General features: G+C 34.0%; 4 protein-coding genes across 6 annotated transcripts; 3 read left to right on the top strand and 1 right to left on the bottom strand.

Annotated features, from left to right (window-relative positions):
• The first annotated feature begins 27485 nt into the window (after positions 1 to 27485).
• On the top strand, positions 27486 to 76032 carry LOC111044135 (ribosomal protein S6 kinase beta-1). Its single transcript, XM_022329206.2, has 11 exons — positions 27486 to 27804; positions 34293 to 34333; positions 38424 to 38682; positions 51065 to 51198; positions 52221 to 52283; positions 52712 to 52840; positions 63678 to 63768; positions 63987 to 64103; positions 64689 to 64820; positions 66759 to 66866; positions 69950 to 76032. Exons 1-11 carry the CDS (start codon positions 27715 to 27717, stop codon positions 70178 to 70180), a joined length of 1395 nt encoding a protein of 464 aa, XP_022184898.1. The 5' UTR covers positions 27486 to 27714; the 3' UTR covers positions 70181 to 76032.
• A 492-nt stretch (positions 76033 to 76524) lies between these two features.
• Positions 76525 to 83839, bottom strand: LOC111044134 (THO complex subunit 4). Its single transcript, XM_022329205.2, has 4 exons — positions 83428 to 83839; positions 82604 to 82774; positions 78931 to 79216; positions 76525 to 76887 (listed from the first exon to the last, which is right to left on the bottom strand). The coding sequence occupies exons 1-4, from the start codon at positions 83635 to 83637 to the stop codon at positions 76739 to 76741; spliced, it is 816 nt and encodes a 271-aa protein (XP_022184897.1). The 5' UTR covers positions 83638 to 83839; the 3' UTR covers positions 76525 to 76738.
• Positions 83840 to 84078: 239 nt separating this feature from the next.
• On the top strand, positions 84079 to 104415 carry LOC111055750 (RPA-interacting protein). 2 transcript variants are annotated; one of them, XM_039437015.1, is made up of 4 exons: positions 84079 to 84702; positions 86388 to 86515; positions 87716 to 87837; positions 101126 to 104415. In XM_039437015.1, the coding sequence occupies exons 2-4, from the start codon at positions 86472 to 86474 to the stop codon at positions 101452 to 101454; spliced, it is 495 nt and encodes a 164-aa protein (XP_039292949.1). In that variant the 5' UTR covers positions 84079 to 84702; positions 86388 to 86471; the 3' UTR covers positions 101455 to 104415. The 2 variants fall into 2 exon arrangements, with proteins under 2 accessions (XP_039292949.1, XP_022198717.2); XM_022343025.2 differs by having other exon boundaries at positions 84079 to 85054.
• Positions 104416 to 104757: 342 nt separating this feature from the next.
• On the top strand, positions 104758 to 112617 carry LOC111055747 (annexin B10). Of its 2 annotated transcripts, none has more exons than XM_022343020.2 (8): positions 104758 to 105030; positions 106066 to 106233; positions 106810 to 107014; positions 108198 to 108277; positions 108843 to 108918; positions 109571 to 109750; positions 110653 to 110834; positions 112466 to 112617. In XM_022343020.2, exons 1-8 carry the CDS (start codon positions 104941 to 104943, stop codon positions 112520 to 112522), a joined length of 1038 nt encoding a protein of 345 aa, XP_022198712.2. In that variant the 5' UTR covers positions 104758 to 104940; the 3' UTR covers positions 112523 to 112617. The 2 variants fall into 2 exon arrangements, with proteins under 2 accessions (XP_022198712.2, XP_039292947.1); XM_039437013.1 differs by having other exon boundaries at positions 104825 to 105030; positions 106069 to 106233.
• Positions 112618 to 132145: the final 19528 nt, after the last annotated feature.

The following is a 132145-nucleotide window of genomic DNA, read 5'->3' as shown; positions in this document are numbered from 1 at the left end:
TTTTCTCCATCTGTCACAAAAATTCACTTTGTGACAATGTTCAAATTTCATTTATGGGACATACAATTTCATACAGCGAATTCACCAAATCATATGATAGAAATAAAAAAAAACTGTTCTATTATTGCTTTTAACCTGATACCACTTATCCTCAATAATATTGTTTGATAATATTGATAAATATTTTTAATAATAATATTAGTATTAATAAAATAATTGTATTGTTTTGATAATCAATAAATATTTTCACTTTTCTTGCCCTATTACTATAGGTGAGGAAAGTATTGCTTTCCCAAAAAAATAAATGTATCCCAATTTCTACATGTTTCAAGGTCCCCTGAGTCCAGAGAAGTGGTTTTTGGGTATTGGTCTGTATGTGTGGGTGTGTATGAGTGTATTTGTGTCTGTGTACACGATATCTCATCTCCCAATTAACAGAATGACTTGAAATTTGACATTAAGGTCCTTACACTATAAGGATCCAACACGAACAATTTTGATCAAATGCAATTCAAGATGGCAGCTGAAATTGCGAAATTGTTGTCAAAAATGGGGTTTTTCGCGATTTTCTCGAAAACGGCTCCAACGATTTTGATCAAATTTATACCTGAAATAGTCATTGATAAGGTCTATCAACTGACACAAGTCCCATATTTGTAAAAATTTCAGGAGCTCCGTCTCATCTATGCAAAATTTGATTTTAGATTCCCAATTATCAGGCTTCAGATACTGTTTGAACAAAAAATTTCAAGAAAAGATTGAGCATGAACATCTCTACAATTAATGTTCAGTAACATTTTCACCCAAAATTTTAAATAAGCTCGAAATTCGAGAAAATGTTATTATTCCAATCACAAACTGTTTGGCAACAGTTGATTCTATTAAATCATTCACTATGAAGAGATAGCAGACTTCGTGTGTCTCCAGCGTTATTTTCCTGTCACCAGCTGGTTTGGATCTTTGAATAGTAGACTTGATGTGCGTGAGCGTCAGGTGATAAATTTCCATAATGGCAAGGAAAGTTGTGTGAGTGTGCCACACAAGATTTTTGATTTTACAAACTCTGTTTAATAATATGGTGAATGTGAAAGAGCTGCATCAAAGAAATAATCTCAAAAACATCTGTTTAAGCTGGGTAAATGATGTCCTCGACCAGGACAGGGAGAAAATCTCAGATTGGGTAGATTTCAATTTGTCTACATAACCTAAAAGATTATGTTCAATTATGTTTTAATGGGGCAGGTTGAGCTTAAACTTTTTCATACTTTACTATGTTGATATTATCATAAATGTTTGATTCTTAAATAATAAAGACAAAAAAAAATTAAAAGTTATTTGATCAGCTGTTTTAGCACACTTGAAATTTGGACAATATGAATGTCAACAATGCTTGCTGTCGTCGACTACGGAAATTTACGCACAAACGAAAATGCACCTTTGGAAAAAAACATAGTTTTGAAACTTAGTTTTTCTGATGCAATGTATTGCATGCCACACGTGGCATGGATTATTAATTTTTTAACCAGAACAGTTTTTTGAGACAAAGTGCTAAATAAACGTCTACAGTTTTATCAATGCTGTATCAGCAATATGAATATGCATGCAGTTAATATGTCTTTGGATGAAAGTGTTGATATTTCAACATATATAATGTATTCTCTTCCATTCTTATTTAATTACAATTCCAAAATCATTCGAGCCCTCATAGAATGATTTACTCAGTGTACAGTCAGTCGAAAACTTTAATATTGAAATGAGGGGTATTTTGGCAAGCTGAACAAAAAAATAAGGTCCTATGCACCTTTTCGATATTCCTTCAAATGAAAAATTAGTTTTGTGGGTTGTCAAAACTCCCCCTAAAAGGGAAACTATTCAACTTATCCTATCATTTAGTAAAATAACAATGATTTCTGTGTTGAATAACATGTTTCTTGCCAACAACAATCGAACTCTCTGTGAATTTAGATATGACCTACACTGTAGATTTTTCATACAATTCTATTAATTAAATACATGAGAATTGAAGTATTTATTTCAGTCGATTCATGGTTAGTTGATGGAATTGATTAACAATAAAAAAATGATTATAATTTCAACAGTACAGAATTAGTTGAGTGAATTGTTGTTGTACTAAATTCTTGGTCAACAATATTTCAATATTGGTATTTATCCATTCATTATTTTTCCAGAAGTTACTTTATTCGAATTGGAAAATATTTATTAGGTCCTATTAATTTATCATTTGTAACAATGAATTGTCCAAAACATGAATGTAATCAAAATAAAAAAGGCCCATAAATATACTTCTGTATTCATGTTTGCGAACGTGTTCACATGTTTACACTTGTGATGGATAGCCAAAATTGTAGAGCAAACTGCAAATTGTAATGGAGGACTCTGATTGGCTGAAAAGTTCAGCGTTCGGAGTGCGGTAAGGCGAACAGTTAAAACTGAGGCGAGCGGCACGACGGAGTACGGTACGGCGAATGTGTAACAGCTGATTTTTAACTTTATGAAACATGCTCATGTTCGCTGAAAAGCACGATGTTCGGCGGAATGCACGGTTTGCTGCGCGGTTCGAGGTTCGGTTCAGCATGTGTGGTCGCACCTTTAGATGTTACAGGACATTTATACAGATCACAGGCCAAAGCAACATAATAATCTATACTATAATAAAGGGAAGAACTGGCTTATACACGTACGGAATAGGAAAATGATGTTTGACACATAATCACGTCTCAACTACTGGACTTATTAACTTTAAATTTTGCATATAGATTCTTAACTAACTGAGGATGATTATAGGCCTATTTTCGATTCTTCAAGATTTGATTACATCAATTGTTCAGTTTGTCAAGTTTTCAATTTGTCATGATCCAGTTGTTGTATGGAAGCAGCTGAACATTTCTTTTGAAAGGGAAATTGGAAGATAAGTATGATTGGGAATCCTTTTCAAATAATAAAAACAGGTTTCCCGTCGACCCAAACTTCGTCCACCATTTTTGAGTCACCATTTTGGATCCAACTCCATTATTTTAAATTGGAAGGTGGTCATATGATAATAATATGATCTCGATACAGGATTTCGAGAGAAAATATGGTGAAAACCGCACATCGATATCTCAAACCTTTCAGAAGTTATTCTAATTCAAAGATACTGATATATAATCCATCTATCTATCATTCTCTATGTTAAAATGAAGGAAAGAACTGGCTTATACACGAATACACCTGTAAAGGATAGGAAAATAATTATGTTTGACGCATCATCACGTCAAATGAAAGATGATTCTTTTGCATCAGCTGACGAATTCAACAATTACTTTGTTAAATCAGTGGAAAAACTTGTTAATGAAATACCATTGAATTAAGATGATACTCCTATAAACCTCTGTTGCCTCGTGTTGTCTCTTCATTTAGTTGGAGTCCAGTAAGCGAACAAGATGTAATAGATGCAACCAAAAATTTGAAAAAAGGTAACAGTAGAGATACATATGGAATGACACCTAATTTTATGAAACAAATAATACCGATTCTTGCTCCCTTGCTGGCATTCTTGTTTAATACATGCATATCAGAAGGCATTTTCCTGACCAGCTGGATGTCTCTAGAACAGTACCAATTTTCAAAAAGGGTGTACGAAATAATACTTCTAGCTATAGGCCCATTTCTATCATTCCTATGACTGCCAAAATATTCGAGTACATTTTATTTCACCAATTGTACAACTACCTTGAAAAGCATCATCATTTGGTATCAGCTCAGTTTGATTTCAGGAAAAATAAGTCAACGGTGTTGGCTGTTGAATCCCTTGTCCAGCATATTTCAAATTGTTTTGAAACCAGGGAATCTACCTGCGCCTTACTATGTGACTTATCGCGTGCATTTGAGTGCATTCCACATGATATTCCTCTTGAAGTTAAAGTATTATGGTCTTAAAGATGATGCGCTCAGGTTGACTGAATCCTATTTGGCAGATAGACAACAGATAGTGAGCTGGAATGCTGTTGACTCTCTTCCACTGCCTGTTAGAAGGGGAGTTCCATAGGGTTCAGTTTTGGGGCCTTTACTTTTCATTGTTTCAATAAACGATCTGTTCTATTGTTTATCTGGTAGGGCTTTGATGTTTGCCGACGATACCACTATTTATGCATCCAGTTCCACAGTAGACCTGGCAAGAAACTCAGTTCTTGATCATTACAATAAAGCTAAAAAATGGTTTTCTATTAACAAACTTGTTCTAAATGAAACTAAAACACAGGAAATCACATTTTCATTAAACAATGCTAGCGGGACAGACAACCCAGTTAAACTACTGGGTTTCATGCTGGATTCTAAACTATTATGGGAACATCATGTTGAAATGATTTGCTCTAAGCTAAGCAGAAATATATTTCTATTGAGGAGACTTAAATGTGAGTTGCCTGATAATTATGTTAAACAAGCTTATTATGTTTTTTTCCATTCAATCCTGTCTTATGGTATCAGGTTATGGGGCCATTCCTCAGATATAAAAAAAATATTAGTTTTACAGAAGAAAGCAGTCAGAATAATAAGCAATGCAGATTACCTAGATCAATGTAAACCTCTATTCAAGGAAAATTCAATATTAACAGTCTTCAATGAATTTTTGTATCAGTGCTTGAAAGAGATAAAATTGAGGGAAAATGTATTGACGGTTGCCAGTGATATTCACAATTATCCAACTAGGGCCAGTGGAGATCTGCATGAACCTAGGTGCAGACTCAGCAAATCTCTTTCGAGTTTTCCAATAGTGGGGATAAAATTTTTCAACCTTTTACCAGCCTCCTTCCGTACCCTTCCCCTGCCTGTATTCCTCAGACATTTGAGAAAATGACTCATAGAAAATCCATTCTACTCTTTAGAGGAATTCAGGACAGTGGTAGGTAGAATAAATTATTAATGACAACTACTAAAATATGAAATAGTTAATTATAACGTAGCCCTATTATGGGTGAACTATTGGATGCTATTAATTGATATTGTTGTCTTTACTCATTTTGAGGATTTTTTATTATGTATTTTGACCTAATTATGATTTTATTAAGTATCGTAATTTTATAAAATATTTTGTGATGTAGCCTTATGTACTACTGTATCGCCAGGCTGAATAAATTGATTGATTGATTGATTGATTGATTGATTGATTGATTGATTGATTGATTGATTGACGTCTGAACTGCTGGACTGATTTACTTGAGATGTTGCATATAAATTCTTAATTAACCGAGGATTCTTATAGGCCTATTTTCAATTCTTCTAGATGTCATCACGTCAAGTTTTCAGTTTGTTAAGTATTAAAATATACCCTTGAGAAGCACGGGTATCTCAATAGACCAATATTGAGAAAGGAATTTGAAGGGAATGTTTTAAACACAATTTTTGACTTTGCAGCTTTTTGACACTAGTTGGTAGGAGATCATATCGAAAGTCCTTATTCCTAACTCTTGTGCTTAGGGGATGAGGGTGGTTTTAAAGTTGCATTATTCAGCGTTTTACTTCCACGCTCATATTTTGAGAACAATGCGTTCAAATGACATAAGTAACTGTTCAAAAATGTAGCTTAATAAATAAATAATCTACACTTTTTGTTCAGTGGAATTTTGTTATATTCCCAACGGTTAACGAGATATTCGCTCTTGAAGGTGTGTAATTGTAAAAATAACAGGTTTCTATCCAATGTTTTACTCTTTCAGGGCTTATATCTCTCCAACAATGCATTGTAAAAAATGATGCTTATCGTAGGTTTGTAGTGCATTGAATTCTCTTTGAAATTATGTATTATTTCATTATTAAAAGTTTTCCTCCCATTGTTATAGCAGCTTCAATGTAGGGGGTTACATTCCATTGCTGCAACAAGTGTCAACTAAGCTGTTCCACACCTTCAACAGATGGGATTAAGATGCGCACGTAAGCTATGTTTACCTACTAACTAGCCCAAATTGAGCTGCAGAGTTGAAAATTGTGTCACAGACACCCCCTTCAAATGTCATTGTCGAACGATCAGTTGATGCAGCAAAGAAAATTTCACCCCCTACATTGAAGCTGCTATAACAAAGAAAGGAAAACTTTTAATAATGAAGAGATAATATAAGAAAAAAAATGGAGGCAAATGTGTTTTTTCAAAAATTTTACATCTCCGAGAGTGGATATCTCGAAAACTAGAGAAAATATAGAAAAAGTTGTAAAATGAATATTGTAGGAAATTATGTAAGCTTCAATTTTGTATATAACAGTTATGTCCTGTAATATAACATTTTTTTCTTAATTAAAATCGAATCTTCAATTCGATATCAATAAAACTTGATAGCAAATATTGGTGTAATCGATATGCAGACTTAACATTTTACCGGGAATTTATCAGATACACTTGTGTTGAACATCCTACTGTAACAAAGTTATATTTCTGAATTAACAGATAATTCTAAACAGCATAAAGACAAGTTTTCACAGAGACAAGTAGTGTTTTTGAACAATATTAGTGTCACAGAGACAAGTTTCACAGGAGCAAGTAGTTCTATAAATGGCAATCCCACAGGAACAAGTTCCCACAGAGACAAGCAGTTTTATAGAGACAAGGTCTCCGTCCAAACTAGCAGCGCTATAAATGGCAGTCTCACAGAAGCAAGTTCTCACTGGAACAAGGTGTCTCACAGAAGCAAGTACAGTGTCGTAGAGACAAGGTAGTGAATTTAGGAAGAAGTTAGGCGTTTTGCCTACATCTGAACTTGAAGGCACTCCATTATTTGGTCTGATAAATTGAATGTCTGCTGTTTTTTAATCAAAAACATGATTCAGTATATGATTATGATTAAAGGTTTATCATATAAGATAGGGATGGGTTGGTAACCTATTTAGAATTAGATAGAAGATAGATAGAATTATGAAAATAACTTAAATAAATAAATTGAGTATATTGCAAATGTAATATATTTCTAACAAACTCCAAGATAACTATTCCAATATAGGCTATCTAATAAGTATGTATTAGACCATCAACCCGGAAGAATAATCAATATGAATATGAAATGGAATATATAAAAGCCAAATAGCCTACCACTGACCTATTCATCAACGCTTCTTAAAAACCACATGGCCAAAATTGTTTTCATTATAGTTCCTTCTTTCGTGATAAATTGTTTATGCTTTTGTACTCGTGAGCGAAGCTCGGTCCCCGATATTATGAGCTAATCATCGTCTTTTTTTCCGAGCTGTGGTCTCGAATTGTAAATTCAAATTGATATAATATTAACTTCAGGCAGTCACAGAATAAAGCTGCGTTAACACCAATGAATTCTATAGATTCCTTATAGATTCTATTAGATTGAATATAACTTATCATACACATGATGAAGATAAGTGTTTTTCAAGTGCCGTTCAATCTATAATAATCTGTGATGATCAAGTTATTAACATTTTGTTAATAACTTTGGTGTAAACGCAGCTTTAGATGCCAAGATTTATCATGGCGTTCCGAGTTAGGGATAATTATGTCAATGAAAAACTTCATTTTCCTCATGAAATCTTTCCCATAAAAATCTGAACAGATTGTTGTTCTACAAGCGTTTCCACATGTTAAAAAATGAAAATCCCAGTGAAAAACAAAAAGTGCCACTTGATAATTCCCAAATCATCTTTTTAATCGTAGCTCTGATTCAACTGAGCAATAACTTTCTGAACTGACTGAGTTAATAAAGTAATATTTAAAATTATCATAAGCGCAATGGGACTTGGGATTCCATCAATTCAGAATAAGTATTATACCGGTATTCATTTTTAAAGGATTGAAGTAGTGCAACATTTAGATTAGCACACCAAAAAATTTTATTTGTAACGAAGTGAGTTCATTACTTTCATATCAAAGTTCTACTTTTTCTATTATGATATAGTATATTGACGACTACTGCAAAACGATGTCTGGTAGCCCTGGTAACGTAATGTAATGTAATGTGATCGTATGGTTGATTGGAAGTCTCCAACCAGCCTGATCATATTTCTTAGTGGGGCCATTGGCAAACATTTTAAAATAGCCCTGATATTATAACAATGACTTTATTCCTAGTAGATAGCATTTCTAGTAGATGGCTGAATATTCTCGTTACCACATTGCAAAGGATGTTCAGTGAGGTCTACTGTTATGTGGACTACTAGAGTATTGTAACTCCTAATATAATGTCAGATTGAGTAAGAGCTTGAAATTTATTCCTATTTAGTGTACTCCATGTTCAATAATCTGCCACTATCTTATATTAGAAGAAACTTGCCTCTAAATAAATTAGAAAACGCAGTAAATCTACTTCTGAATGAAAATGCTTATTATTCCGTAAATTCATTTTCAAATTGTTGAAAATGTGATATTCAGTGCTGTGAGTTTATAAATAATTTATGTTTTTTTTCAATGTATGGCTTGATTTATTCAATTGTAATGGGCAATGATAATTATGACTTGATAAGACTGATTTGATGAATGATTACACAATTCATAAGATGACTACCAAGATGTTATGAATTGGATTGCTCATTTATTGTATAACAGACTATATTAAGCTGAATTCTTTAGACAATGCCTAATCTCTCAATCTACATCCAAATTGTTTGTATTTATCGGTCAATATATTTCTCATTTCTAGACGCTAGCTAAGAAAGGGTTTCAATTTTCGTAGAATACGCACGTAATTAAAAATGTACGTTTTTCAAAAAATGTGATTTCAAATTTCGTTTATCACACACATATACAAGAATTTTAGAATTAATGAGAAAGTGGCCTGGAATAAGGTTTATGATTTTTGTTCTTCTGTATTTATACTAAGTGACGTATTTATTAGTGATTGCTCTTAACACTTTGACTGCCACCTATACTTGAGAAAAAACTTCCATTCTGGCCAACCAACTTTTTTTCTTATATTATTTCAAAATTATGTATGTAATGAACAAATATTTAGTCCAAAATAGTTTTGGACTAAAATTGAAGCTGTTATTTCAATTTCAAATTGTGGTGACGCATTGGTCTCACGCGGCCATAAGTGGTCCTGGAGACCACATGAGCCGCGTGAGATCAACGTGTCACCACACTTTCCTAATTATTTTTCAGGTCTTGTGAAGAAATAAACAATATTCAAATGTTTGAATCTTTTCTAATAATATTAAAATATTAATTCACACATAATAAAGAGTATTTATCTTGAAAAAACAATCACTATCAGAAATCAGGAATTCACTTATAACTCTTTCAATTGTATTAGTTATTGAAGAATCTATTAGTGGATGTGCGCCTACATTGGAATTCATGACATTTTTTTTTTTTTTTGAGGTTGTTCTTCACTGGAGTCATCACTATTTTCACTAGGTTTGTATTCATCAGGCAAATAAGTATCATCTAACTCTTGAATATAATCCGACTCTTCATCAGATAATAAGTCCTGTAAAAGTTTATTCATACAAACTTGCTCGGATTGATAGTCACTTGCCATTTCAGAAACTTTTCACCATCACAATCACCACTAACAAACTTCATAGAAACACGTTTCAATAATTATTGAAAATAGGTTATCAATACAGAAACAAAAATATGTTATTGAAGGTAAAAAGAAACAGCTGATTTCATGTGGAATTAGAAATGTTTGAATTAGAAATGAAATAAATGGAAAAATATTATTTCAAAGGTTTAAAAAGAATTGTAATGGATTTTTACTTTTATGCAAAATAAAAATAGAACAAACACTCATATGACCAGGCCATGGCAGTTTTAGTACCTACTGGCCATGCACTTTCAAATAGTATTGAAATGCATAGGAAATGTGAAGCCACTGCGACATCACACGGCCTTTTCTGAAAGAAGTGCCTGTGAGTCCACCTTGGATTCACGCGGCCGGTAGGCTCAATACAATGTGAGTCCACTGTGGACTCACGCGGCAGTCAAAGTGTTAAACGGTAGGCTTATTATCAAATAACGAGTTTAGACCACCGGGAAAATGGGATTTATATTTTATTATTATAATAAATATTCAATTACGTTTCCAACCTACAATTATTATTGTACAGATGGCAATTATTTGAATGTTGCAATTATTGACCGAGCGAAGTGAGGTCTAAGATTCAAGTCAACGGTTTGGCATTTCTCTTTATGATTAAATGTTTATATGTTGCGCATTGACGGCGAAACGCGGAAATAGATTTTCATGAAATTTGACAGGTAGGCCTATGTTCCTTTTTAAATTGTGCGTCGACGTATATGCAAGGTTTTTGGAAATTTTGCATTTCAAGGATAATTTATAAAAGGAAAAAGGAGCCTCCTTCATACGCCAATATTAGAGTAAAAATCAGACTATAGAATTATTCATCTTAAATCAGCTGTCGAGTGGATTATAAATCGCATGTCATGACGCATGCAATTCAATATCTCAATGTAACTTGGTAAAAAATCAGCAGCTGTGTAGACTATTAATTATTGCATGCCTCATTGAATGCAATTTGTATGCACTATTAAATAAACTATTGATTGCGTGCAATAACGCATGCAATTAATAACTAAAATAACATAGTACTGTCTCTCGAACTTTCTCTGCTTTGAACTTGGGCTGTCCTGTTCCCAGTATGTCTTGAAGAAGATTAGCTTTTGATGTTAGCATTTTTGATACACCAATCCCAACAGCCGTTAGCCGTTTCCACACCGATATCTCGCCGACACGACATACAGACAGGGTTTACTCTGATGGACAGTATAAGAGGAGGCTGCGGTTTATAACTGCGCGAGGTCTACTGTTCACAGAACTACTATTTAACATGCTAATGAATTAATCATTATTATTAAACGAAAATCGAAATTGAATGCTGTATAACTCACTCCGAAGACTTCTGCTACTGCAAATATTGACAACAGGGTAAACAGTTTGATGAAAATTCGATGAGCGCTACTATTCAAAAATTATTTGTCAGCCCGGGAATCGAACTCAGTACCTCCTAATATTGCCGGTCAGGAATGCTTACCTTTACACCAAACTGACAATCTCTGAATAGCAGCGCTCATTTTATACAAAGCCATAGCGGCCAGCCAGTCTACAGATGGAAATTACTGAGATATTGCAATTATTCAAATGCTAATGAATAGATTATTATTATTATAATCTTCCCTGTTTGAGGTTTTGCTTGACCACCCTTGCCCTGGGCTCCGACCCCCAAGGAAGAGTGACAAGCGATTTTTCCAGAGTGACTGCTCCACATGTCCATGTGGTAAACAATCATACTGGGTCCGTTACCATTAAATCGTTTGCTCTGAGTAGATGTAATGAACCAAGAATGACAGCCTTCTGCATCTGACCTGCAAGCACAGCAGCAGGTCTCTCACAGGCTGGAATCGTTCTAAGGTTGGCCAAAAATGAAGTTCTCATGCCTCCCAGTACACCTACAATCAACACCACCATTCTCACAGAGTAGCCTGGGTTTAGCCTGCACAGCTGCATTAGTAGGTCATGATATTTCGTCTGTTTTTCCTCCTCTGTTTTTCGACATTATGTCGATGGATGTAGCCTGCAGTTGCATGAACAGAGCACAATGATAAGATGTGCATGATCGTCTCTGGTGCTCTATGACACACCCTGCAACTGATATCAGGAGCATCCATGTGCATTACTCTGCTGTGGTATAACAATGTGTTGATGACACCATCTTGACATGCCAGTATGAAACCCTCAGTCTCAGATTTCAGGGCTGCTGACTTCAGAAAAGCAAAAGTCAGTGGCTTGGACAAGCCTTGCTCCTCAACATGACTGTAGAAAACACCATGCAAGGACTTGTCCTTATGTTGCTGCAACAGGAGTCTGGACTCAGCAGTCTTTATTCTAGCCCTGAGCTGATTAGGCTCATGCTCCTCCTCCCGATCAGAACGAAAATCGAGACCAAGGGTATCTGCCGCATGCTGTGCTGCCTTATATAGGAAGGCCCCAACCCCTGCAACTTCATGGTCATGAACCAGCTGCATAAGGGGATCAGAGCATCTTAGTATGCTGCAGGCAAACTGTAAGGCCACCCTTTTGTGCAGATTCTCCAAACCAAGTAGACCTCTGCCCCCTTCATGCCTTGGCAGGTATATTCGGGCAACAGAAAAGCGGGGATGTAAACTTCTCTCCATGTGCATCCTTTTTCGGGTTTCCCTGTCCAGGTCCTGGAGCACTGGCAGTGTTTGAATCTTGGTGCACTTCCGCTGCCAACTTTATTTTGATCAGCTGACTTGTTGTTTGTTCTTGTTTTTCGTCATTCTTTCTTAATTATATCTTTAGAATACATTGCATATTTTTTAAAGGTTTTCGTCGATTGTCCTAATTAGGTTGTTTTCAGGTCTAAACTTTCATAGCTTGTCTTTTTGGTTCTGTGTTGTACAATACTGCTTTACCCCCTGCTTCATCTCTCATAAACTTGGTTTTTCGTTCATTCGTCTTTGCTCCAAACTTGCTTTGTCCAGGGATTATGTAGCTCTGCATTCTTCAAGATTTGAAACCGTCTTTTGGACTCAATTTCAATCTTCAGATCACTTTTCAAATGTTTGAAGTGTCTACAATCAAGTCAACAATCAATCTTGAGTTTTAAACTTCAAAGTCTTAAATTTTCATAACTTTCAATTCAGTGCATCGCAACTACGTGTTTCATGTCTACTCAAGTGTTTTTTTCCAAGTTTCTTTGGACTCAGGTTTCAATGAATTTCAATCAAATTGCACCTCTCAAACATTCGTTCTGTGATTCTAACTCACTTTTTACAAATTTGAGTTGTGCTCCAAGTTATTCACATAAGATTGTCTCGCTGTTGCATCACATTGCACTGTGACTTTATTGCATCATAGCTGTTAACCACTAATAGCCACATTGTTGCCGTTTTCTTCCCTTGGAACGACTTCATCATTTTGGATCCACGCTCAACTCCATGTTTCTCTTGATTCGTGAGAACATTTGCTCCTCCAGTAGTCCTGCCTCTGCTGCAGTTTCCCATCGACATGTCCTGGCCTGGGTATGTCCTATCTCTTGGCACTTTGAAGCTGCTAACCTTACATTGAGCTAAGTATTTTGTATTAAATTTACCTTTTCTTTTACATATATGTATTATCTACTGTTTTTGATTTTCAAAATAGTTAACCTAAATATCAGATTTTATCGACCATTTATTCATAGGCCAATTACATTGTGTCATTTTGAAATTTAGCTGCTTTTTTTTCACTGGTTCAAACCTGAATTATCATGTATTTTGTACACCAAATTTTTGTGAATCTTTTCAATTATCTTTCATTCTAGTCAAAGCTATTAAAATTAGACTTTTGTTTACAATTATCAGCTTCAATTATTTTGGTTCTTAGTTCCATTCCCTTGTTTGGATTTGTAAGAATTTTTATCATGAATGTTAACGTTTGGCAATTCCAAGCCTTTTTTACAAACTCTAGTTAATCAATTCAATTAAAACAGCCTCAATCAATTTGCTCTCAAGTCTATTCTCCAATCTGGACTCACAAGAATCTTTGTAACATTACATATTATCTTTAGTATCTCAGTATTCAAATATTACATCTTATTCAATTTTGAAGATTATTTCAAGTTTTACAATTAGATTTGATTCGATTATATTTGCATCAACTGCACTATAAGTCATAACTGCATTATAAGTCACTTTCAAGATTGTATCATCAGTATTGTATTTCTCGTTAAAATTGCATTCCAGTAACATCACTTATATCAATTTTTATTAGAAGGTTTTCACATTCAATCTTTTCAATATTTTCTAATACTATAGTTCTCATCTATTTTATTTGAAATTTTGCTTCCTTGTAACTACAACTCAGAAGTATTTAGAAATTTTAGCATCACATTGATTGGTGATTGCTCAAATTTGAAAAACATCACATTTTAAAGTGTAGGTATTAATTTTTTTCGAATTTCATCAATTTTGAATCATTATTAATGTCAATCATTCTTGATTCAGTATATGTTTACTTGCACTTCTAGAACTTTTGTATGTTCAAGTTTTTTCTTGTACCAATCTTTGAATTATCAAAATATATTTGTGTATGATTATAAACCTATTGTTCTCATTTGGCATTGACCTTTCCTAGTACTCATATATTAATTAATTTTCCCTAAGCTTTCTAGCTAATAGAAAAGCTAACAGTAACTTTAATGATCGTTTTGCATTCAATTTCTGATCAATTTTGAATGTACAACAATCATTTAAAACTTTATGTATGACTGGGTTAGATTCAGAAATAACACTCTTAGTTGTTTCATTAATTTATTACCAAAGTCCACTGCTCTTTTCATCCAGATCATACAGCTGTATAGTGGAGTTATCAAATTTGGCGACCTTATTTCAAAACATTGCAGTATTCTTGGAACATTTGGTATAATAGGTTCAAAAAGTGACCGGATTATAGCAAAAGAAATTTATAATCGATCTTTCCAAACATATTGTAGTTGAATGTAATGTTCATTGTAAGGTGATAAAAATGCGACTAATATCTTCAGCTTCTGTTGTATTGGTTCCTCAGTTGCTCTATGTTTGTACGCAGCCATGGCCTTGAAAGAGCCAGTTGCACTGTTAATTCCTATTCTGGACTAAATACCACGAGAACAAATAAGAGAAGCCTTCTATTAAAAAAACCCTGCTCTGATCAATTCTCATAAAATTCAATCCTGATTGAAATTGAAAAGGCTTTTGTTCTACTGGGCCAGATATTTTCATGTTTCAAATTCAGCTGAAAACTAAATAAAAAAAAAACATAATATTCCATCAGCTGCTCCTATTTCCTTTCATGATGTCATTACATGACACAAGACAAACCTATTGATATTGATAGATCACAATAAGTAAATACTAAATTTGTCAATTTGGATGAAAATAAAATTATGCTAGATGTTAGTTTACATCCAAATTTTCATCCCTAAGCTTCTGGTTTCAAGCTAAGATCAAAAAAAGAAATCATATAATAATGGTAGTCAATAATCAAAGTGAATGAGCTCTATTCAGATTTATGCAAATTCACATTAAAATGATCCCACTTGTATATTTATGATGGTAAAGTTTAGGACATAAGAAATCAGCCACAATAAACAATTTTATACTAACTATTATGAATGGTCTTCCATGGAAGAAAGAATCAGTGGATTGGCTGCTTTTACATTTTTGGATAAGTGAAACGAAAAGTGAGCGACAGGCTATGCCAAAAATTCCAGAATAAGCAAGAGATCCATGGATACCAGAGTCAACAAATTCCGAGTCAACTTAATTTGGAATTTAATCTTCAATTGCATCAAGCAAAAACAAAAATAACATGATCACTGCTTATTTGATAATAACTGTCACCGGGAAATATTACTTGCCAATGAATAAAGTCTTGGCTCTTGAACCCCACCCAATATTCTACAAAATTCGCTGCAATTGGACTACTATTCTACAGAGCATTCCCAACTCATCAATGATTAATCGAATGATTTGACTCAATAGTTTTCATGCCAAGTTGTGGCCCAATCTCAAAAAAGATTATAACAATTTTGGTAAAATTTAGATTATAAATGGTTCACAAAGATAATCTTATCTTTTAATTCCTGTAGCGAAGCATGGGTGCCCTGCTGGTATATGATATAATTATAATTATTATATAATTGACCGAACAAAGTGAGGTCTAAGATTCAAGTAGATGGTTTGGCATTTCTCTTAATGTTTAAATGTTTATATATTTATATGTTGCGCATTTATGGCAAAACGCGGTAATAGATTTTCATGAAATTTGACAGGTATGTTCCTTTTTTAATTGTGTGTCGACATATATACAAGGTTTTTGGAAATTTTGCATTTCAAGGATAATATAAAAGGAAAAAGGAGCCTCCTTCATATGCCAATATTAGTGTAAAAATCAGTTTATAGAATTACTAGCTGTCAGGCTCGCTTTTTTGGTCCCATCTGACCAAGTCCCAAAAGGTCGAAGAGTATACTTTCCCATATAGTTGAATCCCATCTAGCCGATGAGATTCGATCAATTGCAACAAACTACAACATTTTCCTATCAAATGGGATTCGACTATTTGAGAATCGGTCAGATGGGAAAATGAAATCTTTGACCTTTTGTGACAGTTGAGATTTTCGGCCAAATGAGATTCCTATTAAAACTTTTCGATCATTTGGGATTCGACCATTTGGGAAAGTAAAAGTTTCAATTCTATCATTTGGGATTCTTCAATTTTCAATCTTTTGTGACAAAATAATAATTTCGACCAAATGGGAATCAGTCATTTGACATGCCACTAAACTTGAACTTTCCCAAATGGTCAAATCCCAAATGATCGAAAAGTTTTAATATTAATCCCATTTGGCCGAAAATCTCAACTGTCACAATAGGTCGAAAATTTGATTTTCCCATCTGACCGATTCTCAAACAGTTGAATCCCATTTGGTAGAAAAATATTTTAGTTTGTTGCAAATGATCAAATCTCATCAGCTAGATGGGTTTCAACCATATGGGAAAACAAAACTCTTCTACCTAATAGGATTTGACCATTTGCGATGAACTGCAACATTTTTCTATCAAATGGGATTCAACTTTTTGAGAATCGGTCAGATGGGAAAATCAATTTTTTGACTTTTTGCGACAGCTGAGTTTTTGGCCAAATGAGATTACTATTAAAACTTTTTGATCATTTGGGATTCGACCATTTGGGAAAGTACAAGTTTCAATTCTACCATTTGGGATTCTCCAATTCTCGATCTTTTGCCACAAAATAATAATTTCAACCAAATGGGAATCGGTCATTTGGCATGCTACCGGCCCAGACTAAACGTCTGGCTAAACGGATATGGCGAGCGAAGCGAGCCTGACAGCTAGTAATTTAATATTCCCAGGAATAGCTTTGATTGAAGTAGCAGTGCCCAATCAATTTTTCCGCGATAAATGCATTTCAATCTTCAACTTGGTGAAAACCTAACAAACTCAACTCAAATTAATTAATGACAACCTGACAAAATTATTAATTCAGTTACCAGTTAACAACTGTTTTGAAGAGGTACTCTCTCTAGATTATAGTTCTATAGAAACATATGATATGGGCATTTTTCAATTATAATTAAGAGAATAAGAAGAATATGCATGCTAAAAGACGAACTTTAAACACTTAAAAACCACCCTTGGAGTTGAAATATTACCAAAACATTTTTTAGTGCGCTTCTAAAGGGCCAACTGAACATACCTACCAAATTTGAACGATTTGGTCCAGTAGATTTTTAGTTCTGCGAGTGAGTGAGTCAGTCAGTCAGTCAGTCAGTCAGTGAGTGAGTGAGTGCCATTTTGCTTTTATATATATATATATATATATATATATATATAATATATATATATATAATATATATATATATAGATAGATAGATAGATAGATAGATAGATAGATAGATAGCCTGATAGATAGATAGATAGATAGATAGATAGATAGATAGATTCATCATAAATCAGCTGACAAGTGATTACACAGATGTGTGGAGAAGCCAGTCTATTACTGTATTTGTATAAGGTCTATAGTTTTAATCAAAGACATTAAAGAGTGTAATATTACATTTTTTCTCGATTGGAATCGAATCTTCAATTCGAGATCTATAAAACTTGATAGTAAATATCAGAGTAATCGATATGTGGACAACTTTTTAACTGAAAATTTATCGTAAATAATTGTGTTGCATTCAATGGTATCACCGAAACAGAGAAACAGAATTGATAGATTATTTAAATATAGATGATATATAAATTTAAAATAACAGTTTCGAAATAAAGTTTTATTGAGAACAAATATATAAAATGTAAATTCTAAACTTGTAATTTATAAATTTTTGGAATTTAATATCAATGACGTGTCCATAACGTTGACACTGATTTTGAGGTGTGGTCTTTGCTCTGTACTTTGTGCTTTTTCTTCTCTAAAAAAAATGGTGGCTGGCTATGGAAAGTGTTTTGTGCTCTCTGAATATTTTTCTGTTTAATTGAAATTTATAATTTTTTAAATTGAGTTTTGAACAGTTTTATGGTGTTCTAATTTTGTATAAAATTGTTTTGTGTGTCTACAAGCCTATAGCCATTGTTTTCAACTATATAAACTGGATAAGTATTTTAGCTTGTAATGATGCTAGGATGTTTAAGTGTGTAAGGTATTGTATTGTGGATTTGTGTTGTATATTGCCAAAATTCTTCTGAAGATTATAAGTTGGTTTGCTCTGAAAACTGGATTTCTCATTCATAGGCGATAGATCCATTCATAGTTTATCAAGAATCTACCACATTGGAGCTGATAACTTCCTGTAGGTTAATAGGTGTGAAATGCTATCCAACCTATTTAGGAGAAATTGGTAGCACGGCAAATGTTACCCCTGGTGTGGGACTGAATCTCCAAATTGTCCCAAATGGTACGCCCTGGTGTGGGACTTAAACTACAAAATATATCCCTGGTTATAAAAAATTATTGGTAGGATAGATATCTTGATGAATTATGAATGGTATGCTGCTGAATGGGAGGTCAGTTCTGGAGTGGTCAAGTTTTAATGAATAGATATCAGTGCATATTACAAAATGGCAAACATTGAAAATGATCTGAATCTAATAGCGTTCTTAACACAAAGGTTTGATGAGCAAAATGCTAAGATTGATAATTTGAAACAAGATCAAAATGCTAGGTTTGATGATATGAAGCAAGAATTTGCTAGCATTAGACTAGAGCAGAGCAGGTTAGTATAAACCTTCTATTGAAAGATGCACATGAGACATTGATTGATAGTCATGAAGATGAAGGCAAATTGGAGCAGGATGATAGTAGTGTTGAGATACAAGATCAATTATTTCAAGTTTCAGATAATGTAGGCCTAGTTAATGTTATTGAAAAAGTAAATCCTAGTGAGATAGTAGAATTGAGTAATGTAGTAGGTAGGGTGCTGTCTTTATTGAAAGTCAACAGTAAAGAAAGTAGTATTGCCAAATTGAAAGTTAGGAAAACAGTAAATAAAGTGAATGTTTACATGAGACAGGTTTCTGTAGAGGTTAGGAACAATGTAAACAAAATGAATCTTGCTTTGAATCAAGTTGATGAATTCAACTTTCAACTGAAAATTGAAAAGGTGTATGCAAAGCATTATCTAGTGAACATGACTGACTTTTGTAAGCAAAATGGCTTTGTTGAAACAAATGAACCCATGAATAAAATCATGTTCTTGAAGAAAACAAAGCACAAAGTCACCATTGATGTGTTAGTATTCAAAGGTTGTTTCAAGTTGCTTACTTACAAGATGATGACTGTGAATCACATGATGAAAGGGTATTCCCCAGCACTATGTTATGATTAGGAATCCTGTGTTATGCCGGGATTCAGAATAGCATAATCGCTATGCAGTGTATGGTAAGAGTCCATAATTGTGTCTTTTTTCTCTCCTGTAGCCTATTTTTCTTGGCCCTTAATCTTTTCAAATTTCGATTCTTTCCTGTCTTTTTGTAATGTTCAGTAAAATTCTTCTATGATGCATATCTTAACCAATCTTGTCCATAGTCATTTAAATTTGTATTTTTCTGAGATAATTTTGGAATTTGAAATAGTAGCTTATTTTCCTAATCTTTAAATTGTTGATACAACTTAACTTTTCTAAAATCTATCCATTGTAGTGTAAATAATTGTTTGCTTGCGGTATATTTTTTCATCATGTATTACATATTTTAATTATGTCTATTTTTTGTCAGGTATTATATTAGGTAACTAGGTTTTTCAGAGCAAATTATGTCCCATTTTCTCATCTTTCATTGCATATCGTGCCATAAGCCATATGTGATTAGATTATAGTTTTCTTCTGGGCTTTTAACCCATTTTGCATTTTTTTTTTTTTTTTTTTTTTGCTGTCCAATACTTTGGATTTTTGGTAGACAAGTAGGTGTGATTCTTTTAGAGGTGTGGGCGTGAACCACATATGGCTAGACTTGATTATCTGACCTACTTGTTTGCAATATAAGAACTTTAAGACTGCAACATCAAATGTTTGTAAAAACTTTTGCATACTTTTGTTTTTGTGGTCCGATACTAGAGTCTGCTATCACATTGCCTTACAGACATCTAGGAACTCTCCACCCAGTCACAATAGTCAAAATATTTTTTCCTTCACCAGTTGTTTTTGTGGGAGTGATAGCTCACAGTTATAACAAATTAGAGTCATACTTGGAATCTACAAAATTCCATAGTAGTATTAAATATTAGTAGTATTAAATTAAATATACTTCCTTATGAAAGTTTAGAACTGACATGTAGGATAGGCTCTAATTAATCTTTCTCTTCCTTGTATTATTTAGGAAATTTATTTACTCAATTTTTCTTTTTCTCTTATTTGTATTTTTTAGGGAACTTATTTACCCATTATTCATCTTGATCGTCTTTATATTGTAATCTTGAAATGTTTGTACTTATTATACAGTCTTCAAATTCTGAAATTATTTAAAAAATAAATGGTTCAATTTAGAACATGCTGAAATCTAATCTCATGTATAAATTCTTTTGTTATAATAATAAAACTTCAAAATTTGAAAGAATTAATGAATTGTGTTGCCATATATATATGAGATGTTCAATATAAATTAAAGTTATCTTGAATAATGTTTTCATTAAATAAAAACGTCTTGTCATATTATTAATTGAAAGGAGTTAAAGGTTAAAATTTCTCTAAAGTTTTTGTAATTTATGTCTTTTTCTAAATTTTAAAAACTGTTTGTTCTATAAATTTTGATATGATCGATTATTGTTTGAAATGGATGCTGGAGTGTATGTAGAATTTTTAGTGGGGTTTGTTGATTAGAATTTTGCTGGTATGTGATTGTTTTTTGAGATGGAAACCCATTATTGCCTAAAGAAGGAATAACAGAGGTTATGACTTAGAGAGGCAGTAATGAGATAATATTTTTTGTGTTAATTAATAATGTTGATTGCCATAGATGCAGATGATTACTTATGAATATTGATTGCCTTTGAAGCAAAATATTATTGAAGTTTTGAATGATTTCTTGTTTAATGATTGATAGTAAAGTTTTGTCATGAAATGTAGTTTGTGTTTAGAACATTGAAAAGTCGAAATAAACTATAGTATCCAACAAACGATGATTCATAATATTAAATAATTATCTTTTTATACAGTATTTGAACAAAAAATTAAAATGAAAATTTATAAATGTGTCCACATAAATAATTTTGAATCCCTGAATGATAAATCATAAATGTGGAATGAATTTGTTATAAATGCTATAAATGAAATGTTATACTAAATGATAATGAAATGCAGATATATTGTATTATGAAATGATTGTGAATAGAAGACAAATTGTCTGAAATTATTGAAATATGTATTGAAATTATTTTTGTTGTGATGATCTGATGTTTTTTACAATTTTGATAATGATACAGAGTGTAATTAAATTTATGTAACATGTATTTGTTTATGTTCTAAATTTTGAAGAATGGATTAAATTTTGTTATTTGAACAGTGAATAAATGGAAATGAAATTATTTTTTTTATTGGAGTTTTGTAATTGATGTCTCCAAATTTCACAATATATGTATTGCTGACTGTATAATAAGATGTTAACAAATTTTATTTTTATATTAATTATATACTTAGAAATAATTTTCATGTGTATTAGATTGTATTGGTAGCCTAATAAAAATTTTCTTTTTAGTTTATAAACATTTTAAGATAACAGGTACAGCGTGGACATTAACATTGAAATAATTATCACGTGAATCTCGAAATCAGCAACAAGTGAACGCTATGAAGAGTGTTAAGAACATTTGGGTGATTTTCGAACTAGTGTGACTCATTAATTGACTATCAGCGCCAATGTCAATGCCAATGTCAACGCGAATATCTACACCAATAACTACGCCGATATCTACGCCAATATCTACACCAATATCTACACCAATAACTACGCCAATATCTACACTGATGCTTACGCCAATGCCAACGCCGATATCTACGCCAATGTCTACGCCGATGCCTGTGCCGATGCCAATGCCAATATCTACATTGATGTCTACGCCGATGCCTGCGCCGATGCCAATGCCTGCGCCAATGTTGATGCCAATGCCTACGACAATGCCAACGCCAATGCCGACACCAAAGCATACACCAATGACAATGCCAACGCCTATTGCTGACCATGTAACTCAAACTTCAACACTACCACATTACCTGGAGGTAATTGCCATCCATGTTCACATTCACAACTTTGAATTCAGAATAACAGTCAAAGTATCATGAAAGAATTGATTCAAAAAATCCTCTCCTAAATTATTCCTGTATGCAGAACTCTAAACCTTGAAATCTGAAAATATCAAAAAACCAAACCTTACCTAAATTAATCCTCACCTAAGTTAATCCTGTATGCAGCATCTATCTCTTTTCCAAAAAACGAATTACATTGTCATTTCAAGCCGGAAATGTACATTGTATAATTATATGATACAAAATTTATGTGACTCTGTATCGAGTTTGGTATGCAGCCGTCTACTACAAGCATGAGGCAATGCTAACTGAGATGTCACCTGTATCGAGTTTGGTATGCAGCCGTCTACTACAAGCATGAGGCAATGCTAACTGAGATGTCACCTGTATCGAGTTTGGTATGCATCAGTCGACTTCAAGTATCAGCCCAACACTACATGTATTCGGATCAGCCCAACACTGATGTCATCACACTGGAGTCACACTTAACTGAAATTCATACTGAGTGCCTTAATGGACTGTTTTACAAAATTCGCATCAATAAAATCAACCGCGTCAATAGTGGAAGAAATGAACATTTTTTGATATATTGAAATTTTATGTGAAAATTAAATGTAACAATTCATCAATTCATTTAAAAAAAAAATTTTTTGTTCAACATACTAAATTTTTTTTTAACAATGAAAATTGAATTTTTCTATCTATTAAATTTATGTGCAATTTCAAAAACTATTCTTTATATATATTAAACTTTCTGTTGAGATATTTTCCTTTGAATTATAAAGCTAAATCAAAAGTAATTTTGATATTCTATACTTTGAAATATTGTTTGGAAACGTATAACAAATGCTATTGATGAATTTTTATAATAATTTTCAATATTATAGGATGACATGTAATGTTTTTATAGAAAAATTGTTACTGTTCTCGAATTTAATTTCAACAATTTCCATTTGTTTCAATGTAATTTTTTCTTTAAATTCTCAAACAGTAAAATTTTTTATGTCAAGAGGGGGGTATTTGTAATATTACATTTTTTCTCGATTGGAATCGAATCTTCAATTTGAGATCTATAAAACTTGATAGTAAATATCAGAGTAATCGATATGCGGACAACTTTTTAATTGAGAATTTATCGTAAATAATTGTGTTGCATTCCATGGTATCACTGAGACAGAGAAACAGAATTGATAGATTATTTAAATATAGATGATATATAAATTTGAAATAACAGTTTCGAAATAAAGTTTTATTGAGAACAAATATAAAATGTAAATTCTAAACTTGTAATTTATAATTTTTTGGAATTTAATATCAATGATGTGTCCATAACGTTGACACTGATTTTGAGGTGTGGTCTTTGCTCTGTACTTTGTGCTTTTTCTTCTCTAAAAAAAATGGTGGCTGGCTATGGAAAGTGTTTTGTGCTCTCTGAATATTTTTCTGTTTAATTGAAATTTATAATGTTTTAAATTGAGTTTTGAACAGTTTTATGGTGTTCTAATTTTGTATAAAATTTTTTCGTGTGTCTACAAGCCTATAGCCATTGTTTTCAACTATATAAACTGGATAAGTATTTTAGCTTGTAATGATGCTAGGATGTTTAAGTGTGTAAGGATTGTATTGTGGATTTGTGTTGTATATTGCCAAAATTCTTCTGAAGATTATAAGTTGGTTTGCTCTGAAAACTGGATTTCTCATTCATAGGCAATAGATCCATTCATAGTTTATCAAGAATCTACCACTTTGGAGCCGATAACTTCCTGTAAGTTAATATGTGTGAAATGCTATCCAACCTATTTAGGAAAAATTGGTAGCACGGCAAGAGGTATGCATCTTTGAGCTGGGTTTACACCAAAGTTATCAACAAAATGGTAATAACTTAATCCTTATAGATTCTATTAGATTGAACGGAAGTTGACAAACACATATGTTCATCATGTGTGTGATAAGTTATGTTTAATCTAATATAATCTAAAAGGATTGAGTTATTGACTGAGTAAAGTGAGGTCTAAGATTCAAGTCGACGGTTTGGCATTTCTCTTAATGTTTAAATGTTTATATGTTGCGCATTTACGGCGATACGCCGTAATAGATTTTCATGGAGTTTGACAGGTATATGTTCCTTTTTAAATTGCGCGTTGATGTATATACAAGATTTTTGGAAATTTTGCATCTCAAGGATAATGAAAAAGGAAAAAGAAGCTTCCTTCATACGTCAATATTGGAGTAAAAACAGACTATAGAATTATTCATCATAAATCAGCTGTCGAGTTGATTATAAATTGCATGCTATGACCCATGCAATTCAATATCTCAATGTAACTTGGTAAAGAATCAACAGCTGTGTAGACTATAAATTGCATGCCTCATTGAATACAATTTTTATGCACTATTAAAATAGGATGCAAAGAACAGACTTATAACAAATTGTCTGGGCGCCTAGATGTCTTCTGGTTTTCTCGCGCTAAATTCCGGAAAGCGTTATATGACAATAAAATCTTGTTCAAATAATCTGATCTGATCAAATAAATAGTTTGTGTATCAATGTGGATGTGCTTATGGTTTGAGAAGTCGTTCAGTTATAAATGTTATTGATTCATCAATTTTTATAAATTTTGAATTCCCAATTTGTTTTATTTTTACTTTTTTCATAAGTATTTGAAATCTTTGTATTTTTAATTTTTGAATTAGGTAGTATTTTTGTTGTTTGTATTATTTATTATTGCATAAGTTCGTATTATTTTTATCATTTTTTTTCTTTTTCATTTCTATCTGTACAATTTTTATTGTTAAGGAGACATATTTGGGGAACCCGTTGTCTCCATTGTGAATAAATAAATAAATAAATGAACTATTGATTGCGTGCAATAACGCATGCAATTAATAACTAAAATAACATAGTATTGTCTCTCAAACTCTCTCTGCTTTGAACTTGGGCTGTCCTGTTGTCAGTATGTCTTGAAGGAGATTATAGCTTTAGCTCCAACAGCCGTTTTCCCACCGATATCTCGCCGAAACGACATTCAGACAGGATTTACTCTGTTGGACAGTACCTATAAGAAGAGGCTGCGGTTTATAACTGCGCGAGGTCTACTGTTCACAGAACTACTAGTTAACATTTTTTAAATAAATTTGGTCTAATCGCAGCTTCAAGGTCTTTGGTTTCAATATTTTGTTTTGCAGTCATGGTATTATTATGCGTGCCCATCAGTATCAATATTCTCACATTCGAAAAAACTAATTTAATAGGTGAATAAAAATAAACAAATGAACTAAATAATGCTGGAGAAATTAAAATATTTTTGATTCTAAAAAATTAATTTTCATCAGATAGAAAGAACTGGATGAATTATATATCATATGGAATATAAATTCAAATGTGAACTGAGTTTGTTAACATTTAAAACAGTTGACATCTGGTACTTGTGGATGAGAATACTGCGTGAGGTCTACTGTTCACAGAACTACTAGTATTATAATTGACCGAACGAAGTGAGGTCTATAGGTGAGTACAGATATACGCGCCGCGAACATAAGCAATCCACTTTTAATCAGCTGACTATATCTGTATTTTTACAGAAACGGTAAGATACAGATTAAAAAGCTTGGCATCAGCTGATTAAAAGTGAATTGCTTATGTTCGCGGTTCGTGAATCTGTACGCACCTTAAGATTCAAGTCGACGGTTTGGCATTTTTCTTAATGTTTGAATGTTCATATGTTTTTATGTTGCGCATTTACGGCGAAACGCGGTAATAGATTTTCATGAAATTTGACAGGTATGTTCCTTTTTTAATTGCGCGTCGACGTATATACAAGGTTTTTTTTGGAAATTTTGCATTCCAAGGATAATAGGAAAGAAAAAAGGATCCTTTTTCATACGCCAATATTAGAGTAAAAATCAGACTATAGAATTATCCATCATAAGTCAGCTGACAATCAGTGATTACACAGATGTGTGGAGAAGCCAGTCTATTGCTGTATTTCCATAAGGTCTATAGTTTGAATCAGGTACTTGTAGATAAGAATACTGCGTGAGGTCTACTGTTCACAGAACTACTAGTTATATAATATAATGAATATTATATTAAGCGAGCAGTTTCTGTATATATTTTTATATCTGATGGTTATTCATGTTTAACAGATCTCAAAAATGGCTCTAACGATTTTCACGAAATGTGGAACATAGTAGGTTCATGATATAAAAATTCGATTGCACTATAGGTCTTATCCTTGGGAAAACTCGCTGAACGACACTAAAAGGATAGATAATTTTCATCCTTGGCTGAAACAGCTGATACTTTCGTCGTCTGTGGATGGTAAAAAGTAAGCGAGTGATTATGTGGAAAATCAAAATATCGCATCCCCGAAATTCATAAGCTGACGTATAGCCAGCTGTAAAATATAAACACGAACATTTTAGAGAATTGTGTTCTGTTTATCAATAAATAAAAATAACGAGTGCCCCGATATTAAGTGAGAAACCAAAAACTGGTACATTTGAACCACCCCCACCCCTTAGCACTAGGGGTAGGGGTGGTGAATTTTGATATGTTTATCCTAACCTTAACAGAACTGCGGGGTCAAAAACCTTCGTTGACTGGACTTATCAAGTTTATGAGATTCAGTAATGTCGATATTTCATATTTTTTTAAATCAAACATCTATTATATTGAGAAATTGCAAACTTATCACGAATATTTGAAATCCCTAATGACTTCATTTACCGAAATGTCCATATAAATACAAATACAATATTTTGCAAGAGACTCATAAAATACAGTAAATAGTAGTAGATAAGCCAACTGTAGTAAAGTAGGCAACCGCAAACTTTTGAATTATAGCGGTCTTCAAAAGCTTTAAAATGGCTTCCATAGAGAATATTGTTCCTACTTATTTTTTAACTTATCAGGAATCATAGTTTGATTAACTCGATTTTTCTGATGGAAAATTCAATTTTTGTCCATCATTGATGATACCAGAATATTTTAATTCTTAATAGAAATTGAAATATCTATAAGAACATAATCCCTCTATTACAGTTTTTGGAAGTAGTGGACATTGAATTCATAGAATAAAAAAATATCATGATATATTGCATCTAAATTATTATTTTCTATTGATTTTCTACTAAATTCCATTGGAAAATATCTTTTATATACTAACCAGGCTGTTCAATTCAATCATAGAGTGCAGCAGTTTACTCCATTCCATATCCATAACATAACTTTCACGCTCCTGTTCGTACATAACCCCTTTAGACTTATCCAATGTTTAAACGTGTATGATATTTCTTTTCATGTAAAAAATTATTCATGTGTATGTGTTGTGGCTAATATTTTGTCAAAAAAATTATTCAAAGTGTTGGTGATTCAGTTCAAATTTTGTTATAACCGTGAAAAACGTTTAAATGATTTTGTAAAGGTGTAGTTGATAATGGCAGAACCTTTACCCTTTGACATTGAATTGCCTGATGCTAATGTTGGAGAAGATGATTCAGACGATGATTGCTTGGAAGTTGAAGAGGTATAAATAATACATCAATCATTTACTCTTGTTATCTGAAAAAAATTACCTTTAACTTTCATCTGTTTTGCTGGAAGGTTGTCGTTTTCAGGCTTGTTTACCTGTCCGTGCGTTAACCTTTACAGTTCATATTCATTCAAATTTAGCTTGATTAAACTTTCCATCTTTGCAGTTTCTATCTATAGATAATTTTTCAACAACTTTTCTTATTTTAATTGATCTTAGTGTTTTCACATCTGTATTGAACAAAATATATAGCCTATGTTGTGCATTGTCATTGCTAGACCAGCTTTAGAAGCTATGCAATATTTTGGGAACAGCCATAGAGCAACAGTCTCTTTACTTTAATCATTTGAATGAGTGTTACTAAAAAATGCATTTCTAATTGAAATACTGTCGATTCTAGGGTATAATACCTTATTTAATGTTTCATTTTTTTAACAATTAAAAATTTAATATTACGGTATCATTCCATTTCCAATTAGAACTATTTAAATAATTTGACTTTCATTTTCTTTATTTAGAAACTTTATAATATATTTAAAGTCAAATTGCAATTCATTCTACAGATACGGAACAATTTCTTAGCGTTGATATTTCTTCCAAATTTTAAATATACATTTCACAAATTAGAAATAATTTAAGTTAATGGATTTACAACGTGCGATTTGAAGGATTCCAAATCCTCCGCGCAAGAAATACTGTAATATGCAGAGCAATTGCAATATTCTAGGCTTGGCTTGCTGTAGTAGAGTGATTTAAAGGCTGGTTTTGAAAGTAAGAGACTCTGGGTTTGATTCTCGGTCGAACAAGATATTAATAGCCTATATTCTAACAGTCCAGTGTTTTGGATGAACACATAAAGTTGTCGGTCCCGTCTTTCTGAAAAACAGTTGTTAAATCATGTCAGAAGCCAGATGCGATCTGAACTCTGACAGGTATAGGATTAGATAGGTAGATACCATCAACTAACCTTTCAAAAAAAATATTGACTGCAATATCGAGATTAGCCCACTACGATCTTTGGACAACTTGAGGCTCAAAATCGTATTTTTTCATCAAGCATCGAGTATCAATGTTTGAATTTAAAACCCAAACTATCTAATTTAACATAAGCATATATCTAGCACAAAAGATCATACTTTTAAAAGATAAAGCACTAGCCTCAAGCTTACCTGCATTTAAGACAGTATTTTCATCTTATTGGATCTCATTTTGACCTCATATTGTGGTCTAGATATTATAGTTCTCCTAATTATAGATGTTAAAAGTTTTACCAAAAATGAACCATAATGCTACTAAATCAGTCTAAAGCCATTCAAACAATTAGTTGCTGCAAAAATAAAGGAAAATAGACCCTAAGTAGAGAAATATTGAATTGGTATCAGTAGAGGATGAAATATTAGTTGTGTTCAATTTGTTTTTGAACAACATTTTGTTTGATAAGTGCAATATTGAACAAAGCAAAAACAGATTGAGTGTGAAGTTTGCATATCTTTAAAAAAATATTCTATCAATCTCAATATTTTTGCATTGCCTAACATAATTTGAAATATAAAGTACAATACTTCCAATTGCCTTCTTGAGTTATCAACATATGACTTTCAAAATTTGATGACATTAAATTTTCCAACTAACTTTTAGTTTATTTCTACCCAACCTAATCTTCATGTAGTGGAATCGGCTCATTTTCAGTCCTTCGGCTCTAGAGAATCGACTCTCATTTAGTTGTATTTGATTTATTATTTTTCCTTTTTATATTCAAAGTATTTAACATCTTGCATCGTGAATCTATGAAAGTAGAAATGCAGCATTAACTTCTCTCTTAACTTCAACATCCATTCTCTTTTGTTTCTCATTCTGTTTTAGATCAGATAATGATCACTCAGTTGATCTAAAACAGATCTCACATACTCCACATATTTGTCTTCTTGTATAGGTTCACAAGTCTCCATCTGTGCTTATTGTTTTGAAGGGACGGATTCAAGGATACAAAGTTCCAAAGAACCCCACACGTCAACCGAAGCTTATTGTGCTCCCAAGTAGTATGTTAGCTAGGCAAACCAATACCTGTGTTCTTTACAAGAACACCCGGTTGCTTGTTGCAAGGAACACACCTTTACATTCATCACCCGGTTGCTTGTTGCAATCCAGTGTGATATGCTTGGCAGTCTCTTCAGACTGATTAGTCCTCGTGAACTTCGTAAGTTCCACTCCTGGACTTCTTTGAAGGTCCTACCGCTGAGGAAGGGGTGGCCAAGTTGCCTCTAGGGCGCCCGGTCACTCTTGACTCAGCCCCTTGACCCACATTTGTGCCTGGAGTTCCACCCATCTCTGGTCTCTTGGTCTTTTTCTTTTTGCCCTCCGAAACTTCGCAGTGTCAGAAGCCTCATCAAGAAGTTTTGCCCAAATGGCCGTCCTTTTTGAGCAGTGGTGAGGTTTGGTCACTCCACCCAAAACTCGTGACCTACGTGAGTTCCATTCCTGGTCTTTTTGTAGGTCCTTCCGCTGAGAAAGGGAACGCCAAACTGCCTTAGGGCGCTCGGCCACTCTCGACTCAGCCTCTTGACCCACATTTGTGCCTGGAGTTTCACCCATCTGTGGTCTCTTGGGTTTTTGTTTTTGCCCCTCCAAAACTCTATAGGGTCAAAAGCCTCACCTCTCCCAAGAAGTTTTGCCTGAATGGCCGCCCTACTCTGAGCAGTGGTGAGTTTTGGTTTCTCCATCCACAAACTCGTGACCTACGTGAGTTTTAGTCGCCTCCTACGATAAGCATGGATACTGTGGGTGAATTCTGGTTTTCAACACATTCTTGAGTACGAAGATCGACTTAAAACTTCCCCAACCCACAGGGGGCGTGCATCCGTGCTTGGTGTAAGACAATTTTTTTTCCATCTCCAACCCATCTCCGCCTCTGTAACGTACCATACCTCCAACCCATTAGAATAAAATATAATAATATCCATAACATTATATTGTTTTTTTAAAACAATCCTTTTCTTCTTTCTAGTCAATTGCTCCCACCAAATACTTTTCACCAAAATATTCAGTAGCCTCAATGGCATTTTTAGTTACCTTGTTTTTTTATGTCAGTTTATAAAGCATTTATATGTCTTTCTGGGGATGATATCCAACACATGTGTCTCAGTCTTTGGTATGGATGAGTTATGGGAAGATTGGTGAAGAGAGGAGAACGAACCTGAAGTTTTTGGATGAAATTAAGACCACCGGGAAGTGAGTCTAGAAGCACATAGTGATTGTCAGTAATGCTGGACACCAGACATTCAACCGTCCAAGAGTAGAATCAGGCGCTCGTCCCTTATTTAATCTTTTACTTCATAATGTATGTCAATTGTAATAATTATTGACAGTAAATCTTTCCTCCTACAGTATTTTGATAGAATATACCAATATTTATAGTTATGTCTGGTGTCTGCTTATATTAGAACAATATATGCGTCTGATTGTGTTGACAGAATATGCCATTATTTATAGTCACATCTGGTTATACTGGGATTTATCAACCAATATTCCTCAATAGTCAATTTGGGATTGATTCGAACTATTGCTTGGAGCCAATTCTTGCAATCTTGCTTTGTGAAATGGAGAGGAAGAGTAGGCCTATCAAATTTATAATGGACCTTTGAGAAGCCTTTTATGGACTGCTAAGTCCTACCAAAAATCTAGACCTGCTCTTCTTCCCAGCTTATCAGTTAGAATTAATTACCGGTAGAATAAGAAAAAAACTATTTTGCATTGATGTGCTCATTTAATTGTTTCCGTTTACATAAAGCTTCTTTTCTCAATATTTTATTTAAAAAATAATCAAGCTTAGCCATTCTTATTTATTAGAAATCCAGTTGTAATAAAGGAATGGCAAATACTGAATCACCTTGGTTCTGAAACCATAGTATTCCTTCGGCTCAAACTTTAATACTTTGATACTTGATCAATTTTTCCTGAATTCAGTTATCCACAATCGTACTCACTATGAAGACATGGAGAATTACAATGACTTATAAATGTATTATCATTGAGAAACGAATAGTAAATAGTAATATCTATAATCTCTACTATTATTAAAAGATCTGAATCGCATTTTATGAATCATCAACTTAATACCTTTTGGTGTGATTGCTTTCAATTCGTGATAATAGTTGCACTTGAAAATAATTTGAAATAAGTATTTGTGGGAATGATACTGGATATTAGTCAGTGTGGACTTGAATCAATTAACACAGTGGGCCTATGCTACTCCTGTGGCAAGGTGGCCGCTTTACAGCCATCCTGTCATCATAGAGCTTCCATAATAGATTCTATCGCCCATGTGAAAATAATCATAAATAAGCTAATTTTTAAATAAGCATTGTATACTTGTAGCTGTATCAAATGTAGCGCATGGGGAATGGAGGAGGTATTATAAGATTCCAATAAATTATGAATAAAAGTTTATAATCATAGAATAAATCTCTAACTTCAATTCATAGTTCAGAATTATCTTTATACTCCGATTGAAAAATAGTTCTATGAATGCGTCAAGAATAATAATCAATTTGGTTGAAAAAGTTTATCAATATTGCTCATTTTCTTCTTATAAATGTGTGGTGTGGTCCCAAGATTAATTTTCAGTTTTTCAGTACCAATTTTAGGTATCTTGTCTAACTCTTGCTGGGCTGTATTTTCCAATCTCATATTTATCAATATCTTGTACTAATCAGTGTGGATTGATTAAAAAGTCGCTTCGGTTTAGATTCCGCGTTGATTGAGCTCGAGCTCAGTCATCCCATTATTCTTATCTGGAGAGAAAGTTGTTTTTAATATTCAAACGAGACATCTCGAGCCGATAACTTTACTGAGTTTTACTTTACAAAGCCTGGACATGAAATATAGAGGAACAGAATTGAAGTGAAATTATGAGCAGTGAGCTTTCTTTGATTGAGTGCCGCTTTTGCTTGGTAATGTGTGTAAAAATGATTGTTATCCTTGCGGAACGGTATTAGGTAATGAGGAACAGAGCTTGTATTTTGCCTGACCTGGTTTTCTTTTAACGGCCTTGACCCACTTCCATTTTATGCTACTGCTGCTCCACTGTTGAAAGCTGAAGTGTGCCGTCAAGGATATACAGTAACTGTAAACGCAGTTGCATTTTTCCACTCTCCTTGAGATTGTTATTAATATTATGGAATGCATTATTACTTAATTATCGGTTTCAGTATTATTATTATTATTATTGCCTGAAATTCACATCATCAGGAAGCGTCAGTTTTTCAAAGGCAAAGACAGTTTGTAGCCAGTTCGTGAAAGGCAACTATTTGTCGTATTATTTGCTCGCGTCCATATCCTCTTTTGAAAAACTTTATAGAATAAATCTTCATTGGTATTCAATGTGTGTTTCCAGTCTCATGATGTACCTCTCAACTACTTATTTAATAAAGGATCCTTGAACATTTTTATTTTGGGGAAAAGGCAGTCAGAAATATTTTTATTTCTTTATTTCAGCATATTTATTATTTTTACAAGAGCCATCAAGAGCTAAGAGTTCATATGCTATTTGTTTAAAACAATAATTCTGTTCAAACCTTGGGTGGAAATAGCTTGAGATCAGTAGGATGAGTAAAAATAGCTCATGGCCAGCAATATATAGAATGTTGCAGTGCTCTACTATGAAAATTTATGTTGTGTTTCCTAGGAATAGTATTATTTATTCTATTAAATCTTCACAAAAAAGCACTGATCGGGAGAGAAAAACTAAGGATACTCCTTGTAGCCTACTATCTCTCTCCCAAATTGAGATAACATTTGAAAAGTCCGAAATAGGGTTATGATTTCACTTTTCTAAAATTTAGTCAATTTTCACTCAACGAAAACTAAGAATTTCTAATTTTGACGGTTAAAAACATAACAAAAATATTATACTCTCCATTCACCATTAGCCTAATTAATCCTAGGATCTTAACCCATCTTCTCTATTCGATACCTACACTGCTAATAAGAAGAAAATCTTCTATTATTTGAATCTCCTCAACTATGAAACAGTGAATGAAGAATGTTTTTTCCAAGTTTTTTTAACTAAAATTTCAAATTTTAATGCAATAATTCACTTCACATCATATTATCTGTAATCTGAGGATTACACTTGACCGTTCAAAATATACGACTTACTTATTGCTCTTATATTTACTAATTCTAGATTGAGAAAATCATTCATTCAATAAGAACTGTCTGCTTCAAATTGAACAAAAAATACTCCAATATTATCGCTGGGCTCTCTTAGTGCAATGGAACAATTACAGGGTATTGAGATTGTGTAACCAACGTTCAAGAAATGTTAGAATGACAAACTTTTTTTGGAATTCTTCGTTTTTTCAATTTGAATAAGTCTAGATTTCCACTAGCCTATTCTAATCATATTGTGTTATAAAATTTGATCAACCTTTCTCAATTTTTCCATTATATTATAGTACGTTGAACTTCTATTGTTTTTCCAGGGCGATTATGATCCAGATCCGAATGTGAATGTCATTATTGAGTGAGTATATTTTTAACTCATATAGCTTTATATTTTTACTGTAAGATTATGCAATATTAGCAATGTTTTACAATACATAGTAGGTGATATTGATATACCACCTCATATAATTCATTTTGAAAGTAGAAATATGGTCATTTGTTATAGTTTGAGATAAACAGTGCAAAGGCTTGTTGTTTCAAAGAAATTGTATGTTAAATTAATAAAAACCCTTTACAGTTATTGAAAAATAGCAGTGGTATGCTATGTTTAAATCAGTTTACTAAAATCAAAGATTGTCTGTTAAAACACGTCAATTTTCACGGATGATCTTTTACACTCATCTACTTTTATGAATGTTACTAAGAATCATAAAATTATAATTCTTGGGAGATTTATGAAAATTTAAAGACTGGCAAATTATGGATCGCTGGTGGTGTGCTCATTATTGGTCCCCTCCACAAGTCTTCTATTCCTATGCAATGGGCCCTAGATGTAATGAACCCTTTCATGGTCTCACAATTACAAAGCGAGTTGAATCTTTTCTCACTCACGATTTTATTGAGTGCTGATAGCGACTAATTGATTAACTTTCGCTCAAACTACTGGGCTGTTCAGTAATTGATTTTTTGCTAGCTGATAACAGTTTTAATAAGCCAAAGACCACACATTATCGTTCACAACCATAGTAATAATGTACTGTATTATGAAGCTCTTGTTTTAACTACGGCATTAAATAATACTCATTACTTTGAAGTAATGAAAAGAAGTGCACATTTATCAATATCATAGTCGATTAATCTTCTCATATTAATTTGCCAAAATAAATTTAACACCTCATGGAATATTCTCTGTACTGTATTAGAATCTTTCGTTTTTCAAAACTTTATTAATTTATTTATATGATTAATGTCTCGTTTTGTCAGTACCGACATGGTACGAAAACGACTGTATATAGGCTACATTCAAATTTAATGCAATACTGTGATACATTGAAATGGTTTGTGTTGATAATTCAACATTTATCATACATTCTCTGTGAAGAGAATCCCACTCATATTGCTTGTAATATAATTTCTGAATTATTTAAAGAAGCTGATTATTTATTTTTTAGTGTCTAGTGATAATTATAAAATTTAATGTAGAGTTACTGACTACAGAAGCTCTCTTAAGTAACTAAAACATCATAGTAAGGCCGTCCATTGACGGCTTAAATTATATATTCAGGCGGTGGGACCTTCCCGCAAGGGACTCCCCACCAACAAAAGCCATACGAATTTACTTTTTTATCATAGTATTGTGGGTTTGTGTCACATCTGATTGAGCTACATTTAGTGTGATCCGCCTTGTTTCAGTAGATTTTAAATCTTTTAGAAATAAGATTCTTTCAAATCTTATTCAGATTGAAAACATTTGTTAATCCAATAGCAAAAGTAGTTGTACGGTATTGAAAAACATTGATAAGCTTCATATTTCTTCACGACTCAGGCATTAACATTCGCATAATCTTCTATTTTCATTCTGAACTTGACACTGAGCTTAACACGGATGTTGTTAAATTACAGATGTGATTCAGAATTTTCTTTAATGACTAGAGCAATAATTTTTTGAAATAAATTATTCGTCAATCAAAAACAACAATTGTGTTCAACAGGCATGGAATTGTAATTGAATTTGACTTTAATTGCAATTTTGACAACAACTTGATATGTATGAAAATTAATTTACTATCAGCAGAAATCGATTCAATCTTACCCACTTCTCATTTATAGATATTTCTGGAGAAAATTTTCTTTAGAAAAATACCCACTAGAATTAGAAGTAGGCTATATTTTTGCTTTGCATGAAAATTGATTAATGAGCAGAACAGTGGTGGCACAGTCATGCATTGCCTTTGATTTTTCTTTAGATTTTAGTACATATTAACTAAAATTCCATCGATGTCAGTCATGACTCTTCTGTATGAATTACTTTTAGAAACCGTGTAACTCATAGTTGAAAACTCCTGCTTTACATAATGAATTTAAAGTTAGTGAATAGAAACTTCTGAAACTTGTTTTTTATCAAACGTTTTGGAGAATCGCCAATGGAATGCACTCTATTGCGAGCACATGTACCACACACGTACTTGTATAATATGCTCTATGTAACAGTAATATTAGCAGCCTATTCATTTGTATGAGGCTTCAGTTGCCAGGTGCATAGGAACGTGGAAGTTTTGAAAGACAGGAAAAAGCACAAAGTTAGCGTACAATATATTATTAAAACTCAATAACCGTTCATTCCTTCCCTTTATTTTACAAAATTTAATTATTCTATTTCAAACCTCCTCTAGATTCAATCTTGATTGTTGACATTCAATAATAATCATCAATAGGGTTGTAGTTAAACTACCAAATCAATCCCTTTAGGAAATCAATATTTTACTCTCAACTGGCAAAAAAATAATAATGTATTGCTGGTTTAAATATCCAAGTCATACTACTATTGAATTAATATTAGCATACCAGTACTGTATTACCTCAGTTTTCACAAGTTGGATGCTCTGGAATGCAAACATCGTATAAGTAGAACCAGTCAACTGTCAGCCGGACTTGAAAACAGTGAAAAGCGAGTGGAAAATTCATATTATAGGTGACTGTGCTACTACCCAAAATAAATAGGGTATTTTATCGGTGATTAATTGTGTTATTTTAGGGTAGTTCTGCTACTAACCCCAACAAACAACTAGATCCAAACGAATATAAATATGGTAGTGAATGGGTCGGGGAGCGTTGGGGAGGGTTATTGGTGGGAGATTTCCGGAAGCCTTTTGCGCAGCCTTATGGGGAGGAGAGAAATTTTTTCTCCATAGTGGCTCACTTAGGTGGGAACAAGCAGACTTTACTCCATTAGGACGTATAACATGAAGCAATTTCTTTCTGTGAGGACTCCAGTTTTACTTTTGGGGAACACTAGGCAGTTTAGTGGGTGCATGCAATGCATCCAGTGTTGAGAGTTTGGCAATGCCGGGGACACACGCCTACTGAATGGCTGGGCTGTCAACTGAGAAATAGACAGTCCCACACAAGGTGCGCTTAGCTTGCTAGGTGTATATTTGTGCGTAATACAACATATCATTTGAAAAGTTACTATTTTTTAAATTTGGGAGTAGAGCAGGTTTTGGGCTTAAAACCTGCTGCTCTCACCTACAGAGAGGTCCACGTTACAATGGCAGTATTTGAATAACATTGGTGTTGCTATCCTTGTCTATCATTCAACAAAACAGATAGTGCTATCCTTTTCTACCTCTGCAACGTTGCCAATTTAATTGACAAAATATTTAATCTCTATTTTTCAAATTTATTATTTAATCATTAAAAAATATTTTCTTGAATAATATACTGGGTGTTCTGAAAAAGGTGGCATAAATAGACAAAATCTGTTAAGCTCTATTTTTCACGCGTTTTGTATGTAATTAAGGATTATTTTTTTAAAGGTTGCGTTTGTCTATTATAAACTTATTTTACACCTTTCTCTTAGAAATTGAATTTTCTACAAGTTCTGTGAATGAATAATCTGTTTTATTGTACATTTAACATTGTAAATCTCCTTGCAATAATCTGCAAACCAGAGGAGTTTATTGACAAAAAATATGCATAATTATTATAAATTATACATACAAAAGTTGCTAATACTAAACGTAGTTCTAAATTATGATACCCTACTATAATAATATGTGTCGGGGTGATAGTATAGAAGTATTGTGTAGAATGCAGTATAGAAATCGTGTATAGAATTCTTGTTTATTGGCTTGTATAGGGGGCAGAGAATTGGCAACGTTGTTCTCCTATCTTTCTTCATTGCTATTATAACGTGGACCTCACTGTAGTCATATCTATATTATGATCTGTAATTAAGTTGATGAATAAATATTATAAAAATAAAAAATTATAAATACTTTCATATATGACAGTATGACATGTGTGACAATGATGTCATGTATGACAATACATTCTGCTGTTATTTATGGAAAAAAGAAACGAAAGTAAACCTCAACTGAAACCAGTTATGATAGTGCCATTGATATATTTCAGTGAATGTTTGGGGAATAATCAATTGATTGTTTCAGATCGGACGACTTGGAGACAGTGCACCTGAACGAGCAGAATGTGAACCCGGGCTCGGAGAAGACGGGGCCGCAGGACTTTGAGCTGCGCAAGGTGCTGGGCAAGGGGGGCTACGGCAAGGTGTTCCAGGTGCGCAAGGTCACCGGCCAGGACTCGGGCACCATCTTCGCCATGAAGGTGCTGCGCAAGGCATCCATTGTGCGCAACCAGAAGGACACTGCGCACACCAAGGCCGAGCGCAACATCCTCGAAGCTGTCAAGGTATCCTAAAACTAAACACATTTCCACCTCAATTCGAATTATTGTTTGGGAGACGTTGTGGTATTTCTCTGAAATGTGCCAAAATAAAAATACACTGATATTGTCAGTATATAGTTTGTCCCACGAAAGGTTTAACAGCCGAAGGCCATAGAATCTACATGAAATTTGCAACAAAAATGTCCAGTAAACGTTTCTTATAACGTATAACGAGCTTGGTTTATGAGATATAAAGTTTTTTTCGATATTTTGAAAATTTCTCAATAACTGGAAAACTATTTGTCGAAATCTAATTCTGAGGGTACAATTGGAAAGAGGAAGGAATATCCAATAAAATTCATATAATTTGTTCCTTTGTTTGACGTTTTTGAACTTTTTATGAGCGTTCAAAAACGTCAAACATATGAATTATGTGAGTGAAAACTGCATACAATCTCTGTTAACTTGTTTAGTCAGCATAGTCGTAGTGTAAGACAATATTGTATTCAGAGCTCAGTTCCTCCCTAGCGTACATAGCGAACGGACCTCATAAAATACTTTGTAATGTTTTTTAGTAAATAAAATTGTTTTTTAAAAAGTAACTTATTTTATTAACAAACCATAATTGGTGCAGACGGTAGGACGGCTTCCGAATTAGTCAAATTCGTGAAAATAATTTTACGAAACATTGAAAATAATTCGTCGGTTTTCACCGTTGAGAAGTCGTCGCGAACATCATTTGTGTCAAGTGAATATTGCCACAGAGAACTTCATTTGTGTCAAGTGCATATTGTCATCAGTGAAATAGTGTTAAAAAATCATAGTGCAATGTTGGATATTATCTTGTGAGTAGAAACAATTATTTATCTTTTGAACTATTTTATTATTGTGACATTTTTGACCCACATATTCATCATTACTTATTAAAAATGAATCCAGCACCACCTCCCCCTAAATTGCCAGCAGCAGGATCTTGTGTACCAACAGGTACTACTCCTGTTCTCAAGAAGGAGTATCTTGACATGTTCCCTGAGTTCTTTGGAGAACCAACACTGTTGAACAGATTCATAACCATTGTAGATAAGTTAGTAGCTAAGTTTTATGTAAAAAGTAACCCAGATGATTTTCAAAATGAGTATTCGTATTCAACAATTCTATCTAAAATCAAAGGACAAGCCAATGAAGTAGTGAGTAGTTCAGGTAGCTATGATTGGCCTGACGTAAAAAACGTATTGCTGACTAGTTATCTAGACAAGAGGGACTGTTTCACTTTAAATCTAGAATTGAGTGAATTAAAACAAGAACCTGGCGAAACACCTTTCAACTTCTATCAGAGAATCCAAAAACTTTTGAATCTTCAAATAGCTTATTTTGTTAACAAAGAACCGCATGCCTCCAATGTTCTTTGCCAGTATGTATCAAAATTAGCATTAAGAGTACTTCTGAGAGGGTTACGTGAACCCGTCGGTTCCCTAATGAGAACGAAAACCCAAGCTCTCTTGAACAAGCACTTAACATGTTGTGTAACGATTTTCAATTTAAAATGACACCAGCTCCAACACAAAATCACCAAAAACCAAGCTCAGCAAGTTACTACCAACAAAAAATAATCCCTGTTTTCAATGAACTGTCAGGCAACCCGCCAATCAAAAGAAATTCCCAAGGAAACCCAAATCGATTCCAACCCCGTAAAATCCAAACACAATCACCACCAGTTTCAACCCCGACAATTTCCAAACAGACAATTTCGACAACCACAACAGTATCAACACCCTAAACCACCACCACAACAACAACAACAGTACCAGCCTACCCCAATGAGTATTTCCACTCGAAACACATATGATGTACCAGCCAAGAAAAATCCACGTCTATTTCAAATGACTAGCAACAACATTCAGCAATAAAATCAAGTAGACGAAGCTACAAACAGCTTCGAAGAAATACCCGAATTCCAAAATCTATCGCTTGAAATCAGCAGAACAGTCAAATTTATTTTGACGAACAAAAGTTCAATGAAATTGAACAATCTGAGTAAAATTATGACCCACATATTCATCATTAATTATTAAAATGAATCCAGCACCACCTCCCCCTAAATTGCTAGCAGCAGGATCTTCTGTACCACCAGGTACAGGGATATGAGGTCGCCACACCAGCCTACAAAACGATTCTCCATAATGAATCTCCGGGACACCGATAACGAGCTACCGTATTTCTATGACCCCAAAACAAACTTGAAAATACTAATCGATTTCGCAAGTACAAAATCTTTTATTAAACAATTCTCGGACAAGAACTCTACAAAGAAACGATAGTAAAAGATCCCTTCGAAGTAACCACAGTTCACGGAACCTCAGAAGAAAAATTCAGTTGTGACATCCAAATTTTAGGAAAACAAAAATTGAAATTCGATCTTCGTGACAAATTTGATCTGTTGTTAGGCTTAGATAACATTAAGAAATTGGAATGCTCGTGTGACTTTGTAAATAATGTAATAATATTGCGTGTGAAAAAACTACCTATTTTCTATCACAATCTAGATCAGAGAGAGAAGGCAAATGAAAAGGTAATAGAAAGTCATCTCATTGAAGCCAGAACATCGCGTATTGTTTGCATGAAGGTCAATGCCATTGTGAATGGTGATGGTGTATTACATTACAGAAACATCAAAGGCCTCGAAATTCCTGAGTCGCTAGTTGAAGTAACAGACGGTTTGTTTACAATTACGAATCCCACTACAGAAAATAAAACTCTCAACTTCATTCAACCAATCAAAATTGAACCTATCGAGAACTATGAATGTGTATCACCCGAAAACTTTGAAACCAAACTGAATCATCCAGTGCTATCCAATCTTATCACGTGATAAACTTTCCTTCACTAATCAAATCAAACACGTGATAAGGACAACAGACGAGATCCCCGTCTACACAAGAAACTATCGATATCCAGAAGTCTATCAAACTGAAATCAACAATCAAATCGATGACTTGTTAGAGCAAAACATAATTCAACCCAGTTCTTCCCCATGGAATAGCCCACTCTGGATCGTCCCCAAAAAAGCAAATGCTTCAGGCAAAAAGAAATTCCGAATGGTAATCGACATCCGTAGCCTAAATTCTAAAACAATAGATGACCGATTCCCGTTACCCAACATCACAGATATATTGGACAAATTAGGCCGATCACAGTACTTCTCTGTTCTCGATTTATTCTCAGGATTCCACCAAATTGAGATGGATAAAAATAGCATAGAAAAGACCGCCTTTTCGTTGGACACCGGACACTAGGAGTTTTTAAGAATGCTGTTTGGTTTAAAAAATTGACCCCCAACATTTCAGAAAGCAATGAATAATGTATTAAGAGGTTTCAAAACGAAATTTGTTTAGTTTACCTTGACGATATAATCGTATATTCAACTAGCCTCCAAGAGCACATAAGTAGGCTTCGTGAAGTGTTTGAGAGATTAAGGAAAGCGAACTTCAAAGTGCAGTTAGATAAGACTGAATTTCGCATTTCTTGGACACTTGGTAACCAACCAGTCATGGAGTAAAACCGAACCCCGATAAAATTGAAGCAATTAAGCGCTATCCCATACCAAAAACAGTCAAACAAATCAAAGGATTTTTAGGACTACTAGGATACTACAGAAAATTCATTAAAAATTTCGCATCTCTCACAAAACCTCTAACGAAATGTTTGAAGAAAGAAGCAAAAATCAACCCTGATGACCTAGAATACAAAAGTTGTTTCGAACGTGTAAAAATATTTTGACAAATGATCCAATCCTACAATACCCCGATTTCAACCTGAAATTCAACCTTACGATGGACGCTAGCCAATTTGCAATAGGTGCCGTACTTAGTCAGTTCAAAAATGGTGCTGACCTTTGCTTATGCAAGCCGAACTTTGAATGACACTGAGACCAGATATTTAACAATAGAAAGAGAGCTTTTAGCTATTGTATGGGCTACCAAACACTTTCGACCGTATTTATACGGACGGAAATTCAACATTTTCACCGATCATAAACCCCTTCAATGGCTCTTCTCAATCAAAGAACCGAATTCAAAAATGCTACTTTGGAGACTTAAATTGGAAGAGTATGACATGCAATACAAAAAAGGTAGTAAAAATCAGAACGCCGATGCTCTTTCCAGAATTCAACTAAACAACAATAATACCACTACACAAGAGACACCAGGAATTTTAAGTGATATTGATGCCATTGTAAACGAAGCCATCGAGGGCTTAATGACTATAGGACCCAACAATAAAACAACGCAACCTGTGATAACTGATGTACGAGTTAACCAGAATCCACTCGAAGGATTGGATGGCATAACTCCTGATGGCGAAAGTGCTCTATTTGAAGGATTCGACGAAGACGATCTATTCGCAGGATTTGACATCGAGAATCAATCTGTATTAGTCAATATCGACCAGAATGAGAATCGCTTAATGGACTCAGAAGTACAGCAAGAAGAAGAAGAAGAAGACGACCAGACAGTCCACACAAATTCCGGAGATAATACGACAGCAGGAGTACAGATATTAGATGAACCATTTAATTATGGAAAACACCAAGTGATACACAGCCTTGTCCAGTACGACCCCCAAAACGTAAAAGTGAAAAACTATTCGACAAAACCAGACTTATTGTGCAAATATCAGAGAATAATTTCGAAAAAGATGTAGTAGAATTCATAAAAACGTACATCGCACCAAACATCAAGTATTCACTATTCTTTAAAAACGATTTCTTCGAAAGATTTACAGTTGTTATCAACACGCATTTCAGACGCCCTGACTTGATATTAGTAAAATGTTCGAAAAAACTGTTAGATGTAACAGACGAAGAAGACATGAGAGTTATTATGTTGAACTATCATGAAGGAAAAACGAATCATAGAGGAATTCAGGAAAGCTACGATCGGATAAAACAAAAATATTATTGGCCATCAATGAGAACTAGTAAACAAAATTTGATAAATCAATGTGAAATATGTTTGAAATCGAAATTAAAAGAACGAACGCCCTTGAACCTTGAGTTAAATCTAACACCAACCGCAACGAGACCTTTACAGATATTACATATGGACAGCATCACATTCGATAAACAAAAAATTCTAACTATTATTGATAGCTTTTCCAGATACACTCAAGCATACCAGTTAAGAAGTGGTCAAGGCATAGAAGTTGTTAATAAATTGATAAAATACTTTTCACACCACGGAACACCAGAAACACCAGAAATGTCAGAGGAACAGAGTTCAACAACACTTTAATAAGAGAGTTGCTACAGAAGCACAACATTAGTATTCACTTCATTAGTACTCAACATCCTCGTTCAAACGTTCAGCCTCGTATGGCTGAAAGATTACATTCAACACTAATCGGACCCATTCGAATTCTAAACAATCGCAACGAAATTTCAAAGGAATCAATCAAAAACAAAGTGAGCTACGCTATTATTTCATACAATAATAGTATCCATTCTGTTAAAAAACTTACACCCTTCGAAATTCTATACGGACACGTCAACCAAAACACTCTTCTCGACATCAAGATAGAGACACAAGAAGTAATGATTACATAAGTAGTCATAAAAATAGAATAGAAAAATTGTACGACCACATACAGGAAATAAACCGAAGTAGAAAAGAACATGTCATCAAAGAAAGGAACAAAGATCGAGAGGAACTACCAGAAATTCCAAAAAAAGTTTAAGTGAGAAATGTGCAAAAACAGAGTAAAACTAAAAATAAATTCAACAAAGAAACTCTCCTATCAGTGAATCGAGAACTTAAAACTGCCAAAATAAATCCCCGACATCATAACACTAGAGAAAAAATTCATCTATCTAAAATAAAACTACCTAGAAAGTTGAACAAAATGAAAAAAAAACCAACTAATGAAAGAACTGAACAAGTAACAACCGATCTTAATTCAAATCCTGTTCTTCCAGGTACCTCTTCTGCCTAATGAGTATGACGAATCATTCATTCTTCTCAAGCTGAAGAATTCCGGAATACTTTCTTACTTACTTACTGCGGTGGCCACTCGTACCCCAGTCGGTACTTAGCCTCATCAACTAAGCCTCTCAAGAAGTTTCGGTCACCCGCGTCCTCCTCTTTTAGGCCCATCCTCCTCATATCTTTCCGGACCTGGTCCCACCATCTAGTTTTTGGCCTTCCAGCTGGTCAGTACACTGCTTGTCAGAGCACTTTCTTCTTTCCTCAGAATGTGTCCCGTCCACCGTAACCTTCTATTCCGGAATGTTAGTAACAATCTAGGAATAATTGCAACATACTTAGGCTCTGCAAAGTTAGAGATTTCGAAGCACACTTTCATACATTTTTATGAATTAGAAAGTATTTTTGATGATGTTGACAATTTGAATACGTAATATGATAAGGTATTAGAAAATATTAGAGATAAGATTCCAATAATGGAAAATGTAGAATATATAACTGATAATGGTAGTAAAGCAATAGATATAGTAGAGTATTTGAAATTTATTAATCATACTAAGAATGTAATAGAAGAGAAGTTAGATTTTATAAGTGTAACTAATAATAAGAGATCTAGAAGAGGACTTGTGAATGGAATAGGAGCCGTAATAAAATTTATTACTGGAAATCTAGACTCGTATGATGGTGAAAGATATGATAATTCACTTGAACATTTGAAAGATAATCAAAACAATTTAATAAATCAAATATCAGCCCAATATTCATTGAATTCAGAACTTATGACTGAATTTAATCAGACTTTGAACATTGTTAATTATAATTTTAATGAATTAGAGAGAAAATTGAAATTTGTAAACGATAAACTTAGCGACTATGTAGAACTAGAGAGATTTAGAGATTTGCTGAACCAGTTGAATATTTTATGTATTAAGTTTGATCCAAGATATTGAAAACTCTCTAACATTCTATAAATTGAAAGTTCTTCATCCTAGTATTATTTCAACTAAAGAAATGTACTATCAGATAACCAAGATTGCTGGTTACTATCAGAACAAATTAGAAACCCGAATTGGAAAATATGTGGCAATTAGAAAATTTGATAGATGTAATCTGTAAAATAACGTCTAAAGAAATTATTTACTTTTTGAACTTACCAATCGTAGATGAATTAAATTATAACCTATACAAATTGTTTTCTGTACCTAATATGTTTCAAAATGAATATGTGACTGTCATACCTAAAATCAGATACTTTCTAAAGTCAAACGATATTTATAAAAAGAATGAAATATCAATTGAAGGTCTGACTAGTGAATGTACTAGAAAAACAAATTCAAATTTTATTTGTTCTATAGAAAATCTGTATCATGACAAACTAAATTGCGAAAAAGAAATTATTGAATCAGGAACTACATCAAATTGTAAAATATAGTAAGATGAAAATAGATAATAGTATTGTCAAATGGATTCCAGAATTGAATAGCTATATGTGTATCTTTCTAAATGAGGAAACTATAAAAATTGACAAGCAATCAGAAATGATAAAATCTGTGAAAGGAGTTCATTTAATCAATAGGAACAACAATACATTTTATTATAATGGTAAAATCTTAATCATTTGTCTGAATCGAAGTATAGACCTAAGTTATTGAACCTAGACAACGTTATTAATACTATGAATGAAGACCAGGAACCAGAATTCACAATTAATTCAGAACATCTTAATTTTAATCCGATTGATGTCAACAAGTACACCCCTATAAGGGAAGAAAGTAATTTTATAACAAGCATTAGTCTATGGACTTCTCTACTGTATATCGTACTTCTAGTAATTATTAACATGATTGTTTAGAAAAAATCTTTAAAAATGTGCAACCCGTTCTTGCAGCTCATTCACCCCCTGCTGTTCTCTTTAGAGATGGAGGAGTTATATGAGTGAAAACTGCATACAATCACTGTTAACTTGTTTAGTCAGCATAGTCGTAGTGGAAGACAATATTGTATTCAGAGCTCAGTTCCTCGCCAGCATACATAGCGAACGGACCTCATAAAATACTTTGTAATGTTATGTAGTAAATAAAATGGTTTTTTAAAAAGTAACTTATTTATTAACAAACCATAATTTATATGAATCTTATTGGAAATTCCTCCTCTTTCCAGCCATATCCTTAGAATTCGATTTTGGCTGATAGTTTTCTAGTTATTGACGTTTTAAAAAATGTCTGGAAAACTTGATATAAGAAAAGTTTACTGGACATTTTTGTTGCAAATTTCATGTGGAATTTATGGTCTTCGGCAGTTACACCTCTCATGGGACATTCTGTCTAGTGGCATTAACAATATCAGTGTTTTTTTCTTTCTTTATAATGTTATGGGAAAAATTCACACATCATAATAAATTCAATCATACATTGATGTAATTGTAGATTAGCCTGTAGCCTGTAGGTGGTGCAAATGACCCTTAGTGGGTTTCCCTCTACCTATAGTTAGATTCACTTCAAACTGTCAGGTTCAGTTGAATGGAAAGTAATATCAAAACTATATTTGTAAGAATGAATCAGTTCAGACTGTGAGGTACACTATGGAGGAATGTCCTCCAACACTCGAACAGTCTTTGATGATGCACGAAAAGATGTATTTTTGGCTACACTAGAAACAATAGTCTATTTCAATTTACTGGAAGTGTGTTTATGGTTTCAGTAGACGATCAAAATAAACAGTTCTTCCTAATAAAACCAAATTTATACTTTTATATCAGCCACACTCAGTTGATCTATCATCTCTGTGGGTGTATCCTATATGGTTCCAATGACTAAAACCTTTTTATTCGTTCTGTATGTTTTCATGGCTACAGCGTATCATATATAGGTATTTGATAACTTGTGAGTTTTATTAATGTGTAGTGTAGTGTAGTGTAATAATCAATAATATGAAGAGGAAGGCTGACAGTTAAAAGTGAATCTTAATCAGAACAGTATTCAATCGCTAAGATAAGATCGATATTAACGACATATTGACACTGTTAAGTACTGGCCATCTTTGTGTCGCACATTAGCATTATTCTGGATTGGCTTCTACTTGATATTCTCACAATCATTTTGAGCAAGACCGATGAGAAAGTCAACCACGAAAGATATGTATTGTATAAACATTTAAAAAATTGAAATTCAAATTAGATTGTGTGCAGACACAATAAACACACTTTGAATCATTTACTCGATTTATTTCTGGAAATAAAGATGTTTAGGGCGGGCGCCGTTCCCTTTCTCATAATATTTTTAAGTATAATCAATAAATTAGCAAACAATACTTACTATCGTGTAATTTCAATTGTTTGATCGTCAGTTTAGCGAGTTGTATTTCTGTTCTATATAATAATGAGCGTGATAAAATCAAAGAGTTCTGTTTTTGAAGTGGAAAGTGTCAATCTGAAGTGCTTATCCTACTATGGTCATTGAGCTCGTGGCTTGCGTTAGTCTTTCTACCACTCAGTAAAAGTCACACTATAATATAATAGCCCATTGCATCATTATTGTCACATATAATTAGATACGTGGAGAAATGGGTTTATTCCATAATCAAAGAAAGGGATGAATTTACTGAACGTATAGTTAATTAACATTCATTACTTTACTAATAATAATCGTATAACTTTTATTGGTGGGAAGTCCAGGAAGTTCCAGTGATGCGGTTAGAATAAAATAGATTAGTAATTCGTTATTGAAAACTGATATGATAACAGGAAATCGATGTAAAGTATTCGAAATCCAAGAATGAACTGATAATATGAGCAAAATGAGGCATGATTCGTCGTCGTTAGAAGAGAATCTACGTTGGAATATCAGTGGTCAAACATTGAGCTAAACTGATTCTTAGAACTCAAATTCCAAATTAAATTTGGAAGAGAACATTTTTTCAACAGCTCTTTTATTTTTACATTGGGTAAGGCTAAAAATGTAAGATTCTCTTGTTTGCATGCGGTTTGAAATGGGAGTTCAAAATAATTGTACACCTCAATTTACTTGTGCTCCACAAGTAGACGAAATATCTTACACTTTTCCATTAGAAATGAGCTCGAGTGTGGAAATGAATGTTGTTGTTATGATTGGTTTATGAGTGCGAGCTTAACTTTACATCTTATCAGTTGAGTAGAGTTATTGGACTCTCCACGTTGATCTACCATGCAAGGTCAATGATAATACCATTACGCTACAGACAGAGTCTATTTATCTTTCAACGTTGACTGTTTGGATGAATTTTTTGCAAATTGAAAGATTCGGCGATTATCGAGAGCGTGAACTCCTCGATAATCAACTAATTTGGTTTGTAATGGTGGCTATGATGTCATAGATTGCATTTTTTTCTGTTTCTCATTACAAGAATAAAACATTTTTTTCAAATTCAAATTATTTTATTTAAATAAATAAACAAATGCATTCCAAAAAGCAAATACAATATTGTTTTCTAATTTCTTATTTGTGTTCCCTTAGGCACAGTGTTCACCCTGTGTGAGGACACTTGAATATAATATTTAATAAAATAGTAATATAAAAATTGTATATAATAAACAACATGATAAATGAATATGATATAATATTGAAATAAATTTATGTCATTCTTTAATATTAGTCGACGCTATAATATTTTTATCCATGCTTGGTACTTGATCTAAAAGTTTTAATACATGTTGAAAAATGTAATACAATAAAAATTGTATATAATAAACAACAGGATAAATTAATATGATATAATATTGAAATAAATTAATATGTCATCCTTTAATATTAGTCGACGCTACAATATGTTTATCCATGCTTGGTAATAGATCTAAAAATTTTAATACAAGTTGAACAAATGTAATACAAGTATTTAAAAATTATGTGTTCAATTTTATTTGTAGAATTGACAATATTATTCTATACGGTTTATAATGTTGATCTTATAATATTTTATTTTAATTTAAAAAATCCTACTGGCATTCATTTTCTTAGACATTAAATATTAAGAAACAAATTAGACTAATCGTTTGCGATTCACGTAGATTCACAAATTAGTATTGATAAGAAGGAATTTAATAGCGAACAACTGGGCTTTTTATAGTCATACTATCTGGCCCGGCGAACTTCGTACCGACAAATAGTTAATGCATATCATCACAAACTTTAGCTGTATCATAGCCTACTATAGATAGAGGCTAGATTTATCTAGAGTAAGCCATGGCTATATGCACACCTGAGGAGGCGCGATGCGGCATTTTATCTATAAAGATAATTTTCCACTGCAAAATAAATAGTCTACTAAAAATCAATTAATTCTGAACACCGAAGACAGCACAATCATTCGAAACAAAGCAATGTCTTTTGAGAATTTTAGTCTTTAACCTGAGGCCGCACTGCTGGATATGGTTACACACAGAACAGGCATTATCTTTTTAGAAAAAAATACATGGGCGGTTATATGGAGCAGCACACACTCTTGTCCAATGTACCTAGAATACAAATTTGCCCGAAATCTGCGTTTTTCCAGCGTTTTTAGCGTTTTCTCAGCTTAATCGAGAACAAATGAACAGAAAATGTTCAAATTTAGTACAGAAGCTCAGCTAGGGTGTTAGAAGGAATTTACAATGACTTCAAAAATACGCCCTTTTTTTCAGCGTTTTTTTTTTTTTTTTTTGCTTTTTCTCAGATTTATCGAGAACAAATGAACAGAAATTGTTCAAATTTAGTACAGAAGCTCAGCTAGGGTGTAATAATGTTGTGTTGGAAGGAATTCGAAATAACGCCAAAGATGCGCCCAAAATTAGCAAAGTTTTCTCAGTTCTTTCATCAAGTAATAGACTACAGAAAATGTTCAAATTTGGTACAGAGGTTTAGCTAGGGTCTAAAAATTTTGTGATGAGGTGACTTTAATATTTCATCAAAGATACGCCCAAAATCAGCGTTTTTCTCAGCTTTTCTGCGTTTTCTCAGTACTTTGACTTTCTGATGGAATGAAGTATGCTCAAATGAAAAATGCAGGCGAGCCCGCTGATCTCATTTTTGGACGATCCAGCCGGGGGTCCAGGGGGCGGAGCCCCCTGGCTAAACGGATATGGCGAGCGAGGCGAGCCTGACGGCTAGTTAATTTATAATCTTGAAACGTTCACAATGTTTGAAACATTATCTTTGCTATCTAACAATCTAGAACATAGAATGGATATTATCTTTCTTCAGCATAAACTCTTTTTTCTGTCTCCACCACAGTAATTTTCTGGGGGAATCGTCAAATTCTCCTTTGGCATGAACAGTTACTTTAAATGTTGAATGATGTGACCCCTTAATTCTACTTCATGAGATTTTGTCATGTAGCCTATTCAAATTTGCAGTAGTTATTTGAAAGCTATGAATATATTGCTTAAAATATTGACAAGCATTTCAATTGTGTTGCAGCATCCTTTCATAGTCGACCTGATGTACGCTTTCCAAACTGGAGGCAAACTTTACCTAATACTGGAGTATCTGAGCGGCGGAGAATTGTTCATGCATTTGGAGAGAGAAGGAATCTTCTTAGAGGATACAGCTTGGTGAGTTTAATAGTTTTCTCTTCTAATCTGAATATAAGATATACTATTCTTCATAGGCTACATGTTCGTAATCGTTAATTAGGTAAGCTTGAAAATGAGCAACTACGAATACAAAGTTGGTGAAAATTATGGAAACAGCTTAATATTACTCTCACAAGGATAATTTGGCAATAGGTTCCATTGAGGATCCTATTCGAATCTTCCATGCTTTTCTACTTGTTCCATTTTATTATTTCAAAACTGAATCTTTTTTAAAAACTTGCCTCTACTTTTAAAATTTACCTCGTATTCAAAACTCCATTAAGCAAACATTGTATTGTCAAATATAACTATTGTATAATAATATTCGTTCAAATCTGGCCTTGAACTCTTGAATATTTCAATTAAAAATGTGACATGAGTTTATAGATTACTGATTGATAAAATGTCGTTGTGCTAAGAGTTACTAGTCTTTTGAGTAGAATAATTTCGCCTCAGAGTTAATCTTTTGTTACCAACGTTTTTTTTTACAGATTTTATCTCTTATTATGTAAGAGTTCATCTCTTTTAGTAATGTCAGTGCCAAATATTTTTAATTCGTTGTTTTAAGCTAATATTTTCTCTGAAAATCTTAATAAATAAATAACATCCACTGTTATAATAATAATGATTAAACAAACTAAATAAAGTTCAAGTTAATGATTGGCTTTTTAGTTAAAATTAAATTTTTAACTACCTATGTTTGTTTCAGGTGTTTTTTGATTAGCTACTCGTGAATTAGAAGAAGTACTATTTACTAATCTTAGATAATAGTGATAATAGACCAATGTTACCAGATTACAAGTAGCAAGACTACAGCCTACAAATGCATCAATAACAATTATTGTATTATAAAATGTGTCGCTCTTCCATACCAACAGAATGAGTGGTTCAAGTCAAATTAGTTGCTAAAGTAATTGCTATCCATTAATCTGTTGAAAATAATGGAAATATTTTATTGAAATAAAAATAAGATTTTACTGGATTTTTTTGATCTGTTTCAGTTTTTACCTGTCGGAAATCATTTTGGCTCTAGAGCATTTACATTTGCAAGGAATCATCTACAGGTAATATTATTAGATATTCCATAAAAAGTGTTTCTACCGATGTGTTAAGATCCAATAATTGTGCTCGTTTCTTAGCTGAAAAAATGTCGTATTTTCATCTAAAAAATAGTTTCCCTGTAGTACAACATTTAATATGAATAGGTCTAGTATATCAAACTTCTTCAACCTTTTACAGTATACAGTATTGAATTTCAATAAGTAAATGTAATATTCAAACAATGAATGTGCTAATTATGTTTTTATTGTAAGTTGATGTTTATGAGACTTCTACTTTTCATCGTTGCCTTATAATCAACCTACTATTCTGCTACTAAATATTGTGTATCCAAATATACTCAGTTCTTGAATATTATTTAGTTTTGAAGAGCAAATAAAAATATAATAATTATCCATACTTTTTCCTTTTCATGACATTCTGCCTGTTTCAGAGATTTGAAGCCAGAGAATATTCTTCTAGATGCTCACGGTCATGTCAAACTCACAGATTTTGGTTTATGTAAGGAACATATTCAAGAAGGAATTGTCACTCATACATTTTGTGGAACCATCGAATATATGTGAGTTAATCATCAATTACCTTTCATCAATTATTATCGATCGATTCTCAATTGGAATTTCAGTAATTAAGATAATACCCAATTGATTTATGAAGTCCATATTATAGCTGTAAGATGTGTTCACCGATTCATAACCGATTCCGGGTCGGCATGGCACGACGCGACAGGACAGAAAGTTCTCTGATTGGCTGATTAGGTTGACGTATTGAGAATCAGCCAATCAGAGAGCTTCCTGTCCTGTCGTGTCGTTCCATATCGTCCCGGTATCGGTTAATATAAAAATCGTCATTAGGCTATCTATATTCTGTACTAGCAGGTAAACCCGTGCTCCGCAAGGGTCCAATTACAAACTTGATAAACTGAAAACTTGACCTACTGAAATCTTGAAAAATGTAGAATAGGCCTTCAACCATCCTCGGTAAATTAAGAATCTATATGCAATTTTTTAAGTTAATCACTCCAGTAGTTCAGACGTGATGATGCGTCATTAGTGAATTACCTATCCTCCCGTTCGTGTGTATAAGCCAATTCTTTTTTTTTATTATAGTTTACTTTGAAAGTAAGGTTAAGGTAGTCTGGTTAGGAGGAAGAAAGATTGAAATAGTCAGACAGTACAAGTATTTGGGGGTAATTTTTAGCGCTGATGGAAATTTTCGACAACATGGTAGGTCACTTAAGACGAAGGTCAAGTCGATGGGGGAGTCGGTGATTAATATTCTTAGAAAGGCTAAGTCAAATGTCTGGGAGAGTAAAATGAAACTGTACGATTCTGTTGTTCTGCCTGCATTGATGTATGGCTCTGAAGTATGGGGATTCCAAAACGTTGAATTATTAGAAAAAGCTCAATTACATTTCTTAAAAAAGCTTTTCTTCGTGAGCCAATGTTCACCAAGTTGGGGGGTACGTTTGGAAATGAATAGATTCAAATTAGGACATTTCGTGTTTTGTAGAAACTTGCATTTTGTAAAAAGAGTACTCTCGATGTCTAACCATAGATACCCCAATATTTGTATTAATACCTTGGCTAGGTTGGCGGAAAGTGAAGAAGGTAGAGCTAATTTATCGGGGAACTGGTTGGTTCAAGTGGGAAGTCACATAGAAAAGTCTGGATACCAAGTTGAAATATAAAATATATTATCTCTTCAAAATTTACTCGAAATCTCATTATCAGTTATTTCTGAGAAATATTCAGAATTTTTAAGACTGTCAGACGTACAATCAGCTTTAGTGTCGGCAACCTGTCGTCTTTATAAGAAATTAAATCCCTCTTCCACTTTAGGAGAGCAACTTAACATGAAATCATTTTTTGCTAGAACAAGAATCTTAACTCAGCTGCGCCTGGCATCGGATAGGGGTATATATTTGTTCAGAGATAGAGGAACATGGATAGACTTCCAAGAATTGTCCTATATGTAATTACAGAGAGTTGGAAACTCTGGAGCATTTTATGTTGCGCTGTCCTATGTACAGATGCTGTAGAATTCATTTTTTAGGTAAATTTTACCAAAATATAGTTAATAATAGTTTAGTTTAGTTTAGTTTTATTCTAGGTCATTGACCAGCACTGCTGGATAGACTGTGAAAAACAGGTTTAAAAAACATGTCACAAAAAAAATTTCAAAATGTCATCTCACTATCGAGAAATTCACTCAGGCTATAGAATGGATGCTCCACCAAGAGTGATTTCAAAACTGCTCGGAACTGTCTATCACTTCCACTATCCTTGACCCACTCTGGCAGCTTATTAAACATCTTGAAGGCAATGAAAGGATAACTCCTCTGAGTCCTTGCTAAACGGCATCTTGGCATGTTGATGAGGTGAGTCTGACGGGTTCCATAGCCATGTATCCCACCACGAGTATCAGCACTCCTAGCTCTGTCTCTGATGCGAACCAGACATTCAAGAATGTACTGATTTACAACAGTAAGCATTTTTAGCCTCTTGAAGAGTGGTCTGCAGTGAGCCATGTAGTCACTGCCCGTCAGCACTCGCACAGCCTTTTTCTGCAGAAGCAGCACATCACCAAGTCGTCCAGAGTGACCCCACAGGTGAAGTCCATAACATACATGGCTGTGAAACATGGCATAGTAGACAGTAAGCAGGTATCCGGCACCAATTTCCGATTTCAACTTTCGCAGAAGATAGAGCGCACTGGACAGCTTTGAGCAAACATTGACAACATGACTTGTCCAGCTTATTCTGGTATTCAAGGAAAAACCCAGCAACTTCACATCAGTTTCAACCACTCGACCAGCCTGTCCCAAGGAGCAGAGAAGCTTATGTGTCTTGTCCTTGTTCAGCAGCAACTTGTTTTGGTTGAACCATCTCTCAGCAGACCTCAAAGAACTATCAGCAGCTTGCCCCAGCAACTGCACATCACGTCCTCTATTGATCAGTGTAGTGTCGTCAGCATATACCAAAGCGTTCATTTTCAGACCAATGTCATTAATTGAAATGATAAAGAGGAGAGGGCCCAGAACCGATCCCTGAGGTACTCCATACTCTACCAATTCACTGCTTGAGGTGGCTCCATCAATACTTACCACCTGACGTCTGTTGTCAAGGTAAGAGGACAGAGTGCTGAAAACTGCCCCACCAATTCCATATGACTTCAGCTTCTTCAGCAGGACACCATGAGAAATGCTATCGAAAGCCTTACTGAGGTCACACATTGTAAGGCACACTGATTCTCCTTCCTCAAAAGCATTGGTGATTTCCTCTATCAACTTTTCAACAGCAGTGATGGTTGATCTACCCTTTAGAAAACCATGCTGACAGGATGAAAAGAGATCCTCACTCTCAAAATAGGCCATCAACTGCTCCCTCATAACAACCTCCATGATTTTGGCAAAAACTGGCTCAATAGAGATCGGTCGAAAACTACCCATCATAGTTCTAGGGCCCTTCTTGTACACTGGAACAGTCCTGGAAATCTTCAGCTCGTCTGGGAAAACTCCCACGTTCAAACATTGATTTATACACTTTGTGAGTGGAGCAGCAATCAGATGAATGATTCGTTTTAGAACAGGAATGGTGAGGCCATATACATCCTGACTATGAGAGTTTTTGAAACCAGAAACTATTCTTATCACAGTGGCCTCATCAATTGGCCTCCAATTTGTAAAGACTGAACCAGTGAGCATAACATCCTCCCCCTGATCCACCGGAGTCAATACAGGTATGTCTGCAACAAGATCTCGCACAACTGACAAAAAGTAAGAGTTAAATTCATCAGGACTGGCCAAACAATGAATTGGGGAGTATTTCCTTTGACTGTTTTTGACAATACTCCATACTGCCTTTGCCGGATTACAGGCCGAGATAATAGCAGACTCATTAAAACTCCTCTTGGCTTCATCAATCTTGTGGCGGTATTCCCTCTTATATCCGAGATATCGCTGATAATAAAAGTCACGCAGATGAGAGTCATGTGCATCCTTCATCATATCATTGTACAAAAGTGTCATGTCTCTGCACTCTCTCAATTCTTGAGTGTACCACAATCCAGATCTGCGAGCAGAACTAGGTCTAGCTTGTGAACCGACTTGAGGAAACTTTTTATGCAGAGCAGGAAACACGGTGTTGAAAATTTGCAGAAAAACACAGAGGAAAACCTTGAAGCAATCTCCATCATTGTCCAACAGATGCCAGCAAACTCCAGCCAGTAGAAATTCAAAATAATTCAGAGCATGATCTTTTATAGGACGACGTTTAAAAACATATTGAGAGTGCCATGCAATTTTGGGGTCACTATCAGCCTTACCAATTTCAGCATCCACTATAAGTGCATCATGATCAGCAACCAGTGGGTTGATTGATTGATTGATTGAGTACTTTATTATGTAGATTACAATATATACTGGCTTATACACTTATATACAATAGCTTACAATACAGCAAAATTATAGATGAATTTACATAATATAGACTAAGAAAATAATTATTGAACTGTATATGATATGAAAAAGCAGTTTGTAATATAATAACTATAGATAATAATCATATTGTTATGCATCTACATAATTGGCGGAGCTTTGGACATATCAATGTCCATTCTTCGGAAAGAATATTAAAAATATCCTCCCACTAACTCTCTACCAAACGTTAATTTCGTTATTTAAACTAAGGATTTATTTATTAATGGAAATATTGTAAAAGTTTAATCAATATGAATATTAAAGAGAAAAAAAAACAGAAAATTGATAGAGTAAAATAATTATATAGTAGATAAGATCAAATAATTGATCAATAAAATGAAGTAGGCTGAAAGTAGATCAGGGTTATCAACTTTCAGTAATATACAGCATATGCAGTGGATAATTGAAATAACATGAGTTTATATAATATATATATATATATATATATATATATATATATATATATATATATATATATATATATATATACAATTCGTTCTATAACATGGTTAAAGGTTTGTATTTGTGGGATGGTGGGGGATGGATGTCATGTGATCGTTCTAGGGCCGGACAGTTTCAGTCATTTGTTCCAAAAGATGTTTTTTTAAAGTTAGGATGAAGCTCGCTCGGCTCTCGATGGACCTGATAGAAACAGGAAGTGCATTCCATGCACGACAGCACTGACTAAGAAGGATTTTGTGAAAATAGTAGTTCGATGATTGGGTATCCTTAAAGTACTTTCTCCGGTTCTAGTATGTGAAGCATCTATCCTCCTACCTTCAGAGACAAATTTGAAATCATCTTTAAAATAGTTCGGATTACCGTATATCAAGATATCTCTAACAAGCTTGACTATTCGAAAAAGCCTCTGATCGGGAAGCTTTAATGTTGAACTAGCAATGTGGGCTGGGGTGATATGATCATGGCGTTGGAGAGAGTAGACGAAACGTAGACAATAATTTTGGCAACGCTGTAGTTTATCATTCAGAGTGACTTGCATATCGTTAAGAACAGAATTACAATACATTAAATGTGGGAAGATGAGAGATTGAACCAATAATAATTTAATGTTTCTAGGGAGGATATCGTGCATTTTCTTCAATGCATGCATGGCTGAGAATACCTTTTTACAAGTTTTGTTCACTTGTTCTGACCAGTCAAGAGTATTATTCATAATAATGCCTAAATTTTTACTGAGCTACAGTAAGGAATGTCATTACCGTCTACACTAATTTTGTGAATCGATTCAAGGTCAATATTGTTTATAAGACGAGAATATCCAATTATAATGGGTTGTGTTTTGATGGGATTAAGCTTAAGGCCATTTTTCTTTGTCCATTCCACTATCGAATTGATATCCTGATTCATTATTCCAACTGTTTCATTAATTTTGTTATGGGACAGCTTAAATAGATTTGAAGGTCGTCTGCATAAGTATGGAAACTGGAGAATTTGATAATGGAAGAAAGGTCATTAGCATACAAAGTGAAGAGGAGAGGGCCTAAAATTGAACCTTGTGGTACTCCATGCATAACGTTTTTCCAAGTTGACTTTTTGTCACCGACAGATACACATTGTTTCCTACCTAATAGATAGGATTTAAACCAAACTAACGAGTTGTGACTGAAACCAAGAATAGCCAACTTATTCAGAAGGACTGTATGATCAACAGTATCGAATGCTTTAGAAAAATCAAATAGGGTGAGGATGGTGCATTTTCTTTGGTCCATAGCTAACCTTATATCATCAGTGACACGAAGCAGAGCTGTCTCAGTTGAATGGAATTTTCTAAAGCCTGATTGAAAGTTATGAAGCTTACTATTGTTGTCTAGAAATTTTACAACTTGAGCATGAATGAGTCTTTCTAGCACTTTGGACAATGCAGGTAAAATACTGATTGGTCTAAAATCCTCAACTTTATTGGGTGATGGAACTTTATTTAGAGGGCGAACCAGAGCAAACTTCCAGTTTTCAGGGAAAATGCCTTCTTCAAGTGACTTGTTGAAAATGTATGTAATGGTTGGTAAAACAGCAAATAACATCTTCTTGATAAATTTAATAGGAATTTTGTCTACACCCATAGCATTACTATGAATACGTTGAATTGCTCTGAAAGTGTCTTCTTCTGAGATTGGATGGAAATGAAATTGATCAGTGATTGGTAAATCTAAGTTTGTAACCTGCTCTTCAAGATCATCAATGTGATTAGCAATGACAACTTCGTCGCGTTGGTTAGAGTGTGAAACGAAATGGTCATTTATATTATTCAATGGTAAGTCAATTTGTGGATTCGATTTCTGTTTGCCAAGCCCGAATTCTTTTATTCCCTGCCAAAGTGATTTAGAGTCTTGTCTATTGTTTGTCATAAACGAATTCAAGTACCTAATCTTTGAGTTCCGTAATTCCTGTTTAACCCTATTTCTAAGGCTCCTATACTCTATCAAACTGTCCAAGTCAAATGTCTTTTTAAATTTTCTATGTGCTTTGTCTCTACGTCCCATCATCTTAAGTATGTCTTCAGTCATCCACGGTACTCGTCGTTTTCTATTAATCCTCCTTGTCACATAAGGTGCATGTTTGTCATACAAAGTCAAAGTCCAATTCTCGAAAGTCTTGACCATGTCATCAACTGAGGGTAATGCTTCAATTTGATGCCATGGAGTCTGAGCCACATCAGTCAGGAAGGCGGCTTCATCAAAGTTTTTGAAGTCTCTATAAGTGATAATTTTCTGTTCTGGCTTGGGTATCTTATGGGAAAGTACACAGTAGATCAAATCATGTCTAGAAATAGCTGGGACTGAGATTTGGCCTGCTTGAACAACCTCATTGGGATCACTAACAATGAGAAGGTCAATGAGTGTGTCTGATTCATTAGTATGATGAGTTGGATCGAGAGGTAAATAGTCATGTTTAGGCATTGGAAAATTGTAGTCAGTTGAAAGTAGTTAAAGTTACGATTTGTCATGTTCAAGTCGGTGTTCATATCCCCCATAACTAGTATACGGTTATAACAAGGCATAAGAGAAAGCAAGGCACTTTCGAAATCTGTGAAATGACCTATTTTTGGTGGGCGATAACAGATACCAACGAGTAATTTATCAGTACTAGATAAGGATAATTCAAGTAGCATAAACTCTGGTCTGGAACAATACTCTTGTTTAGATGTGATTAAAACTTTTGTTTTGATACCTTCTTTCACATAAATTGCTACACCCCCACAAGCTTTATTTAATCTATCATTCCGGAAAAGATTATATCCAGGCAATGCAACAAAATTTGATGAAATACTAGGCTTCAAAAATGATTCGGAAATTCCGATTATATTGAAGTCCTGAAAACGGAAGATTGCTCTGAGTTCATCAATGTGGCAACTGAGGGATTGTACGTTAAGGTGAGCAGCCTTGAAAAGTTTTTTGAAAGAGTGGAGCTTATTTGCTAGAAACATACCTGCGTCATTATTACTATTATTGAAATAATCATACCTACTTGAGGGCGAGCGAGCTGACGTGTCAGTGAGAGGCATCATGGAAGCAGCAGACCAATCGTGAACCGACCTCATAACAACCTCCATGATTTTGGCAAAAACTGGCTCAATAGAGATCGGTCGAAAACTACCCATCATAGTTCTAGGGCCCTTCTTGTACACTGGAACAGTCCTGGAAATCTTCAGCTCGTCTGGGAAAACTCCCACGTTCAAACATTGATTTATACACTTTGTGAGTGGAGCAGCAATCAGATGAATGATTCGTTTTAGAACAGGAATGGTGAGGCCATATACATCCTGACTATGAGAGTTTTTGAAACCAGAAACTATTCTTATCACAGTGGCCTCATCAATTGGCCTCCAATTTGTAAAGACTGAACCAGTGAGCATAACATCCTCCCCCTGATCCACCGGAGTCAATACAGGTATGTCTGCAACAAGATCTCGCACAACTGACAAAAAGTAAGAGTTAAATTCATCAGGACTGGCCAAACAATGAATTGGGGAGTATTTCCTTTGACTGTTTTTGACAATACTCCATACTGCCTTTGCCGGATTACAGGCCGAGATAATAGCAGACTCATTAAAACTCCTCTTGGCTTCATCAATCTTGTGACGGTATTCCCTCTTATATCCGAGATATCGCTGATAATAAAAGTCACGCAGATGAGAGTCATGTGCATCCTTCATCATATCATTGTACAAAAGTGTCATGTCTCTGCACTCTCTCAATTCTTGAGTGTACCACAATCCAGATCTGCGAGCAGAACTAGGTCTAGCTTGTGAACCGACTTGAGGAAACTTTTTATGCAGAGCAGGAAACACGGTGTTGAAAATTTGCAGAAAAACACAGAGGAAAACCTTGAAGCAATCTCCATCATTGTCCAACAGATGCCAGCAAACTCCAGCCAGTAGAAATTCAAAATAATTCAGAGCATGATCTTTTATAGGACGACGTTTAAAAACATATTGAGAGTGCCATGCAATTTTGGGGTCACTATCAGCCTTACCAATTTCAGCATCCACTATAAGTGCATCATGATCAGCAACCAGTGGGTCTATCACATTCACATAATAATCAGATCGATCAATATTTGTAGCGATAATATCCAGACAGTTTTTTCCTCTAGTGGGCTTTGGGTCAGAAACAAACAGACTAAAAGATCTCAGCAAGTGTATCACAGCATTTGCCTCTCGATCACCAGTCAAGTTGAAACGCACATTGAAATCACCACCAATTAGGATTTTGTTACCTCCACCTCGCCTGAGAACAAAACCAAGACAAGCCTCAAGCTTATTCACAAAAACTTCAAAACTTCCATTTGGTGAGCGGCACACAGCAAGTACAATCAAATCATAATGCACCAGCTTTGAACAAGTCACCTCAAAATCCAGCTCCACACAAAAACGGCCAACATCAATATTGTCATATTTGATAGAATTTTTTACATATATACAAACTCCTCCACGGTCAATCACTTGTCTATAGAAACAGTTGGTCATTACAAAATCATTTATTACTTTATAGTGGAGGGCCTCCAACTCTTTCATCCAATGTTCACTCACACACACAATATCTGAGTTAACAGAGTCCATAAATTCAACAAGAAGATTGTATTTCGTCCTGATACATTGAACATTTATATATACAATTTTGAGATCATCAAGCAAGGTAGGTTTACCAGTGCTACTTATGATGCATTCTCTAAAAAATTTGGCTTACCAGATTCATTAGAAGTGCTTTCATTTTCGGTAACATTACTGTCATTTCTGATAGGTAGTCCTACATTATGTGGAGTACTTCTGTCTGTCTTTTGCAAATAAAACTGTCTTACTACTACACCAAGTGGCCAGAAATCACAATTCAGTAGATCATTTTGGTACCTACGATCAACACTCACTTTAAAGCTTGCGTACTCACCTTTTGCCTGCAGATTACTTACAACGCAATCATTTTTTTTGCAATTTGTCCTTTCAGTAACATATTTTCGGATTTGTTCAGCTTTTGCATCCCTTTGCAATCTCCCAACATAGATCCATGACCTACGGGGAGCACACTGCAGATGAGAACCAAACTCAGTATTACTACCAATTATTTCTTCTCCTGTTTCCACCAACACCAGCAGACCTCAATGCATCACTGTACCGCATTTCGTTAGACATTTTTGAACTTTGGCTTCTTTGCAAGTCGTCATTATTATTACTTGAACGTCTTCGAGAATTAATCTTCTCAAAACCGTGCCGGGATAATATATCGTTTGTCATATTATAACCTACAATATTTGAACCATTTTCCTGGTTATGGTCGTCAGCTGGAGTAATATTTGGGTCAGTGACAGCTGGAGAAACTATCTGATCACTTGTCGTCTGCGACAAAACTCCAGCTGGTGAGGCAACAGACATTCCAGTTCCAGTTTTTCCAGTTACATCAGTGATGTCGTCCAAAGCACTTTTAAGGTTAGAATTTTCGAGTTGCAAAAACTGCAAACGTCTATTAAAGTCTCGTTGATTTTCAGTTAACAGGAAAATCTGGTCCGTCAGTATTTTAAAATTAGTACTACAATGTTTTTCCTCACTAACAATGTTTGAACTAGAACTATTAACAATGCAATCACCACCCAGCAAGTTCGTCAAAATGGACCTGCACCCATCACACAGCCATACAACTTTATTTTTCAGCTTTCCCAGATAATCGTATTCATCTTCCGATATATTCACACATTCAATATGAAACCACAAACTACAATTTCCACACTGAAGGGCTTTACTATTTTTCGATACGTTTTTAATACAGCTTCCACACTTGCACAACTTCTTAACCGGCGCCATCTTCCTAATTCCCAATTTAATGAGGACAGGTTGATGGTACTGTTGTCAAATCTTTCAGAGGAGAAGATAAATAGAGTTTTTCTTTACATTGTGAAGTCTCTAGAGATAAGAGAAATGATATGTGATATGTAATTCAATCTGTGATATTTTTCTTCTATGTGATATAATGTAAGATAATAAGGTTAATAATTGGTGTCCACTACTAAATAGACTACTACCACTGCTCCTTATTCAATTCGTGATTGTTTTGTTCCAGCTGTATCAACCATACATATATATGGTACTTGTTTTCAATTTGTCTCCTTGTTTATTCTATAAGTATATTCAAAAATGTATTGTATAATGTTGTGAAATTTTAACATGCACAAGAATACCTTATATAAGCTCAACTCTATTTGTATGTTTTTCATGAACAAATAAATTGATTTATTATTATTATTACTTTGAAAGTAAAAATTATCATCGTTAATGCTCTGAGCATTATTTGGAACTTGATTTTTTGTAAATAAACCTGCCTTAGTTGAAAAATATAAACATATCCTGCTTTTTTCTTACAGTAAACAGTATTAAATTAATTTGTCTTATTTCCTTTTTGTTTGTGCATAGGGCTCCTGAAATTCTACTCAGATGTGGCCATGGTAAAGCCGTCGATTGGTGGTCCCTTGGTGCTTTAGCTTATGACATGCTCACTGGTGCTGTAAGTATTCAAACTAATCTATTAACACAAACTTATCATTTTTTCTTTATGATGTTTCCATTTAAACCTCTTACTTTATGACTATTGAATTGATCATGACACTTTCACATAATCTTTTATAAATGGTTTGGAAAAAAATATTTATTTTATTCAAGTAAAGAGAATTTAGAATTTTTATTTCCTCTTTATTTCATATCTAACTGGTTTTTACTTTCCAGCCTCCCTTCACTGCCGAAAATAGGAAGAAAACAATAGAAAAAATTCTTCGAGGAAGACTTCATCTACCTCCATACCTAACTCCAGATGCTAGAGAATTAATTAGGAGATTACTGAAGGTAAGTAATTTATACTTTTAATTTCTTTCATCATCTTTGACTACTTGAAAATTATGTATTATTTTTGAGAATAATCCATTATCATAAAATTGAATGAACTCAACTTTTTCATTTTCTTGGTGAAATCTTGATTCCAAGCAAAATAACCAGCTTATTTATCAAGAAGAAATAACATTGAAAGCTTCTTCTTTGTTCATGTTGTCATCACAATCTTAGACGACGATAATATTTTTCAAATAATGAATTTTCAATCGTTTCTATCAAATAATTTGATTATTATCATTTTTAAATGAGAAATAAGAATTTATTTGATCGATTGTTTTCTATATTATCAAATTATCTAATACAGCACTGTTATAGTCAATAAGTTCTCACTCCTTATTGTAGGCCTAAAGGGGATTCATTAAATTATATTTCACATTGTCAATAACTTCTTACTTATTCTGAAAGGATAAAAGTTAGTTATTTTATATAACTAATTAGTAATCTTAATGTAGCTTCACATCTTGATATTATCTTTGTATCCATATAGATTTTAATCTTGATGTGAGCTTTCTTTATTTGAATATGTTTGTTAATTTGCAGAGACAAGTTGGCCAAAGATTAGGTGCAGGCCCCAACGATGGAGGCTGCATTAGAAATCACCCTTTCTTCAAACACATAAATTGGCTAGATGTACTCAGTAGGAAGTTAGAGCCTCCATTCAAGCCTTCACTGGTAAGTTCGGCTTTATATTTTTCCTCTTTGAGGTGACCAGATTCTATCATAATTATATGATATCGATAAATGAAATTTGCAGTATGTATGTTTCAATCTTTTGTTTGTGTAGATAATACGATTCTTGAAAAGTACAAAAAAATATATCGATTAGGACATTTTTTCCATCTTATTTACCCACGCAGAATCAAAAGTTTATGTGTTTATCATCAAGAAAAACCCTTACTTCTCACAAGCGAGCTCATTGGAAAAATCAAACGGTCATTATTAAAAAATTAAATCATTCTAGATATATATGTTCTGATATGTATCTAGGTTCCCTAGCCTCGGAAACATGGATTTGCAATTTTCACGTGGCCCACTACCAGTTAGTACTCGTAGGGCCTTTTTCTGCAGGATGAGGAACCGCCCTAACATCCGCCGCATGACCCCAAAGTATAAGGTCTCCCCAGGACAGCTTTCCATCAATCCTGAAGCCCAGCAGTCTCACCATGGCTGGATGAGGATTTAGTGACCTGCTTAGGGTGAAGTCTGTCCTGGGGAGACCTTATACTTTGGGGTCATGCGGCGGATGTTAGGGCGGTTCCTCATCCTGCAGAAAAAGGCCCTACGAGTACTAACTGGTAGTGGGCATTTTTCCATCTTATTTACCCACGCAGAATCAAAAGTTTATGTGTTTATCATCAAGAAAAACCCTTACTTTTCACAAGCGAGCTCATTGGAAAAATCAAACGGTCATTATTAAAAAATTAAATCATTCTAGATATGTATGTTCTGATATGTATCTAGGTTCCCTAGCCTCGGAAACATGGATTTGCAATTTTCACGTGGCCCACTACCAGTTAGTACTCGTAGGCCTTTTTCTGCAGGATGAGGAACCGCCCTAACATCCGCCGCATGACCCCAAAGTATAAGGTCTCCCCAGGACAGCTTTCCATCAATCCTGAAGCCCAGCAGTCTCACCATGGCTGGATGAGGATTTAGTGACCTGCTTAGGGTGAAGTCTGTCCTGGGGAGACCTTATACTTTGGGGTCATGCGGCGGATGTTAGGGCGGTTCCTCATCCTGCAGAAAAAGGCCCTACGAGTACTAACTGGTAGTGGGCCACGTGAAAATTGCAAATGCATGTTTCCGAGGCTAGGGAACCTCACGGTGTATTGACAATAAATCCTCCTGTGTCTCCGGTTTGTGAGGGAAGAGGTGAGCAAGTTGTCAACGAGAGGATTGAGCTGCCCAGATGGAACTTGAGAGAAGGAAGTATGATTGAGCTGCCCAGATGTTGACTCACCAAAACAAAGGAGAGACAGCCATACCTATCAATACAACAGGTTGCCACAGAGAATCAGGGATTTAGAAGCAGGCATTTTCGCAAGACGTAGATGGAAGAGAATCCTTTTTATTCCCTCGATGAGTTCCTGAGAAGCTCATTTGAGGATTTGTTATGACACTACCCAGATATGGCACTGCCAATCCAAGATGCTGGTCATAGGCGAAGCGGAAGTTAATAAGGTAGCGAGTTATAAATATATACTTAGCTATCTTCAGCTCAAACATTGCTGGAGATTGTTGAAGCCGATCATGATCAAACTACTTAATTCATCTTTAAAAACTCTTTCATACTTTGTAATTACTCCCAGGGCCATCTATGTCCAAGTCGACATTTGACTGCACAATCATAAAGCCTTCAGGTGTGAGCATCTCCTTCGGTAGCTCAAAGCCACTTCATATCGGACTTGTTGCCACCATCTCTGTCTGTGTCTTCCACGAGGTTGCCTTTCTGTAAAATTATTTTACATTTTATGTCAGGTCGATTACAGAGGTCCTTGATCTCTTTGTTACGTTCTCTCTTTCATTCTCCTTGTTCTTATGTGGGGCCACATGCTTTATGCAAATCGATTATATTAGATGGTGGTAATTATTTCTATATTTTTGTTGTAGACTGGCGAAGACGATGTCTCGCAGTTCGACACCAAGTTCACCAAACAAACCCCAGTCGATTCGCCGGACGAATCTTTACTTAGTGAGAGCGCTAATCTAGTTTTCCAGGTAAGTGATTCATTTATTTTACTCTATAATTCACTCCAATATAATATACTAGCAGGGCACCCATGCTTCACTACGGGAATTAAAAGATAAACTTATTTTTGTGAAACATTTATAATGTGAATTTGCATAAATCTGAATAGAGTTTATTCAATCGCTTTGATTATTGACTACCATCATATGATCTCTTTCTTTGATCTTAGCTTGAAACCAAAAGCTTAGGGATGAAAATTTGGATGTGAACTAACATGTAACTCAATTTAATCTCTATCTAAATTGACAACTTTAGAATTTACTTGTGATCTATCAATATCAATAGGTTTGTCTTGTGTTGTAATAACATAATGAAAGGAGATAGGAGCAGCTGATGGAATATTATGTTTTTTTCGATTTAGTTTTTAGCCGATTTTGAAACATGAAAATATCAGGCCCAGTAGCACACAAGCATCTTCAATTTCAATCAGGATTAAATTTCATGAGAATTAATCAGAGCAGGGTTTTTTTAATAGAAGGCTTCTCTGATTGGTTCTCGTGGTATTTAGTCCGGATTATGAATTAACAGAAGGTGCAACTGTCTCTCTCAAGGCCATGGCTGCGTACAAACATAGAGCAACAGAGGAACCAATACAACAGAAGCTGAATAAATTAGTCGCATTTCTATCACCTCACAATGAACATTACATTCAACTACCGTATGTTTGGAGAGATCGATTTTAAATTTCTTTTGCTATTATCCGGTCACTTTCTGAACATATTCTTCCAGATGTTCCATGAATACTGCAATGTTTTAAAATAAGGTCGCCAAATTTGGTAACTCAACTACAGCTATTATAATGTTTTTTTATTTGCTCACATTTTCTTACGTTTTCAACAGACTACGGAAAACTTTTTTCTGATCAGCTGCTACTTGAGGGATCAATAATCCTTTCTCTTTGTAGTTCAACGAATTATCCCAGAGTTGAGACCTGTTCCAAAATAATGTTTTTTGTTGCAAGCACAATAATATTCCTGATTGAATCAAAATCGTTAGAGCCGTTTTCGAGATCCGTCCGACATAGATACATATATCCACAAACACACATATTCAAACAAACTGCTTTCTTAGTATAATTATTATTGACTTCATTGATTATGATTTCATTCAATGAGAGCTTATTTTACATAATAATAACAGCCGGCATCAAAAGCAGAAATGTCAAACATGATTGAAATTGAAACAGTAGCGATCATCAACATTATTTTTTTTCATCTGATCTAAAGTAACCAGATGGTAAGATTCACATTAATGTGTCAGCATTGTTTGAAAGGGGAGCATTGATGCTATTAATGAGGAATACTGACAGTCAACGAACTGTTATACATATTCTCCAATATTTTTATCGAAAGCTACCTTATATTTTCTTTGGTAAAACAATCAATGTTTGGGAATAATTGATTCATGGGAAAAGCAACAACAGCTATTTTTCCGTTTCAATAAATAACCCCTTTCTTTCGCCCAAGTTATATTTTGGCCGAATTTCCTCATTCTTCGCAGATTCCACAACGAACAATTCTGAAGTTTTTAAAATACCCCTTTAAGCAGTTTTCGCGATCTGTCGGATATACAAACAAAATTAGTCTTGATAGAATAGGATCAATTGATAGAAGCAACTCCCGTCATAAAAGTTTGTTTTATGAAAAATAAAAATCATCTATACTCCCAGGAATAGCTCTGATTGAAGCAGCAGTGCCCAATCAATTATTTTGTTCTAGAAAAATGCATTTTAATTAATTCTTCAACTTGGTGCTAACCTAATGAAATCATCTCAACTTAATGCCAACCTGACAAAATTATTAATTGGTCGCCAGTTAACAACTGTTTCGAAGAGGTACTCTCTCTAGATTATAGTTCTATAGTAACATATGATATGGACATTTCAATTATAATTAAGAGATTGGGAGAAGAAGAATATACATGCTAAAAGACGAACTTTAAACCCTTAAAAACCACCGTTAGAGTTGAAATATCGCGAAAAGATTTCTTAGTGAGCACCTAGGACGTGTAAGGAAGCTATATTCTAAGTTTTGTTGCAATCCATCCAGTAGTTTTCCAGAAATCGTGATCAGTGAGTCATTGAGATAAGAATTTTATAAGTATAGAAGATTCACTTGTACTCTATATAACTATTTTATATTCTAATTCGCATATTTCTGAACAATTTAGACCTGCATGAGCACACAAACGCTGTTTTCAACCGAATGTTCTAATTAGTCGAAACAATTTGCACACTCGAAAAGAATGCACGTGGCGATTCCACAAGACGTTTTGATTAAACTGATATCTTTTTAACGTAAAAAATAGGAAGTGTTTTGAACGAAAGAAATTATATAAACAAAACCTAACTCTGACATCGAAAATTTGCAAAACTTGACCTCACACTACGCCAACCGCGGATCGCACACAAACATTCACATGCACTCCTTGGCAGAAGTAGACAGAATCCATTTTCAAATCTACAGCGGGGTCTACTTGCACACTTACATCGAAAGCTTGCACGAAATTACATCTAAATTAAGAAATTAAGACTGAGGTTTCACCAGGCTCAGTCAAGACATTTGAACATAATCAAATCAGGTACGGTTTTCAACGGGTGCACTGGAACATATTTCTATGGCGATAATAACTCTAGAGCTCAATTGTAAAGCGTACCCAGGCTTGACCATGTTCAAACGTCTTGACCAAGCTTGGTGAAACCGGGCACAAGAGTAAATACTCTTCAATCACTCTTGAAGGCAATCAGTGGATACAATCTACACCAAATGGTGCGTTATTGCTGAATACTTTAAATGTAATTCATTACTTTTTATCAGTTTGAACGACCGGTTTCCCGGTAGTTCGGAACCTATCCAAGACTACGCTGTAGGTCTTTATCTCCCATTATGAAGGCATCAACCACTCCAAAAAATCAATGATTAAGTTATATCATTATTATAATCATTTTCGTTGATATGATTTTAAATTGATAATGAAATCCAATATTCAAATTTCATTTATTTTCAGTGCTCAATTTTTGTTTTTAGTTGAATTGTTATTTATTAAATTTCAGGGCTTCACATACGTAGCGCCATCCGTGCTGGAAGAAATGCACAAACCGCCGCGCATCACACGAGCGCGTTCGCCACGCAAGGGGGGCGGGGGTGGGGGCGGCTGCACCTATGTGCACTTTGGCGGTGGCAGCGTGGGCGTGCCCCCTCTTCGCAACCCCTTTGCCCCCGACTCATCCTCGCACGACGAAATGATGGACGTCTCATCACAGCACTCCTTCCCGCATGTATAGCGCCCCTCTAAATAAATTCACATCAACCTAATATATTCAATACAAAAAATAGCTGAAAAACATAACAAAAATAAACTATAACAAACTTTTTATATGAGACGGTTTTTCTTTTTCGCGAGTTCTTTTTGTTACTGCTGCTAATATTATCATATTAAAATGATTGTTCACATACATTATTATGGTTATCTTAAGGAAAAATATTATAAATATATATTATTATTATTATTATCATTGAGTAGATATGTATAAAAAACAACAACAATAATATTTATATACCATTGTAGTAGTATGATGCTATTTGATAATGCTGAGAATATTGTGTATTGCTAATAGTATATTATTATTATTATCATTATAAGATACGGTAATAATATAGAATACGTATGTCAATGATGAACAAAATAGATTCGTTATAAATGCTAAGTTTAATTAATTCAAATGCTATCTTACTAAGAGATATTTTGTCGCTTGTGATGTGTTTTTAGTGAGGTTTTTGTTGGCTCTTGAAACCCTGTTAAACTTTTGAAGCTCTGATCACGTGAACCCATTTTAATCCAAATGGAATGTCGTCACAGTGCTGATTACCTTGTACAAGTCTAAATCAAATTCTGTGTTAAATATTTGTTCGTCCTTTTTAATGTTGTGGAAATGAAAATCGTGAAAGTGGGTTCGTTTTAAAGACTACCCAAGATACCCCGATATCTATTGATGTAATGGGACAGTCAGTGAGTTTGCAGATTTTATTTACAATTTTCTAATTGAATGGTGGCATGGCAAGTTCGACAAAAATATCAAACTTTATGTGTGTATAAAAGTTTAAGTAAATTTATTAGTCTATAAACGTCTCGTTTCATGTGCTTCAAAGGAGCGTTCATTTATTAACTTGAATTGCATGTAAGGGTCTGACTTATAAAGGCACGTCAGAATCGTTTGCCAACGGTTGATTATCGATACCGTACTGAATTTGTTCCATCGGAAGAACTGTCTACTAGTGATATTAGCTTCAATTTATCAGTGGAATATATATTGTTTGGTTGCGTCTTCTCGAATCGAATCCTCGACGTGATGTAAACTAAGATCATGTAAGAGGTTGTAAATTAAATCGCTATGCTAATAAACTACTTTTAAAATATATTTTTATAGTTCAACTAGTATCTCTAATAAATAAGAATCAAGTGAATTCCATCGTCTTGAATTGTTCAACAAAATATTGTTTTTTGTCATTCATATTTGTAAAATTCTTGGTTTCTTCAAATTTGTTTACTTGCTAAATGAATCTATACATTCGGAGCTCTTAGTTTTTGTAATTTTTATGAAGGAGATCATTTGAATATATTTTTTTCCATAGTAGTATATGTCTTTATATGTGTTATTTACACAAATTGAATAATAACTTGCATGTTTATCATCGAGATTGAATTGTTATTGCTGTTAACATTTGGATTAGTATTAGATCCACCAATTATACCAATGTAAACTGAACTTGAATTTTTTAGTTGAGCTCATGTTTTATAATAAATTTTCGTTTATTGAAGAGTGTTTTGATGTAGAAATGTAGAGAAATTATAAAAAGAACACCATTAGCTAAAGAACTTTGCAAGAGCTTTCGTTTTTCAAAATTTGTATTTAGCTGGTCTTTTTTCAAGTATATTTGCATTTGTAAATGATTCCAATTTGTAGCGTAGTAATATCCGTCTTTCAGTAATAGTTATTTTGTAGCAAATTAATTGATTAGATTATGGTATATTATATATACAATGTTCTGACGGTAACATTTTCCTGTTTCCGTCTTGTATAAAATTTAGATAGACAATCCCATAATTTACAAAGATATTGACATAATGTTGGTTGTAAATCTGGAAAGATCTTGGAGGCTATCCTAATGATAACTCATCGCAACTGGTTCGTCGATTATAATGATGATTGAATATATATTATGGATGTTTTTGATGGAGTAACGTTAAAAATGTTTTCCCTTTAGAAATTAATATTTTGAAACTGTCATCCATAAAACTAAGGCCTACAATCACTGCCCTTTCTTATGAAGTTTGTCATTCAAGAATTAGATATTTGTTGTGTAATAATAATGTGATGGATTTAATATTTTTTCTATTAACTAAAGGTAAACAAATGAATGATAGAGCCATCAATGAAATTTCCTGACCCTTTCTCAAGCGTTCGCATAATGTTTTCTTTGGTATTTTATTACTGGTATATATGTGTTCTTCGTACAACGATTTTGAACTTTATTTTGCGATTTTCTCCAATATTATCCTTTTAAACCTCACAAAGACTGAGTAACATAGCAATATCAGTTCATGTAACTCATACAATGAATTCAATAAATTTTTTACTTCAAGTTATGATAAATTATTGAATGTGAATTAATTGAATTCACATTTATCAATGATTATTAATACTACCATAGTTTATGTACCGTAGCATAGTGTTTGTGTCAAAACTTTTTCACTTATATATGTAACTTGATGCAATCAAATATTCATATTTGTTTGTCAAAATATAAGTATATGTTTTTTCGAGTAATTAAATGTGTTGATTTATAATATATTCATCACCAGCTGCATTTTTTTCTGAGTGAAATATTTGAAGAGTCTTTAGAAGAAGACTTTGTGTTGCAAAAATGAGTTATTGTTCAGTCTCGTTTGAAATTCACTTTTCACGTTTCTTTTGAATCATTGTACTCCTGAAAATATAACTTACGTAGTAGCATGCTACTTTAATGCACGAGTTGAAAGTTCGAAATTTAGTTTCTTATTCACTGGATTCAAATCGGCTTTCTAGTTTGTGTGATGAATATCTGTTAAACAGATGAATGTTTAGTAGAATTAATCGTGTTGTATTCGTGAAAAGTATTGAACAATAACTAATTATTATGTATTTCACTTGAAATAAAATATTTGTCATGGAAATGGCAGAAATCGGTTAAGTGACCCCTTCAGGGTCAAATTTAATAATTGAAAATGTCTTTCAGAAGAAGTTTGAAACACCATGTATGTGTATAATAATTAAGAACTTTATGAATTTAATAAGGAAGATTGTGAATAGATTCTAATTATGGAATTATAATAGGATACAATACATTAACACTTCACCAAATCCCCAAACTACTTCTTCGATTTAAATCTATGTCAACTTGTAAATTATAACTTTCCTCAATCTTATAATTTCTTCGACTTTGCCTGCAAAAAATCAGGATTCCCAATGGATATTTTCGCATACATAATAATATAATATTAAATTCAAATAGAGAGATTTAAACAAGACCAATTTTCTACGAAAACTGCTTTCTTAGGCCCCTAATATATGCGACGGAATTTTTTCACATAATACATGGCCTGTTGTGGGTCGCGTCTATTCCGCTCGTATAGTGCTCTGCTCTCCATAAGAAACGAAAGCACCCTGTTGACTAGCGAAAAAATCCTTTCCAGAGTAAGCTAAAAAGCTTAGTGCCTGTTCAGAGATATTTTCCTACTTAAAATACTTCCCAGTGGAAAAATAAATCTCTTTTATACTACACTGTATTTAATAATCCTTCTGAACAATTCAATTGTTCAAAAGTAATTCTTTTTAATAATTTTTCTATTATGTCTGAATAATTATTCTATTTGAATTGACTTCTATTTATAATATACAGCAATGATGTTTTTATGAAATAGTAGATTCTACTGGTGTGTTGTATTATTTTACTACAGTATGAAGTTTTCATTTTCGAGGTGTTCATAGAATCCCTTGTTCATCATGGTTGATGTTATTTTATATTTTTCCTCTCATTCAAAACGACACTTAAAGCATCGTGAACTACTTCATAAAATTCTTTTCACAAATGTTCTATGAAAAACATTCTAGTGAGTCGTGAATGAAATACTAGAATTCGTTTAATTTAAAAAAATGCTGTGAGTTAACCAGAATTTTTAATTATTCAAATATCTCAATATGGGCTTCCTGCTTCTATTAATACTAGTGAAATATGCTAACAATATGGTTGAAATTGAAATAGAACAATCTGATGGATTTTTGTATGCTGAGCAGTTGACAAATTGAATTCCTCTGAAAATTCAACTTCTACTGTTTTCTTTGAGTAAGATTCTTTTTTCAAGTCATCCCCATTTTTTATAATAATTATTATTGGTTTCAGAATTGAGTGCTTCAAGGCAATTTTACTAATAGCATTTCAATGCATTTCTAATTACATTTCATAAAATTTTCACTCGAGTAAATTTTGTCTTGGAGTTGCAAACTTGAGTAGGCTACCTACTTCAGTTTATTTTTTAATCCTAGAAAAAACTATTATCTATCAATAAAAATTTGTATTTAAATTTAATAACCCGTCTCCCTCCTCAGATAACTATTGAAATGTATGAATCTAATCTTCTATGGTCGTTTATAAAGATCGATTTTACTTATTTCTCATTGTCAACTGCTGATGCATCTGTGTTAATAATCAATTGTAATAAATAGCAAATAAAAATTGTATTGTAAGAATAGAAAACTTGAACTGTTTGTATGAAGAAAAACATTAAATAATATAATCAAAGCTTGATATAAATTCGAATGGATAACATTTTTCAAGTTGGATTTCTTCATTTTGATTATTGCAAGTGCCTTCATTATGTGTGTTTGGATGGCTAAAAATAGACCTTTTTTCAAAGACATTCATTTTATAATAGAGAAGTATGTTGGTTACATATTACAGTTATTGAATGTATATAATAGGCTACAACATTTTTATTCGAGAAATGATACACGGTACTGTAATTTTATTAATTCCATCTCAAATGCTAATAGATATTATGCTTGTGTCTATTGTATCTCTATTATTCTAGAGATTTGAGGAGAGTCGCTGAAGTTGTTCCCTATAGAACAATTAAAACTTTATGTCTGACCGTCATATTCATGAGACATCAATTTTACCTTTTCATATTCAGTGAATAAATGTTTTTTTCATATTATTGTTAAATAGGTTTAACATTTCTCATGCTCCCAGACCATTCTGGACTCCCTCGGCCATTCTGGCCGAAATTGGAGCTAGCTAGTCAACACTCCGAAGAAATAATTAGCCTACTAGATATGGAGTTTCCAAGATTTAATTGAGATTTTCTAGGTTTGTGAAGGAATAGATGGTTTCAGATTAGATGATACTTGAATTTCATTATTTTTGGTCACATTACTGCTCTTGTTCAAATCTTCATTTCTAATTAAATAATATAACTTGTATACTTATTGTGAAATTTGCTCAATATGATTTGTCTCTTTCAATATGATAGTCAGATATTAAAAAAACTTCAGTAGTTGAATATTGCTACAAACATATTAATTAAATTATACATAATTCTGTATTATTTGAATCAGTGGTACCCAGCAAATGTTTGGTGTAGATATGTCAATGGATTTTTATATTTTTAGTTAAACTATTATATTATTTTATCCTAATTTAGCTTAGTTTTTATTTTCCAATCAAGCACAATAAGCTATAACTATTGAGTTAATGTTACTTAAATTGTGTGCAAACTGTACATGATAGTGTCGAAATACAGTGACCAATAATAATTATTCTTATTATTAGAAACATTTGTTGGGAACCACTCATGTAATAACTTTTAATATGTTCCGTTACCAATGGTTTTAGAATAAAATACGATATTATTTGATTATATTTTGTAGGCTACAAGCATAGCATTTTCAGATGATTTAATTCACATTAATTGACGGAATGATAATTTGGAATACTTGAATTGTCAATGTTCATTTATACTCTTGTATCTTATTATGTGTTGGTGTTTTGTTTGTAATACCTAGTATATGAATTGAACAATAAAAAACTTTTCCGGAAACACGCTAAAATTATTTATCCGATATTTCAGCTCAATCATTGACTTTGCTGAATTGAACAATCCATGAACCATTTTGGTTTTGTCTGAATGTATAACATTATTTCAAATTAGAGTCTTCGATCTGGAATAATTTTCTTGAGAGATGAATTTCATCACAAGTGCCAAAAATATGACAGCTATGAATAGGTGGTATTAAACAAGGAAATCCAAATGCCATTTGAGTGAATGTCAAGAACGAATTGTATCTTGAACTCAAGAACCTTCTTCTAATTTGATGATTCTTCAAAAATTAACTTTTTGATTTCTCAACTTAATAAGATTCTCAGGAAATTCTTTTGACATTTTCATCTATAATTTCATCCATAAATTTTTTATCAACGGTTGAACAATATTTGCTTCAAATATTTAGTTTGTTAGGTTGAAAAAGCTATAATACTGCTGTAAAAAAGAATACCAACAATAAGGTAGGAACCAAATGAAACGCCAAAATTACAATGTATCAATTGTATTTCAATTAAAAGTCTTGACAATTGAAATGTTAATAACATTATTTCGAGTATTAATTGGAACTTATAACATTCTTCTTCTGGTATACGTGATAAAACTCTCACACTCAACACACTTATGCATACACAAAACATACTTTCGCACATGAAAAAAGATAATTTTTATGAATAAAACGCGCGCACATACATTTACACAAAAACTACTTGACTTTGTTGACATAGGCATCTAGTTCAGCATCTAGTTGAGCTGCAGTTGGCACTACCGCATTCCCCCTCCTACCACCCCCTGCTCCGCCCCCACCCCTCCTACCCCCTGCTCCGCCTCCTCTATTGCCTCCACGTCGGACTCCTGCAATACACAACACAACACACACCATTAACAAACATTCAATTCAACATTTTGAAAACTACAGTTTGTTGATAAACATCTATTTGTTGAATGTCAAGTGAAATTAAAAAATCATCTAATAATTACTCTCGATTAAATTGATTCAAACAAATAAGACAGCACAACAATGAAAATGTACAGAACATTGTTATTGTTTGTTTTGTGAAGATTATTTTCATGAGGAGTGCATCCATTCATCTGTTAATTAAACTTGGATGAGTTGAGAAGCGGTAAATACTTCATCATTTAAATATTCGTTGAAATCTTGCAATAGTTTCATATCAAAATACCATGTTTTTCCTACATGTTTTATTCAAGTAGTTTGTTCATCTCAATTTAATTTGGAATAACATTCTTCACGAAGGATTGTGCTCTGAAAGAAAAATCAAATCGAATTATTAAAATATTACAAATACAAGTAAAAATACAAATGCAAGACAAAAAACACAATAAAATTATTGAGATAATTTACTATAACTAACTCGGTGAAATAAAGATAAAAAATTCTATAAAGTTAGTTCCTGTCAAAACCATGTTTTTTGATGCTACATTCACACACACCAACAACACCTTTCTCTTTTAAATCTTTATGCTTATAAGGGTAATCAAAGTATTATAATAGATTGGAATTCAGATAATTACAGAAAAATAACTTAATAGTTTCAGACAGACACTCAATAAGCCATTTATATATTTGCTTTTTTTCAAAAGTATTTTGGTTTCTTCTTATATAATCAGGTAAAAAAAATAGTTGAAAAATTTTGGTCCCAAAAAGACGAAGGATTTCTGGAAAAAAGTGTAATACGCCCTGGGGTAACTAACTGAACTTTCAACTACACTTCTAGTTCTGTATGCATTAAATAAATAAATTATCAATCTCAAACATTAAATTTGCCGACTTCGATTGCCTGATAAATAGTAAACTATTATAAGATCTTGAAAAATATTTATAGCACAATGGCAAACAATTGAAATACTTGAAAATAGATGTTCGATCCATCTTACTCTCTTCATAACCGTACTATGGCTTTTTGAAGCACAATTGTGGGTTTTGTATGTGGATCCTCAGCAATTAATGCAATAACTTAATTTGGAATCTATCAGTGCAAAATAGAGTTGCCTACGCACAATTGAAGGAATGAGTTTTCTAAGGTGATAGGACTTTTGAAGAAGGTGGCGGAGGTGATTTTTCAATTTACATGTGATGAAACCAAAAGAGTTTCTCATCCACTACCAGACCTAGATACCTAATAAGATCGGTTTGTGCCACAGTACCACAATCACAATTATTGATTTGTCTACAAGAAATTGTATGCAATTTTAATGGGTGAGGAGCTGCCAAGGAGTAGACAATGTAAATAATATATATTTAGTTTTAGAGAGGTTTAGGGCTAGGACATTTCTATTAAACCAGGAAAGCATTCTATTCAGATCTTGCATAATTTTATTCAGGTTTTGCACGTCTGTATTACAATAAGAGAAAGCAGTATCATCTTCTAATCTAAGGAAATTGGAATTCCATTACAATTACCTGAGAAAAGGTCATTTATAAATATGAGAAATAAAACTGAGTCAAGGACTGAACCCTGCGGGACCCCACAGTCCACTTCCAGGTTCTTACGTGTGGCATCCCCATGGCAAAAATTAGATATATTCTTTAGCTACAACACACGTCCTCTTAAAGGGATAGGCCTACATGAATTGGTCAACGTTTCTTCAACACTGTTAGCAAACTGATATACAAGTCAATTTGAGTAGGCTGCAGTATTCAGCGATCATTTAACTTAATTTTTAACATCAAATAATAGTGTAGTGTGATAAATATGAATTGTACTATAAAAATACTTCATTGATAAGTTGTAATAATATTGATTGACTGCTCATTCCATCTAATTTATTATTCTAATAAAGTGGAATCTTTCAACATTTTTTCATTGTCTTGCGTTTCTTGGTAATAAATTAAAAATTATATGGAATAGCGAGTGAATCTAGGACGAAACTAACCTGCCACAGGTCCTCCGCGACGCAAACCTCCTAACCTATTCTGCCTGAGGACACCTCCAGCAGCACCGCCCCCAAGCGGCGACGACCTCTGCAGCAGGGAGAGGTCGGAGGTGGCGAGCTGTATATTCATGGGTCGGCCGTCGAGCGGCACCCCGTTGTACTGCTTGAGAGCCTTGACGGCATCCGACCGCCGCTCAAATACCACGTCGGCCGTACCCAGAGAGCGGCCCGACTTGTCGTAGTGCACCGTCGCCGACTTCAGCGGCCCGAACTCTGTGAAAAGCTCCTGCAAAATAAACAAAACAATTCTTTTACATCACTGGATTCAGAAATGTAACAAAGCTCCTGCAAAATAAACAGGACAATTCTTTTCACATCACATGATTCAGAAATGTAGTCAAAGCTCCTGCAAAATAGACAGAACAATTCTTTTTACTACTGTATAATAATTATTTAAAAATCCAATAAACTCTATATAAATAGAACTAAGGATTTCTGCTACGGTAAATATTGACCGAAAAGCTAAATAGCAGAAGGAAATTTAAAGAATGAAATTGTCCAGCAACTGTGTTAACTGCAATTTCTAATAAAAATCTTCCATTTTCAATCTTTTTCACATCACTTAATTCAGAAATTTGGTCAAACTTGTCCTTAATACTAGGAATGAATAAATTTATATACAGTAGTAACACTTGAATGTGAAACTTTCCCGAAATACTATAAATGAATAACCTCTTCAAACGTCTGTACACTGGTGACATTTTTTGTGGGATTTCTCTAGAAGAATAAAAATAATTTTTTCTTCATTTCTCTGTAAAATAGGTTAGAGACACTCAAGTGCTGTTGTAGAACATTCAAGGGTTAACCAATATACAATGAATAAATGATTTCAATTTCTGTATAGTGGTGAAACTCAAAAGTAATGGGAAATATCCAAAATGCAATGTGTGATAACTTATTGAACTTTCTGTCGTGGTGAGACTCGAATATTTACAACTCTGAAATAGTATGAATGCGTTACTTGCTCCAGCAACTCCTCAAAAGTACTATGAATGAATGACCGCTTCAGACTTATGTATAGTGATGATAGATATCACTAGTGGCCGCAGACGAATTCAGTAGCCAAAACCCAAGCAAGAGACGTACTTTGAGGGTTACAAAGAACACACTTAGAAAAATCATATATATATATATATATATATATATATATATATATATATATATATATATATATATGGTATATGTATTTCAGTGGGGGCTACAAGTCAATGAGAAAACTATTTTTATGATTGTAAGAGCTCAATAGAAATGTGAATAGTTGTGGATTTTCGATACCTAACTTGGTTATAAGTATGATCGCTTCTATTATCTTATCCCTCAAAAGAATAATTAGTAATTAAAGGTAGAAAATTTTAGATAAAATAATACGTATTGTGTTCAGGTATTCAGATCCATGAATACTTCTCAAGAACTGCCCTCTCAAAGATTTTTCATGCTGCCCACAGAAATACACCAGCATCTTGTTGAAAATATTGTTTGCACGGACAGGGAAGCTACTATGTGATCGAGTCAGTCTGGCATGAGACAAATCAAAGTCATTCATCTTCTTCAGCAAACTAAACAGATACTGACTGTTGACTGTCGTAATCTTAAATGCATAAAACTTTGCATGAACGAGCTCCTAAAAATTGACACACAGTGTTCCAGCAGATGAGACGATATTATGATCATGTGAATGAGGATTCTCCTAAATGCTTAAAACTGGCTGAAGTGATTCCGTTATTGAAAAAGGGTTCACCTCTACAATTGACTACAAAAATTATAGGCCAGTGTATATTATACCTTGGGCCTAATTGCAAAGATTATTCAGATTATACTGTATAGGCTTAATCAAATTGTACGATATTTTGAAACCAACTTACTTTTTACAAATAGTCAATTTTGATACAGAAGCAATGGAGGTACTCATACTGCTATCTCGGAGTTCTTGAGGAATGGAATTAGCTGGCTTGATGGGAAAAATGAAGTCACGAGTAGCTTTTATGACAAGTCAAAAGCTTTTGATACCATTTCACATGTTATACTGGTACAAAAACTCAGGTTTTATGGGTTTGATGATTTATCTATAAAACTGATAATGGCTTACTTAAGTGATAGATTTCAGACAGTTATTCACAACGGATCTTTCTCTAATTTTCTATAAGTTGATTCAGGTGTACCCCAGGGTTCAACATTTGAACCCCATACTCTTTATTCAAATGACTTGCCAGCAGCAATAAGTGGTAGTGAAGTCAGGGCGTTTATGTTTGCTGATGATCTAGCGGTACAAGTTAAGTGTAGGAAACTATTAGACAAAATAAATATCTTGCATTTTATCAACGCAACTATTGAGGACTGGACAGCTGTAAACTCTCTTTGTCTCCACAAAGATAGAACATAGTTGTTAGAATTTGATTTGAGCGGCAGATGTGATATTAGTCATGTTTCTAGGCATCACACTACAAAATAATTTAAAATGGGAAAAACATGTCAGCTTGCTGTGTAATAAGGTATCTACAGGTATTTGTATGCTTAGCAGATTGATGTGTTGATTGCTGTTTATTATGCTTATATACAGTCTCACTTGGCATATAAAACCCCCATTTTTATATGGGGGAAGATTCAAATGTGAAGAAACGTTTTATATTACAGAAGAGAGCTATTAGAGTAATCTGTAATAAAGATAAGATCAGATAAGATAAGATAAACTAATCTTATCTTATAGATAAGATAATATCTTTCTATCTTATATTTTCTTAGATAAGATAAGTAACTGTGAAAGATAAGATGTGAAGATTGAGGTAGAACCCATTGTAGACCATTGTTTAATTACCTCAGAATCATGACAATCACTGCACTGTATGCTTCTGAATGCGTACACAATGGAAAATTGAATGATGTAGGCCTACACAAAGGAAAATTTACCCAGTTTTCAATTGATAGTATCTTTTACAGCCATTATACTAGACAAGCTACAGCTCTCAGAATGACACAGTGTGACTAGGTACCACATAATTTTGAATAGTTTGATAAATTTGGAAAAAGAATGTACAATAAGTTACCAGTTGAAATCGAAAAGCTTGAGATAATACAGTTTAAAATTTGTGTGAAAAATATTTTAATTGACTGCTGTATCCTTACAGTATAAATGACTTATGAAATGTATAAATAATGCGATGTAATTTTATGGCCAGTGATACATTGATGTTGTAAAATTTGTTTTAATGCACTGCTTTCCTTAAACAAACCTTGAATCTTGATCTGTAGAACCCTTTTAAAAGAAGCAGGATCTTTCTGCAGCCACCCGCATTACCACAAAGCACAATTCCATGATTGATATTGCTGTGAAAGAGGTCATGTTATGCTGTAACCAGAAAATCCAAAGCAAAATGTCTTTTCAGCTTGCGAATAAGATATGTAACTCAACAAGGCCATTGTAGATCATTAGAACATGCTGCTCCCATGTCAATGTGGCATCCATAGTAAATCCAAGCAGCTCTAAACTGCATTTCTACAATTAGCCAGATAATCCTTCAGCAACTTGAGAGCCACACCTTGAACACCAACCTCCAACAATATACTGCGAGAAAAACATGAAATGACAATGATATAACTGTGGGGTAATTTAATTTACCTGAATGTCAGAGTTTGAGACACCAAAATCCAAATTTGACACCAACAACTTGGTAGGACCTCCTGTGGTTAGACCTCCGGCAGTACGACCAATCATGGCTGCCTTTTTGGCACCGTATGGTCCATCATACATGTCATGTTGCCAGCGGCTGTTGATATCCCCAGATTGAGGCTGAAAATTAAAAAAAACAATTTAATTATAATATTCTGGTTAAAAAAGTGCTGATAGAAGGATTGGTCTGGGTTAAATAATAACCAGCTTTATTGCAATCTTCAAAAAATGAGTTTTGAATGCAGAGTAAATTTTTACATATTATCATTAATTGAAAAAACATACTATATATTGTTGACAATAGACAAACATCAACACCTGTATTAAATTTACTATGAACGCCTATTTATATATTACTAACCTATTACTGCTGAAGTGATTATAACATGACAAAAACATTTTATGAAAGTGGGTCATCATTGATTCTCAAGTCCTCTGCAGTAGCTGATACCTATGCATGATGCTTTGCATACAGAACAGCATAGCTATTCATCCACAATAGCCATAACCTATAAGACATGCTAAACCATTTTCTAACCTTCAAAGGTTGTGAGCATATTATCCAGAAGTAGATTCAAACACGATTGTAACATCATTGAAATCCAGTCCGAGAAGATAGACTGACGAAAGTAAATAGCTGCATCCTCTCCAATATAAAAATGTTAAACTGTTGTTCAAGTGTGGATCGTTGACCGAGCTGCCAAGCCGGATTATCCAAATTTGAAAACATTAAAGAAATCGACTGGACCGGCAGGTCTTTGTCGCTGAATTACCCTGGAATAAGGCGTTCGATTTCCAAAACTTCCTCTTCTGTTGCGAATTGCACCTCCACCACCACCTCGAGCTGGGCTTCGGTTGTTGGTTCCTCTTCGAAAATTTCCTCCTCTCTGACTGCCACCTCGACCGCGACGACCACCCGCATTTTTAAACGACTTATTCTGTTTTATGATATCCTCTAAACTCATATCCACTTTATCTGCCATTTTAAAAAGAATCTAAGTTAGCTTTGATCCGTAATTTCTTATTTCAACACGTAACTTGTCGTCCTAACCTTTCCCTACATAAACACTTATGGCGGCGACAACTGGAAAGAAGAAACAGAAACCGAAGCTGTAGAAACAAGAGAAACAGCTTTTCAAAATTTTGACATGTATATTCTTGTCTAACTTCTAAAAAAATGATCTCGAATTGAGTAGAGACAGAAAATAAATAAGCAAAAGAGATATATTGAATAATTACAATTTCTTTTGATCATCACGGAAGTCCCAAGAATCCATGAATTCTAGTTGAAAATATTTCTTTGGAATAAAATAATATATTATATGCAAAAAAATTTCATCCAAAAGTTGTTTAACTTTTGCTGCTGTCTTATTTAAATATTCATGACAATCTCAAAATTTGTAAAGTTGGTAAGCCTACATTTACATTTTGACTTTTTGACATAAAGTTGAACATGAACAAAAGCTGATTGTTGAATAAAATAATTAACAATACATTTATCAAAGACTTTCAAGTTCTTTGCAAATTAATTTAAACAAACGTTCATCAGATTGTTATTAAATATATATATATATATATATATCCAGATTCACAACCTTTCTTTGTTTTGTTCTATGTAATCAAGAAGTTCAATTTTACAAGTAAGTTATATTGAAAGTGAAATATTTTTAATTAATAGATTTTCCAATTGATAAATTCAAGAATAGCTATATTTTTTTTCAAAATTAATCTGTGATTTTTGTTCTGCGACTTTCAGAATTTTGTTCTAAAAAATTCTAGAATATTCTAGAAAAAAAGACTTTTTGGTTTCCTCTGAGATGATTGGTACGTAGTCTACTACAATCACACAGTGCAACGCATGTCCAATCGTGTTGTGATTCTGGTTTCTTGTGAAATTTTGATTTGATAATAGGCCTAGGTAGTTTGGAGGTTAGAATTAAAAGTTTATTCTTTCAACATAAAGTCTCGATAGGCCATTAATTTATTATGTCAGTTTTATATTCTATTTTTAAATTTTGAATTTACCTTATTCTAAACAAAGCAAAGAGGTAAAAGTTTGTTTTAATTATACTAGGGTACCGTTAATAACTTTTAATTGAAACTGATTAGCTCTTACTACACGAAAATAAAAATAAATTCAACTTGGAATTAACTATTTGTTTTATTAATTAACTTATTTCTAGAATTAGAATCATAATAATTTTATTTCCTATACTTAGCTATCTTTTATTGACAGAGTACTGTAGGTACCGTATCAGTTTTTGGGAACAAATTATTTACCTTGGGATTAATTTTATTATGGATGCTCTTCTTACTAGTCCTAGAGCCAATAATCAAAAACGACTTGAAATGTTCAAGAAGAAGTTTGGATCACCAGATTTTAAAGACGTTCTTAGAAAGGTGAGTACATTTTTTTTTTTGTATTAGGTATATTAATTCAGGAGTAACTGCTTCAATTTCCCATGTAGGATACAAGTAATGATCAGTTGAACTCAGTGCTGAAGGCACAAATCAGTCTGTCAATAAATACACTGAAGAGCAGAGGGTCATGATGAAACCCTGATGGAAACCTTATTTTACCAAGTAGTTGGCACTAAAAAGAAACGGCTTCAACCCTTAAGCAGCCTGCACATAATAATAGTAGTTGTCGTAGCATAGAAATAGTAAATGTAGTATTTACTAACTCACTAGCTGTCACAAAAAATCGGGATTGGAATTGTCCAAAATTCAATGTACAATCTATTAATTTTAAATCTAGCATTTTTGCCGCAGCTATTAGAAGCTATAAATATCTATATTTTATCTGGGTGCAGTGTAAATTACAAACTAACATCTGTTCTGAAGGAGGACCGTAGGCTACTCACGATACTGTCGATCGGGAGAAACCCAAGTCCTCAACTCTTTATGCCTATAAGCTGGAAAGCTTGGCCACGTTGGTACGGTATTGTCATCACGCAATGTGTTTATTTGTGAATGCACTACTAAGGCTAGTGAAGGTGAGCAGTGGACAAGCAGCCATCCAAAATCTTGCGCTCGTCGTCGTTTGTACCCTTTGGGCGAGAGTGTGGATGCAGCATTCCAATAAGGGCTAAGTCACAGGAGGCGTTTTATCAGTCGACAGAACAGGATGCTTTCCGATTGGTTGGACAGCAGGCTCACTCAATACGCCAACCCAATTAGAGAGTTTCCTGTCCTTTCGTGCTTGCTTGCTGAAACAAACGCCTCCTGTGGCTTGGCCGTAAGACAGGTTGACACAATCTACACATGTGAAATTGCTGTTGAAATCAGTTCCAGCGACTAGTCCTAAATCCTGACTGAAAGTCGCCAATGAGCCTTCATCTTCTGCAAATAAAATCACTTAGAGCCGATGATTTCCAATACTTGAGAGAACTGATACTTTAGCTGATGTGTCTGTAGTCAGAAAGGGGAGATGGGTTTTATTCAAGGGTATGACAATGGACGACTTTGTAGAAGGCAGGAGAGATGTTTTTAGGGTATGAGTAATAGAAGAGAAATATCAGAGGTGAAATAATTTTAAATAAACTTGAAGGAAAAATCAAAGCCAGCAGTATTATCCTTCATCTTCTGTATATATAGCAGCCAAAACATCAGAAACTTAACACAACACAGGCTAACTCAACTAACATGAGTTATTTTGATTCTATGGAACAATGAATTATATTCTAGCTCAAACTTAGTGAAATTTGTTCTAATCGTTCTTTTCTTCTTTCAGAGGTGCAGAGATAAAATAAAAGCTGACAGAGGTGCCTTGTTCAACGCCTCACGACTTATAAGTAATTCAGAAGTTCTGTCCATTATGGAGGAGATGTCTTTGGAGCCTCCGACTCATTCGCAAACTGAGTAAGTCTATTTAATTGAATAATCAATCGAATGATTGTTTCAAATATTCAATATAGGCTAAGCTTATTCCAGTTTTAATAATGATAAATAGTAGTTTTCTACATAATAGGTAGCTTTAAAACCAATAGATGCAATTTTATTGATACCTATGTCAAATCTAGCAATTTCTGACAAAATTGACCAGCAAAAATGCGTCCACACTAGACGAATAAAATTATTGTTACTTACGTACTTCTTAGTGTTCAGTCTTCTCCACAGTCAAAGACCGGGCAACCGTCATTTCTCGCCTCATTTTTGAGATCATGTGGTATCTGCTGATTGCCCAGGTGTTGAAATGGTCCTCAATAAATTACCTCAGCATATAATATGGTTGTTCTATCAAATATCTCTTCAGTGCGGCAGCAAAGATTTTATTGTTCTCTATGGCCTTCAGGTTTGTTGGCAGCTAATTGGAGAAGAAGGCTCCTGCATAGGCTGGGGAGTCTTTGATTTTTTTCAGGCGGTGCAGTGGTAGATCCATGTCCCTATTATTTCCTGTATCATATTGATGCTTGTCTCTTCTGAATGCAGGGCATGCTCTCTTTGCCAGTCTTTGTTAGTGTTTGTCTCCAGGATGTAAAGCAAGGCCACTGTGAGCAGCTTGTATCTCTGGAAGAGTGGCTTGCTATGCCACGATGCCATATCTCAAGTGGGAAGCGAGCAGAGCGTAATGGTATGCAGTGAGAGCTGCCTTTTCTCCCGATATGTCAGTCAGTCTACTAATCACGTACACTGCCGATGATATTTTCTTGCTGAGTTGTTCAATTTGGGGCTGCCATTTCAGGTTTCTGTCGATTATGATGCCCAAGAATATTGTGTGTGCCGCTGCTGTATTTTGACTATTGATAGTTAGTTCTGGACTATTGCATAAAATTCAGCTCGTTGTGCCACACATCTAACCTAATCTATGTTTACTTAGTATATGGTTGTACTTTAGTTACATCCACTATAAAGGGGACTTTATTTTAACCCACAAAAACTGAAGTTTTTTGAATATAACTTTTAACAGGATTCTGGTGAAAGAATGGAAGCAATGGAATCGCATGCGTAATTCCAATTCCTGGAAGTGCTCTCAATTTGTAAACTTCTATTTAAATAATCAGTTCTCAGTGCGGCTAGATGAAATCATTTCACATCAACGATGAATTATCTTATTTTCAGAAGTCACTCTCAAGAAGCTATGGAAATAACTCCAATCCAAATAAATAGTAGGGACACTGTAGATTTCGAAGAAGAAGAAGAAGAGGAAGGACTAGAGAAAGCCTACATCGATGATTTAACAGGTCAGTAAAAATCCAAAAAATTTAAACTTGAATGGAAACTTAATGTGCTACTCTTAATACTAATGTTGTTACCTATCAAGAAACTAGTAGTCCAGTCAAATGGTCTTTTTTCAGGAAACAGCCCCGAAAGAATTTTTCTCGACAGTTCTATATACCTATCTATCGCAACTTTGAATATGCGAGACTGTGAAAATGTTCAACATATCAAAAGTTTTTCGCATATTCAAAGTTGCGTACCTTGTGAAACACTTCAGATAAAAAATCCAAAAAGAAGTCAAGATTGTAGAGAATTTTTCCTCTTTTCGCTCCCATAAATCGTTTTTGTGATTTCAATACCGTTCGAAAGTTACAGCCAATTGAAAAAATATTTTTTTTTTCTAATTTTTTCTGCGATTCAACTGTTTATTCAAGAGTCTCTAAAACGAGTAAGATACATGATAGTAACTTGCGATTGCTCTCAAATGAAAGAGAATTACATGCTCTATAAGCTATGTTGCCTTAAATCCATCTTTCATGACTGTTTATTATCAAAAAACTATCGAGACTGTGAAAATTAGGAAAATATCGCAAATTTCTTGGTTTTTTTAAACAAACGTATTTTACTTCAAGATTATATTTTTACAAAATTCATTTACCTCACATGAAAGAGGAGATCCTGTACCTCAAATCAAGATCAAGTACCATTTTTTATCATTCCGGGTTACCGAGATACACAGTTTGAATATAGAAATTGGCCATTTTTCTGTGAATTTAAATATGGGCTAAAATACACTAAGGGGCGATTGCTGAGATTGGTCTGGCTAACCCTGGCGCAACGTTGGTCTCGGCTAAAAAATCGGTTTGCTGAGATCGAGTTTAGCCATCGGTCATCTCTTGGTCGAGAGCAACTTTGATCCGCGGGTTTAGCCAGACCGACGCTGAAGTTTTTTGTCCAGCTAGGAATTTAATGTAATATTTTTTCATTACTAAAAAATAATAGCTATCGCCGCATCACTATGTACAATGCGACATGATACTGCAGTACTTACATAAATCGCCAGTCTCTCTGTGGACTACCATCAGCAAAAAATCTGAGAGCAATCAGCACTTCTCTTCAATTTTAAATTCGGACACCGTACTGGCCGACTTGAGGTATTAGTTCGTAATAATCCAAATATTCAAGATAATCCATTATTCACTACATCCACTCACAAAATCACTTCCACAGCAACGATTACGCAAACGAAGGGTCGCTCATCACGGTCTAGACTCAACTTAATAGTTCAATCATGCAATGCAGACTATTTCTGCATCCCGTGATGATGCAAGCAAACGCAGCTGCCTCCAATCAGCAACAATCAACCCCACATAGATATCATCATCTCACACTCTCTTACAATTACAACGTATTAATACAGTTCTCCTTTATTACTGATGTAGGTGCAGTTCCATAATTATTATGTTCAAACCATTCATCGATACTATCGTAGCCAAGATTCGTAGAAGGTAATCGACCACTGATAGAAATTGAGTCAAAAGAATTGGCTTCCAATTTAATTTTTTTTTATATTGTTTAAACCAAAAAATATATAATATAAGTGTTGAGAGAATGATAGTAAAATTATGGGCTACACAGTGAATGGGCTAGTGCCTACTGCCAGAGACAAATAAATAGGTAACTTTCAAACAGTATCTTTACTCTAAGGAACTGCGTATATCGAATACTTCAGAAAGATCTTTTTGAAGTAAGTCAGTTTTGTTGTTACCATCTTTTACAATTGAAAGTTCAATATAACATGTATTGATAATTGTTCATTCAGTTTCATGCATGAATATGTGTTCGGACGTTATGAATGCTTCCTTTTCTTGTCTGGCGTTGTGTGGTGGAGGGGGCAATTATACGGTGATGCGCAAAGCATAAGTGTGGCCAGTCGTCGATTGACAACCAATTGAACAGCTCACCTCTCGTAATGTCGATTTTTGCAAAGTGATCTATTGATTATTTATTGTGATTTATTACAAGTGTCGTCTCGTCTCGTATCGTGATCTGGACCCGGGATCCTGGAAGCAAGGAGGATTTGGACATGAAGGTAGGCCTATGTTATTGTGCACTTAGCCATTTTAATTGTTCAAATTGCTACCCGACGCCAGACAACCCAAAAGTTCTCGATGTAATTATTGATACAGTCCACAAACCAGAGTGCTGTTTGAGCCAGCCTCTGTCGATTAAACAATGGTCCAACCGTCCGGAATTGCTTTGTTCATCGAATTTGAATAGGACTTAAGTTTGAAATATTGTCTAATAGGTTTGTCGTTTTTTTTGCCTATTTTATTCTTGGTTTGTTCTGTGTATATGGCTTGTTTTTGTCGTCGTAGATGAATATACGCTTTAATTGTGGTATTCTTAAGAAATTTGGGCTCAATTTAAGTTGGAAATTGAGTAGAACAAGTAATATTTTCGTAAATAATTGTGTCGTAGTATTATTGCGTAAGATTGTTGCATTGGCGCCACAACGCTGGACTGGCAAGTTCGTGTCGATAAGTAGAGAAAGACTTATACGTCGTCTAGCTGTAACAGTAACTGGAACTGTTACTTTTTTCAAAGGATACTTGCAGTTATTGGCATTGATTATTGTCGTTACTTCGTTATTAATAGCAGATATTGTTTGTTCCAATGAGTATCGATACGGTATTATTAGCCTTGTAACCGATCATTTCTACCGAGCATAGTTGAAATGCTGGCTTGGCTTGTATGATTAGATAAGCCAGCCATTGTTCGTTCCATTGTGTCGCCTGCTCTCGTGTTTTCCCTCTTATTCTTGTTTGGTTCTTTGTCTCACTCTCTCGACGAGCGCTCACTGTTATCGCCTTCACTATGGGTGTTATCGAAGATTTGACATTTCAAAGAGATGCATTAATTCGTAAAATAAAACGGATTAATGAAATTGCCGAAGCTGTCGAAAAAGATCCGAAAAATAAAAAAATGAAGAATTTATTGAAAGTTATGGACCGTGAGCATATCGATCACCACCAGGTGGAGTTCAATGACATAATAGATAAGATGCAGAGCTACTATAACAAACAAAATCCTCGATTGGAAACAAGTGACCTTGAAAATTTGATGAGCCAATTTGATGACACTTTTTTCAATGTCAAGGCTATTCTCGAAAGCTTACCATCCACTCAAACAAATTTGAATATTAGTTCTTCCAATGTAGCTTCTTCACCTACAACTGGAAATATCTCGCCAGTTGCCCTACATAAGCTTCCTTTAATGACTTTTGACGGCGATTTGAAAATTTGGAGTCAATTTAAAGATTTATTCGAAGCCACGGTTCATAATAATGGTCAAATTGCTGACATACAAAAACATATGTATCTTCGGTCTGTACTGAGAGGCGATGCACTGTCAGTCATTTCTGTTGTCCCAGTGACAAGTGATCATTATGCTGAGGCATGGAAATTATTATTGAATCGCTACAATGACTCTTACAATCTGACTGACGCATACTTGCAAGCAATTTTTGATATGCCAGCAGTTAATAAGCAACCAGACTCGCTACGAAAATCATCACTCATTTAGCTGAGTATATTGCAGCACTAAAACCAATTGGTCATGCAGTTAATGACTGGTCGATTCCGTTATTATTTGTCTTACGTAAAAAACTGACTGAAGAATTGAGAGAGAAGTGGCAGAGACTGCTAAGAAATGGAACAGTATCCGATTTGAAAAACTTCCAAATATTTTTGAATGATGAAGCTGTTATTTTAGAGGCTACTAAATCCACTGATTTATTGGGATCATCTACATCGTCAGAAGCCTCCTCACGTAAGCAGTTTGGGAAATCGAAACCAACTATGGGAAATTACAAGGCTTCAGCTATGATTGTTAAATCGAAATCGGGCGAGCTGAAATGTATTGAATGTAATAATTCTCATGAACTGGAAAATTGTGAAGTGTTCTTGAATCTCAAACCATCTGATAGATTAAAACGTGTAAAAGAATGGAAACTATGTATCGGTTGTTTATTGGCAGGGCACTTTATTAGAGATTGTAGAAGAAGGAAGCCGTGCAGTCACTGTAATTCGCGTCATCATTCGCTCCTCCATTTAGAGCCGAGACAGCCGCCTGTTGAAAACACCAACACGTTGGCCGGTAATAAACAAATGAGCAGGGTAGACGTGCACGACGTCGCTGATCAAAGCCATCAGACATTTGTTACTGACTCAGCGAAGAAAGTATTTTCGAACGTAAATAGTTCCTTAGTATTGTTACCAACTGTTAAATTGGGAGTTCGAGGTAATCAAGGCAATTATCATAAGGTCAAAGTATTATTAGATAGTGCAAGCACCGAGTCATTCATTACAAGGCGATGCATGAAAAAACTGGGTTTAGTGGTACAGAAAGCACATAGTTTGCCAATCTATGGATTATCTGATACTAAACTGGAAGTGACAGATGAAATTACTAACTGTGAATTTGAAATACCGAACTCCCCTTCATTAAAATTTACCGTGTCGGGAGTCAACAAAATAGCAGCTACAAATCAGATAAAAAATGCGTACTGGGCACATATTGAAGGACTGGAGCTAGCAGATTCTGAATTTTTCCTCTCAGAGGAGGTTGATATTTTATTGGGTGCTGAATACTTCCCCTTCATTCTGACTGGAAGAAAGGTGATTGGTCCAGCGGGTACACCATCTGCCCTAGAAACAGTATGGGGCTACTGCCTGATGGGTAAGGTATCAGAGGAGAGTTCTACTATCTCAAATAATCTGTGCATGTATTCCAATGCTAATTCAGAAGAGTTGGTGAAGCGATTTTGGGTCCTAGAAGAGCCACCTAGGACAAAAAAATTATTGGAAAGTGAAATGGCTTGTGAGGAGATATACAAATCAACTGTTTGTCGTTTGAATACTGGTAGACACATTGTAGAATTACCATCCAAGGAAACAAATACGAGGGAGATATCGCGATATCTTGAAGTTAAAAGTAATGTCGGAGAAAATGTTACCATGATTCGAGAAGAAGAATTGGGAGATAATTTAGAAGAAGTTCCAGGTAAACAAGGTATAGCCTTCAACAGTTATTTACCGATCAACGGTAATTTAGGAAAAGAGTTAAAAGTGATTCATAGTCCACATGAAATCAAACCAATGGGAAGACCCATACTGAAAAAGGAAATTGGAGAAGATGTTTTTGAAAGGGAGAAACGAAGTTTGGAAGAGTTAGATGATGATAGACAGGATAATGTTGAAATAAAATTGACAAAATCCGAAAAGGGAGAAGAAATGAAAGAGTATACTCTAACAACTATGTCGTATGGTGTATCATCATCGCCATTTCTTGCCATTTGTACTACGCATCAGTGTATTGAAGTTCAAAAAGTGCTTTCAAAAATTATAAACATAGATTATATTGCAGCTTGGACTTATTCAACTGTGGCAGTGAGTTGGATTCAGTCTTCACCTCATCGTTGGGCTAGGTTTGTGGCAAATCATGTAAGTCAAGTACAGGAACACCTGTCTACAGAGCAATTCAGATATGTGTCAACCGAATGTAATCCAGCTGATTGTGCTAGTCGAGGACTATTTCTCAATGAATTAATTGGTAATTCTCTGTGGTGGAATGGGTCTGATTGGTTAGACAAACCACTGGAGTGCTGGCCACACCAAACCCACGGTAATGATGATGAAAATTCCATACAGATTGAATTGGAAGCAAGAAAAATTACACTAGCAACACAGAGTAAAGACTCAGAGGAATCAATTAAATCGGTGAAATTGAGAAATCGATGGAGTTTACTCAAAAGAATTGTATCCTCATTCTGGAAACGTTGGCAATTGGAGTATGTATCTAGTTTGCAATCCCGAACAAAATGGTACAGAATACATAGTAATGTTAACATTGGACGTATGGCTCTCTTAAAGGAAAGTAACCTACTCCCTCTTCACTGGAGACTTGGTCGAATAACGAAGATATTCCTTGAACAGGATGGAATTGTGAGAGTGGTGGAGGTACAGACTGCAAAAGGAAGTCTCACCAGTCTGTCAATAGGGTATGTCTCCTCCCTATTGATGAAGATTAGGCCTTATTGAAGGGAACTTCAATAAGTTTTAGTGGTTAGTTTTTTTGTTTCTCGTTTTATGTGTGGGAAAGGTTCCCAAGTTGCTTTGTTTCTTGTTTTTATTCTATATTAGTTGTATATAGTCATTTATTTCTCGTCCCATCCTCTCCTTTCCGTGGGCCTCCTACTCCTTTTTTAAGTCTCCTCAAGGGCCCCTGAGGAGTGAAGATATTTTCCTTTTTTTCCCTAGTCTCCCTAGTAGGGTTCGTTATAGGTGGTTTTTTGTTTTTTGTTATTGGAAGTTCTTCCAAGGTGGGCGGAATGTTCGGACGTTATGAATGCTTCCTTTTCTTGTCTGGCGTTGTGTGGTGGAGGGGGCAATTATACGGTGATGCGCAAAGCATAAGTGTGGCCAGTCGTCGATTGACAACCAATTGAACAGCTCACCTCTCGTAATGTCGATTTTTGCAAAGTGATCTATTGATTATTTATTGTGATTTATTACAAGTGTCGTCTCTTCTCGTATCGTGATCTGGACCCGGGATCCTGGAAGCAAGGAGGATTTGGACATGAAGGTAGGCCTATGTTATTGTGCACTTAGCCATTTTAATTGTTCAAATTGCTACCCGACGCCAGACAACCCAAAAGTTCTCGATGTAATTATTGTTACAGTCCACAAACCAGAGTGCTGTTTGAGCCAGCCTCTGTCGATTAAACAATATGAATAGATCATGTATGTGAATCAGTTCCATGTGATTGAAACGTAGTTCCCTTAACCAATGCTCCAGTACCTTTTTTTTAGTATGGTACCCACAAAATGTCCCAGTTATGTTATGATTAAAGAGTAGTTTCCACCGGGGACAGGAGGATATAAAAATCTCCAGTAATATCTGGGAACATGGATATATCCCTCCCCCCAATATATTTTTTGCACTTGAGTAAGAATCATAAAATTCATCGGTTTGAAGACTATAACTTTGAAACTATTTTTTGAAACAATTGAATGACTAATAAAATTATATTTCCAATCTATTTGTTATATGAACTGAAATATAGGCCTATGATATATTATTTTCTATTAAAAATTAAATAATAATCAGTCCACTGAACATAAAGAAACTTTATTATTAGGATGTAGTTTTTCTAGTAGAAATTGCTTGAAATCACACCGAATTGAGGGTATTTTTCTGAAATTTTCCGTGGGAGCCTCCCCCGGACTCCCTTCTCGTGAGAGGTAGGCTATAGAATTTTCTTGTTGTTTGAAGGTGTTTTCATTTTCACTTTCTTATGTTATAATATTTTAAACATTAGTGGAAAAACATTTCAAATATGACTTTATGGGTAATGAAATTGTTCAGAATTCAAAGACGAACCCCAACTTGACACTGGTTTTTGATAAAATCGAAACAATAACAAGTCAATAGCTTAATCCCGAACTTAAACCTGCCTCCTAGCAGGTCTAAGTTGGAGTCTAAAATCATCATTTTTGCTCCTGAGATTATCACATTTTAGCCTGATCCCGATCTCAGCAATCCACCGAGATTATCTTTTAAACCCGAGTTGATCTACGCTTGAACTCAGCAATCCACCGAGATTAATTTTTAGCCTAGACTGGAACTCAGCAAACCGATTTTTAGACCGCAGGTTTTTCCCTGCGATAATTGCCAGTCAGCCAACTTTTGCGCTCGAGCGTGGTTAATCCCGATCTCAGCAAACCGATTTTTGATCTGCGGCGCAAAAACCGGGTTTTAGCCGATCGCAAGAGATAATCCCGATCTCAGCAATCGCCCCTAAAAGAGGATTTTTTATTTTTTCATCAAATTTCAGTTATGATACATGATTATGAACCGCCTTGACGAGCTGAGAAGAATGAGCTGTAGTACGAGAAGATCTGATCATTCTGTCAAAAGTTATAAGTGTTTAAATATTTGTTCCTTGACATATCCTTATGACGTACCCCCCCCCCCCCACTTGGAAATACTGAAATTAAATGTTTCTAACGGATGATTCTTATAGAAAATAACCCTCGTGAGATGATTTCAGCCGAAATATGTATTTTTTTGTTAGGTAGGCCTTGAAAAGGTATTATAATGAAAAATTTGTTCATGGCCTTAGGACATGATTTTCTATTTTTGGGTGTATTCCCCCTCCCCCCAATACTAAATTCGAAAATTGCTATGGAATCCTGTTCAGAATTAATTGTTCTTTCACTTGATGTGTGGTTTCTTATCTATACTAGAAAAATATCCAAGTTGTATAGTGTAGAAGTGGTAGGCTTGTATAATTTTGAAACCCCTTAAAAAATACCCCTTTTTTGGAAATTCTCAGCTCCGGAACCAAAAATGATATGATCCTGCGCAACCACTCAATTTATTGGACATTTTATTATCTTTAATTGTATAGAGAATGATTTTTCTCCAAAAACTCAAAGTTTTCGAGATTAAATTGAAAAATTTAAAAAGTACAAAATTTTAAGGGTTTTGGGGGTGAAGCCGCCGTCTGGCGTGTCAGCAAAGTTCAGACTCGAATTCAGCGGCCCAAAATACATATAGAACCGTCGAGAAAAATTCTTTCGGGGCTGTTTCCTGAAAAACGACCATTTGACTGGACTATAGTGGAGATCCTACTTTATATTATTTAATCAGATACAGTGCCTTTTGAATAATTTGCATCTATTTATTTAACTGGGAATTTAGAATTTGGATTAGTTGAAACCCAAATTAAATAAAAATATTTCACTGAAGTATCACTGTATTAATAATTATTGAAAATTGTAAAACTTGAAAGAATAATATATATTTGTGTAATAAATTAACACAAATATATGCTAACTCTTTGATATGATAAACCATATGTTTTCGTTGTCATGGATTCATTCATAAATACCAAATGTTGTTGATCCGTTACTAGTAGAAAGTCATGTTCAATTTTATTTGATTAAAGCTCTACAAATGAAGAGTTTACTCATTTCAATTTAATCAAATAAAATGCCGACAAAGAAAAAGACAAAAACGATTGAAAACCGTAACTACGAAGAAGATAAGATGGAATCACATATTGACAAGTTTCTCAAGCCAAAGGAATTATCTATCGACCCAGATTCGCCTACGGCAGAGAGAGAGTGGAAACATTGGAAAAAGACGTTCGAAAATTTCTTAGAAGGAACGACAACCAAAGAAAAAATGAAAATATTGGTAAATTTCTTATCACCTGCTTTATACGAAATTGTGGAAAGCTATACTTCATATGAAGAAACTATATCCATGTTGGAAGATATGTTCGTTAAACCAAAGAACGAAATTTATGCACGATACTGCCTTGCTAATGCAAAACAACAAATAGGTGAGTCCATTGATCACTACTATTCTGAACTAAAAAGATTAAGCTTATCATGTAACTTCACTAGAGTGTCAGCCGAAGAAAACAAAAACGAGCATATTAGAGATGCTCTTGTTTCAGGGTTATGTTCTATTGAAATTAAAGAGAAACTTTTTCAACAAGGAGATTTGAGTCTACAAGAAACCGTTTCCCAAGCACGTGTTCTTGAATCCGCAAAAACATATGCCGACTCCTTTAAAAGTACTTGTTATACAAACTCTGTTGAAGAAAATAAAAACATAAGCTTGAGTGAATCTTTCTCAGATGTTAATGCTGTAACCCAAAATCGACAGGCAATTGTAGAGAAATCCGTTCAATGCCAACGTTGCGGATATAAAAAACACTCAAATTCTCAAGAATGTCCTGCAATAGGAAAGACTTGTCATAAATGTTCCCGAATTGGACACTTTTCCCATGTGTGTAAAAGTAAAACGCTCAAAGAAAAACTAACTACGTCAACTATTACTGCAGCTGGTATAGCCAGTAATCTTTCTAAAGCTACAATTATTGTTTCGGTGAATGGAATAAATACACCAGCTCTTATTGATACCGGAAGTGTTGCCAGTTTTATTGATGAAAAATTTGCAAAAACAATAAATTTAAAACTGCATCAGATTCTTGTTTTATAAGATTTGCATCTGTTCAACATAACACCGCTACAAAAGCATGTGTTTATAGCAATATTGTGTACAAAGGAAATGAATACAACAATATTAAACTCTTGGTATTAAAAGAATGCTGTTGCAATGTGATACTTGGTCACGATTTTTTGATGAATCACTCTACAATAAGTTTAGCATTCAATGGTAATAGACAGCCTCTTGTAATAGATAATAATTCTACAACCACACCACCCTTGAAAGATTGCCTCTTGGTGGAGGCCATGATAAAACCATGCTCCCTTTTCAATGACTTGACTCCCGATTGCCACCCAATAACTACCCGATCCAGAAGACACCCACAAGATGACTATGAATTCATGAAGAATGAGGTCAATCGCCTCCTTACAGAAGGAATAATTGAGGAAAGCCAGTCCAGTTGGCGTGCCCAGCCTTTCATTGTAACCAATGGACAGAAGAAACGAATGGTCATAGACTATTCACAGACTATTAATAAATTCACAAATTTAGACGCATACCCTCTCCCATTAATCGAAGATCTTGTAAACACAATTGCCAAGTACAACATTTTTAGTACTGTAGATTTCAAGTCAGCTTACCATCAAATACCGATTCTTGAGAATGAACGACATTACACTGCCTTTGAAGTAGGCCGAAAACTTTATCAATTCAAACGAATACCATTCGGAGTAACCAATGGAGTAGCTGCCTTCCAACGTACAATAAACGGACTTATAGAAAGAGAGAATTTGAACGACTGCTTTGCCTATTTGGATGATGTTGTCATTTGCGGTTCAGATCAAGAAGAACATGACAGAAATCTTAAGAAATTTCAACAAGTAATTGAATTGTATGGCTTGACTATAAATGAAGAAAAATGTAAATTTTCAAAAAAATCATTGAAGTTCCTTGGGTATGAGATAAAACATGGAGAAATTAAACCTGACCCAGAACGCCTTGCACCACTCATGAACTTTCCACCCCCAAGAAATGCTAAAGAAATGAAACGACTCATGGGATTACTGGCTCATTACTCCCGATGGATTAAAAACTTTTCTCAAAAGATTCACCCCCTTGTCCACATACAGAAATTCCCTCTATCTCAAGATCAGATGGAAACTTTGGAATTGTTGAAAAATGAAATTGCTTCCGCGGTACTGCTCTTTGTTGATGAAAATGTACCATTCATAATTGAGACAGATGCATCAGATTTTGCAATTGGTGCAACATTAACACAAAATTCTCGACCAGTAGCCTTTTTCTCACGAACTTTGTCCCAAAGTGAAACCAGGCATTCAGCTGTTGAGAAAGAAGCCTATGCCATTGTGGAGTCTATAAGAAAATGGAGACACTATTTACTACGAAAACAATTCACTTTGATCACTGACCAAAAATCAGTCACATTCATGTTTGGCACTCAACACAATAGAAAAATAAAAATGAAAAGATACAAAGGTGGCGCCTAGAATTATCTGAATACAAATTCAACATAGTCTACAGACCTGGAAAAGAAAATGCACCAGCTGATGCACTCTCTCGTATATGTATTACAGCTGGTTGTTCAACATTGAACTCAGCTTTGGCAAAATACCATGATGAACTTTGTCACCCTGGTGTAACTCGTTTCTACCACTGGCTCAGAATGAAAAATCTCCCCTATACTTTATATTATTTAATCAGATACAGTGCCTTTTGAATAATTTGCATCTATTTATTTATTTAACTGGGAATTTAGAATTTGGATTAGTTGAAACCCAAATTAAATAAAAATATTTCACTGAAGTATCACTGTATTAATAATTATTGAAAATTGTAAAACTTGAAAGAATATATTTGTGTAATAAATTAACACAAATATATGCTAACTCTTGAAACTTACTAATATTACTATTGATCATGTAGCACTTACAGCAACAATGATGAATCAAATGTATGCCTTCGAATATAGTGATGACTGCAATTCTGTTTTTCTTATGAAATTGATTTATTATGTTTCTAATGCCAAGATATTTCTCATTCCAAAGGAGCCTTTTCCATACTAAAGTCAGAGTCCCTTGTAATACAATAATGAACTGATATTTATAGAATAAACCTTTGTTACTATATAATATTGAAACCATATCAAACTATACATTGAACGTTTTATTCACAGATTATTTTATAACAAGCCCAATAATAATTATTTTATGCTACAATAGTTTAGCAAGAAACAAAAATTTGTTAGCCTGATAGTCTTTCACTCCCAGTCAGTAATTGAGATCTCTAATGTTGAGATCTCCAATCACATTCAGTCCTGCAGGCCTTATATTGTTGAAATTTCAATTTATTATCCAGGACAAAACGTTAATGTGACTTCACCACTAGGATACTTCAAATGTCATGTAATTTTTCAATTTAGTGTCCACGAGATTTTCTTTTCGGCTTTAATATAATCTACTTCAAGTGATAGACTACTCAGTTCAAACTAGCATTTTTACTAGTACATTGATCGAATGGGAGGCGTTTGTGCTATTTACAAGCGAATCTCACTATACCATAGTCACCTCTAATACACGTATTAGAGGTGGCTATGACTATACACGACGCCATAATATTTAGAACGTTTGAAATGTGTAATTCAACTAAATTTAAATTTATCCGTTAATTTTCACTTGAGATCAAGTCACAGTTTACCGACACCCGACAGTTCGTTAATATACTGTCAGACAGGACATTTTTCTTGAATTCAATTCAGGCCACATCAATTTCACAAGTAGCCTACTGACAAAGCGGCAAAGCAAAAAATAAGAATAGGATAGTGAATATTTAAATATTCGAATAAAAAATTAAAATGATACGAATATTAGAATAATGTGTTGGGCATATTTTTCTTCAATGTAATTTGCATCAATTACTCACTCACGTTCGCCTCAACTGAACAGCAGTGGCAAGGCAAATTACTTGCTCGAATACTGGCAGAGTTTTCTTCAATTTGATTCATATCAGCATCACATCTAAATCAACGGACAAACAATGGCTATTCAAATTACATGTTGCAATATTTCAAACTAAATGTTATGAACCGCCTGTTTCATATACATGCTAATTTTATGGTTAATTTTTTTAAATTATTTTGCAAATTCACATACATGAAAGCTATGCAAATTACATTCTTAAGTGCTTCGCTAGCACTTTACGTATCACTTTACTGTCGAAGAAATGAGTGCTTGCAGTCCATGTCAATCTCGTGTATCGATCTTTCAGAGAAATACTTCTCGGCAATGTACAACAAATTGATGGCAGAGGAGATGGAATTGTTCGACTCGTTGATGGACGAGAAGATCATCTGCCCGATTTGTCAGAAGGGCGTGTTCGAGAGCGCGAAGGGCTGCCTGACATGTGGCCTCTGCTCGGCGCGGCTGCCCTGGACTGGCAGTGTCACGCGACTCAAGGACTTGCTCGCTCTGGCCGTCTCCGAGCACAGCACCATTTGCCGCAGTGCACCCTGCTTCTCCATAGTCAACTACGAAGGCACCACCACCGAGCTCTTCATGAACTGTCCCAACTGCTACTACCTCACGCAGATATCCTAATTTGGTTACCTAACTACATCTTAAAAACCACATCGTAATTTGGTTAGGCTAGGTAACTAGATCTCAAAATCCAGATAGTAATTTGGCTAACCTAAATACATCTCAAAATCCACATTAAGCATCTGTAATGAGCTTCACTTCAATGTATCAGCATTCAGTGTAAACAATTTGACTACTACCCAAATTCAATCAATGCTGACATTGAATCTCACTATAGTTCTTATTTGTATTGGACCATAAAATGCAGTTCTCAATATTAGAACTACAGATAACAATATTTAGCTTGGTTCCTATCCGAATTAAATTGTGAATTGAATACTGATTTAAATACTTTCTTATATTCAATTTAATATTTTAACTAGTTCAGAATCACGTTAATATGATATAGTTTCAGTACCTGTTACCTAGCAATCTCATTTTTTCATTCTTGACTAAATAACTGTTACTCATTCAAACTAGTTTTTAATAAATTGAGCTTTTACCAAATAACTTCTATCTGGATTCTCTCACACTGGTCTACTGCTAGTAAAGGATTCATGGTGGAAGCTATTCGGTGTGATTCCAATTTTATACAAATATGTAAAGGTATCGTATCCAATTCAAATATGAACTTGATATAAACATTCAATTCAAATATGAACTGTACTGAATATCGTGATCTTGTTCAAATAATGGAAACTGGATTTTTGGATCCAATTCAAATGTTAACTAGATATCAAAATTCAACGCAAAATGGACTATAGTTTCAAATCACTAGTATACCGAATAAGTTTTTGTAAAGTATGGACTGAATTCTATGATCAAATACGAAATAAATTCATTTTTTTGTTGCAATATCGACTGGATATCGTTTAATCAATCCAGTTTTAGAATGAAAAGAGAATATCCAATCCTGGATCAATTTTCATGTAAACTGAATATCAAAATTCAAATTTGGAATTACTTCGTTGAAATATCGGCTGGGATTCTAGAATTAGGCTCAGTTCAGGATCCTTATATCCAATTCTTTATGTAGATAATTCTATAGTTGATTCTGTTGATGTCTGTCCATGACAATTTTCTATCAATATCCAATCTAAAAATGATGTAACTAGATTTCATTCTATTTGAAGAATATTTTTTTTAACAACGGAGTATTGTAATCCAGTAGCAATTACCTAACTGTGTTACCTAACTCTTAATTTATTATTTTATTAATTTCTAAATAATGTTATTGTTTAGACTGTGGAATTTGAAAACTGTAGATGGTAGTGAGAATTTAGATGTCTGGATGATGCATTTGTACAGACTGTAATAATGTATTTGTAAGAACAGTGTTTCATAACGTGAAGAATTTAGATGATTTAAATAGTTGATATTGTGATCTGTGCGAACGATATGAGTATTGTCAAGTGTACCTTAGAATGGGACCTTACTGCTAGCCTACTTGAGATTTTGAGCTTGGAAAGAATTGCAATGTTTGATGTAGTAAATCAACCAACTCTTACAAATGTTGATTACGGTACAAAGAAAAATATAGAATAATCAGTGACAAGAGATCTGACTTTGATTTTGTGTCTGAAATGTTATTTATTATCGATTATTATGCAGCCTTCAACTTACAATCTCATTGCTCAACGCAAGCTAACAGTGAATGGTCTAGCTTATTAATATAGTAAGCACCAAGTGCTACTTAAAAATTAGTCAATTCATATTTAAGATTTCAGTGGGAATCAAAATTTATCTGTGATCAATTGGTCAAGTATTGGCTACATCACTAATTATGTCCAATTAGATAAATATTTTTTAATAAACTTGGGTAATAATAGATTACGTAGGCCTATTTACTCTTTAGATTAGACATCTTCCTTTTAAAATTTTGTTCAATTCATTTCAACAACTCAGTTGAAATCATTTTACATCGAAATATTTTTTAAATTATCGCAGTCGTCAGTAGAATATTTCTGTTTCAAATTCTCGTTTCACATACGCTCTCAAGATTTTATTTTCCTTTAAGTTCGTGAAATGAGGAACTTTCACTGACAAACTCCGGTGAATCTTGAACTTTCTTCTGGAACTCCTAAGTTTTTCTTCAATCAAATGTATAGTTGTCATAAATCTATAGTGACACTTTCCTTGAGGTTGAGCAAGTCATAAGTAACCTAGTGCTTATTATTGATAGCTTAATCTATTTATAACAAGCAGTGTGAACTCATTATATTCGTGATGTAATAAATCATATTATATTCATATTTTTATCCGTATTCCCAAGACATATTTTCATACGGCTGTTTCCAATATCATAGACATAATATCATACTTATTCTTGAAATTCTTTTCTACAGTAAAACAATTTGTAAACCTATGACTATATTAACTTTGAAGACTATAATTTGTCTGTCATTCTTTCAATTTCAGTCAACGAATATTGCTTTTGTAGTACCAGGTTATTAAAGAAGATTATTATTCAGTTTATTCATTATACACAATAGAATTTTTTACTTGGTTCAATAAATTTGAAAGAAATTATATTCTTCCTCTGTAAATACAATTTTTCTCCTTGGATTAATTCGTAGATTTGTCAAGTTTCAAGAGCAAGGTAACAGTTTTTCAGTTTAGATATGTTTCCAATAGTACCTATTCATATACTTTCTCTCTCTCTCTCTCTCTCTCTCACTCACTCTCTTTCTATTCATTAAATATTCATTTATTTTCCGATTTTAATCTTCCACCTGAGTAGATCCAAGTTAGGATATTTTGCTCAATATGTTACTTAGTGATTTAGTTTATAGGTATTCAATGTTATGTTGTCAATGTATAGCTGTCACAGCTTAGTGCAAAGCTTGTGAAAAATATTTCGTAGATCAGTGATCAGTATGTTAATTTTGTAAATTTCATTTTTATGTTACTGTACGCTGTACGTTGTTATAATTTCTTCAGATAAGTGTTCATGTTTACATCAATAAAATACTTTTTCATGAATTGTGATTTGATTTCCTAGTAAACTTATGATTGCCTGTAATATCTGAAACATGATATCTATGATTGTTCAAATCGCAATTTTATTGGCTTTTGATTGATAGGTTATTTTTTATAAAGCAGTTTTAGAAAAGTGTGTTACGAATCCATTATCACTAACAACGAATTTAAGTTATTTTGTGTAACATAAGAGTATTTTCTTTGTCTTTCGTATTCTCTCATCAAAATCTTTCATTTCTACATAGATGAGGCACCTGAAAAGATTTGTACAATATTAACAGAATTGGAATGTATTTGAGTTAAGAGTTAGATCCAATTTATCACAACCCTAGCAGCTAGCACCTCAAAGGTCAAATCGTCTGATGAACTTGAAGCAATGCTTTCATCTCTTATCTTTTCCTAGTGCATACTTCCTTATCATTTATTGACCATGTACATAAAATTCAATGGCATTGTAGAGAGCATTCAGTCTCAATTATTCATCATTAGTCTCATATTCTTATGTGGTCCTTGTCTTAGAGGAAGCTCATGAAAATGTGGAACACCAGCTTTGTGGTTTTTGTAACATTTACGATATTTTCTATCAGCAGTGTTTATTGTAAGGAACAATTTTCACAGGTGAGTTTTTATTAATAATAATTTTAATTAATGAAATATATGCTTTACAAATCAAGAATGATTTTCTTGTTCGATTAAGTTTAATTTTTTATTAGTTTTTTCTTTACTATACACCTATGCTTGATAAGAATAACTGGTTTCATGATCCCATCAACATTCAATAAATTCAATTTGAGTTTTTAGAATTGAGGTGGTCATTATTATAATTATCACATTGTAAAAGGCTAATAATAATTATTGTTAGCAATTATAATGCGATATTACATATTATATTGTCTTTGATTTTAGGCTTCATCCTCATTTTTTCTCATGTGTGTCACCTTTGACACTCATGAATAGCATAATAATGCATTTCTCACTCGTATTCAAGTAAGCCCAGTAATCTGATAATTTTTTGTTGCATACACTTTTAACTTATATTCAACAGTTAGGGTGATGTCACAGGTCACACCAAGCCAGACACGAACGGACAAAATGACGGCTCCGACTGAGTGAGATATTGGATATTTGTTTAATACATTTTACATTGAGAAGGCTTTAGCATAGGACTAGGTGGGACCATGGCACACCAGATATTTTGTGTATGCGAAGTACATTTTTTGTCCAATCGTGCCGTGTCGTTTGTCCTGCCTGGTGTGACTAATAGATCACCCTTATAAATAGTGTTATACGGTTTATTATGTTTTTTTGACAGATGCTACCAATCATCACTTTCTTGTTTAGGGCTTAATTGTAAGTTATTCACATAAAAATTAGAAATTAAAGTACCCTTTTTAACATATATTTTTATTGTTCATTTAATATTTTTCTTTATAAATATTAGAAAGGGTACTTTGATTTCAAATGCTATGTATTTATCAATCATTTTTACAATAGTTTATATGCTGATTCTACTTCTATATTATTGACTTTCCACTCTTGATAAAATATAAATGCAGTATGTATTGAATAAATATTCAATACATTATGCTCGATATACTCATATACAGTACTGTATATTGTTTTAATAAAATTCTTGATGGTTTGTTTATTCAGCAGGTGGCAGGTGATAAAGAGTTCAGCCTATCACAGGATGCGAAAAGTCTAAGAGATGCTATTGTAGGCCTGGGTACAGATGAGAACACCATTGTTTCCATACTCACCAATAGGACAAATGCCCAACGACAGAAAATTGCTCGTTTCTACCAGCAACAATTTGACAAGGTAGGTATGTTTCTTCTCTTAATTATCTCTTATAATAATTATTGTTCATCTGTTCATTATTTACGGTATATTACAAAGCAGTGTGAGAAAGTGTCCTCATAACTCTATAATTATTTATTTATCCACCTCTATTTCCTACATTGTAATTCCAATAAAAGATTATTTTGTGAATAATGCTAAGTCTTGTTCAGTCTAAAATTTGAATAATACAAACTTCCAATTTCTGCGTTATTACTTATATTTTAATAAAAAAGTTGAAAGTTTTTAATAAAAGGGTACAAGTTTTTGTATTGTTTTTATTAATTTGATTAAAGTAGCCCATATAAGTGAAGTGGTTTTACTTATATTTTGCCTACCTTACCACATCACATCAAATCCCAAATGTAATATTGCAGTTCATCAAAATAAAACTAGAACTTTATATATTTTCCACTAGTGTTTTTAACACAATAAATTAGATACACACAAAATTATAATTCGAATATCTCATCTCATTAATTTGTATTATTTCCTCACAATAAATGACGTTAAAAAAATATTATTGCAATTTCTCATTTTTGTATCATTTGCTTACAGAATTTAGTTAAAGACTTATCAAATGACCTTTCTGGAACTCTGAAGAGGATTGTGAAGGCCATGATGATGGAACCCACTGAGTTGCTGGCGAAATCTTTGCACGATTGCATCAACCGTATCTTGCCTGATGACAGTTGCGTCATCTCGATACTTTGCACAAGAACCAGATACGAGTTGATTCCAATCATCGACAAATATTTGTTTAGTGAGTCATTTTCATACCATTTGTCGGGTAGCCATCTAGTTGTCACCCCGACTACTTGACACCTGGTCATGTTGGCCATAGGCGACTACTTGTACCCTCGTAAAAATATGCCATTGCCGTCAAGTTGTCCCCCCGACTACTTGACACCTACTGGACCAAAGGTGCCAACTAGTCATGACCGTAAACGACAACATGACACCTCGCACCCTCGCGTCAGTGTGTCCCCTCGACTAGTTGACACCTCCTTAGAAAGGAGACAAGTAGACGGGGATGGCTCACGTCTACTTGTCCCCTAGAAACCGGTTTTAAGAGGGGACAAGTAGTCGGGGTGGCACATAGTCGCATACCCCCATTTGTCAGTAGGAAGGCCTAATTTGCTGAAGATTCACTGAAAAAGTATTTTTTCCCAAGTAGAAAATAATGTTTCCACTTAGGCAAAAATACCTCTATAATTCCTTTCATTCTCAGTCATCAAAGAATCAATCCTCCAATAATAAGAATATTAATATAATCCTTCATTATTCTCAGTTGTGCTGTATTCCTTGTACTTGTATAATATTTTGAACCAGTTCATATTTTCATTGTTTTCATCGCTTTATTTTTGTTAAAAGAATCAACGGAAATACAAATTACTATCAAAAGGTTATCAAGTAAATGACATCATTCTCTGTAGAGTTGTTGAGCCTTGACTTATGAATAGATTATAATTATTTTCTATTGAAATTTCCTCATAGAGAAGTTTCAATGATCATTATTTATTTATTTATTTATTCATAGACAATAGATGTCTACTTACATTGTTCTCGTGAGCAATGCATTATTTCTGTTGAATATTATTAGCTAATCTACATTTGATCTGAACGAATAAATAGAACTGAATAATTTGCTGAATTAGATTATATTATGTGCCTCATAATAATCATGCATTTGAAATATTATTGACATTGACGAGTTTAAGTATAGACATGGAGATTTCACAACAATGATTAGTTACACTATTATCTTACGTAGAATATAAAATAGTCACTAAATGACATGCTTCTGGATAACATAGTAATTATTTTAATCAATAATAGATTAAGAATTTAGATAGTTTTGTTCATTTTTTTATTCAATTATCAAATCTATTATTCTGAAACAACTATTTTACTTTCAAAGATTTGATTTTTATTTTTAATTTCAGTGTTCAATAAAACACTTTTAAGTGACATAGATGCCTCAACTGATGGAGAATACAAGGTTTTCATGAAAACGTTACTGACGGTAAGATTTACAATATAAATACTGATGTTTCAATAATTTCCAAGTTACTCTCAACTGCTTATCTTATGTACTAAAAATTAAATAATATTGATTGATTCTTTTGTTCATCTATTTTTATAATAATAAGAATCAATGAACAAAAATATTTGAAGAATATACTATCAATAGAATAAATAACATTTATAACTGAACGACATCCCAAACCATATAGACATACCAACAAATTTATTTGATCTTATAATGCTTAATAAACCTAATAATAGGTTTAATAAACCTTTACAAACAATATAATCCTATTGTTTGAAATTATTTTATTGGTCATAAAATAATTAGCCTACTTGCAACTCCATGTTTTACTAACCAATAAACAAGTAGAAAAATATTATTTTCGATCAACTTATTCTCCACAATGAGACATTTGTATTTGAGGAAAATCTTCACATCATAAAAAAATATAAATTTATATAATTGTTCGAGTTTTCATTTGAATTTGATTTTATTCATTCAATATTTCACTATTGATGGGGTATGTACAAACCAACTAATTTCTGATTTTGTTTTACAGCCTATGATGCGAGATGTAGGTCACGTAAACTCTACTGTGGTACAGCAAAAAGTGAAATTGATACCATCTAAACCAGGTAAGTCTCAATCCTTCATATAAGTGTTTTGATTTACACGCACTGTCTATAATCCTGTCGCTTTAGGAATCTTTATGAACTAATTTATTGATACACTTAATGCTTTACTATAACTTTATTCTTCAATATAAAAAGTGTCATCATACTATAAAATGATCATGATACATAGGAATTTGCATTAATTCCTATATCAAATGAAATAGTTCATGCTTACTGCTAAGGGGGAAACAGAGCGGTGAAGGTAGAGGTAGCTGAGAGTGTTGGAGATAATGCATATATTATATCAATTTTTCACTCTACCTTCGCCACTCCTGTATGCTCTGACACATTTGAATACTTGCATTACTTTTCAACACCTGTCTTAGTCGCTCCAAATATAAGTTTCGACCCTTACGAAAGCTACTTATGATCCCAGACCGAAACGATTGTATGAAATTGAGTTTTGTATACTAGTTTGATTAATCAGAAACGATATATATAATCTTGTTGAATCAATAACTGGAGCACAACTAAAAACTAGTTGGGCATGTCAACCATTAGAACATCTATCTCATGAATTCGCTAATACTGTAGCACCTCAACATTATAATAATACTAATATATTCAATTAAATGAGATTACAGAAAAAATGTTTTTTTTTTCTAATTTGCAGATGACTGTGACACAACCAAATCCAACAACCACGCCCTGTTGATGATGATGGCCAAGGATAGTTTTGAACAGATTCGTTTCATCATTTTCGAGCATGAAAGTAAACACAACACGTCCATATCTGAAGCAATCACGGCTAATTGCCAAGATGATACACTTGCTAAAGCTTATAAAACAATTAGTAAGTTGAGTCGTAACTTTACTGGCACTAAATAATTAGGTTAATGAAACATTTAATGAAACCTGCGGGAGAGGTTTGACTGAGTGGTTGCGCTGAATAAGCTATCGCTTAGATAAGTTTAGAATCATGCGCCCGGTACTCCCATTGGAAGGGTGACTGCTTGAGCTAACTCCTTTGAATATGATTCATGAGTTGTAAAATTTAAACCCGGTGGTTCGGAACCCACCTAAAACTGTAGGTCCATTCATCTCTCATTATCATCTGCCTCATTCCCCATGCACATACCTAGAGCTCATGTGGGCATCATCCTCAAAAAAAATCAAATAAGAAAAAAGTATTTTCCATCTTATTGTAGGTATTCAAAACATCTGCTATGTACTTATTGCATTTTGTTAATAATTTAATACAATTTTTTGAATAGATTACGCCAGAGTAATATGCTTGAATAGTTGAAATAATGTATACTATAATAAAGGGAAGAACTGGCTTATACATCGCATCATCACGTCTGAACTACTGGACTGATCAACTTGAAATTTCACATATAGATTCTTAATTTACCGAGGATGGTTATAGGCCATATTAATTTCTTGAAGATTTCAGTACGTCAAGTTTTCAGTTAGTCAAGTATTAAAATATAACCTTGCGGATCACGGGTTACCTGCTAGTCTTCTATAATTAATTCTTTGGAGATTGTTTTATTCCCCCCACAATAACCGGTTATGTTGATTTTGTAATTTAATCTTTGTTTAATTGTTCTCTTTTCAGGGTTTCTAAATAATGAGTATAATAAACTCAAATCAGCATAGGTGGATATTTAAAATAATTATATGATAATGTGATGAAATAATGTTGTTGGAGTGCATATTTTTTGGAGTTGCTAAATCCTTTCTCTTTTCCAGTAAACTATGCCAAGAATCCAGCAGCTTATTACGCTCAAATCATAAAGAAATCGACTGCAGGATTGGGTACAAACGATGATACGCTGATTAGAACGATAGTCAGTCGACAAGAAATCGATCTTGCTGAAATCAAGCAGGCCTACAAACAAATGTATCATACCACTTTAACCTCTGCAGTTGCTGTAAGTTTCACTTTCCATACAATCTTCATAGATCTTGTCAGTTAAGCTGCGTTTACACCAAAGTTATTACCAAAATTTTAATAACTTAATCCTTATAGATTCTATTAGATTGAACATAACTTATCATACACATGATGAACGCATATGTGTTTGTCTAGTTCCGTTCAATCTAATATAATCTATAAGGATTAAGAAACAAAATGTTAATAACTTTGGTGTAAACGCAGCTTAAATTACAGTAAGATAAATATATAGGATATAATTCAATAGAAACAATGCGCAGTTTCACAACGAACGTTACATTCTAGGAATAGATGCTATGAAAACAGAAAATTAGTGGAGTTAGCTACTGGTTATTAGTTCTTTATTCTTTATCTATTTGTACAAATAACACGAGGTTCCATTGTGAATTGACCAGAAAATCACTAATGTTCTACTTCTACATGAGCCGCATTTTTCAATGAATTCCTGCTCTGTTGGATAGCAATAGGTAGAATACTGTTGGTTCTTCTGGGAGCTTTCACTTATATTGATTCTGCCAATGTGTGGACACTCCCATAATAACGTATGGTAGATTCGCCATCAAATTGTATTTTTCGTTAGGGCTACTCTTGAATAGAAATGAATACACTTGATAATGGCATCATAGCCGAAACATGTTCTGAGTAAACCATTTTAAAAACGGGTGGTTAGATTTTTATTTCCAACGTATGGTATCATACGTAAAACACCTGTATTAGAGGTGGCTATGATGGTATTCTATTGCTGTTCTGCATTCATTGGAAGCCGGGCTTCAGGAAGCACAACGAATAATGTCAGTTTCCTTTGAGAAGGTGAAAATGTGAATTTAAAACACAATTTATTAGGATCAGTTTGCCAAGTGTTTGTGAAATAAAGTGTATATCATGAAATAAGGTATAGTTTTAAATTGAATTTACTTCTAACTGTCGAAATTTCTTATAAACATCTAAAATTAATCCCATTCAACCAATGCTGACAGATAAAAGTCAATTGTGCTTTTGATAGAACAATGACATGAACTAGATTGTCATTTTTTTACATTTGCTGACAACCGTTCTAAAGAATTCCGAAATCTTGAATAGTAATTAATTTAACCATTAATTCCACTGTACAAAAAAAAATATTTGGAAACTTGAGGAATCCCTTGTTTGAGTAATTATTAAAAATCAGGATGGTAGAAATAACAGTGAAAAATAGATTTATCAGTAGTGAGATTCATTTTTATATATACTGTTAGCATTAGTTGAATGGGACGCATCAATGTTATTTACAAGAAATTCTGACAGTGTAAAATGAATCTTATTCTATTGGTGCTGGAATTGCTCTCAATGCTCCAAGCCTCCATGTCGATCATGAAAACAGTTTTCTCTTCAGAGATTGATATCAAGCAATTAATATTGAGCAAATTATTTCAAGTATTATATTATAAAAATTAAATGTCTCTTGGATATGAAAGGAATCTACATCGTAACTCTCATATTATATTACAATATATTATGTAGGCTTCCTATTACGAAATATTATTGTGTCATTTATTGATCAGTTGATGATGTGCGTTTTGTGAAAATAAATGATATAGAATAAGGTTAATTATTTTCTTATTGTTACAGAGTGAAACTTCTGGATATTACAAGAAGACACTAATGGCTCTCATTGGACCTGAATAAGCAACTGAATCCAGCAATAACTTTACATATTATACACTTTGGATATTAAAATTATGTAGAAATCATTTAGATTTAAATAGTCGTTACAGTTTCAATTTGATAGTTATTGAATTCGAATTCGAGGCAATTTATAATGTCTCAAGTCGCCCTCACTTATCAAATGATGGGAAATGCTCTGAAAATGGTCGAAATAAAACGTACAGTGAGGTTTTGAAGACAGCAACCAAAAATATATCTGAGGGAAATAAAGATAGGAAAGGGAGAGTTCTGCTACTGACGTCCAGTCATGGACGTGATTGCAGTGATCTCCTTGATAAAAGATTGAAAAATAAATTTGATGTCCAATGTTTTTTCAAGCCAAGTGCATCAATTAATGCAGTTGTAGAGTCAGCTAGGGAACAAACTAAAGACTTTGATGAAAATGACTATCTAATTGTACTGGGTGGCTCAAATAATATAAATGAACCTAACTTGAATCATCTTCCTCAAGTAACAGAAAAAATCAAGGAAATTGTGCCACTCAGCAAAAAAACAAACTTAATAATAAGTACTATTCCTAATAGGTTTGATAGACCAGAATTAAATGAAGCAATCAATTCGACAAACAAATCAATCCATAATACAATCAACAGCCTAAAAAATAAGAATTCTAAACAACTGGGGATTTGTTTTCTAAATGAAAGGCTGAAAAGACATAACTTCACTAATCATGGGTTGCATCTAAATCGATCTGGCAAAGTAATCTTTTGTAATAGATTGGCAGAGCTGATTGAAAGCCGTTTGCAATCCTCTGGTTTAAAAACAGTCAAAAAAACAAATAACGATTTTTTAGTAAATTGGCTCAAAACAGGGAAAGGGAAATAGCTACAAATGCTAGAGATAGAGTAGCACAAGATGGTAAGGATTTTAGTATTTATCATCAAAATATTCAGTATCTTCGCAACAAAATTGACAGATTAGAAGTATTTCTTAAACAGGAGGATCCTGACATTGTTATTTTCACAGAGCATGGCTTAAAAATAAAGGAAATAAATCAAGTTAGGATTCCAGGCTATTCACTGAGATCAGAATTTTGTAGAATAGCTCATAGAAGTGGTGGTGTATGTATATTCACTAGCAATGCTAAACATACCCAAACTTATGAACTGGATTTTGTTAAGAGATTTTCTGTTGAGATGGATTTAGAGGTGACGGGACTAAGGTTAAAAATTGATGATCGATTTGAGGTAGCAGTGTTAGGTATCTATAGGTCACCAAATGGAGACTGGCAAAAATTTTGTGAGCTGCTCCATACACTTTTGGAAATTACAACCGCTCGTTTCACAAATGTTATAGTAGTAGGAGATTTCAATACCGATTTTGCCAGGCAGGATAAAATGACAGAGGATATTAGAGATATTATTAATATAAATAATTTAGAAATTAAGGTCCACGAATATACAAGAGTAACTCGAACTTCACAGACAATTATTGATAATATCCTCACAAATATAGAAGGTTGTAATGTCAGGTTAGGTAGCTCAGATCTATCAGATCATAACTATCAAATTTTAGATGTTAAGTTGCAGGGCCAGAATCCAAGCAGAAAAAAAACTTTTGTGAAAGAAATTCAGCAATATGAGCTAGGAAATATAAATTGTTTGAAGCAGGAACTGCTTCAAGAAAATTGGAGTAGTGTTTATAACAGTTGTAACCTAAATTACAAATATAAGCAATTCATTGATACTCTAAGATTTCACATTAGTGTATGCTGTCCAATAAAAAAAGTCAAAGTAAAAAGTAAATTAAACAAAGTAGATGAATGGATAACTGAAGATATTCTTACTCAAAGAAATATTGTTAGGGAAGCTTATGAGGAATTTAAATTAGTGAGGGATGTTCCGAGTGAAGTCAAATACAAATGTCTAAAGAAAAACTATGCAAAAGAAGTGAGGAAAGCTAAGTGTAAGAAAACAGCTGAAATATTAACAACTAGTACCAATTTTAACTCTGCTGTTTGGGAGGTAATTAATAGAAATAGGAGAGCAGCTCAAAAAGATACAGTTACTAATGTCCCTAGGATAATCGATGAACATGGAAATTATATGGATGATAGTATAGACATTTGTAACTTTTTCAATAAGTATTATCAACAGGTTGCATATAATCTCCAAAAGTCACTGAACACTAATACTTATAATACAACTACATTAAATGCTGAGCCAATTGAAAAGGTATTTAAATTTCATCCATTATCAAGAGATGAGTTGTCAAGAATAATAAAAAATTTGAATAACAAAAAAACAGTAGGATTGGATGGGGTCTCAAGCAAAATTTTAAAAGAATGTGAAAATGAATTACTGGACCCTTTATTGCATCTCCTTAATACTTCACTAGAGCAGGGTATTTTCCCTGATGATCTGAAACAAGGAAAAATTTTGCCAATTTTCAAGAGCGGTGATTCTGAAAGAGTTGAAAATTATAGACCCATTAGTATTCTAAATGTAATAAGTAAAATTTTTGAAAGAGTAGTTTTAAATAGGCTATTGATGCACCTGGAAGAAATTAATTTCATATGTGATGAACAGCATGGGTTCCAGAAAGGGAAATCTACTAAGACTGCAATAGTATCCCTTGTTGAAAGACTAATAGATATAATAGATTCAGGTGAGAAGGCAGCCGCAATATTTCTTGATTTATCCAAAGCTTTTGATTGTGTGAACCATAGAATATTATTGGAAATACTAAAAACTGTAGGTGTGAATGGTATAGAACTAAAATGGTTTGAATCATATCTCATAGGTAGAAACCAGTGTGTTGAGCTTACCAAGGTGGATGGGAATGAAATAGTAAAAATTAAATCTCAAAAACTGGAGGTCCAGGCTGGAGTACCTCAAGGCTCAATTCTGGGTCCCTTACTGTTTCTGTTGTATGTGAACCAATTACCAAAAGAGTTAAAAGATCACAGAGCTCTGTTGTTTGCTGATGACACATCGCTTATCTTTAACAATTATTTATTAGATAGTCTAGAAATAAATGCTTTTACTGGAGTACAGTCAATTGTCCAATTCTTGGAGCAAAGGCAATTAACAATAAATAGTAAGAAATGTCAATTCCTACAATTCAAAAGTAAATATAATTCAGTAGAGGATAGAGAAAAAAATGTGTTTGTAGAGGAAAATGAATTAGACCAAGAAGAGAAAGTAGCATTCTTGGGAATTTTATTGGACAGGAAATTAACATGGCATCCTTACATTGAGAGGATATGTAATAAGATATCATCTGGGGTATTTGTCCTGCGGCAGCTTGCTAGGCTGAATGATAAAAAACTACTGTTAACTGCTTACCATGGACTTATACCATGTACTATCTCATATTAGGTATGCTATATGGGGTAATTCATCTCAACAAAATATGGACAGGGTGTTTAAGATTCAAAAGAAGGCACTCAGATGTATAGAGAAAGTGAATAGGTTAGACTCTTGTAGGCCTTTATTTAAAAAGCTTGGTCTATTAACTGTGCCATCTTTGTATGTATATGAAGTTGTAATGCATGTGAAAACGAGTGGTGTGATCCAGAATTCAGATGTTCATGAGTATAATACGCGAAACAGAGCAGATTATCATATAATGGGTCACAATAGTAGGTTATTTGAACAAAAACCAGATTATATTGGTAGGAAATTTTATAACAAGCTACCTCAAATCTTGAAAAGTAATGATGATTTGAAGATTTTCAAAAAACAAATTAAAAAATATTTAGTTGATAGAGCTTTTTATAGTGTACAAGAATTCCTTTCAAACCTAAGCTAGGTTGAACTACTTAGTGTTAGAATTATTATGTAATAACATGACTTGTCTTATACTCCATGACTGGAGTCTTTAGGACGTAATCTAAAAAAAAAAAAAAAAAAAAAACTTTGTTTTTCAAATTTCATGTCCAATACCTATGATGTTTGCTCATAATATTGATATTTTAGCGTCATCAACTTCTGTTCATTTAACTTACCTATCTCTAAAATTCTATTCTAAATTCTATCTCTAAAATTATTGTTATCTGTAAATAAATATTGTTAGACGTAATTATGTCAATTATGAGATAACTGATAGATATGATAAAAAAATATTGTTTTGACCTGTTTTCGAACTTTTTGACTGAAAATATCTTTGCAACCTAAAGGATTACTTACTATTCCAACTAATTAATAGAATATTAATAGAATATACCATATATCATCCATGTACTAAAACAGATTTCCAGAGAGCAATTAGTCACGGATAGCTGTACCTCGTAGGCCCCCGTTATAAACATAAAATGTGTATAATTTAAAATATAATATAATAATCATAATATCATTATGATTATATATAGTTGCATAGAATAAGACTAACTTTTAGGACATGTGGAGAGAAGGGAGGACGATATGTGGGAAAAAAGGTCAACCATTTTGATGTCAAAGGCTCTAGGAAGAAATCGGGAAGGTTGTATCGCCCAAGATCTTGTAGATAATCTACTTAATAAGTAATTTACTTACTTTATGCTTATAGCTTTAACCCTGGAGTGGAATAGAAGGGACTAACACCAAACAAAACCCACCAAGATTCATAGAAGCGACTGCTGACCCGAAACCTGAGTGGAAAAGGAAAAAGGCTCAGAGGAAGAAGAAGAAGAGAGCATGAGGATTGTCTTATGAATCAGATTAAATTAAAATCGAGAATAGTCGTGGTTAAGAAGTTCAAGGCATTAATGCCAATAAGTGCTGCTCAGTGTAAAGTACTACACAAAAGATTCCACAGCGGGATATGGCATGTTTGAGGTGGGGTTTTCTAGTGCGGTCGCAGAAAAATAATATTGCAATTTTATTCAAAAATCCAACACTCTGCCTTTTGATATGGTGTCTCTTGAGAGTTCTTAAATCTCGGTCCAGGGATCAAGTTGAAGTTTTTTGAAATTTAATGCAAACCTTATCTTTTTTCTGTGACTGCTAAACTTCCGGTGGGTTCGTTAAATCTTTAAAAGCACAAAGGTGGAAAATCTATAATATTAAACGAGCAATTTCTGTTTATATGTCTCTATGTCAACGGATCTCGAAAACGGCTCTAACGATTCTCAGGAAATTTTGAACAAAGTAGCCTAGGTTTATGGTATAGAGCACACAAATGAATTCACTCCACTCACATCCAACATAGAATAGAGCCATTGGCCACCACTGTGTACGTCGTCGAGAGCAAGAATAGATTGCATATCTCTCTTCCAGGGCATTAACTCCTCCTTTTGTTTGATTATAATAAACTATAATCTCTGGTTTCCCCGTTTCAATGTCGATGCACCTATCATGATGCATAGATGATAGTAGGATAACCGCTTTTGATTTTTTAGGTACATAAGATACGTCTTTGTCATGTCTTTTGTAAATGCATAAATTGATGAACAAACTTCTCTTGTTCTCAGTGGCAGTAGCTCTTTTGGAGTTTCCTTTTTATTTTTTTCTCAATGTACCAACATATGTCAGTCCTTTTTCTTTCAGGCAATTCACCAATTCCTCTGAGCTGAACCAATTATCAGCTGTGATGTTTCGATTAGAATTTTTGATTGGTTCAGCCAGTCTAATCACAGCCTGGGTTGGCTTCAGTAACTTCTTTTCAGTTGCCGTTAGTAGATTTTGGCCACCATCACAATTCTTTCCTGTGTAAACATAGGCATTCTGCAGGTAACCAGTTCAAGCATCAATCATACACATCACCTTGATTCCATATTTACAAGGCTTATTAGGAAGGTACATCTTAAATCTACATCTACCTCTGAAAGCTACAAGCTTTCAAATCTACATCGATACACGGTGTAATATATTTAAATTTGGATGGATAAATAAAAATCCCTAGTTGAAAGATTTATAGGTCTAAGTGAAGTAATAGGCTAATATCGCCAAAGATGATAACGTTAAAGATTAGATAATATCAGACATCCTGGCTAAATTGTACAACAGCCTAATAGAAATACAAATAATTTTTGCTACCGGTATAATATTATATAAAATATTGAAAATTTCAGGTTAGGCATAAAACATCTACTGATCGGCGACCTAATGATTGACCGAGTCGCACAACGTAGAATCTGACCAAACACCTTGGCAGAAATTTATTGTGGCAAAACAGTATGCAACTTGAGGAACTAAACGTTACACATGGCTAATTGTTTTAATTTAGGAATCAATCTACAACCTTTATAAAATTACTTGGCATGTAAAAGGCATATTAAAAAACCCCAACAAAAATAATTAAATGTATTAAGGAAGTAGGAGGTTACTGGGCGCATGAATACTGTAATAATTTGCATGCACCAATCAAATAGTGGCAATTGATAGGCGGCAATAGTGAGCCAGTTCAAATATATTTGTATATATTTCTACAAATGATAAAAATTTGTAAATTATTGTTGTACAGTTTATATTTTGTATACGGCCCGAAGGCAAAGAAATTATGAAAGATGTAACATAAGTAATAATTTAATAGTTTGGTACGATCTATTTGAGCCTTGTATGGCGGAGGAACAGAATATTTAAATTTTATGTAAATTTGGAAATCTGAAATGAAAATTGTAAAAATGAGAGAGGAGAACCACCACTCGCCTGCCAACTACCACCATGAGAGGTCACCAAAAATTTTAGAGCGCAATACCTTACTGTACCTTTTAATAATTTAAAGTTAAATTGAATTACTAAATTTTCTCATAAGACTTTGTGATGCTAATGTAAAGCAAAAGTCATTTTTGAATAATTTAATAACCCCTTGGAAGAGACGACTCCGGCTACAATAATCCAGGACCAACAGGAGTTTGGGTCGACACCAGCAGCTCATAGAAAATTCTGGCACATGAGTGAAAAATATTGAAATATTGAAATCGTGATAGGGCGCCCTCAGTGCTTCGAAATTAAATAATAATCAAAGCTGGCTCGTTGGAAGGGTTTTTTATAAATTAAGAATTTGGTAAAAATACTTGCGCAAGTAAAGATAGTATAAAGGGTATTTTATTAGATAGTAACGAATCAGTCCATATATCAAATGATCCATCAATCAAAGAATACTAAGATCTAGGCTGTTAATACATTATTTATATGATCATTAATTTCTGCAATATAATTTGCGATAATCTAATGTAGCTCTGATTCACTAGATGAATTGATCTATCTATTCCATCGGGTGCCGAATCTTGCACCCTGGGATAATATATATATTTGGATTACTAGTTTGTCAATTTATCATGCTGACTTAAGAAAGTTAGATTCTAAATAGAATCGTCCAAGTTGACAAGTATCAGCAAGCCGTTATGGAAGCTGCATGCAAATAAATGCATATGATCATAAAATGAAAGCGCATGGTAGCGTTTTGTGCTATAGAACTTAAAGAATAGTATTGGCCTGTGATATTTTATTGATTTCAATTATTGTTTTGTCTTATATTATATATTTCTGTTGCTCTATATATTTTTGCTCTGATTTATTTTTTATTCCTCTATACTGTAGGCTATAAGCTTTATATATATATATATTATATATATATATATATATATTATATATATATATATAATATATATATATATATATATATATTTAATAAATTATCAGTATTATTGTGGAAGCTCATATCTGGGCCTATAAAGATTTTTATGAGACTGTATCCTATTAAAAACCATGACCTGATTTTTATAATTATTAAAATATTTTCATGCTCTACCGATTGATGCCAAGCAGGAGGCTAATCATTATTTAATTATAAAAAATAGCGTGACATAAGAACATGGCGACCGAACATGGGACTGATGATGAGAGCTGAGCTCATTAAATAATTATTGAAATTAAGTCAAGACCTATATTGATGATAATAACTTAAGACAAATCTAGTCATATTGAAATTTGTCGTGGATGGATGATAGAATAATAGATATAGGAGTATTAAGGAAGCAGGCAGGTTATTTTTTGTATTACTTTTTGGGGAATCAATAGCTTTAAATGAGGAGAAATTATGTGTTTTAAAGAAATTTTTATATTATCATTATTGTAGAAAATATATTTTATAGAGAGAGCTATTATATTTTATGGGCCTAAACTGTTCAAATTTATCTAGTCATAGCTTAAATATTTTGTATATAAGCCGGTTGGAGAATATTATAAACCAGTCTGTAAGCTAGTCAGGAATCAACATTCCAATATTGGAGCGCTAGAGCATTATAAAAAAACTTAAGTATAAATACCTTGTCTAGGGTTATCCAAACTCTTTGCACATAACCGTTTCACTGTGAATCCTTGTTTGTGTCTTTTAAACATTTTTGCATATTATTCATCACTTTTTCATTAGCATTATCATATTGGCATAATGAACTACACTCCTGCAAACTCTGAAGTTTCATATATGTACGGCGGTTGTACAGATCCCACTTTGTCGACTCCCAGCACATCAAACCCCACCATGGTAGATGCCAATACACCACGAGAAAGGGAACCAGGAAGTGTCGGGTCGATAGTTTTCGATCCACAAGGTCTGCAACCTCTATCATCCACTCGAATTGATGCCACTGACACACTGTTGAATCAGAGGATAGCAGAGATCAACTTCAAAGGGGGCGAGGAGCAGCCTGCAGAACCCGTATCTCCAGAGGCCGAGTCACATCTGAGCAAACAAAGTATATTTTCAGTCACAGAGCTAGATCCATTTAAAAAGGTAATAATGGAACAAACTAGTAGTATGTTCACTATTATGCTACAGAACACAATGGATAACATGATGCAGGAAATTAAAAAAGTGAATGCAGCAATTAAAGAGGCAAACAAACAAACAGTAGAGCAGGGCATGAAGGAGACAGCAGACGCCATACAATCAATAGAATGGCGGTTAGATACTATTGATAGTAAAGTAGAGAATCACAGAGAGGAGTTAAAAGCAATGATAAATCTACAGAGGGAAAGTCAGGATAAAGTTATGGCAGGATTATCGGAAAGGTTGGATATGGTTACCTGTGAACTAAATGAAAGGATAGATAACTTAACTACACAAATCACTACACCTATTCAGGAAATAACAACTAGCATTAAAGCCGATTGCCATCAATAAATCAAAAAACAAATTATCATCACTAACCAAAATTTAGCAACTACAGTTGATAAAAATGTTAATAGTATTACAGCTATACAAAATAAACAAACTAATATGTACACAAAAATGAACCAACTGCAAGGTAGCATCAATCAGAACACAGAAACCTGTAAGGCTTTAAATGGAACTCCGCTAATTCAAAAATCCACTCTAACTCAACTAAATCAAGAAGTAAACGCTAATAAAATTACAAATAATAATCAATGGCAGATGGCACAGGAGAAAATAACAGTATTAGAAAGTCATATCCAACAACGACCTCATGGAATTCAAGCAGATAGCATTAATTCACATAGTATATTGCAGGGACTGGGTAAATTTGATAATACTGATTGCCATTTGCAACCTCAACCATTCATTGATCAGATAAAATTAGTACAAACTCTTGCACCTACCTCTTGGAGTATGTGGCGTCTTTGTTTGACTAGCTTATTAATTGGCAAACCCCTGATGTTTTTTCGGAGTAGAGCCCATGAATTTACATCATTGGAGGAGTTTATAGCTGTCTTCCTGGAACAGTATTGGAGCAGAAGTAAACAGTTGGACGTGCTAGTGGATATCATATCATGCAATTTCAATCCTAATTTAGACGGTGCATGTACCACTTTCGTCACTGCCCTACAGTTCAAGAATTCTCAACTGAACGAGCCAGTTAACGAATCTGCATTAGCGAGTATTATTTTAAAGAAGCTACCGTATCAAGTGGAGATTGATGAAGGACAGAAAGTGGTTAATAAAATCAAGAGAAATAAGGAATTATATTAAGAAAGTGAAAGTACCTGGATAGAGATTATACTATTGAAAAGATGATAAATGTTTTGATATGGTGTGTAATGTTTGTTATGGCTGTGATAATATTGAAAAGTGATGCTATTGATGTTTTAATTAAGACCATGTTATTGTTGAAAGAATTTATTATTGTTGATTGGAAGTGTTATATTGTTGAATTGTTTATTATGATGATGAAGACTAATAATGAATTTAAGTGGAAAGTATCGGATGAAGATGATTGGAAGCTTTATATTATAAAGTTGTTTATTGGTGTAATTAGAATTATAAACAATGCCACTAAAGTGAAAATATCGAGACTCAATGGAATAAATAGAAATAATAAGGAAGAAAACAGAACCAGATCAAGGAATTGTTTAAAAAGATACACCAGATACCAAGGTTTTAAATTTATGATGGAAAAATTATCAACCGGACAGCCTCACAAATCAACAGCAGATAACCTAACCGGCATACATCATATCTACAGACAGAAACGCAAGAAGATACGGGAAAACCACAACAATTCTACAAACCATATCATAGAATTTGAAATAAATATGATAAGAAATCAAGAGAAAACGTCATTATCAGAAGAAATTACTGACCTATCATGATAAATTCAGTCTTGGCCTAGACTGCATGGCAACAATCTAACGTTTTAATTCCTTCCAACTGTCAGAAGCCTGAAACAGTCAAAGAACAATTTTCAAGTATGTAATTTAATAATCTACACCATATAAAAAAGGACACAAACGGGGATAGTAGAAAATAAATTTATTAAATTACCTTAAATGTGGAAAATGTGACGAATAAGGTTAGTTTTGTACTGTAGAATGGAAGGCTAGAGAATATGACGTCAAATCCAAAGTTCAGTCAACTGGGCATAACCACCTGAATCGAATGTAGCCCTCAAACATATGTTTATGAAAAAAGTATTGTACCCAAAAATATTATTTATTGTATTTATCAGTGTTAATATATTTATTTATATGTTTTATAATTTATTACCATTATTTTTTCTGCCATGTTGTTACGAAAAAAAAACCTCAATTGAATGCTAGTTACCATAAAAGCCAAAACCATGTAGCAAAAGAAAAGAATTGTACCTGATATATAGAAAATTATTGATATTAAGACCTAGGAATTATAATAAAGTATAAGCCCCAGAAAATTTGTACATCGAAGTTATTGTTTGAAAGAAATCTATTATAGGAGAGTCAAGTGTAATGTGTGAAATTAGGTTGGCGGCCATGCGAGCGGTATATTTGAAAATACTATGTTATAAATGTTGTAATGAGGAAGGTGTCTAAGATGTTATATTTGTGATATTTTTGTGTTGATAAGGAGAATTTATTATTGTACTTGATTGAGGTCTAAGGGGGGCGTAGGCAGATAAGGTCTGCGAATCATTGTAAATCTTTAAGACTATTTTTTTGTAGACAAAGTATGGAATATGTCGATGTGTTGAAGGATGGATTTTTATTAAAATCATTGTGATTCTCAAAATATTTTGAATTCAAATCCAGGGGCGTGTGAAACGTATTTAAATTTGGATGGATGAATAAAAATCCCTAGTTGAAAGATTTATGGGTCTAAGTGAAGTAATAGGCTAATATCACCAAAGATGATAACATTAAAGATTAGATAATATCAGACATCCTGGCTAAATTGTACAACAGCCTAATAGAAATGGAAATATTTTTTAACCTTTATAAAATTACTTGGCATGTAAAAGGCATATTAAAAACCCCAACAAAAATAATTAAATGTATTAAGGAAGTAGGAGGCTACTGGGCACATGAATAATGTAATAATTTGCATGCACCAATCAAATAGTGGCAATTGATAGGCGGCAATAGTGAGCCAGTTCAAATATATTTGTATATATTTCTACAAATGATAAAAATTTGTAAATTATTGTTGTACAGTTTATATTTTGTATATGGCCCGAAGTCAAAGAAATTATGAAAGATGTAACATGAGTAATAATTTAATAGTTTGGTACGATCTATTTGAGCCTTGTATGGCGGAGGAACAGAATATTTAAATTTCATGTAAATTTGGAAATCGGAAATGAAAATTGTAAAAATGAGAGAGGAGAACCACCACTTGCCTGCCAACTACCACCATGAGAGGTCACCAAAAATTATAGAGCGCAATACCTTACTGTACCTTTTAATAATTTAAAGTTAAATTGAATTACTAAATTTTCTCATAAGACTTTGTCATGCTAATGTAAAGCAAAAGTCATTTTTGAATAATTTTATAACCCCTTGGAAGAGACGACTCCGGCTACAATAATCCAGGACCACCAGGAGTTTGGGTCGACACCAGCAGCTCATAGAAAATTCCGGCACGTGAGTGAAAAATATTGAAATAGTGATAGGGCGCCCTCAGTGCTTCGAAATTAAATAAGAATCAAAGCTGGCTCGTTGAAAGGGTTTTTTATAAATTAAGAATTTGGTAAAAATACTTGTGCAAGTAAAGATAGTATAAAAGGTATTTTATTAGATAGTAACGAATCAGTCCATATATAAAATGATCTATCAATCAAAGAATACTAAGATCTAGGCTGTTAATACATTATTTATATGATCATTAATTTCTGCAATATAATTTGCGATAATTTAATGTAGCTCTGATTCACTAGATGAATTGATCTATCTATTCCATCGGGTGCCGAATCTTGCACCCTGAGATAAAAAATATATTTATTACAAAGAAATCTATTAGAAACTATGTAATTTAATATATATATTTGGATTACTAGTTTGTCAATTTATCATGCTGACTTAAGAAAGTTAGATTCTAAATAGAATCGTCCAAGTTGACAAGTATCAGCAAGCTGATATCGAAGCTGCATGCAAATAAATGCATATGATCATAAAATGAAAGCACATGGTAGCGTTTCATGCTATAGAACTTAAAGAATAGTATTGGCCTGTGATATTTTATTGATTTCATTTATTGTTTTGTCTTATATAATATATTTCTGTTGCTCTATATATTTTTGCTCTGATTTATTTTTGAGATATTTGTTAATATATGTATCAAATTTTTCATGGTGTATGATTTATTTTTTATTCCTCTATACTGTAGGCTATAAGCTATATATATATATATATATATATATATATATTTAATAAATTATCAGTATTATTGTGGAAGCTCATATCTGGGCCTATAAAGATTTTTATGAGACTGTATCCTATTAAAAACCATGACCTGATTTTTATAATTATTAAAGTATTTTAATGCTCTACCGATTGATGCCAAGCAGGAGGCTAATCGTTATTTAATTATAAAAAATAACGTGACAATGGGCATTCTCCCATTTTGTATAATGTCTTACAATTTTCAATAAAGTTCTTAGACATTTCTGACACTGGAGCCACAGGATCATGTTTTCGGCGCTCTTGATGAGTTGCAGGGTTATCAAATCTCAAACATAACAGTAGAACACCGAACCTATTTCTAGACATCACACATCTGGATATATCTCGTCCTGTCCAAACTGATGCAAAAAATGATTTGAAGTCGATTTAATTTGAATATATAAAAATAGAAAAGTAAGCCTAAGTATGATCTTAGCTCACACAAATCTACTATGCCAAAAAACACAGCCCTCCAGCAGAGCGCAAGTTCTGTTTCCCAATGTCTAAGCAGGGGCCATTTTCCCGCTAGTCAGTAGTTGTGGACACACCTTGATGGCTCGAGTAAGAACTCAGTTGGAGGTGCTTTTCACCTTTTGTGGTTCTGTGTTCCCTTATATCCTGCAGTGTGTAAGCACAGCACTCCCGAGTGGAACGAAAATCTCCACACCTAGCTGTGTGGAATCACGGCGTTCCTATGCAGTGCGGAAGCACGGCGTTCCTATGCAGTGCAGAAGCACGGCGTTCTATGCAATGCGGAAGCATGGCGTTCCTATGCAGTGTGGAAGCACGGCGTTCCTATGCAGTGCAAAAGCACAGCGTTCCTATGCAGTGCGGAAGCACAGCGTTCCTATGCAGTGCGGAAGCACGGCGTTCCTATGCAGTGCAGAAGCATGGCGTTCCTATGCAGTGTGGAAGCTCGGCGTTCCTATGCAGTGTTGAAGCACGGCATCCCTATGCAGTGCGGAAGCACGGCATCCCTATGCAGTGCGGAAGTACGGCATTCCTATGCAGTGCGGAAGCACGGCGTTCCTATTCAGTGCAAAAGCATGGCGTTCCTATGCAGTGTGGAAGCACAGCGTTCCTATATGCAATGCGGAAGCACAGTGTTCCTATGCAGTGCGGAAGCACGGTGTTCCTATGCAGTGTAGAAGCATGGCGTTCCCATGCAGTATGGAAGCAAGGCGTTCCTATTTAGTGTGGAAGCACGGCATTCCTATGCAGTGTGGAAGCACTTCATTTCTATGCAGTGCGGAAGCACGTCGTTCCTATGCAGTGCGGAAGCACGGCGTTCCTATGCAGTACGGAAGCACGGCGTTCCTATGCAGTGCGGAAGCACGGCATTCCTATGCAGTGCGGAAGCATTGCATTCCTATGCAGTGCAGAAGCACGGCGTTCCTATGCAGTGCGGAAGCACGGCGTTCCTATGCAGTACGGAAGCACAGCATTCCTATGCAGTGCTTATTTAATTTTTGGAATTAAGTATGCAATGAAATTTTTTGTTCCAAAGTAGATGGTTATTCATTCATTTTTATTTTTTCTTCCATGATATTGTAATGAATTAATTAAGCAAGGAAATTGCAGGATGACATAATTTTCCTTCCATTTTGTCTATTATTATGCACAGTTGATTATAAAAATTGATTTATAAAATCGTTGGGAACTAGGCTATTTCAATGAAATATCATTCATATTACTACATATTAATTTAAAGTCAAATATATAACTCTAACTACATTGTTGAAATTACGCAAATCAGTGAAACCACAAACTTGTTGCTTGATTTGTTTGTGCAATGAACGATTGTATAACTTACATTTTAAACGGTACTAGCGAATACAAGCTATGTACGTTCTAGATGATTCAACTTATTTTAGGCATGTTAGTTGTAATGTATTTGATGATTGTTGTGTGTATGGTGATTTCCTAAGAGTGAATGAGTTGAATGGTTTTAGTATATTACACATGAATATTAGAAGTTACAATAAAAACCACGAAGAATTTTTGATTTTCCTTGATAGTATAGCTTTCAAATTTGATGTTCTCGTGCTGACCGAGACATGGATGTGTGAGGATGATTATGTAAATTGTTTGGATGGATATTTGGCATATCAAACTACTACTAAATACAACCAAAACGATGGTATAATAGTATACGTAAATTTGGAGTTGTCTTCATCATGTAATGAGGTGGAAGTTAGGGGATTGCGTTGTCTCAACTTGAAGTGCGATAAAGAAAACCAATGCTATAATTTACTTGTGTTTACCGCTGTCATGATGTTGACATGGCCGGTTTTATCGATGGATTGGAAGAAAGATACAATCGTAATGATGATAATAATAATAATAATGAGATAGAGGTAATTGTCGGTGACATCAACTGTAATATTCTCAATGAACAAACTAGCAGCCTAAGCAACAGGTATCTTGACGTGCTTTATGAAGCCTGCTTTGCTTGCTGCATTGATTCTCCGACTAGGGAAACTCCTTTTTCTTCTTCATGTATAGATCATTTATTTGTTAGACACCCAGTTACTAATTCTCTTTTTCCAGCAGTATTGAAATCCGATATTACGGATCACTATGCAATAGGCATCACCATAAAGCATAATAAAAATAACAATAGCTCTCATATTCAAAACTCCAGATTCAAGAAAATTGATAATGAAAAATTCTTCAAACTTCTGGCCGAACAGTCATGGGATGAAGTAATCTCTTCACAGGATCCTAATTTTTGTGCTGAGAAGTTCATGGAGCTTATAGCTCTGCTCCATCAGACCTGCTATACAACTATAAATAGATGTAATAATAGTAATAAATTCAAAAATTAAAGCCATGGATCACAAATGGGCTTATCAGATCCATAGAAAAAAGAAATAGATTAAGCAGATTAATTAAAAGTCAGCCCTTCAACCCCAATCTCATTCAGCAATATAATGAGTATCGCAATATGTTGAGTAAATTGTTAAAAAAAAACAAAAAAGAATATTTCAAAAGGAAACTATCAGATTCAAAAAATAACCCCAAAAATTTTTGGAAAACAATAAACGAGATATCAGGGTCTAGCAACAAAACTGCTTCTTTTCCTATTCATGATTACACAAAATGTAACAAGAGCGACAACAATCCCAAGTCTGCGGTAGATATAGCAAATGAATTTAACGTTTACTTTTCTAATGTTGGAGCCAGGCTAGCTAATGAGATTAAGCAAAGAAGCCAGAGACTTAGAGCTCCAGTCCGCCCTGTCTGTCCTCCTGTCCAGCAATTTATCTTAAGAGAAGTGTCAGAGCAGGAGGTTAGACAGTGTGTGGTGGAAATGCGCGGAGGTTCTGCTCCTGGCTGCGATGATGTATTGGGTTATTTGTTGAAAAATGGCATAGATTTTATTACTATTCCACTTTGTCATATTATTAACTGTAGTTTCAATTCAGGTATTTTCCCCAATATTTTCAAATTGACTGAGGTTATTCCTCTATACAAGTCAGGTGAAAAGGGAGATAAAAATAATTACCGACCAATATCTTTACTGAGTGTATTTTCAAAAGTTATTGAAAAATGCTACAAAAACCAACTGTCTCAATATTTAAAAAGAAACAAATTATTATCTGATTGCCAGTTTGGATTCAGGAACGACTGCAACTCTTCCAACTGCTTCTATCAACTAAGTGACTACTTGAGAAAAGGCATTAATAATAACAAATATATTCTTTAGCTGTTTGTTGACCTGGCAAAGGCTTTCGATTCTATCGATCGTGCAATATTGCTTAATAAATTAGAAAATATTGGGATAATTGGCGCTTCTCATGATTGGATCAGAAGCTACTTGTCGGGTCGCAAACAAATAGTATACATAAATAGTCCATTCAGTTATAGTAACAATGGTGGTAACAATGAAATTAATAGCAATAATATAAATAACAACTATACTAATTCTGTCAATAGTGAGGTGCAAAGTATAGATTTTGGGGTTGTCCAAGGAAGCACACTTGGGCCAATCTTATTCCTTATATACATCAATGACATTATCAAATCTGATATATCGGGTAGAATGCTACTGTTTGCTGATGACACTGCAGTCTATTTTGAGGCAGACAGCTGGATGGAAGTCTACAAGAAGGCATCCAGAGACATAATTACACTCAAAAATTGGTTTGACGACAACATTCTTAGTATAAATGCGAAGAAGACCAAAATTCTTCCAATACTCCTTCATAAAAACTGCGCCACTCCGGATAATTTACTGCTGAAACTTCATTCTTGTGGTCAGATGTGTAATGATAACTGTGATTGCCAAGTGATTGAATCGGTCAACGAATTCAAATACCTGGGTATAATCATTGATAATAATTTATCTTGGCATCCACACATTTTCTACTTGAAAAAAAAATTACGGAAATTGATTTTTGTTTTTTCAAAACTGAAGGGCATTCTTAACACGAAGGAATTGAGGACAGGGTATCACGCACTTGTGCAGTCAATCCTTACCTATGGAATTATTGTCTGGGGAGGTGCGTGTGATACTAAGATTGCAGAACTTTCAGTGACTCAGAAAGCTATTATCAAAGCCGGACTGGGCCTGGAAAGAACATATTCTTCCGAACGTTTATTTGTTTATTTTAATGTTCCAACTATTGAGAAGCTTTATGTTAAATTTGTCTTAATGTATGCGCTCAAGAATAAAATGAACTTAAATATTCCAGCACAACAAGAACATAGGACTAGAAGCGGACTTCTTCTGCATCCCAATTTAGAGAGAAATTCACGAGCTGTTTGCGACAGAAATGTCTCTTATGTAATTAATATGATTCTGCAGAATGCTCCCCCCCCCCATATAAGTCATCCTGGTTCTTGTACTGTACTAAAATACAAGAAAGTGCTACATGAATGGTTGGCATCTTTAAATGACTATCAGTGTGGTAGATTGATCAAATCAATGTATGTGTAACGCCTTGGAATTTATTCACTCATGTGTGTGCATAGTGTGTGTGTGTGTGTGTGTGTGCGTAGTGTGTGTGTGTGTGTGTGTGTGTGTGTGTGTGTGTGTGTGTGTGTGTGTGTGTGTGTGTGTGTGTGTGTGTTGTGTGTGTGTGTGTATGTTTCCCTTCCCATGCGAATGTTGATAGTTGAGCTTGAATATTAGAATTAAATAAGTATTTTTATCTTTTATTTAAATAGTTTTGATATTGTATTATTCAATACTACTAGATATTTGTAGCTATCTATAATAGTCATATTACTTCTATGTATCATAGATAAGTTATCTGTTTAAATTGAATTTCAATATACTTATGCAAACTCTTACTCACGAACAGACCGACAGGTCCATGTGAGTACAGTTTCAATTATTTTGTGACATAGTTGAAACATAGATATAATTTTCTTTAAATTAGTACATTTACTTATGTTTTATAAGTCTTTTTTTGTGAAACAATAAAACAATGAATCAATTAAAAATTCAATTCAATTCAATTCAGTGCGGAAGCACGGCATTCCTATGCAGTGTGGAAGCATGGCATTCCCATGCAGTGCGGAAGCACGGCATTCCTATGCAGTGCGGAGGCACGGCGTTCCTATGCAATGCGGAAGCACGGCATTCCTATGCAGTGTGGAAGCACGGCGTTCCTATGCAGTGCGGAAGCACGGCATTCCTATGCAGTGTGGAAGCATGGCGTTCCTATGCAGTGCAGAAGCATGGCGTTCCTATGCAGTGCGGAAGCACGGCGTTCCTTTGCAGTGCGGAAGCATGGCGTTCCTATGCAGTGCAGTAGCATAGAATTCCTATGCAGCGTGAAAGCACGGCGTTCCTATGCAGTGCAGAAGCACAACGTTCCTATGCAGTGCGGAAGCATGGCATTCCCATGCAGTGCGTAAGCACAGCATTCCTATGCAGTGTAGAAGCATGGCGTTCCTATGCAGTGCGGAGGCACGGCGTTCCTATGCAGTGTGGAAGCACGGCATTCCTATGCAGTGCAGAAGCACGGCGTTCCTATGCAGTGCGGTAGCACAGCGTTCCTATGCAGTGCGGAAGCACGGCGTTCCTATGCTGTGTGGAAGCATGGCATTCCTATGCTGTGCGGAAGCACGGCATTCCTATGCAGTGCGGAAGCATGGCGTTCCTATGCAGTGTGGAAGCACGGCGTTCCTATGCAGTGTGGAAGCACAGCGTTCCTATGCTGTGCGGAAGCACGGTATTTCTATGCAGTGCGGAAGCACGGCGTTCCTATGCAGTGCGGAAGGACAGCATTCCTATGCAGTGTGGAAGCACAGCTTTCCTATGCAGTGCAGAAGCATGGCGTTCCCATGCTGTGCAGAAGCACAGCATTCCTATGCAGTGCAGAAGCATGGCGTTCCAAAGAAGTTGGTAGCACTGGCTGCTACAAGTGGTGTACTCGAAAGTTCGTCTGTCTGTTTTTCGAATTATGTAGTTATTTTGTGAGTCTTACCCTCTAAGTGAGTGATTTTTAAATATTTGGGAAGTGATTCTATGAGTGCATCAATAGTTTTGCCTGAAGAGAGACGTAACTTAAGTCTAATTGCTGATAATTACTTCCTAACCTACAAGAAAGAGACA

This window comes from Nilaparvata lugens, chromosome 10 (genome assembly GCF_014356525.2).
Source record: "Nilaparvata lugens isolate BPH chromosome 10, ASM1435652v1, whole genome shotgun sequence".
Taxonomy (NCBI): domain Eukaryota; kingdom Metazoa; phylum Arthropoda; class Insecta; order Hemiptera; family Delphacidae; genus Nilaparvata; species Nilaparvata lugens.
The sequence above is the reverse complement of the archived record's forward strand: the minus strand, read 5'-3'. Positions and strand labels throughout refer to the sequence as shown.

What these genes read in the sequence shown, in the direction of transcription:
- LOC111044135 (XM_022329206.2), top strand. Translation starts at nt 27,715, where the DNA reads ATGGCAGAACCTTTACCCTTTGACATTGAATTGCCTGATGCTAATGTT. An exon ending in TTGCAAGGAATCATCTACAG is followed by an intron (nt 52,284 to 52,711) that starts GTAATATTATTA and finishes TGCCTGTTTCAG; the next exon opens with AGATTTGAAGCCAGAGAATA. An exon ending in TGTGGAACCATCGAATATAT is followed by an intron (nt 52,841 to 63,677) that starts GTGAGTTAATCA and finishes GTTTGTGCATAG; the next exon opens with GGCTCCTGAAATTCTACTCA.
- LOC111044134 (XM_022329205.2), bottom strand. Translation starts at nt 83,637, where the DNA reads ATGGCAGATAAAGTGGATATGAGTTTAGAGGATATCATAAAACAGAAT. An exon ending in ATCGAACGCCTTATTCCAGG is followed by an intron (nt 82,775 to 83,427) that starts GTAATTCAGCGA and finishes TTTAATTTTCAG; the next exon opens with CCTCAATCTGGGGATATCAA. An exon ending in TCGCGGAGGACCTGTGGCAG is followed by an intron (nt 76,888 to 78,930) that starts GTTAGTTTCGTC and finishes TGTGTATTGCAG; the next exon opens with GAGTCCGACGTGGAGGCAAT.
- LOC111055750 (XM_022343025.2), top strand. Translation starts at nt 84,953, where the DNA reads ATGGATGCTCTTCTTACTAGTCCTAGAGCCAATAATCAAAAACGACTT. An exon ending in TTAAAGACGTTCTTAGAAAG is followed by an intron (nt 85,055 to 86,387) that starts GTGAGTACATTT and finishes TTCTTCTTTCAG; the next exon opens with AGGTGCAGAGATAAAATAAA. An exon ending in CCGACTCATTCGCAAACTGA is followed by an intron (nt 86,516 to 87,715) that starts GTAAGTCTATTT and finishes TCTTATTTTCAG; the next exon opens with AAGTCACTCTCAAGAAGCTA.
- LOC111055747 (XM_022343020.2), top strand. Translation starts at nt 104,941, where the DNA reads ATGAAAATGTGGAACACCAGCTTTGTGGTTTTTGTAACATTTACGATA. An exon ending in CATCGACAAATATTTGTTTA is followed by an intron (nt 107,015 to 108,197) that starts GTGAGTCATTTT and finishes TTTTAATTTCAG; the next exon opens with TGTTCAATAAAACACTTTTA. An exon ending in ATTGATACCATCTAAACCAG is followed by an intron (nt 108,919 to 109,570) that starts GTAAGTCTCAAT and finishes TCTAATTTGCAG; the next exon opens with ATGACTGTGACACAACCAAA.